We start from the raw sequence: 144,179 nt of genomic DNA, 5'->3' as shown, positions 1-144,179 counted from the left end.
CAGCCTACAGACTGCTTATTACTTGGCAACAGTCCACCGGTCGGTCTCTCTGCCACAAGTCTCTCCCTACTCTAATTCATCCCACATCCTACTGTAAGATATATACATCTTTCTAAAGGTCAAATCTATGTTTCCCAGATGTTCCATAAACTCCAGTGACTTCCTATCACCTCCAAGGTCAAATATAAAATCCTGTTTGGTATTTAAGGCCCTTCATAACCCATCCTAACCTCTCACCTTTTCAGTTTACTTATACTTTAATACCCTCCATATAATCTATCATCCAGGGACACCAGCCTTTTAGCTGTTCCTTGTGGCTCCGGTTTTTTCACTAGGCTGTAAATCAAGCACGTTCCCTGCCTGGAACTCTTTCCTTCCCTACCTCTGCCTCCTTGCTTCTCTCAAGTTTCAGCTAATGGCCTACTCTCTACAAGAAGGCTTTTCCAGGTCTCCTTTAATCTTAGAGCCTTCCTTCAGAGGTTATATCCAAATTATCTCATATATAGCCTGTTTGTATATAACTGTTAGCATGTTATCTGCCCAGTAAGCCCGCTTGGGAGGAAAGACTGATTGTTTTTACCTTTTGCTTTACCCATAGTACTTAGCACAGTGCCTGGCACATAATAGGTGCTAAATAAATGCTTAATGACTGACTGGTCACTGATCAGATGATGGAGTTGTATCATGGTCACATTCTACCTGTCCACATTAGCTACTGGTCTTCATTTTCAGTTCCCATCAGTCGCCCTCCTCCGCACCAGCTCAATTTGAATCCTGGAAGCCAAGACCCCCTGTGGTTAAGGATTCTGCTCCAAGATTCCTTAAAAAACCAAATTTTAAAACACTATATAAATGCTAACTGTTAATGTAAAGACAACTTTGGGGAAGGGGATGGAGCATTGAGCCTAGATTCAGGAAACCCTCAGTTCAAATCCAAACACAGATATTAACAAGCTATATGACCCTGGGCAAATTACTTAACCTGCCTGCCTAGTTTCCTCAATTGTAAAATATGGATAATAATATCACCTAGCTCCCAAGTTTGTTTTGAGGACTGTAAGAGTTCATAGCACATGATAGATACTTAACAGATGCTTATTCCTTTCCTATCCTTCTCTCTGGTCTGGACTTCTGGACACTAACCTGGCTTCATCTGCTAGATTCTGTATTACGTCCATTTTTTCCAATTTGTACTAAGACCCAGATCGCAACCTTCAGCTCTGCTGTGGATTTATTTTCATCATATACCCCTGGGTTGTAGTGATTTGAACCTAAAGCTGTTACAATTTACATTTGGTAATAATTTAACAATCATCTAGTCTAATCCCTATCCCTAATCCACTGTCAGCCCCTCAAATCAGGAAACTGAGGTAGAATGGCGTGAAATGAACTGCCTATGGTAGGATGAATATTCAATAGAAGAGCAATATTCTTTTCATGAATAGAATCTGAAAGTGCAAGGTCAATTTCCTAACCCCACTCAGGGCTCTTATCCCAGCATCAGGGGACGGCCATGGTTTATCTGCAATTCCTCTGTGACTTTGGAACACATTATATGCTTTTCTTCTAACAGACTTGCCTTCTTAATTTGATGTAGCTCAGGTAAACATTAAACTGAGTCTGCATTCCCTGGCTACATCCCCACCAGCTGGGCAGTGGACAGATGCCACCTGGGGCCACATCACAGGAGTAGAAGGAAAGGAGCCAAGGATCTACCATGCATGTTGTGAGAAATTAAAAAAAGCAATACTCAGTTGTGGGGAGGGGGAGGGAATGACTCTCACAGCTAATGTTTTAAGACCAAACAACATGAGACCCAGCACTCACCATGGCACATTTTTGAAACTGTTGGGAGGAAGGCTTTTGGTTAGGTAGTTGGATCCTGGGGAAAGAGAATTCGGAGAACCTGGACTTAAAACTCACTTCTAACACTTACTACCTGAGTATCCAAAGTTAAGGCATGACTTCTAAGCCTCAGTTTGCTCATCCTTGAAAATAATTTTTTAAGAAGGGAAAGGGACCTGTATGTGCATGAATGTTTGTATGTTTGTGGCAGCACTCTTTGTAGTGGCCAGAAACTGGACACTGAGTGGATGCTCAACAATTGGAGAATGGCTGAATAAATTGTGGTATATAATATTATGGAATATTATTGTTCTATAAGAAATGGCCAGCAGGATGATTTCAGAAAGGCCTGGAGAGCCTTACATGAACTGATGCTGAGTGAAATGAGCAGGACCAGAAGATCATGAGATACTTCAACAACAATACTACATGATGGTCAATTCTGATGGATGTGGGCCTCTTCAACAATGAGATGAACCAAATCAGTTCCAAGAGAGCAGTAATGAACTGAACCAGCTACATTCACCCAGGCAAAGAGCTCTGTGAGATGACTATGAACCACTATGTAGAATTCCCAATCCCTCTCTTTTTGTCCGCCTGCATTTTTGATTTCCTTCACAGGCTAATTGTACACTATTTCAAAGTCCATCTCTTTTTGTACAGCAAAATAACTGTTAGGACATGTACACTTGTATTTAATTTATACTTTAACATATTTAACATGTATTGGTTAACCTGCCATCGGGGGGAAGGGATGGGGGGAAGGAGAGGAAAAACTGGAACAAAAGGTTTGGCAACTGTCAATGCTGTAAAATTACCCATGTAAACTTGTAAATAAAAAGCTATAATAAAAAGAAGAAAATAATTTTTTTAAAAATGGAAAAAGGGGGTAGCTAGCTGCCATAGTGGATAGAGCTCTAAAATCAGGAGGATGTGAGTCCAAATCCAGCTGAGATAATAACTGTGTGACCCTCAGACAAGTCACTTAACTCCAACTGCCTTCTAAAAAACGATTTTTTTTTTTAACAGTGCAGGGGTATGCCGGGTCTCTGAAAAGTGGGACACACTTTCAAGCTGAATCTGAATCATTAGTATTTGCCCCATTGCTTTGTTAAGTGTAAATAATCAACAGATCAAGAAATCAAGCCCTTGTTATATGTGCCAATCTCTAAGATGTGTTTACATTAAAAATTGAATAACCAGCTCTCCTGAGCCATATAAGCTATCTTCAGCACTTCCTTGTTTATAGGGCTGTTGTGAGATTCCAGTTAAATTAGGAAAGGCACTTTGCAAATGTGCTGCCATGAATATCAGCAGCAGCAGCAGCATCCCCATAACCACCAACATCATCATCATCAAAACCTCAAGGGTCCCTCCTATTTGTCATTCACAATTGCTCAGAAACAGTAACACTCATGAGTTAAACCAGATTCTTGGGGCCTCTCCATGTTGGACAATACAGAAGAGTAGGGGAGGATGAGAGAAGTGTTAAGATCTATATAAAATCTAAAGATTGCCTTGAGAGAGATAGTTTTAAGTCAACTCTACTTTGGTCATCATGTCTTCCATAGATAACAATAGATCCTGGAACCTCAAGTTTTCCTACAGTCATAGATCAGCACTCATAAGAGACAGTGCACCATGGGCCACCATCTTGATATTTACAGGAACTTGTAATCCTTCTAACAATGGGTCTAAGAGCCATCTACAGTGAGCCCACAAAGTCCTTATCCAAAGTGAAAGAGGCTCTTAAAGCTGAAAATCAAATGCTAATTTTTCTCCTGTTGTCATGAAATCCACTCAGGCCATTCAAATGTAAAGTGGCATGAAGATAAAACAGGAACAATAATGAAAATTTAAAGCCATCCCATCTATTCTCACATCTGAAAGCAGCCATCTAGTCAGATAAAGAAAGAAAATAAATAGGCTAGAATGACTAGAGGAGAACAGTTGTCTCAGCTTCTCCAGACAATTCAAATAATCATAAAATCATTTGTCATGTTTCTTACCTTCACATAGCAAAGAAATGGACTGGACTTGAGAAAAAGGAAAGAACCTTCCACAGGCTGGCCAGCATGGAGCAATTCTGCCGAACACCAACAGAGCGACATACACATCCAAAGGAGTTTTTGCAGAGGATTTAGGAACAGAAGGGAACCAAGCCAAGATAAGTAAATCAAAATAAAATGAGTCAGACCATTCACTTGTTATCTGTTCCCAAGACCTAGGACAGCACCTATATAGAATCCAATCACTATTATTTACTAATTCTGGAAGATAGATGCAGTGGGCTAGTGACAGTAGTGGATTTGAATTCAGAAGAGAGCTGGATTCAAATCCCACCTTTGATACTTCCTAACTATAAGTGTAGACAAGTCACATCATGTTTCTAAGACTCAGTTTCCTCATCTGTAAAATGAAGAATAATATTTATATAATCTTCTATGAGGATCTGAATGAGTTAATAGATGCAAAATGCTTGGCAAACCTTGAACTGTTCCATAAACACCAAACATTCTTAGTCAAGAGAATCCAGATTCAATTCCTGGCTGGCATTGCCGCTTTCAAAAAAGTGAAAATATTTGACACATACAAGCCATTTATTCATGGACAACTCTATGAGCCTGTTTCCACATCTCTAAAATGGAAACAATAATGTCACTGTAAATAATAAAATACTTTGTATAACTGAAAGTGCCATAAAAGTGGCCACATGATGATGCATACAAAAATCCTTATAATCCTCAAACTAACTCTTAAAAGATTATACAACAAGCTCCCTTTATCTGCAAAAAATGCTTTCATGAAAAGAATATCAATGGACTATTGGGAAATCCTATACAGAATGTCTCTCAACATAGTTTTTGTCATTCATTCACTAGAGTAAGCTACATTTGAGAAAAGTTCATACAATACTCTGTCCATAGTGCTAGGAATATGAAGGCAGGAAATGGCACTAGTCTTGCTCTCAAGAGTTCGGTTTTGTATGAAGGTTACAGTACATATACAAGTAACAACCTGGGGCAAGGTTACAAAGATAGGAAATACTAGAAGAGGCATTTGTGGCTCCAACTCCAACATTCTATCTATTTTGCACTGTCTTTAAAATATATTGAGTAATCAAAAATCATTTACCAGGTACTTACCATGTCAGGAAATGTGCTAAATGACAGAGATATAAAGAAAGGTAGCAGTAGGCTCTTGTCCTCAAGGAAGTCCCATTCTAATGGTGGAGACAATATGGAAACACTAAGCTACATATAAGACATATACAAAGTAAATGGGAGAACCAGTAGCTGGGGAGACCAGGAAAAAGCTTCCTGAGGAAAGGGGGATTTGAGCTGACAGCGAAGTGAGCAGGAAATGTAAGAAGGGGCAAAGTCATAAAGGGCTTTAAATAAGAAATAAAGCACTCTCTTAACACCTTAAAAGTAATAGGAAGCCTAGCCTTCAACACTGAATGGGTGTTGCCTCACACTGAGACCTATTACAGACCTTAGTTTAAAAAGTCCAAGGCCTCCCGTTATCCAAGGACATCTCCAGTCATCCTGATCTGCATCTGGCCACTGGACCCAGATAGCTCTGGAGGGGAAAAGGAGGCTAGTCACCTTGCACAGTCTCCTTCACTTCAATCCAACTCGCCCACGTGCCATGACATCACCTTCCTGATGTCATAGTCCTTATTTAGAATGAAGGACAAATAACAACAATAAGGAGACCTGAAAGTTTATTGAATGGGGACAGGACAAGGTCAGTCTTTAGGAAAATCACTTGGGCAACTGAATAGGCAAAAGATTAGAACAAGAGATAGATTTGAAGGAAAAAGACCAATTAAAAGTCTATTGTAAGATTCTAGTCAGAAGGTATAAAGAAAGCTTGAAAGAAGGTAGTTGCTGTGAGAATGGAGTAAAGGAGTCATAGACAAAATCTGATGTAAATGCAGAAGTAACAATGTGGGATGTGGGATGACTGAGAGTGAGGAGACAAGGTCAACAATCAGGCTGTGAGTCCAGGTGGCTGGGAAGATGGTGGTACTTTGAGCAGGAAGAGGAAAGCTAAGAATAGGGGAGGGTTTGGGGAAAAAGATAATAAGTTCAGTTTGGGATCGTTTGAGTTTAAAACACCTCTCGGGCACAAATGTATGAGCTAGACTGTCAAGAAAGGAAATGTGGTTGTGTCATATTTATCCTCCAATAACTCAATATCAAATGAAAGAATAATGGGAAGGGTTCTTGTAAAAAAATTAGTGTTCTCTCTTTAGATTTCAAATATCATTTCTGAGAATAGCATAGGTTTTCTGGCACATTTATACTTGTAAAAGTGCAGAATCAATATTATCATGGATATGTAAGAGCTATGCATGAAAAATGAAGTAAAGAACTGGAGCAAGTGAACGCAAAATTTGAGCAAATGTACAAACATATTCTGCTTATTGGAGGTCAGTTTCCTAGCAAATGCAACCCTTCAAAGGAAGTGGAAGTGGATTTCAAGCAGAAATACCCACCCCTCTGCTGAGGTATTTCTCAGAGGTTTAGGGACTCATATTCAACATACAGTTCTAATAAGCCCGATCATCTAGTGTTTTAGTTCAAATCAAATGAGAAACATCAAATTAGAATATGGATAAAGGAGAGCTGTAAGAGGTAAATATGACAGGAGTAGGAGAGATAGGTAATAGTTTGTGATGAAGGGACCAGAAAAAATTTAAAAACACATGGAATGGTACTATTGTACAACAAAATAATGGGTAGCCATAATAATGACCCCAAATCATTAAAAACAAATTACATTGTGTTCAATTCTGTTTCAAAAGGCAGGAGAAAGTTATAAGATGAAAATGGTTCTATTGTAAAATGGGTAAAATTTTTTTTATAAAATTTAAAAGTTTTGGCTCTGGTAGGCAGTTTCAGGTATCTGGAAGATTGACTTATAAGCTATATTAAATAATGAAGAGATTTCTTGCTATATTCTAGTTGATGAGCAAAATGTCTTCTAGCTTATGGATAGATGTTTTAAATTCTGATCTTCCTTTGTCAGTGTAGGTCACTCGTAATACAGGATTTGTTACTAAAGATTTTATAGGTTAGCAAATTGATTCAGTATATATCATCCAAAGACCTTATCAGACTCTTAATATGCCTCCAGCCACATGCTTGAGCAAATGTACTCTGCTGTTGAGCCATTAAGAAGAGTGTGTTATAGCAAAGGCAGTCCCTTGGTAGCCATTTACTATTTCTTTTGCTCTGTTTTCTGCATATCTAGTTCCTCCTTTAGCCCAGATCATCATTTTACTTCATCACTCAAGGCTAGAAACTTCCAAAATGCCTCCTGTATACCAAGACAGTTTCCCATCCTTCTTCTGTGGGTGTGCCTTGGGGACTGGTTGGAAGCAGCTGACAGAAAGATTCCTTAGGTATAGAAGACACTGTCCAATCAGTCTACAAGTTTTTAGGCCCAAATTCAAAACGACTCTATCTTTTTACATTTATTTAAACAATATTAATCCTGTAATGATGGCCCACATTTTATCTGGAATTTTTATAACCTATCAAGTATATACAAAGTCCCAGCCCCTCCTTCCCTTCTTTCTTTCCCCTTCCTTCCTTCCTTCCTTCCTTCCTTCCTTCCTTCCTTCCTTCCTTCCTCCTCCCTCCCCTTCCTCCTTCCTTCCCTCCCTCTTCCTTCCTCCTTCCTTTTTCCCTTCCCTCCCTCTTTCTTTTTTTCTCTTTGTTTCTTTCTTTCTCTCTTTCTATTCTTTCCCTCCCTCCTTCCTTCCTTCCTCCCTTCCTTCCTTCCTTCCTTCCTTCCTTCCTTCCTTCCTTCCTTCCTTCTTTCCTTCCTTCCTTCTTTCCCTCCCTCCCCTTCCTCCTTCCTTCCCTCCCTCTTCCTTCCTCCTTCCTTTTTCCCTTCCCTCCCTCTTTCTTTCTTTTTTTCTCTTTGTTTCTTTCTTTCTCTCTTTCTATTCTTTCCCTCCCTCCTTCCTTCCTTCCTTCCTTCCTTTCTCCCTCCCTCCCTTTCTCTCTCTTTTCTTCCTTACCCATTATATGCCAATGCTAGAGGATAAAATTGCAGAGACCAGACAGGAAAGTTTCTGCTTTCAAGGAGCTGGGGATGGGGCTGGCAGGGGGAGTAGGGAGGAGGGAAAGCATCTATAAAATTGCATGAATAAAAAACCAAAGAAAACAAAAATACAAAGTAATGTTGGGAAGATACATCCCAAGCATATCTTAAGGAAGGGCTTTGTGTAGGAGGGATGATACTAAGATGTGGAAACGAGGAGAAAATGCAATCCAGACATGGAGAACAAGTTGAGCAAAGGTGAAGAGGAAAGAAATGGAAAATACTTATGAGAAATGGGAAGCACACCACTTCTATTGGCACACAGTAGGCGCGACAGGGAATAATGCACAATAAAGTAGAATGGAGTCAAATCACGACAGCTTTCAAATGCCAAACTGGATTTTTCCATCACCAAGCCTAGATTTCTCTTTTTGCAACTTCTACCTAACCCCCGGGTCTTGGTTGTATGCTGGGGGCTCAAGTAGAATGTCTAATCCTTCTTCCATGTAAATATTCAAAAGGCAGTGCTCCAGTCCCCACCAAATCTTCTCTTCTATAAGTTGGACATTTGGGATTCCTTCATTCTGTCTGCATGTGCCACAAATTCAAGGCCCTTCCAAATCACATGGAGAGATATTGTTCACAACTTTCCCTGAACTCAAACCAACCTTTTACAAGAATAAGGCAATGACAGTGAAGACCATCCTTTACTACTTTTAGAAGCAGTATGGTCCAATGGGAAGAACATTTGCCCTGGGGTGCAGACACTTGGGTTTGAATGCCGGCTCCTAACTTGCTGCTGTGTGACTGTGGCCAAGGCATTTCACTTCTTTAGTCTCAGTTTCTCCATTTGTAAAATGCAGGGCATATTAACTGTATGACTACAGAAAAGTTACTTATCTTTTCCACAAGACTTGGTGTCCTCATTTGTAAACTGAGAAGTAAAAATATTTGCACTATCTGCCTCACAAGACCATCATGAGGATCAACAGTAAAAAAAAATCTAGGAACGTTCCATAAGAGTTTTAACAGTTAAAAAAAATTAGACGTGCCATCATTATCCCAGGGTGGTCTGGAAAGCTGGCATCCAATGGAATGAAATCAATAGTCGTTGCTATGCAATGAGAGAAAATAGAGACCTTAGCCAGACCAGTGTGACTTCTCTCAGCAGGATGTTTCTGGACAGGCAGTAAGGTGTTGTTTTCAGCCCCTGCTACGTGGCAGCTGCTCCCATGAGCCATACTGATGCAAATGACATGGATAGCATGCAACCTGATGGCTGTCTTAGTTATAATGATAACAGAGCATGGGGTTTCCAAGCTCTCCTACGTCTCCCAGTATGAAGGCCGAGGTACCTGAGCAACTCATTCCTGATGAAGGGCCATCTGTATCTCTTCTGACATGTCGAAGGATTTTCCATTTTTCCATGTGGCAGCTTGGGCATTTGTGTTAGAAATCACACTTTGCCGCTGCAGTTTCTAAAATAATTCCTCCTTGAACTCTATTGACAGATTCCCTAAGTACTCCCTAGGCACCACTAAAGTCTAAGGCTACGGAATATTCTTGGGATACAGAAGAGATTTGGGAAATTTTAGAACAAAGTGGAAGAAACTAAGTCATCTCCTGCTGGAAACCTATCTAATGTAATAGGAGTTCTTTAGGCAACTAAGTGGCACAGTGGATAGAGTGCCAGGCCTAGAACCAGGAAGACTCTTCTTCTTGAATTCCAATCAGGCACTAGCTGCATTTCCTTGGGCAAGTCACTTAATTCTGTTTGCTTCAAGTTTCTTCATCTGTAAAATGAGCTGGAGAAGGAAATGGCAAAACAGTCCAATATCCTAGCCAAAAAAACTCCACGAAGAGGCAGGCACAACCGAAAAACAACTGAACCATAAAACCTAGGAATTCTCGGAAACCCATTTGGAGTACACTCATTAAAGGGAGGCCCAAGAAGAGTCATTCATTCAATCGGTATCACTAAGCACCTCCTTTGTGCAGAGCTGCACAGGGGGAGCGGGGGTGCGGTGGGGGTGGGGTGGGGTGCTGTAGCACTGTCCAGCACTGTCCTTGACCTTCTTAAGGTCAATGTCTAATAGGATCCAAATTCTGGTTCAATCCATAGTCATGTGATACAAAGAACCAGTCTGATGGCAGATTCAATAAATGCTTTTCCATGCCAGCTGAACATTCGGGTTTGGATCAAAGGTTTTTCTCGTGAAATTTTTCCTAATTTGCAATAAGAACAATCTAAAGAGCTATAATGTCGCCACAAAATCACCATATGCAATAAAAGTCAATGAATGTGAACTATTACTAGTGCAAAAAGGAAGGCAGAAAAAAAGGGTGAAGGGAAAGATAACCTTTTATTAGGGAGAAGATTGATTTGGTTTGTGCATAATTAATTCCTTATTGTAAAAGTAAACAGAGATAAATACAATTCTTGTATTATACATCATTGCATTATGTATAAGAGTTTTTTTAATGGCTATTTTCTCTTTTGTTTTCTACCTGTCACCAGAGTATAATGATCTCTCTGGAGCTATTCCACAAACTCATACTTACAGGTTAGGTACCCAACAGGGGTTCCATCTCCAGGTTCAAGGTCCTATGTGGATCTACTAAAACTATATACCTCATAAGCCCCTAGTGGTATACTTGTCTTTGACAAGAAGCCAGAGGATACCATTAGCTCAAAGCAAAGGCATTTACTGAGAATACATAGCGAGAATAAAAGTAATAAACCTGCGGTGCATCTTCTACAACTTTTCTTAGTGGAAAAACAGGCATTCACAGAGCGTACACTAGTAAAGAGGAAGATATGTAGGGAACACATGTGGTGAATATGGATCATGCCTCAGTTATCACAGAGCCCAGGTATGTTTTCTCTTCTTGCGCCTTGAGTTACTACCAGGCCTACTGGGTGGAGGCTGTGTTTCCTACCGTGAAGGTAGCTTTCCTGCAAAGATGCTGCAGCCATTGTGGCCAGGGAGGAAATATATAGGCCTTCTGGCCAAAGAGGGGAAGAACGGTTTCCTCCCAGCAGAGGCATTCTTCTTCAATGGTTGGCTCTCTTCTCTACTGCCAAAGATAACCCTCTTCAGTGCTCTTTTCTAGTTTTTTCTTACTCCTTAGACAGAATCCCCCTTTAAAGCCATTTGGGATGACTGATCTTTCATCAATCAATGGCTATCTCGTCATTAAAACATTTTCACAAGGAGAATTACATGCCTCATAAGGGAGAGCAAATATAGGCCATTGTTTATACTTAAGACCTTAATGCTCATTGTTTCTATTATATTGCCCTTAGCTTATGATGTGATTTCATCAACGGGGCTACGGAAAAAACAATTGATCAGGGATATCCTAATAATTCTGCTCATACATACTAGAGAAGTATTTGTAGAGAAAATTTGTTTACAACAACTATGTACTAAGTCTTCAGTTCAAATGTGCCATCTAATCCTATTTTTTCTATTTTAAATCCAAATGACTATAATGCATCATAGTGCCGTGGAAAAAATTACTAGCGTAAAACACAGGGATTCTAGTCATGGTCCTGATATTAACTAATAAAGTAATCTTAAACAGGGCAGCTAGGTGGCACTGCAGAGCATGGAGTGTCAGGCCCGGACTCTGGTAGTCATCTTGTTGAGTTCAAACTCAGTCTTAGACACTGATTAGCTGTGTGACTCTGGGCATGTCACTTCATCCTATTTGCCTCAGTGCCCTCATCTGCAAAATGAACTAAAGAAAGAAATGATAAACCATTGCAGTATTTCAGCCAAGAAAGCCCCAAATGGGGTCATAAAGAATCACATACAAATGGAATGACTTCCTTGCTAACTGAAACCATGTCACTTCCTCTCTTAAGACCTCAGTTCACCATGTCAGAAATGAGAGGAGAAAGAAATTTGTGCATAATCTCTAAAATATCTTCTAGCTCAAACATTTCCAATCTGAGATTATATGCCTGCCATTTAGAGACAGAAACATAATGGACATAGAGTAAACTATGTTTCTGTTCGCTCTACTTCCAAGATTGTGAAGATAAAAATAAAAGTATTCCAAAGTCAGATTGGGAGTGATGTATATGATTAAATATTCATACTTGACTATTAGGAACACAGACATATTCAGATGTTAATTACTATCTTCATGATTGAGAGCTTAAGTTAGTTGCGGAACCTAATATAAATATTTTGCACCATTTATAAAATGATAATGGCTGAATTTCTATACACAGTTTTATGGTTTACAAAATATCTTTTTAGCGCTCTCATTTGAATTTTTTAACAGTCCTGTGACACTGGGGCTAAAGCTGTTAGCTCCAACTTATAGACAAGAAAACTGAAGTTGAGAGACATGAAATGATTTGTACAGAGTCCCACAAAACTAGAAAATCTCATAAGTAGGATTTGAACCCAAATCTCCCCTGTATCTGAGTCAATTGTTCTTTCTATCATACTTTTCTGCTTTAGAGGAGAAAAAAGCTTGCAATTCTTGCAAAACAGAGAGAGTATGCAAATGGACCAATCTTTCTTCCTACACTGAGGAATAACTGAATCAGGGGGCATGTATAAGGATTAAAATGAACTTAATTATACCTCCCATGAATCCAATTTATTCTCTAAGGAGTTTCTTTTATAATACAAAATCCTACTAGTAAAAACCTATTAGAGTACCCAAAAAACATGGATCTGAGAGCTGGAAGAGTCATTAGCACTTATTTGCCTGAAGACTTGAGGAAACTGAGACACAGAATAAAGTGACTTGCCAAAAAGGCACACACGGCTTGCAGTTAGCCGAGATGCCAATTGAATCCAAGTCTTCTCACATAGTAAGATATGAGCAAGCCATCGAAGAAGAATATAAGTAGAATGTAATAGCAGATACAACTATGCTCAATGATCCTCTAATTGTCAATATAAGTGATACAATAGGGAGTCATATGCTTACGACACACATTTGCCTCTGTCCAAAGCATTCTCTAGTCATTTTTTGTGGATGACATGGGGTTAATCGCATGAAGTCCTGGAATATTGTAGAGTATTCTAAATGAGGTTCATAATCACACAAACGATTTTGGTCTAATTGGCCACATAGAAAATGAATGAAGAATGTCTATTATCCAGGCCATAACACGCTAGTGGAACAACCCACAGAGCTTGTCCAGCGATTCGTGTATATATGTGTGTGTTTGTATATATGTATATATACAAATACGCGTACATATATGCATGCATATACATGAATAGACACACAGACATTGGATGGATATTGCATGGAAAATTAATCAGGCTCAGGTTTGAATAGGAGGAGAAGAAGCCTCTTAGGAATTATACAGTGCTTCACTTCCCACTTCCTCCCAGAAGCAAAGCATCATTCTTTTAATGGGAATATTCTTCTAGTGAATGCATATTTAAGGTCATGGATTGCCACGGTTTCAGAAGAATGATAGTTGAGGAATACTCAAAAGGCAACAGAGAAACATATGACAAGAACAGACTGAAATATCTTATCAACCTAGAATTGCTTGAAAGAAATTGAAGAAAGGATGTTGGAAAATTAGGGTAACTGGTAAATAACTGGGCAGGTCATGGGATGAAGCTGATGGATTATCAGGAAATGGACTACGGGCTGTATAATTGTGCCCCAAATGCCAAGAAATTTAGAGGAAGTCTCTCAATGTGTTGGATGAACACCCATCCGTGGGTGTTTGTCCAACACATTGAAATCCGTGATAGATTTATGAAAGGATATGGGCAAGATCAGGTTCTGATCTGTGACCACTGCTCACTCTCTATGTGAACCACTTTACTAATCTAGATTTCAGTTTGTTCATTATAAAATTGGCTAGATATTCTCTAAGATGTCTTCTAACTCTCACATCCTATATAAAGGCTGCAACACTTCACTGACCAAAGTTACATTCAGAGTTAATTTATCTTCCCAATGGTGATGCTAGCCTGTTCCCTTTCAAATTTCACCTGCCCGGTGTTTACTTTATCCCCTTCCATTTGGGCAACAGCACTCATTGTAATACACGGAGATACCAGGCTTTGAATGCCCTAATTTGCATACCAATACCTGGGTTCCTAAAATTAATAAATTTAATTAAAGGCAATCTGCTAATCCTTACTAAAATGTTAATGGATCAACATATTCTTCTTCATGAGATATTTACACTTGAAAAAGAAGCCACAGAGCTTTGTACCCAAGTTCCAGGCCCATTTAATTCCAACACCCTGTCTCATTCTCCATTCCCTCATATTATACTTGCCCCTATTTGAACATACTTCAAATCCAATCTTCACTCACCAAGCGCCTGATGTTAATGAGCTTACCGCATCCCAAATGGCTGAGAACCACCATCTTCTCAGGCTGTGAATGAAAGAATGAGCACTGATTAGATACTAACTATATATATCAAGCATTATGCAAAGCACCGGGCATATAAGTATAGTAAAGGAGAACTCCCTGTTCTCAAGGAGTTACAATCTAAAAGATGAACAATACAAACAGGAGAGTGATGGCCTAATCACAATAATGTCATTAGAAAATTGAAGGGAACATAACACTGAAATGGCTACTTGAAAGGATTCATGTATATTCTGTATCTAACTCAATCTACTAATCAATTTTTCTACTTAAACAGTATCAAATCTTTTTGATGATCATTACTTTGTAGGATGGGACAGCTAGGTGATGCCGCAGTGCTTAGAGTGAAGGGCCCTGAAGTTAGGAAGATTCATCTTCCTTAGTTCAACTTTGGCCTCAGAGTGACTAGCTGTGAGATCTTAGGTAAGTCACTTCACCCTGTTTGCTTTAATGATTTATTGTTCTTCTTTTAGATTGTAACTCCTTGAGAAGGGACTGTCTTCACAACAAAATAACCTTCACTATAAAATGAGCTAGACAAGGAAATGGTAAACCAGTCAGGCATCTCTGATAAGAAAACCCCAAATCAGGTCACAAAGAGTTGAACAACTGAAGAACGCTACTTTGTAGTATAGGTTCAGATCTAGGACATTCAGTTCCTGTTATTCTTATTTCTTACTTTTTTGCATTACTTCCCTTGAGGTTTCTGTCTTTTTGTTTCCCATATGAATTCCATTTTTTTCCTATTTCTACATAATAATCTTTAGATATCAATTGGTATGATCCTGAATAAGTTCAGTTACCTGAGGAAGCATTGCCATTTTTATTAAATCGGACCAACCTACCCATGACCAATACCTATTTCTCCAATTATTTAGAACTTTCTTTCTGCAAAAAAGTGTTTTATAATTGAATTCACATAGTTTCTGAGTGTGTCTTGGGAGCTAGATTCCCAAATACCTTATACATTCTGTAGATATTTTGACTGGAATTTCTTTCTATTTCTTCTTGTTGGGTTTGTGGATAATATACAGGAATACTAATGATTTATGTAGGTTTATTTTTATATCCTGCAACTTTGCTAAATTTTTTTATTGTTTTGATTAGGTTTTTTAGTAAACTCTTTAAAGTTTTCTAAGTAAATCATATTATCCACAAAAATAATTTTGTTTTCTTTTTGTTTATGTTTATTTAAAAAAATTTTTAATAACACGTTATATGCATGAGTAATTTTACAGCATTGACAATTGTCAAACCTTTTGTTCCAATTTTTCCCCTCCTTTCCCCCATCCCCTCCCCCAGATGGCAAGATGACCAATACATGTTAAATGTATTAAAGTATAAATTAAAGACAAAATAAGCATACATGACCAAACAGTTATTTTGATGTACAAAAAGAAATGGACTCTGAAAATATTGTACAGTTAGCCTGTGAAGGAAATCAAAAAATGCATACGGGCAAAAATATAGGTATTGGGAATTCAATGTAATGGTTCTTAGTCATCTCCCAGAGTTCTTTCTCTGGGCGTAGCTGGTTCAGTTCATTACTGCTCCATTAGAACTGATTTGGTTCATGCCACTGTTGAAGAGGGTCACGTCCATCAGAACTGATCATTATATATTGTTGTTGAAGTTTATAATGATCTCCTGGTCCTGCTCATTTCACTCAGCATCAGTTCGTGTAAGTCTCTCCAGGCCTTTCTGAAATCATCCTGTTGGTCATTTCTTACAGAACAATAATATTCCATAATATTCATACACCACAATTTATTCAGCCCTTCTCCAACTGATGAGCATCCACTCAGTTTCCAGTTTCTAGCCACTACAAAGAGGGCTGCCACAAACATTCGTGCACATACAGGTCCCTTTCCCTTCTTTATGATCTCTTTGGGATATAATCCCAGTAGTAACACTGCTGGATCAAAGGGTATGATGAGTTTGATAACTTTTTGAGCATAGTTCCAAACTACTCTCCAAAATGGTTGGATGTATACACAATTCCACCAACAATGTATTAGTGTCCCTATGCTTATGTTTATTTTTAAAATTTCTTCTATCTATAGTTGCTATAGCTACCATTTCTGCAAGTATGTTAAAAAGTAGTTGCAATAAATGATCACTTGTATTTTATACCTGAATTTAGTGGAAAGCCCTTTAACATTTTCCACTTGTGAAAGCCACTTTAACACTTGTGAAACCATTGCTTTCTATGCTGCTGCACTAGTATCTGTGGCCAAGGTACAATGGTCAAGCTACTAAAGAATGACAAATTAACGAGACTGGCACTATCCATGACACTGAAAATGAATGAGTGAGCTTTCAGAATAGGAAAGAAAGAGAAGGGAGAAGAAAGAAGAATTTATTAAGTACCTACTATGCACCAGGCACTTTGCTAAACACTTTACAAATATTTCTCATTAACTCCTCACAGCAACCATTACTCACAACAAGCATTATTATTGACCTCATTTCATAGCTGAGGAAACTGAGGCAGTCAGCAGTTGAATGACTTGCCCAGGGTCATATGAGGTAGTAAGAGTCAGAAGCTGAATTTGAACTCAACTCTTTCTGCTTCCAAATCCAGCACTCTTTTGTTGTTAGAGAGATGATGCAATTTTTCTTAGCCCATGAACTTACTCAACATTCAGAGAGATTAAGTGCCTAAGAAGGTCTGAAGAATGATTCAAGTCCAGGTCTTCCAGTCTCCATGTCAGGCACTAGGTTATTCTATGTGCAAAGGGGGACAGCTAGGTGGCGCTGCAGTAGACACAGCACTAGCCTTGGAGGCAGGAGGACCTGGGTTCATATATGACCTCAGACACTTGACACTAGCTGTGTGACCCTGGGCAATTGCCTCAGCAAAGGAAAAAAAGAAAAGAAAGAAAGAAAGCAAGAAAGGTACAAAATGGAAAGTCAATGGTGATGCTAAGAGATGCTGCAAAGATTGCCTTCAACTTCAGGGAACACTGTCTCTGTCAGTCTAAATACTGAGTTGACATCTTTCCATGAATCCCAAATGAAAGTGCTGAGTCTCTCGCCTGGTACAGCCAATCCTTCAAAGATGTTTTCATTGAGAAAACGCAAATCAATTTTTTTGATAAGAGGATGTAGCCTGCCCTGATTACCCATCATTCTTCTGATGATTACACCTGTGGTTTTGAGGTGACCCTGGGTTTTCAGAAGCTTAGCCAAGACAGACTTAACCTCGACAGATCAAAAAAATTCAAATATGGGCCCAGTGACAGATATGCTTCTTGTGAAAGCTAGATTAGCTATGTTTGTAGAGACTTGGCCCCAGACCAGCCACTGGGTACTGATTTTTTTCTATGCAACATGCAGTCTAGCAATGAAGAAAGCAATGTACTCTAACCAAGTTCTCCCATCATTTCACTAAATGACAGAAAGTCAACAGTGGCATAGTGGAACGAATATTGAATTTGAAGAGGACTCTGGGACTTGTGGCCGAGGTATTTTTATCTGGGTCTCACTTTCCCCACCTTCAGAATAATGAAGAAGGACAAGACAATTTTCAAGGTCTCTTCCAAGGTGAAATCAGATCCAACGATACAATGCTTATGGCTTTCATGCCCGTGTGAGACTAGAAAAATGAAACCAGTCATACCTTCCCTACTTATATTTTCTTCCTTTTGGTCCCACTTTCTGTTTAGAATCGGGAGTTCTTTTTCAAGTTCCAAACCAGTGATTTGTGTTTCCTTGGCAGCCTGTGGTCACTGGTTCAGCATTAATTGCATCAAGGTTTGCTCTGTAAAGCCCTTGCAAATTATAATTCTCCCAGGCAAATAAAAGTCTACCTATAACTAATCCCCAGATGATTCTTTATGGGTAATTAAAAGAAAGGAAGATTGAACGCATGGTGTCCTCGTTTTCTTGGAGCTATATTTGAAAAATCTGAATGTTACACATGCATACCAGGCCATCTCTGACATTAGATGCCGCATTCCTTTAATAATGTCATTACAGAAATGAAGATTAAAAAAAAATCCCCCGCTATTTTAACTAAAGGTTAATAATACCTTTATTTATGTGTTTGCCAGCCCATTCCGGTTATTTCTCTGGCAGAAGAAATTGCCGCTGAGAAAATTATCCCTCTCCCACATTTCCAATCTTCTGGTACCTGAATCTTTGATGTGCATTCTTCCATCCAATAATTCTGGTCTCCTGGCTGTTCTGTGAACAATACACTCAGCATCTTAACATCAAGCATTTTCTCTGCTTGTCCCCCATCCTTGAAATGTTCTCCCTCCTCCCCTCCACCTACTGATCTCCATGCCTTCCTTTAAGTCTCAATTAAAATCCAACCTTCTACAGGAAGCTTTCCCAATCCCTCTTAATTCTTGTGGCTTCTCCCGGATAATTATTTCCTATTTATCCTGTGTACAGCTTGCCTTGTATTCATTTGTCTCTCCTTCCCCTATCATATCGCAAGCCTGTTGAAGAAATGAGGTATCTCCCGGGTTTCTTATGTCCTCTTATCTGCTTAGAAGAGTGCCTGGCACATAACAGGTGCTTAATAAATGTTTACTGATCAATGGCAAAAGGATATCAGCGACTGCTCAGCAACATAGAGACTTAAGAGAATTGCTTAGCAACATTGAGAAGTTAAGAGATTTGACTGAGATCAGACATTCGGTACCTATCAGAGGCGAGACCTAAATGAAGATCTTGCTGGTTCATATTGGATCCCAAATAATGAGAGAATTAATATTTTCAAAATAGGAAAGAACATCCAAGTCTCTGCTAAGAATTCAATATTAAGTGGCATCCCCCAATGTTTGCCCATGAGGATAATTTTTTAATGTTTTGTCAATAGTATTCTTTGTAGCACCTCTTTTTAAAATTTTATGATGGCTTTTTAATTTACAAAACATATGCATGGGTAATTTTTCAACACTGACCCTTGCAAAATCTTCTGTTCCAACTTTTCCCCTCCTGCCCTCCACCCCCTCCCCTAGATGGCAGCTAGTCCAAGATAGTATTTTTTTTTTTGCAATTACACATAAAGATAGTTTTCAACATGCATTTTTGAAAGATTCTGAGTTTCAAATTTTTCTCCCTTCCCCCTCCTCTCTCCAAAACAGCAAGCAATTTGATATAGGTTATACAAGTACAATTCTTTAAACATATCCCCATAGTAGTCACATGATGAAGGAAAAAAACCAGAATGAAAGGAAAAAAAATTATGAAAAAAACAAAGTGAAAATAGTATGCCTTGATCTGCATTCAGACTCCAGCAGTTCTTTCCCTGGATATGGATAACGTTTTCCTTCATAAGTCTTAAGATTTTTCTTGGAAAATGGTCATTGCTGAGCAGAGCTAAGTTTATATCACAGTTGACCATCACATAATCTTCTTGTTACTCTGCACAATGTTCTCTTGGTTTTGCTCACTTCACTCGGCATCAATTCCTGTAACTCTCCCCAGGCCGCTTTGAAATCATCCTGCTGATCATTTCTTACAGAACAATAATATTCCATAACATTCATATAAGGTAACTTATTCAGCCATTCTCCAACTGAGGGGCAACTACTCAGTTTCCAGTTCCTTGCCACGACAAAAAGGGCCGCCACAAACATTTTTGCACATGTGGGTCCTTTTCACTCTTTTATGATCTCTTTGAGATACAGACCCAGTAGACACACTGCTGGATCAAAGGGCATGCAGTTTTATATTTAACCTTTGGGCATAGTTCCAAATTGCTCTCCAGAATGGTTGGATCAGTTCACAACTTTCCCAACAATGCATTGTAATCCTAATTTTCTCACATCTTTCCCATGAGGGTATTAACAGGGAAATCCACAGGTATCCCTGGGAATGAATGCTCTCATTGCATTGGAAAAGGCTCAAAGAATTCCAAGGTGGGTTTTCTCTACAGTCCTATATCCAAGCATTTCAATTCTCTATTAACCCCTTTTAGTCATAATGAGGCTAGGACTCCCATGTCACTTTTCATGAAGGTTATTGGTCTTCCTGACATCAAACTCTCCCCACTTATCTCCATCTTTCCCACGTGGAACAAATTTATATTTTAAGAGACCGATATAGTCCTATCACTCCATACTCATTAAAATTTAGTAGCTAAATATACCCTCTTCTCTTTAGTGGTTAAAACCTTTCCAAGGCTGGCAGCAGACATTTCTAGCCTGATTGTGCATCATTCCCCCTTACAAACTCCATTCTGGCCAGACTATCCCTACTTCCCATCCTTCATATACAATGTCCCTTTGTTCCCCCCACCCCCACCTCAGGCCCTCAGACCTGGATAAGGGCTAAATGACTGATTTACTCAATCTCTCTCCACTTCATAAAAGTGCTAGGATGCCACTCAATAAACCGAACTCATAAGCATTAGACTAAGTGTGGAGAAGTCCTTAGACAGACACACTGTACAAGAGGCAAAACAAATATGGCTTTCCAAAACACCCCTGAATTTAATATTCCTCCTCTTTCTCCTCCTCCTTCTAGTTACTAGTAGTACTACTATTGCTAGTTACTAGTTTCTACTAATATAGTACCTACTATATATCAGGCACTATACTAAGTACTTTTACATTTTATCCTCACAACCATCCTGGGAAGAAGGTACTTTTGAGGAGACTGAGGCAAGCAGAGGTGGTATGACTTGTCCGAAAGTCACACAGCTACTGGAGTGCCTGAATTGAAATCTGAACTCAGGGCTTCTGATTCTAAGCACAGAGCTCTATTTCTTCAGCTACCTTGCTGCTTCTTAGCTGAGGAGAAAGAGAAGAATGAACTGAGGTAGAGAAAGGCAATAATGAGAAGAATCATTGGCTCTACAGGAGGTACCTTGGAGTAGAAGATCGGCCTCAGGGAATTTCTGAGCAAATATTGGCTCTTCCTTCAATTTATTATCCTGGAGTCTGTCAACCTACTGTACTATAATATCATCTGCCATTTTTTTACTCAAATGTTTCCAGTAAATAGAATTTAGCTGTACCTACAAAGAAACCAAGAATTAACTAAGAATAGATATAAATGTAATATTAGGCCGAGACTTCAACCTCTTCCTAAACATTAATAATTTTCCGAAGGGAGAGAGAGAGGGGAGCTGGCCATGGAGTAACTGTGGTTAAAGACTAATTTTTGATCTACAACTATGTAAATATGAAGGGGAAGAGAACCATGGAGACCTCAGAGGTCACTATATAATTCCCTAGTCTGAAAATGAACTAACTATGACAATTTGTTGTTATATCCAGAAGGCTCTTCCTCCTAACCTATGCTTCCCTAAATCCCTAGCTTCCTTCCAAGCAGAGCCCACCACTTTATAAAGAAGACTTTTCCCCAAAGTGATTAATTATTTCCTCTTTCCCACCAAATAATTTTATGTATGTAATTTTATGTGTATATTATATTGCTACTCCCTCTTCTCTCCCTTGATTGCAACCAAAACACAAGTTCCCTAAGTGAAAAGATGCTTCTGTTTTTGTTTTTAGTTTTCTATCTTCAGTACCTAACTGTGCTGGTACACATTAATTGCTCAATAAACATGGACTGAATTGAATGAGGGAGAGTCCATATAAGTTAGCGTGGCCTCAGATGATTCCAAACTTCCCTTTTGTTATTTAGAGCATCGACCATCACCTCCTTCCTATCTTGTAGGGTTATTTACAGATTCGGTGAGATTATGGATGTGTTTTGTAAACTATATTCACATAAAGGTACCATCCTCTATTCCCAATTTAAGCTTTGAGATTTTCCCTTTGAGTACACATAGGAAATGTGAAAACGGGGAATTAAAAAAAAATCCTGGAGCAGAAATTGTTGACGTTGATAACGGGTCCTATTCAGAATGGAACGTCCATTTCTTAAGAAAAACTGTGCATAAAAAATCTAATTAAATGGAAATGATTTCTTCATTATAGTCCAAATAACATTGTGCTACAGAAGGCAATCCTCTCAGGGTTAGATGAAGCCCAAAAGCTGGCTCATATCCTCCTCTTAATATTCTTCACACAATGAACTGCTCCCATTAATCCATTCAGCTGATTCTATCTGCGTTTAAATACCACTGAAATTGAATTTCAACTAGCACTTTCATCAGTTACTTATTCCCTCAGCATTGTATGCTTCTGTAGCACTGACGTGTATGAATTATAAGACAAGCAATGCCGATTAGAGGCAGTAAGATGCAAGAATGGCTTCCCCCCTCCTTTTTTTTTTTCCTTTCTGCTTTGGAATCAAAGTGAAAACCTCAAATAAACTTACTTTGCACTCAAGGCTATCTGCAAGCTGAAAGATGAGTGCACGAAGGCCTATACACAAGCTAGGGATGTAAACAATACACTGACTCTTGAGCATCATTGCATTCCTGAACTACAAAGAATTTCAAAGATCATCCTGTCTGAATACATATGCTAACTTGCCCAGGGTCACACAGCCAGGCATCAGAACCAGGATCAGAACTGAGGACTTCTACCTCTGAGTCCATGGGCCTTCCATTACGCCATAATTAAGTATCTTTTCCCCCTAAACGGACAACATGGTGAAATTCCTTGGCTGGTACCTTTCAAACGTATACTTCTCTGATGGAAGGAAAGAAACCAATACAACTCAACAGTTATATTGGTCAGTTTTGTGGCAGAGAGCAAAAAAAGAAGAAATACGGGGCGTGAAAAAGGAAGAGGGGAGAAGGAATGACACAGTGGATTGAGGGCTAACCTTGGAGTCTAGAAGACCTGCATTTATTTGTACAGAATAGTGGGCTTACCAAGAGCCACCCACTTAATCTCCTAGGACAGGTGTTTAAGGTTGTAAATTACAGATGAGTGACTGACCTGTACCAGTGGAAGAAATGTCCAAAATAGGAGCTCTCTAAGCCAGTGAAATCACAAGTCTGGAGAAAAAACCCCACTACTAACAATATCAAACTATATACACAAATCTACATAGACAAAATATAGACACACATAGCAAAGTAGGGTAGGAATAGGTCTACCTCTCAGTAGGGGCCTTCTCCAGCAAATGAAGATGTGGTGGCCTCTATTGGGACCAAAGAGGTAGGATGAGGATGAAGTTTGACCACAAAAGACACGATACCAGATTTGTCAACAGAAAGCAGGCCTCAAAGCTTACAACCAGTTTACAGGGTCTGCTGTCATATTTAGGTACAGATTTCAAATATGAAATTTGCTTTGACATATAGATGAAAAGCAAAAAATATGGCATACCTTTTTTTTTTCAATCTTATACACACTACAATATACTCAAAGGGCCTGTTAGTGAAAGCACGGGAGAATCAACAGAGACCTGGAGTAAAGAAAACCTAGATTTAAATTCCACTTCTGACCTATGTTGTCTGTATGACCTTGAGCTAATCACCCAACTTCTCAGAGTTAAACATCTAAGAGTCTAAGAAGAGCAGAAGGTATTGAACTGCATTGGTAAAGGAAGTTTCCTCAACAGAAGGGCCCTATACTCAGGATAAAAACTAAAGTAAATCCCTTCCACATCACAGGGACATTGTACCTCCAAGATCTGGGAAATCTGGGTAAAGATTTTTGGCCTCCCTTCACACAAGAAGAAGTCTGCATTTTTTTCTTCTTTTTTCATGGGATAGATACAGTACCTTTTGGTAAAGTTTATTGGGTCATAAACTCTATCATCCGCTGGCCTTCACACATCATCTGTGGCTTATGCAAAACTTCCCCCAAATTCCCATTTAATTTTTTTATGCTGACCCACGAGATAATGAAACCATGATGGAAAAAGTTGCAATGTGGAAGGGATAACTGTAGCTTATTTTCCCTCCAACAGAATGACCTTTGTTTAAGCATCACAAAGACACAGCCTCAGCAAAAAGCAAGACTTGCTCTCTTAGCACAGTGTCCTAACAAAGTGTTTTGAAATGTCACGTACATAACTCCTTCTTGGAGATATCTTCCATCCACCCTCAAGGGCACTGGGCTATCTGTGTCCCAAATATGAAATGACTACATTTTTAAGTCTAGGAATCCAAGCTTGATACAGTGATACTACTTGAGCTCGCTAAGTACCAAGCTGGACAAAAAGTCACCCAAACTAGAGCTATATAGTGATAGATAGTAGAAAAATGGTGGCTTGAGAATCTGGGCATGTGGATTCAAATTCTAACTTAATCTCATTATATGACCTTAAAAAGATACTCCTCTTCTTTGTATCCCTGTTTCCTTATCTGCAAAATGAGGTTGTTGGACTAGATGGAAGATTCTTTTTTTTATTTAATAGCCTTTTATTTACAGGATATATATATATATATATATATATATATATATATATATATATGCATGGGTAACTTTACAGCATTAACAATTGCCAAACCTCTAGTTCCAATTTTTCACCTCTTATCCCCCACCCTCTCCCCAGATGGCAGGATGACCAGTAGATGTTAAATATATTAAAATATAAATTAGATACACAATAAGTATACATGACCAAACCGTTATTTTGCTGTACAAAAAGAATCAGACTCTGAAATATTGTACAATTAGCTTGTGAAGGAAATCAAAAATGTAGGTGGGCATAAATATAGGGATTGGGAATTCAATGTAATGGTTTTAGTCATCTCCCAGAGTTCTTCTCTCTGGGCATAGTGTTCAGTTCATTACTGCTCCATTGGAAATGATTTGGTTGATCTCGTTGCTGAGGCTGGCCTGGTCCATCAGAACTGGTCATCATATAGTATTGTTGTTGAAGTATATAATGATCTCCTGGTCCTGCTCATTTCACTCAGCATCAGTTCGTGTAAATCTCTCCAGGCCTTTCTGAAATCATCCTGCTGCTCATTTCTTACAGAACAGTAATATTCTAGATGGAAGATTCTTAATCCGCTATCTGTGAACTTATTTTTTTTCAATATTTTGATAATGGCATTTCAACATATCTGATTTCTTTTTTAATCCCCTGAATTTGTTTGTATACATTTAAAATTTAACCAAAAAGCCCAAAGGGGATCCATGACACAACAAAAGTTAATAATCTCTGGATGAGATAATCTTCAAAACCCCTTCTAGCCCCCCACCTCCTGATCCAAAAATCATCCATCCTGCTATGCTAGGGGACTCAGTTTCCTCATCTGTGAAATGAAATGAGTTGACTCAGGACATTTCTAAGATTCTTTCTAAGATTCAAATTCAATTTGGATTTTCTCCTGAGTTAGCATTTGTTTCCTTTTAATCAAAGTGTTCAGGTGGTTTTCTACTGCCGAAGTAGATCATATTATTTGCTAAATACTAGGGAATACAGAGCAGGTATATTCTGACATTCATGTGCACATAAACATACACAATGAAGACACAGAACCTTCTACTCTTTCTGCAAATACCAAGCAGACTGGTCATGGCAACAGTCGGGGTGATGTCAATGAAGCTGGCAGGTGAAAAAAAAACCAGCATTAGACCTCATCTTTGCAAGAAAGTCCTTATACATACATTAGGTTTCTGCTGATCTAGAAGAGAGAGGTGACCAAATGTTTTCTGGATGTATACATGAAAAGATCATCGTTATGATCAGCTTGAGGAAATGTAAGTGGAACGGTGGTCGGTAATGGGGAGATCTAGGTGTGACCATCCCTCTGTGTGGTTGACACAGAATGAAAGAAAAGCTCATAAGACAAAGAGACTCAATACATGGGAGCTTATGGAGTTGAGGGAGTAGGTAGATGGAAAATTCATCCCCTAGTATCAGGGCAGGGGATAGGGAGGAGAGGAAGATGATGACCCAACTATTGAACTCTTTAAGAAAGGAGAGAGAGTGACCCTAAGGCTGGGACACAAGAGCCACCATGGCTTAAATGTGAAACAGACACAAATAGGTAAGATTAAAAGCCATTACCCAATGAATAAGTGATTAAAGGCTCTGAATAAAAAGGTTGCAAAAATAAGAAATGCAAATTCTCAAGGAGAATTCTTCAAATAACTAACAATTCAAGAAGCACTCTGGACACAAAACTTTTCCTGATCTCCCAATGGCCAGCAGAATATCTCTAAAGGTTTGGTGTGAAGGCACCGCTTACTTTGTCCTTATAAATAATATATTTATTCTGGATATGCTTTTATAGGTACATAGCTCCCTTGAGAAAATGTCAATTTCATACTGTCTATTGGTATGGTCAGTGCCTGATACTCTTCCTGGCACATATAAGCTGCTTAATAGGTGCTTGTTGATCCATTCATCAGAAAAATTCACATTATAACAACTGAGATTTTATTTCACACCCAAATGGGAAAAGAGGCTAGACAGAATTAGTCATTGTTGAAAGGGCTATGCAAAGAAAATCACACAAATATAATGCTGGTGAAGGTCACATTCAGAAGAAATACTGGAATTACAAGAAAAAAGTGATTAAATTGTCTATCCCTTTTGACCTGGGATTACCCCCTTTTAAGCATCTATTTCTCAAAGTGGTCAAGGACTAGAGAACAGAAACATAACTAGGACAGGGCAATCAGAACTTTGTCCCAGGTGCTGAATTTATAGGATATAAAGAACCCTGCTCATCCCTAACCAACACAGAAAGATTACGAACAGGAAACTAACAGATGGTCTTCCCCACCCCAAACCGACTCCAGGTAAATATTTCCTAGGTCAGCATTATATTCCTTTCCCCTAGCTCCTCCTTAAACTTCTCTAGTAAGAGCCTAAAGATATCCCAGTTGAAAAAGCTGAACTGTTTTGTGTAGCTTGTCCTGAGCAAGATTTATGTTGCTTCAGGTGCAAAGGATGCTAGTTACAGCTCTGAGGGATATGTGCTGCATATGCCAAAATATTCAGAGTAGTATTTTTGTGTGTGTGTCAACAAAACCAAAAAACCAGAGTGGCTATCCATAAGCTCAGGAGATGCTTAACTTGAATAGGAATACAATAGTACAACCTAATACCAGCAGAAAGATTAAATTAAAAATCACTGGGAAAACTGGAAGCACTCTGGGACACATTAGATTTAGACCACAGATTTTATCATTTTTTGCATCCTGGTGTCTTTTGGCAGTCTGATGACGCCTATGGACCATCTCATCAGAATCATGTTTTCAAATGTATAAAATAAAATTACAAACGAAATCAATTATATTGAAATGTAGTTATCAAAATGGTTTTTTTTGAAAAGTTCATGGACCCCAGATTAAAAATCCTTAGTTTAGACCAACACAAGATACCATATATCACAAGAAGCTCCAAACAGATGCATGATCCATATATAAAAAGTCATATCAAATAAATTGTGGGCAGTCAGGTGGCACTGCAGTGAACAGACCCAGGCTGACTCATGTTCCTAAGTTCAAACCTGACCTCAGATGCTTACTAGCTGTATGATCCTGGATGAGTCACTTCACTCTATTTGTCTCAGTTTCCTCATCTGTAAAATGAGCCTGAGAAGGAAATGACAAACCATGCCAGGTATCTTTGCAAAGAAAACCCCCAATGGGGTTATGAAGAATAGGAAATGATTAAAAATGACTGGACAATAGCATCAAACAAATTGTAGAAGATTAGGAGATACCTTTCACAACATATATATATATATATGTGTATATATATATATATATATATATATATATATATATAGAGAGAGAGAGAGAGAGAGAGAGAGAGAGAGAGAGAGGAGTTCTTGACCAGTGAATAGTGAACTAGGAAGAAGTCTTTGCAGAAAACTTTCCTGGTAAAGATCTGATATTGAAGATATAGAGGGAATTATACAAATATGCTAGAACAAAAGTCACTTCCCAAAAAATGTGGACAGACATTTCTCAAAAGGGGAAATACAAGGGGAAATAACCATATGAAGATACTTTCCAAAAAGCTAAAAAACAAAAATGCAAATTAAAGCAACCAAGAGATTTTACCTCATACTCATCAGATTGGCAAAGATAAGTAAAGAGGGAAATGACAATTCTTGGAGAGGCTTTGGGTTTGCTAATGCATTGTTGGCACAGAGTCCAAATTGGTTCCAGGCATAGAATAGGTCCAACTATTCTGGAAAGCAATTTGGACCTAAACGCTCCAGATCACTCAACTCTGTATACCCTTTAGCCCAGATATGCCACTCCTACTCATATTTCCCAAGGAGGTCAATGATTAAAACAGGCTAATAATTACAACAACAACTAACATTTAGATACCACTTAATATGTGCCAAGCACTGTGCTGAATGTTTTACAATTATTATTTCATTTGGTCCTCAGAACAAGTCTGAGACATAGTTAGTATCTCCATTTTAATATGAGGAAACTGAGGAACATAGGGTTTAAGTGACTTGACTAGGATCACACAGCTAGCAAGTGTCTGAGGCTACATTTGAGCTCAGGTTTCCCTAACTTCAGGCCACGTCATCTGTCTCCTATGCCAAGTAGTTGCCCGATATACTGTATACAGCAAAATATAGAACCTATTTTTGGGACTAGTTAAGAATTGTAACCTAGGTAGATGCCCACTGTAGAAGAACCTCCAAACAATTTGTTATATATGAAGATAACAGATTGTGCTTACATTGTGAGAAATTATGAATATGATGAGTAAAGATAAACATGGGAAGAATTCTATAAAATGACACAAAATAAAAGGGAACAGAACCAGAAAAAACAATGTACATAATGACAAAAAAGTATAAATAAAAGAACAAACCATCTAATTATATTGTGCCCCCCTCTCCTCTCAGAGGTTCCTTCCTTAGCAGAGAGAGGTTTTTTTTTTGTCTTTGTATTCCTAACACCTAAAATGGATATATAGTAGATGTTTAATAAAGTATCAATGCATCAATGCAAGTTGCAGGTCATACAAAAAAGCAATGGAGAAGGTATAAATGAATAAATATGGAGGTATAAATGAACAATTGTACAGGGGAAGCCATGTAAAACATTATTAAGGAAACACAAGACTGGAAAAGTGATAGATTGGTCATTACCAAGAGTGATAGCCATTGAACAGTCAGTGTGTCCATTGGTGCCCATGAAATGTCACCTAGTGGAAAGCCTGTGCCATTTCAGGAGAATAAAGGCAAGCATCACACAGGCTGAGAAATGACAGCTTGGGTGCAATGTCTACCTGTGTGAACACCCACATTCATGACACCAGGGATTTACTGAAGGATGTCCAGGGCAGTCAGAGATTCCTCAGCACCCTTCCCTTATTGGCCAATATGTTCAATATTTTGTTTAGTTCAAAACATGCACTTTTTTTTAAAGAAGGAGGTTTATTTTTTCTCAATAATATGTTATTTTTCCAAATATATGTAAAGATAATTTTCAACATTCATTTTTGTAAGACTTTGTGCTCCAATTTTCCTCCCTTCCTGCCTTAACTTCCTCCTCCCCAAGAAAACAAGTAATTTGATATGTTAAATATGTACAATCCTTTTAACCGTTTCCATATTTGTAATGTTATACAAGAAAAATTGGACCAAAAGGGGAAAAATATAAAAAAGAAAAAATAGATAACTACAACAATAAAAGGTGAAAATACTATGTTTCAATCCACATTCACTTTCCATAGTTCTATCTCTGGATGTGGATGGCGTTTTTTATCCCAAGTCTATTGGAATTGCTTTGAGTCACTGTATTATTGAGAAGAGCCAAGTCCATCACAGTTGGTCATTACACAGTCTTCTTATTATTGTGTACAATGTTCTCTTGGTTCTGCTCACTTCACTCAGTATCAGTTTATGTAAGTCTCTTCAGCTTGCTCATCATTTCTTATAGAACAAGAATATGCCATCACCTTCATACACCATAACTTATTCAGCCATTTCCAAAATGATGGGCATTCACTACAAAAGGAGGTACTACAAACATTTTTGCACATGTGGGTGCTTTTCCCTAAAAGAAGGTTTAGCAGTACCAGATTTTTTTTAATTATAGCTTTTTATTTCCAAGCTATATGCATGGGTAATTTTTCAGCATTGACACTTGCAAGATCTTTTGTTCCAACTTTTCCCCTCCTTCACCCCATCCCTTCCCCCAGATGGCAGATTGACCGATACATGTTAAATATGTTAAAGTAGAAGTTAAATACAATATATGCATACATGTCCATACAGTTATTTTGCTGTAGAAAAAGAGTCGGACTTTGAAATAGTGTACAATTAACCTCTGAAGGAAATCAAAAGTGCAGGCAGACAAAAATAGAGGGATTGGGAATTCTACGTAGTGGTTCACAGTTCTCTCTTTCCCTAGGTGTAGCTGGTTCAGTTCATTACTACTCTTATTAGAACTGATTTGTTTCATCTCATTGTTGAAGAGGGCTGCGTCCATCAGAATTGATCATCATATAGTATTGTTGTTGGAGTATATAATGATCTCCTGGTTCTGCTCATATCACTCAGCATCAGTTCATGTAAGTCTCTCCAGGCCTCTCTGAAATCATCCTGCTGGTCATTTCTTATAGAACAATAATAGTCCCTAATATTTATATACCACAATTTATTCAGCCATTCTACAATTGATGGGCACCCACTCAGTTTCTAGCAAAACATTCACTTTTAAGAGGGAGCCTGTCAAAAGGGAAGGGAAGGGAGAAGGGAAGAAATATTTATTGATTTAGTGCCTCCTAAGTGCTAGGCACATTTACAAATATGATTTCACTTGCTCCTATCCCGAGATGAAGAGATCATGCTATGTGAGGTTCATCTGAAGGAACTTAGGATATTTTATTTGGAGAAGAGAAAGCTGGAGGGAAGAAAGGATATTATAGAGATCTCCATATACCTAAAAGTCTCCCCACTATGGAGGAAGCTCCCCAGAGAGGCAGGGAAGGAAGTACCAATGTTGGCTCAGGAGCACCCATGTCAACGGAAATGATAATAACGATTAAAGCTGTAAGCCAAAGGAATGGCCTTTACTGTTCTTCATAGCTGCCATTTGAACTCGCTTCTCTATGCTTTACCACGGGCCATGCTCTGGCTGGAAGGTTCTCTCTTTTGATTCTTCTCTCTTGGAATGTCTAGCTTCCTCCAAAGTCCACTCCAAGGATTCATCTTATATGATGCCCTCCTACTTAACTAGCATCCTCTCTTCTTGAGATGACTTTGCATGTATGTACACCTTCCCTCCTGGTAGAACGTAAGCTCCTTGAGCTCATTTGTTTTGGGGCCATTTTACACCAAAAACCTATCATGGTGGCCTGGCACATAGTAGGCCCCTAACAAAGGATGAAATGAACGGTCAGACTCACACAGGGTTTCGGGATCACTGGTACTGAACAGCCCTGCAGAGAAAATAATGTCATCGGCGTCCCAATGCCAGAAAACCCAGAGCACCCAGAACCTCTGCCAAAGGAATGCCTTTCTATCAGGCAGCAGATTTTCTATCTGCAAATTCCATATATTTGGAAAATCTATAATATCCTTTCCTCCCTCCAGCTTTCTCTTCTCCAAATGAAATATCCTAAGTTCCTTCAGATGAACCTCATATCTTATACTTAATTAACCTCATATCTTATACCAGTTTACCAGAGTTCCAGCTCAGGCTCTGAATACATAACTTCATTACAAAAGCAGTTTGGAGGACACAGTGCATCTGGAGGTCTTGACCCAGAGACAAATTCGATGAACGGGGGACTCTGGGCTCCCATCCGAGGAGTTTAGGACCATATAGAAAGAATGTTATCTTGGAAAAGGACATTAGCGATTACTTTATCCAGTGATTTTCACAGATGAGGAAAATCCGCCCTAATACCATTAAATAATCTGTTCCAGGTCACACAGGCAGAACCTTTGAACTAGACCTTAGGCCTCTGGAACACATTCAGGCGAGGGTAGGCTTTTGGGCCAAAGACTCACAAATGGGATATTACATTTGGGGAATAAGAAGGGTTGAAATGCATCCCTGTAACAGGTAGACCAGTCTTGGAGTCGACATTCCTGGAGTCAAAATAAGGATGCCCGAGAAGCCCTGACAAGATACAGTAACCACGTTTAGTGTGCTCAAGTTTCATTTAAAATATTCATAAAGGGGATCAAGGGCTGGGCCCTTTAAAAGTTCGGTCAGTAAAAGGGCTCATGTAGGGAAAATGCTATGAGACCACGGGGCTGGCGGTAGCCAGGCCTATTCATGGGTAATCTAAGCATGCTCTGGAGACCTGTTTGCTGCTGTGCCTTTGACTGATCAGGGCTTGGCCAGCAGCTGTTCATTTTGAGGCTCCAGCTTACTCTCTCTGGCCTTATCTAACCTCACCCCTCCCTTGCAGGATAAAATGCTGAAGGCTGGGACACTGGGAAGCCACAGTGAGATCCCACCAAGCTCAAGCTGCCAATTCAGCTGTGGGACAAGCTCCTTTGGAAGGTTCACTTAGAACGGGCCCGTACCCGGGAACTTCCCACCATTGAGCATCAGCTCACCAAAATACGTCTGGTTTCCCAAGACTCCTTTAAGTCCCTGAAGTTCCTAACCCCTGTTAACCTAGAGTATGGCTCTGTATCTGCTCCAAAAGGGGTTGATTACCATATTCACTTTATTTTTCTGACTCTTCCATTGTTCAAAATTGCTCTCAGGTCTAAGAATTGAAAAGACACTTTATGAATCTTATAATTGTTTTTAAAGTTTGGACTTCATCCTTTTTCTTAGCTTTTAGGGTTTAAGATGTCATCATTTAATTATTTTTTAGTGTTTTTTTTAAAAAGGGGGTCACATAAAAACATCTTTCCTCCTAGCTTCCTCTGTACTAATAGTCCCTGGCATGGGGTCAGGAAAAACCAGGCAGGAATACAGAACAAGCAGCTGTAGCAAACTTGATCTCCCAGGCCCAAATGGGCACATCCTTTAGGGCTTTGCACTCATCATAAAAAAGCCAAGAATTGACCATTCCCAGCATCAGGGAGATTGATCTGTTCAGAGCTCAGAAGAATCTCATTCTCAGAACTAGAAGGCCAGTGATCCAATCAGAGAAGGATGTTGTCAATATGCCCTCAGGTCACATCGATAATATCAAGGAAATTGGTTCAGGCCTAACCCCTTTGGTGGGGAGGAGGGGAGTAAAAACGGTTCCACTTAGAAATTAATATGGTCAAATCATAATGTGACACGCTAGATACAATTACAAAAGAAATTAGATTGTGTCCACTTAACCCATAATACAAACAGAACCAAGCCAGTTATCCCAAATATAAGCTATTTTGAGAAGAACACCAAGAATCTAGTGCTCATCTAACACTCTCAGAGGACTTAAGTATTCAAGAGAAATTGTTAAAATCTAGCCCTTAGTCAGAGTAACCTCTAGACTAAACCTGTTTGCTACAAATATGGGGCGGTCAGTCAAACTCAGCTAGGGTTGGGCACTGGCCAGCCACGGATTATAGCGTTAGCTAACAGTCTATATCATAGAAGAAGATGCATCTGCGCGGGATGATGAGATTAGAGGATGTTGAGCTGCAAGGGACATCAGAGGTCACCCGGCCCCATTCTCTCATTTTACGAAGAGTCTCGGCACAGGTAAACCTTCCCAATTGGAGCTTGTGCTCTATAGACAAAACCAAAGGCATCTCTGTAACGCCACTACGAGGCAGGAGAGGAAGGCCTAAGCGGAGGCCTCTCTAGACCACAAGGTGGATTGAACTAGACAATTAAATAATTAAACCGTGAGACTCTTGTAGCAGGCCTTGGTAAAGGCCAGAGTTACAGATCCCTAAACTGAGGACTACAGGAATCCGTTTCTGCTCCTTTGACAAACATTTACTCAAACTTTGCCATCCCACAACACTTTTTGCCAGGTACTGAGGGACACAGAGAAGTAATATGGTACATTGAGAATGGGATTTGGAGGAAGGCTTAGTTCAGATCTTACCTCTGATATTATGTGACCCTGGGGAAGTCACTTCACTTTAACGAAATGAAACAATGAAGGTAAACACAGCCTCTTCATCTATAAAATGAGAATAATAATGCCAATGGTATTGACTTCCTGGGATTATAGAAAGATTCAAACAAGATCATTTAGTACTTAAAACACTTTCAAACATTATATAAATGTCAGTTATTGTTGCTGTATGACTAACAATAATAATAATCCAATCTGAAAGATTATAGAGAGATTATAGATTATAGAGAGGATTCTCTATAGAGAGATTCAAACAAGATCATTTAGTGCTTAAAATACCAGGATTATAGAAAGATTCAAACAAGATCATTTAGTGCTTAAAACACCTTCAAACATCATATAAATGTCAGTTATTGTTGCTGTATGACTAACAATAATAATAATTCAATTTGGAAGACTATATTTCTGCTACATTATACCTGAGAGCAGAAACTAAGACATATAAGAAAAAAATCATTCCTCTGAAACTGAGGCTGCATTTTCTCTAAGATGCTCAAACTGAATTTTCCCAGTTTTAAAAGCTTAGCTATCTTATTTGCCACAAGCTTGCGATAATAACAATTAGTCACATTGATCTGGCAAATGAAGATGTACAAAAAGGCTCTACCCCCATTATCTTCTTCGGCCTTCACCATGACCCTGTGAGGTGGGGGCTGTTATTATCATCTCCTTTTCACAAATGAGGAAACCAAGACTGAAATGGGCATAGTGACTTGGTCAGGGTCACACAACCATTAAGCAGCAGAGGTGACATCGGAGCCCAAGGTCCCCTAACTCCTCAAGACATGTTCTTTCCATTAGAATTCCAAATTGAGAGATATGTTGATCTTGTGGATCCCCCAAATCCTAAGGGGCTGCAGTCTGACTTTAGGAGCACCTTTACATCCAACTTTGCTGCCTCTGGAACTCTCCAGAAGTCTAGCAGAGCAATGGAATCACTCTAGTAGCGTCCCAACCTGGGTTACATCTGACTCGCTTTATTATGCCCACTCTAAGAAACTCTGGGCTCCAGAAAACAAAGCAAAACATGGCCTACCTTCAAGGTCCTTGCACAGTATCTAATTAAGTACAAACTATAGATTAAATAAATACAAAGCAAAGTGGGTGGCGGAGGGGAAGAAGGAAGTGTCAAATACCTGAGCCAACCAGGAAAGGTCTTTTATTACGAAGGAGCCAAAAGGCAGAGGTGAGGAGCAAGATCAATATAAGATGGGGGCCACAGAGCCGTGTTATGCCAAAATCTGCAAGCTGCTACTTTGGGGGTATTAGATGGAGGATTTGGGGGGTATTTGTAAGATTTGGCCACATTTCTTCAATATTTGGCGTTGCTAGTTAGTACTAAGGTTCATCAAATAGCTCCCAATTTGTGAAGGGCTCTCTCTTCTGACCTTCCTTCCCTCACTCTCCAACAACTTTATCAGGAAGGTGATACATTTTACAGATGGGAACTGAATTCAGAGAAGACTTATATCTGGCAATGCCAAGTCCGGGTCAATCATTTTCTAGCAAGGAACCAAAATCACCTCGTGAAGAAGAGACAGCTAGGGGACACTACAGTAGATAGAACCCTGTGTCTGGAGTCAGGAAAACCTGATTTTAAACCCAGCTTCTAGTTGTGTGGCCCTGGTCAAGTCACTTCACCACCTTCTTGACTCAGTTTTTTTCATCTGGAAAATGGGGAAAATAATAGCCCCTACCTCCTCAGATTGTTGTGAGGATCAAATGAGATGATGATCATTAAGGATTGAGCACAGTTCCTGGCACGTACTAGGTGCTACACAAGTTTTAACTATTAGAAACCCCTCAGATTCATGTCCCAACTGAAACTTTGCCTTGATCACAAAAATCCTTAATTATTACAGAAGGATCACGGATTGGAAACTAGAACCTCATCTCACCTCATGTAACTCCACTTCAGTGTATAAAGAGAAGCTGGGTCCCCAAGACATTAAATGACTTGTCCAAGGTCACACAAGTGATAGGGACAGAGATGGGAATCAAATCCTTATCCTTGGACTCCAGATCCCACAGGTCCATATATATCCTTGCTGTATGGGGATCTGTTTTCATGATCATATTTCACCATCGATTTCCTGCAGTAAATAAAACTAAATTTCTCCAATTCCAAGCCCTTGATGGTTCCCTCTAGTTGTTTTAACACAGTGGCATCTGTGTAATGCTGGGATTTTAATTGTAAATTTAGCATAGAAATCGGTAAGACAACTTGGGGGAGGAGTGGGGGGAGAAAGAGAGAGGAGAGAAGAAGAGATACATTTCAAAGAAATCCCTCTTGATTTTGCTAAGATTTGACAGTCTTCTGTGAAACGGAAAATTATGAAGATGTCGCCTAAGCTTCACTGATCTCAGGCAAAAAAAAAATATGCAAACGAAGCTCCAGCTCTAACCTATTCATCGAGATATACCATATTTCACCAAATGCTTTCACAACTGGATTAATATCAAAGTGCTAGATCATCAAAGGTCAGAGTATAAAATCTGCTCATGCATATCTTCCAAATAAAAAATGCAGTCACCTTACACTAGGGAAGAATTAGAGCAGCCACATTGCCCCCTCCGCCTCCGCCTCCGCCCTCATCCCCCCTACAACACAGAGATGACTCACATAATAAATTAGGATGCTTTGAAAATCTCTGCCCAGAAAACGATCGTTGATGTGACATGGGAGACATGCGCATGGTGCATGCTGGGAGTGCACGACAGTCCGTGACTTTACCAGAAAGATCATTTTTGCCAGGAGAAAGCTGAGACATCAATGCAAAATAAGCCTGTTTCTAAAGCTGCTGTCCCAAGCATCCCTATACCTGAAGACCTCTGGAAAAATTTTTCCAAAGCCATCATTAAACATGGTTGCTTCATCAGTACAGATGACCCTAGCCAAAAAAAAAAATCTATAGGAAACGTGGGAGCACAGATGCCAACTATGGTTATTAATCAACAAGATCTTGCCATCAATAAGCACCAATGCTTAACTGGATTGATGGATCTGTAACAAAGCAGCTACTCCTTAGATTTCACGTGGTACAGTCTTTTTGGTTCTGAAGCTGCAGTCTGGGAAATTGCTAAAAATCTATTAAAAAGAAGGTATTAAGCTGTGGATAATAGAGAAGGATTCTTTTCTTTATTTGACTAGTACTGCCCTTGGGAGTGCTCACAGTGGAATTGGTTACACTTTGCTGTGGCTAATTAAGAGTTCACAGGTCTCTTGGTAGGTGACAGGTACCCTTGCCACCTGCTGAGAGAAGAATGAAGTAGAAATTCAGATTCGTGCTTCCATTCACTTCGGTTCAATATGTCTACATTCTAATGGGGCAAGGGAAGAATGCTTAAGAATAAGTTAACACAGACCAAATGCAGTTGGTGGTACAAGGATAGAGAGTTGGGCCTGGAACAAGAGACCCGAATTCAAAATTGTATTAAGATGCTGTGTCACCCTGAGCAAGTTACTCCACCATTGACTCAGTTTCCCCATTTATAAAATGGGCATAAAAACAGCTCCTACCTCCCAGGGTCGCATGAGGATCCAATAAGCTAATATTTCAAAAGAGCTTAGCACAGTGCCTAGCACATGATAAGCTCCATATAAATACACATTCCCTTCCCTTTACCCTTGGATATTAACTAATTATGGGAGAGAATAATAAATTTTGGAGTAAGGGATAGGGAAAGGTTTGATGAAGGAAGTAATACTTGAGCTGAGCTACAAAAGGTACTAGGGCTCCTAAAAGGCAGAGATGAAGAGAGAGAATATTTTAAGCATGGGAAATAGATCATATATACTGCACAGGCAATAGAAAATAAGCCATTTTGGCTGGAGTTCAGAGTGCATGAGGAAGAATGAACTGAAATCATCCTACAGGGACAAACTGAAGTCTAATTGTGCAGGACTCTAAATGTCAAAATGCCAAGCTTGTATTTTATTTCGGAGGTAATAGACTGAAAAACTGAATCTTCTTCACAAAGAGAGCAATGTGGTCAAACTTCAAACGGGTGCTAGAGAGCCAGAAAGCAATGAATTGGAAGAATTCAGAGGAAGTGATGAATTTGAGAGAACTGTTAGTCATGGCTTCTTGACTTGGGAAGAGGAACAAGAGCCAGAGAGATTCCACTTGGTTTGGGATCAGTATAATGGATTAGAGGAAGAAGAGAAAGAGGAGGAGGGGCCTAGACAGTGATAGATGTAAACTGTTATAAATGTTAAGATTTTATTCATTGCATGTATCATTTGCTGATACCATGGTGGTCAACAGTGGTCAAGGGTATACCAGAAAGAGCATTCCAGCCATCCATCCATGTATCTGCTGAACTTTACCATCATCATCCTCTGATCCTACTTTCCAGCTTCCATCTCGGGGCCTTGGTCTTGTAAGTGCTTAAGAACTCACCATATCTAGCCTCTGTTAAACTCAATTACATATTCTTCCAAACCCCCTTCTCCATCTTTTTTGCCTCTTGGAACAGTAAGCAAATAAACACTCCAAGATAGCCCTGGGAAAGGTTGGTCAATTATTCTATACCTTCAAACTCCATCTCAGTAACTTCGCAGACCCAAACACCCCTCCCTGATCACCCTATGGGTTGTTTTCTCCTGTTGGAATATAAGCACCTTGAAGGCATGAGCTATGCTGATTTTTATATCTGGATCACCATCATTTACCAGACACATAGTAAATGTTTAATAAATGTTTTTTCATTTATTTATCCATCCATCCATCCATCCATCCATTCATTTTCTGCAATCACCCAATATAGACTTAAAACAAAGGAAAGCAAAGAAAAACAAGTAACTAACCAACACATAAACCAAATCTGACAACATACGTTGGGTTCCACATCCATAGCCCTCTTTTTCAGCAAAGGAGGTAAAAAGATACATTTTCCAGTTTCTTCTTTGGGACCAAGATTGTTCATTATAACGTATAATTATCCCTTCTTGCTTTTCAACACCGCAAAGTGATGGAAAGCGAACAGATGCCTGCTTCTCCAATACTGTTTCTTGCAGGCAGAAAGTCTCTGACTCCCGTGTTTTCATGTCTATCCTAATCAGCTTATTCTTCCCTCCAGTGATTGGTCTTTGCTCTCCCTAATTACATATACAAAATTGCATTATTTTGCCAGCGCCTTGTCAGGTACTTATGCTGCAAAGTGTCTTAGGTAGAAAAGAAGAGGGACTCTGGAATAATTCACCCAATGTTTGGATCAGTACACTAAACCTCAGGGGCTAAAAACAAGTAGAGAAACAATGGGTTGGCCCAGAGAGCTCTGGCAGTGCCACTGTCCACTACATCGTGAAGCAATCTAAGGAGCAAGATGGGAGAAAGACAATATAAAGACTAGAGAAAGTATTTCTAATCAAATTGGAATGAATCCCTAGACAGAATATAAACCCAGTTTATCATTGTTCATTTGTTTTGGTCGTATCCAACTCTTGGGGAGCCCATTTGGGGTTTCCTTGAAGTGGTTTGTCATTTTCTTCATTTTACTGATAAGGAAACTGCGGCAGAGGTTCACACAGCTAGTAGGCATCTGAGGCCAGATTAGAACTCGGGTCTTTTCTGGAATCAGGAGCACTGAAGCCAGGGACTATATCATCTGGCTGCCCACAAGCTCAGTAGTAGGAGTGAAAAGAAGGGGCCCAGGAGAGAGACTGTACTACTCGGTCTTATCCTGGGTCCTCTATCCTTTGACCCTGCACCCTATTTACTACAAGTGAGTCACAAAACCTGCAGAATACCAGAAACATTACAGTTTCATTCCATATGGAACATTTTTTAAGTGTATGACATTCATGCGCTCTCTTCTGTTTTGTCGTCCCCTCTACTAATGGTCACATACTTTGTTTCAAATAGTAAAAGGGACTGATCCCTCTACCAACTCAGGTTGGAACCTTCTCTATAATCGCTGAAGCCCCAGAAAGCTGCTCAGAATTGTGACAGATTAAATGATTTGCAGTCACATGGCCATCTTGTGCAAAAGAGGGGACAAGAATCCAGGTCCATAAGACCTCAAGATCAACTCTCTAGTCTCTGTTTTATACCATACTGCCTTTCATTTCTTCTGGCTACCTTGGGGCCTTGGCCTTGTAAGTGCTTAAGAACTCAACATATCTAGCCTGAGTAAAACTCAACTACATTCTTTTTTCTTAAAAAAAAAATCCTGAATTTTACAAATACCAAATAAATGAGTATTTCCCTATATAGAGAACAAAAAAAGAATCACACAGGAAACAGGAAATCTCTATTGTATATAGTTAGTTTTTTTAAAATATATATATAATATGCAATTACATTCTTATATAAAAATTTTTTACAGAAAACAATAACTTCCGTAGTTAACTTCCAAAGCTATCCTCTTGTCTGTTATTCTTTGTCCTTCCTTCTCTTTTCTGTGTATTTTCAAAAATGCTACAACGCCTTTCTCTCCTTCTTTGTTTTTGCTACCCTATCTTTAATTTCCCTCACTTTCTCATTGGCCCATTGAGAAAAAAAAATCCTTAGTAATAAAAATGCATAACGAAACAAAACAAATTCATAGGTTCACTGTGCTGAAAAATAGAAGTCACTTCACCTTCTCTTCCTCAATTTCCTCATCTGTAAAATGAACTAGAAAAGGAAATGGAAAACCACTTCAAAATCTCTGCTAAGAAAACCCCATATCGGCTCACCCCAAATCAGACATGAATGAAATGATTGAACAACACACAATTTGGGCATGTATTCCTTCTAGGGTTGAATTCTAGTTTGATTAGAAATCTTCATCACTTTGTAGGAAGAGAAGAGCATGCTCTATCATCAGCTTTCTGCTATTGTGCTTGATCACTTTATTGCTCAGTTTCAAAGTCTTTCTAAGTTATTTTTCTTTATAACTTTGATCCTATTGTATAAATTGTTCTCTTGGTACTCATGTTACTCAGCATCAGCCTTCTCAGGTCTCTCTGAAACTGTCCCTTGAGTCATTTTTTATGACACAATAGTATTCTATTATATTCATATACCATAATTTGGCTACTCCCCAATTCATGGACATCCCTATAATTTCCAGTTCTTTGCTACAAGGAGAGCCTAAAATATTTTTATTCATATGGGTGATTTTTCTCTTCCTTTGTCCACTCGGCGGGGAGAGGGGGAGAGGCTATTTAGGACTATCAGCTCTATCGCTGGTCAATGGGCATCAACTTTTTAGGGAATAATTCCAAACTGCTTTCCAGAATATCTGAACGAATTCACAGCTCCCCCAATAAAAGTGTATTAATGTGCTTTTTATCCCTCTTCCAATAATTGTCATTTTTTGTCATTTCTGACAAACTTATGAGTCTGATGTAGAACCTCAGAGTTTCTTTAGTTGTGAAGAATATTTCATATAGTTCTTAGGAGCCTGGATTTTTTCCTTTTCACATCATTTAACCATGTATCTATTAAGGAATGGTTCTTGCACTTATAAATTGCAATCAGTTCCTTATATATCTTGTTTATGGTACCTTTATCAGAGAATCTTGCTATAATATTTTTTCCAATTAACTGTGATTCCCTTCTAAGTTTTGCTGTTTTTATTTTGTTTATACAAAATCTTTTATATCATTAATCTTGCCTATTTTATCATTTGTGATCATCATTATCCCTTGTTTAGTCATTATCTCTTCCTCTGTCCATTGTTGTAAAAGACATTATCCTTCTCATTCTAATTTATTTAACAACTCGTAGACTTTTAATAGAATAGACACGATGTCAATACTTTAAGGATATAAGATTTTATAAGTGTGCATTGCATAGTAAAGACTAACCAACATCATCCTATGTGCTTTCTTAATGGGTAGCTAGATGATACATTGGATAGATCATTGGACCTGAAGTTAAGAAGGCTTGAGTTCAAGCTGTATGACAGTGGGTAAGACATTTAACTTATGCTTGCCTCATTTTCCTCACCTGTAAAATGGAGATAAAAATAGCACCTACCCCCTCCAGGATAGTTGTGAGGATCAAATGAGATATCTGTAAAGCACTTAGCACAGTGCCTGGCACATAATAAATGCTATATCAATGCTCACTGTGATGATGATGATGATGATGATGATGATGATGATGATGAACGTGTTAAAAAGAAACAGAAGCCCCCAAGCACGTTTGGCAGAGCCTCCCTGGATTATTTATTGGAGGATGCAGAAACAAATTATATAACATGAGTAGTTATAGATGAGCTGTTATTGTTCAGCCATTTTCAATCATGTCTGACTCTCTGTGACCTTATTTGGGATTTTCTTGGCAAAGATACTGGAGTAGTTTGTCATTCCCTTCTCCAGCTCATCTTACAGATAAAGAAATTGAGGCAAACAGAGTGAAGTGATTTGCCCAGGGACACATAGCTGGTAAGTGTCTGGGGCCAGATTTGAACTCAGGAAGAGTTTTCTGGTTTGTCTCCAGGCTTGACACTCTATCCACTGCACCACTGGCTACTCTATAGATGGATTGTAATCTGCATTTTGGAATGAATATCCAAATCAATGAGACTATAGCCATAGTCACAGTTAACTCTCAGAGTTATACAGAGGAACATAGGATTTTTCTATTTCCAGAACAAGGAAGATGGGCACGAGATGGGCAAAATGGGAATGTCTTACCTATTATGTAGCCAATATCATGTGTAGGGGATAAATACTCTTGGACTTTGCTAAAATGCCCTCTAAGCTTCAGCACTCTGGACAAAACCCTAGTTATCTAATCTTCCTTCCTCCAATGAGTGAACCAAATGGCAATAGTTCTATGACTTAAATGATCTTCAAGAGCTATTATGGCTAAACATTTTCATTAATCCCTCAACAACCTAGTGATAAGTCACTCTGAACTTAATTAACTACAGTGGTTCTCAGATATCTATCTATATCTATATCTATATATATATATATTTTAAGACTATATACTTAGCTGTATATATAAATATACCCATGCTTAACTGTAGCCTTCTTGGGAGAGGGAAGAGGGAAGAAAGGGGAAGAAAAGAATAAAGTAAAAAGGACATAGCAGAGAACAAAAAAATTAACCTACAAGGAAGCAAAGAAAATATGGGCAGTAGTGAATATATAATACCTTCTATTATTATATATGCTTTCTTGAAATGGAAATTTATCATTACAGATTTTGAATCCTCCCTGATGTTCTAACAGGCATGGAACAATGGATATTTTCCTTTTCTGTATTTTTTCCTATTGTTTTTACTTTTAAATTAAAAAAAAATAAAAAATACTCCTGAAAAAATACTATATACTTAAGAGTTGAAAGGAACTTGAGAGAGCATCTGGTCTATTCTACTAATTTTATAGAAGTCAAATGACTTGTCCAAAGTCACACAAGTAATAAGGCAGAGTCAGGATTCAAAGCCAAGTCTCCTACTATTATGATCCCCATTTCACAGATAAGAAGAGGGGGGCTAAGGGCAGTTTAATAATTTGCCCATAATCACAAAGCCAGTAAGTTTCTGAAACAGGGTTCAAACTCAGACTTTCCTAACTCCAAGTGTGCTGCTCTAGCCACTGCACTATCTGAAAAAATGAATAATGTCATACCTTGCTATCCTTATGAAAATGATTATTCAGTAATTGAGTTTTCTTGGACTGTCAAGGAGAAGGTAGGAAGTTTTTACAACTAATAGAGCCTCAGAAATAGTTCTTGGATCAAGTCCAAATCATAGCCATTGAGAGACCAGGGTCACTTCTACCCCACAGTGGGACATCAAAGGAGGGTTTGTGAAGTTTATTCATAAGATTTCTTATTAAATCACACTGGTTTGTGAATGAATATTCTGAGCCCTCTTTAACAAGCATACCTATAATTGGAAATATTGAATCCTCTAGTAGGGGAAAAATGTATGTAAAAAGATGGATGACAAGAGGAATTTTTTTCCATCATGCTGAAATTGTCTTTTGCTGGGAGGGAAGCATGCTGAAGAAATATACTGTCTAGTTATTCACGAATAGCAGGTTCGCAAAGTTTTCACTTTGACTTCGGGTTGTAGAGACCACATTTCCCTGATGCTAAAAGAGTCATTTGTCTCTTGTGATCCTTTAATAAAAATGCAGAAAGCCAGCAGACAGACAATGCACACTGTCTGATTGGTTCCGTGGCCTGTCACATTAGGCAATGTGACACAATGTTATGAAGCTTAATGGGATGTAAATAGAGCTATGTCACCTGCCCAGGGAAGAAAGTGATAACTCCATTTAACTCCCATCTATTTTGTAACAGAGAGATGCAATTTGAATGAAGACAACTCAGCTACCTTCAGTAGGTGTCAACTGTACATAAGACATTGCAAGTGAGGAGAAGAATATGGAAGAAATAATAACCTCACCACCATGCAGCATGACACTGAAATCGGGGAGATGGGGAGGCTAACTTTGCCTCACATACTTACTAGGCTCTTACTTAGGCAAATCTCCAGATCAGACCCTAAGTTAAGAACTGGAAGGGTTTTAAGAAACCATAAAGTCCAGTCCTCTTATTTTACAAATGAGGAAACTGAGACCAGATTGGAACTCAGGTCTTCCTGACTTCAGTCCCAGGTTCTATCCACTGCAACGCCACCTTGCTGCCCCCACAGTAAAGCATGCCAAGTACCTATTCCTGGATGATATATCTCTCTGAATCTTTGAATTACTTTCTCAGTCACCATCTCAAACACATACTGAAGCTTCAGTTCCCTAAAAATTCCTATGGACAGTCCTTTGAGAATCCAGAATCACCTGCAGTCCTGATGAGGTAGCAAAAACTTAAAGACACATTTACATAAACAAAAGCAAAGCAAAATTCACTTAATCAAATGATAATGTCTTCAATACTCAAATGTTTTCCTCACTATCACATCCCAGCTTCATCTCTTATGGGCTTTGATGATCAGCTACCAAACTTTGAGACACAAACACTTTCTTCAGGGCTTTCAACACTAGTTCCCACCTACTGCTATCATTTCTCCAGGAGTTCCCTTTTGTGATGTTCTGAACATACTACCAGTCTTGCCTCATGGCTTCTTGCCCATCAGTCAGATACATCTCCCGTTCAATTTCAGCTGCTCATCACTATTTGGTGCTCTTCTACATCTAAGATACCTCATGGGAAAAAGTATATGTTAGGAGCTCAGGAAATCATAGATTATTTGAGTAAATTTATTTTTACTTATTGGTGATCAAAACTTACTGTTTACTGTTACTTACCCTTCAATTTGTTACTGAAACTTTTTATATTAATGTTACATAGATTTTGGATCACAAATCCAATTGTGAATGGAAAGGGACTTTAACAATGACACTGTGCAAAGTTTTTTAACATGGGGACCTGATAAATGGATTTCAATATAATTCTTTTCTGATTAGGAATACATAGGCTTTATCACACTGCCAAAAACATCTATGACAAAAATGGCTAAGATTCCCCTGGTCTAATTCAACTATTTCTATGTTCCAGATAATATCCATTTTTATGGTCTTCACTCCAAATCAGATATTCCTTCTCCTTCACAAGATGCCCATGGAAACAATTTCCAGTTTCCTCATTCATAAAATGAAGAGGTAGGATAGTAGATTGTGTCTCAGTTTCCCTTGTAGCTGTAAAGCCTAGGACACCTGATTTGAATGTGAATTTAATAAACAAATGGAAACAAGCCTACCTGTCCAATTCTACTGTTTAGCTTATGGCATGGGATTGCCTCTGGATTCTCTAATTCTTTGAGTGTCGTAGTCGTGACAGAGTATAAGCCTTTCACCTGATGACCAGCCTAGCTAAATTCACAGAAGCTCATCAGAAAATTGGCAGCAAGGGGCAAAGTTTTCGTTCATTGCCATTCTCCACGGTGGTTTACTAAGTTATGGAAGGAGCAGTAATCTGTGTTGGTAGAGAAAGAGCCCATACTGACGAAAATACAAATTTCTGAAGTTTAGGGGTAAAGAGGAGACCAGAACAGTAGAAATAAAGGATACTTCGGAAACTTGGACAGTATTGTAGGTGGACAGGGGTGATGCTTTATCTCAATGGTGTGTTTTGAAGTGTTTCCCCTGGATGAATCCATTTCCTCATCCAAAGTTTCTCTGAAGGGAAAATAAAAGCAATGCAGTTTAGAGTGAGCACTCTTTAGCAGACTTTGAAAACACAAGTGTTATTGTTGTTGGTGGCGGTGGTACTGGTATTAAAAAACTTGATAATGTACTGCAAACATAACCTTGCCAAGTGGGTGTTCTAACGTGGTCAATGTAAACTCAGTTAGATCTCTCCTGTTTCTGAACTTTACCATCTGCCAACTAAACTCAGACAATTCCACATCCCACCAAGGAGGATTTAAATCATCAAGAGACCAATCATATTACACTAACAATAAAGAGCAAGCAAAACCACTTTCTTATAATGGTCAACGTGGGGAAAAGCACACCATGCAATGACCTTCCCTAGAAAGGAAGAATGAAATTTCATACTGCCAAAACAAGGAGGGTCATTACCGGCTGTAACAAATGGAATTCACTTAAGTGTTTCAATCCTTTATGACTTCTCCCTCCCTTTTATCCCAATCCCACCACTGAAACTCTAAAACTATTTTCTGAGGATCCTAGGAAATAATGTTTTCTTGGTTTATGTTTTTCCTCATATCCTCTCAAACAAGAGGAGGCAATTTTTAAAAGATAGAAACATTTGCGGAGTTAGAGGGTCAGAGATGAGTTTTCTTTGACATATATGAAAGATGGCTGACCATCTGAAGGCCATAGTCATGAAATACGGAAGATGAGACTCAGACTAGATGTCTTTGTGGGCCCAGGGGGGGCAGTAAAGGTGACAGTTCCTAGGGACAAAGGACAGAAGAGGGAAGTTGTTGCCCCTCAATTTTCTTTCAGGCCTTCTATAGAGAAAATAAATTAGCAAGTTTAGAGCTAAGACATGGAAGTAATCTTACAAATCAACTAGTCAAAGACTCTCATTTTATTAGTGAGGAAAGTGAGGTCCAAAGATTAGTACAGGACACAGAGACATGGAGTTTCAGAATTGGAAAGGACCTTATCAATAAAGATAAATCTTACCAAATAAGAAATGATTTATAAAGTTAGCTACCAAAATCCTCCATCATTCAAAATCCTTCAGAACCTCTCGACCCAACATACCTTACCTTTTCAGTCTCTTCTTATCATACTCCCCAACTCTTCTTATCATACTCCCCAACTTAGCCTCCTGGCTATTCCAAGAAGAAGACATTTCTGATCTCAAGAATAAATTTTAAAAGCTGCCTTCTTATTTATAAATATTCCATTATAAATATTTATGACATTAATATTTAGATACCAAAGACCCCATTTTTAAAAATTCAAATTTTGTAAAGCTTCTACTAAAGCTTTACTCCAATGCCTTCCAGTAGTATAGAAGTAACTCTGGGTCCTTGAAGACTATTTCATCACAGCACAAGATCTGGGAGCTACTCTAACAACCTCCAGAGACTTCAAGTATAGGTCCAATTAGATTAGAGGACCAACTGAGTTAGCACATAAATGAATGAACAAATGGATGAAAAAGTACTTATCAGGAGTTTGCCCCAGACACTGTGTTATATTCCCGGACCCTGAGAATCCCAATGCAAAAGTGACAGTCTCTGTCCTATTCTCCCCTTAAGGTACTATGATGGGAACGAGGTCTGGGAAGTGATACCCAGAGATATCCAAGAAGAGAAAGTTTTGGACTGTAGTCACAGGGATGGTGAATGAAACCATGAGATGAATCAACTGTCCTACTCTCTTCAAAATAACTAGTAGTATTAGTTCTGATGACTTCCCAAAACAAGAGGTGGAAAGGGAATTGGGAGAGGTACCTGTACAGAGGACAAGAAGTCTGGGCTGGCTAATGGTGGTTTCTGTGAGTTTGTACATATTCCCATCAATCAGTTCTTCTCACCCTCAGTTCCAGAGTTAAGTGAATCTACTCCCCCAGGATAGGGAGCTAAGTGTCACAATCCACTACTGGACAGTGAATTTTCTAACTACAGGAGCTCATGAGGACCACCTACTAAAATGTGGTCTGCAACTGAGGAAATATCCACTAACAAAATCATGACTCTTCAAAATATTAAAACAGGGAATATTTAAAGACAAGTACCTTTAAGGCAAGGTTATCTGCCAGTGGAGAAATCTTGTCAATAGAGTTCTTACTTTTGGAAGGGATCTTAATGGCAATTAGCTCATAGGTTTCGAGGTAGAAGAGACGTCAGAAGCCATCTAGTTGAGGTGAGCAAGCTCAGTCCCAGAGAGAGTATGGAAGTACCAGGAATTAAACTCAGGTCTTCTGATGGGAAGTCCAAGAATGCTTTCCACTGTTGTAAGTTAACCCAAGGACCTGCAAGATCCTATTTTCTGCTGGCATAATCTTCTAGAATCCAGAGTCGCTTCCATACCACGAAGAATCATCTGAAAACTGATAAGACCAGTTGCAAATCCAGAAGACTGACGATGAAGCATGTTGTCCACTCAGTAGCAAAAAAACAAAACAAAACAAAACAAAACTATACTGCAGAATGGGACATTGTCAGATATAGCCTACTTGGGAATTCTTTTATCTGACTATTTTTATTCATTGGGAGGGGAGGCTAAGAGTACAGAATATAGAAAGAGTGTCACAGAACAAAATTGAAGATTAAGAAAACATTTTTTAAAACAGAAGAGGTCAAAAGGAAGAGTAGAAGATACATATATGTTAGCAGAGTATAGTTACTAGAACTGCATTAAACAACATATACTTTTAAAAGCTGAAATAGATTGATAATTTCATGTACAAGTCCATTTTATTTTCTTTGAATTTGGCAATACTCATGTGTGTAAGGCTCTGTTCATTTGGTAATAAAAAGCTTTTTGTGAAAGAGGAGACTGAGACTGGTCAGACAGGCACAAGAAGAAGCAAGAAAGAGCTCTGTCACAAAATTCCAGACAGGAGACAAAAGACGGTCATCAATAGTGCAGAAAAGTGAGGTTGGATGAAGAATGAGAAGAAGTCATCCTATTCAATTTTATGATTAAGAAATCATTAGTAAATTTGGAGACAGCATTTTCAGCCAGTATAATGAGATATAGATAGAATGCTGGAGAAGTCCTGGATTCAAACCTAGCTCAACTAACTATTTATGTGTGTCCCTGGGCAAGTCACTTCACTTCTCAACCTTAGTACCTTCATTTGTGAAATAAAGGAGTTGGACTTGATGGTGGTCTCTCAGGGCTCTTCTAGCTCTAGATCCAACAACTCTTTGATAGGTTCAATATAATATTAGTAAAAGTAACAATAAGGTGGCGCAGGGGATAGGACACTGAATTTGGAATGAGGAAAACCCTTCTTTCTCAAATCCACCTTCAGACACTGTTTCCCTTGGTTTTTTCATCTATAAAATGATCTGGAGAAATAAATGGCAAACCACTCTGGTATCTTTGCTAAAAAAAAAATTCCAAATGGGGTCACCAACAGTTGAACACGGCTGAAACAACTCACTTACAACAACATTGTACTGAACTAGATTTTTAAAAAAAAGTTCTTGTCGACATTTTTTCAAATACATCAAAGAGAACTAAAAGACGAAAGCAAAATGTTGATAAGGAGGGACTCCTCCTGCCAAATTTCAAAATATACAATAAAAACATAATTGTCTAAACTATCTAGTACGAGACTAAAAAATAGAAAGATAGATCAATCATCAGAATAGTAAACAGAGAAGCAGAACTTGTGCTGAAAAACCCAAGATTTCAAAACACTGGGAAAATAATGCTTGTTCAAGAAAAATTATTGGAAAAATTCAATAGAAGGGTGAGTGTGGGTGACTAGCCCAGTGGGATTTCTGATGGAATCACTCAATCAATCAAAGATATAAACAAGCCCTTAACCAATTTAGGAAGCGTGAAGTAGTTTGGTCCTTAGATTAAAGCAGACAACATCACTCCAGAAATAGTTTGTGATTGCTCCACAAACCACAACTAATGTCTCTAAGCAATGTATAACTCAAATCAGTTTGGTGTCTGGGGAGTGAAGGGAAACAGAATAAGCCCAAGGAAAGTTTTTACTCCCCTCTTCCTTCTCCTCCCACCTTTGACCAGGTTTTAATATCATCAGCTTCAAAAGGTCTACATTCTATTGAAGAATCAAGGATGATTCTCATATCAGGAGCCTGGGAACATAAGATGATGGTGGTGTACTACACAGTAATAGGGAGGTTCACAAGAGGGGCAGGCAGCTTCGGGAAAAAGGTAATTAATTTCGTTTTGGAAATTCTGAGTTAGAGATATCCTTTATAGGCCACACAGTTCAAGATGTCCAAAAGAGAGCTGGTAATCCAAAATTGGACTCTAGGAGAAAAGTTTAGAGCGCCGCGTCATAGTGATAATCTAGGCTAACGAAACTGAGTCCCAGAGAAGGAAAGTGATTTGACTAAAGTCACACAAGTAAATTGGATGGAAATTTGAACCCCAGCTCATAAGCACAGATCGAGTGCTCTCATTTCTCTAACCATAACTTCAATATCCTCATTTTTCAGTTCAGAAAGTGAGGTACTGGTGCAGCTAGATGGTGCTCTAGTGGATAGAGCACAAGCCCTGAAGTCAGGAAGACCTGAGTTCACATTTAGCCACAGACACTTAACACTTACTAGCTGTATGATCCTGGGCAAGTCACTTAACCCCAATTGCCCCCCCAAAAAAAACCAAGAAAAAGAAAAGTGGGATACATCTTTATAGCAGCAATGCTAGCACAAGAAGCTATCATTCCTGGATATAGTGAACCTCAGACAAACTGAGTTCAAATCCTGAGCCACAGAGTTTTCTCCTATTTAAAATTAGGACGTTGGACTAGATAACCACTCAGACTCCATTCTGTTCCAAGTCTTATAGTAGTTAGGCTTCCACTCCAATTTCAAGATTATAATTGAAAGGTCAAGTCACAATGGACCTCATATCCCACTCATTTTGGAGGAGGTTCATTGCTATTATCATCATGCTTTGGTGGTTAAAAAGTGAAACCATCAAGCTGATTTTTGCTATGCTCAGAGTTGCTTCCTGAGGAAAAGCTGCCCAAATCATCATCTGTGTCTTTTTAGACAACATGGAAGGGAAAGAATAAAGTGAGTTATAGATGCCACAGACAGAATCTGAAAGTTAAAGTCATCCCCAAGTGTTTCTCTGAAAGCAATTTTCAAGTATAAAAAAATACAGATACTCCCCTTTCTCCCCCTGTAACACATGGAACACTGTGAAAAGCTGAGAAGAGAATTCTGACTCTGGCTTTTTGAGAGCCGAAAATGTCTTTGCTACCCCAACACTGCAAAACATGGGAAAATGTCTAGTTAGCAAAGGTGACCGATGATGAAGATCAACATGTGTAAGGTAGGGTGGGAAAGGAGGCTCACCCTGCAGATATGTGGATGGGATTCTTCAGATCATGAGAACAAAGACTTTTCTAATCAAGGAGAAAGAATGCTTATTCAGAGTTAGGACCATAGAAGACAGCTGAGACAATCACGTAATTTGTGATGAGGCTTCCAGTTTTTAGTTTTATAGATGGATGCCAGCCCAGCTTTTGTACAAACTGATATACAAATTAGAAGCATGCAAATTACTGTGGTTTTTCTGGGTCACCATCAATCACTGCTGTCCAATTTCTCGTACATCAGTCCTTCAAATGCACCAAATAAACAATTGGCCATGCTGTAATGACATCAGGACTGGGAGAGTTGCATTTGACTTTCGTTTGTGTGGGGCAACAGTACTTTTTCCCAGAGGACAGAAATAAAAAAAAAAACACACACACACATAAATTCTTTCAATAAGTAAAAAAATAAACAAGTTTGGTACTTAATAAGCATGAATACTTATATAAAATTGGAAAGTATCAGATGACAATATCCTTCTCACCACTTTACATATAAACCCAAAGCAACCACAGTAAGTGTTGGTGGGATTTGAACTCAGGAAAATGGGTCTTCCTAACTTCAGACTTAATGCCTGATCCTCTGCAGCATCACCTGCCAGCCCTAAACTCCCAAAATGGCTAGTCATGGTTCTGATGCTACAGTACTGAGAAAAATACTGAAGGAAAACAGGGCCTTAAGCAAATATTATGTCCTCATTAGGGAATGTGGAGTCCAAGCTGAAAGTCCCTCTTATTTCTTTCCATACCCCAAAAACTTTCACTGCAATAGAACCCATGTCGATTTCAGAGACCCCATTGGTTCAAAATTTGCAGGTGATTACACCTGAGCCTTGTTTTACTGCTGGCTAGTCTTTGATTCTAAATATGCCTCATAAAGAGACGTTATACTGAAGGGGGAACAATACAGATCTGGGAGTCAGGAGACAAGGACTCAGGTCTAGGTGCTATCATTTTCTAGCCTTAAGACATGGGGCCAGCATCTGTTGGCCTTTTTAACTCTGAATTTCTTCATCTTTAGAACTAAAATAATAATATCTATCCTACCTACCTCTCAGGGCTACTGTAAGGAATACAGAGTTTACAAGGCACTTTCTTCAAAAGAATTGGATGAGCTGAGCAGAATACATGAATGATTCTTATTTTATAGATGAAGAAACTGAGGCTGGTGGCAGTGAAATGGTTTACCCAACATCACATAGAAAGAGTGGTAGATTTGAGATTAGACTCATGCCTTTTATTTTTCCCAACTTCAATGTTCTTATTTCCCCATGATCCAGCCGCTTTCCTGAAATAGTTAATCCAGCTCTGAAAAATAAGCAATTATCTTTATTCAAGGAAAGAATGAGACTTAATTTGTAAATTTTATAGGAATAAATGATCTAAAATAATCTTCAATAGCCCAGCGAAGCTATACCCAGGTGCCAAAGTCTTTTCTAAGATTTTTGTGTAATATTTAGATACTGTAATAATGGAAAATACTGTGGGGGGGGGTATGTATTCAGTTGAATTTTTAATGAAAGAAGAAAATGAAAATGTTTTAATGGGGATTCAATGTAATTAAATTCCAAAATAGCTTCATAAATATCTCCATTTCCAGAATAAATTTTTGGCAAAAGTAATAAATTAATGTATAGTAATATTTTCAAATGATTCTTTAAAAAATCTTTCCTTTTTTGTACCCATCACAGACCAAAAAATTTAGATACTTTTATAAATACTTAGCTTTTTTCTTACAATATTTTTTTTTGTCAAAATATCAACTGAATGAAGTCCTAGTTGTTTTCAGATGGCTGGTTTTCTGACAAGTATCTAAACATCTATTAATTATTCAGAGAATCATAGAATAATAAGATAGGGTGGAATTTGGGCAAGTGCACTAAGCTGTCTCCGTGCCTCTGAACAAAACTGCCTAATTCTTCCTGAACTGAAAGGAGTGATCTTTTTCCAGGATAAGAAGATTGTGATACTGCCTCATACCAATCAAAATGCTCACAGGAACACAGACTAAAAGCTATTCAACTCTGTCTAGTTGATGGATACTGAATGAGGAGCCTGGCTGGGGGTAATGAACAATATTAGAAGTCTCAATCCCTTAGGGTTATCCATAAGTTAGTCCCTGATGGTAAGGTAATCAGCCACCTAACAGGGACCCAATATAATCAGTGTCAACAGGAGATTGAGAGATTGAGGCCACAGGGAGTACAATAGTTATATTTAACCCAATTTACTCAAATTAATGATCACTAGCTCCCCTCACACAGTAATCGAGACAGTCTGGGACCTTGAACCCAAGAGTCTTGGGAAGATGCTCCCAAGAAATGTTTCCATCCCTGTGACTATCATCCTAGGACAGAACTCCTTACTGATGCAATGTGGCAGAAGCTCCCACAGGGCCAACAGCCTCGACTAATGAAGACACAGAAAAGCAATTTCTTGTCACCAAGGTCTTTGCCACCATTAAATGGTTCAACATCAGAAATGGATATGATGTTACCTTAAAACAGGCATTAGCATGTGCTTTGTCACTATACCATAAGGACCATGGGACTTTGCTATCTGCGGTGCAGTTGAAACCTTTCCTTTAATTAAAGGTTAATACATAATCTGATAATATGCAAATTTAACATTGATAAAAGGGGGTAATTGCCTCCCCACTATTAGTCAGCAGAGATGCTTATAATAGCACTAAAATAAAAAAGTGAAATTACAGAGATAAACATTGTAAATTATCGTATTGGGAAATAAAATGATGACTTAGTAAATGCCAGGGAATTAGGGAAGGAATCAATGGCAATGAATCACGGCTTTAGTATATGAAGTTGTCCATGGAAATTCATCAGTATATCTACGGAGTACTAACAAAGCCAGGAGAAAATGAAGGAAATTTGATTCAGGATAACTATTTTGTTGTTGTTGTTGTTGTTCAGTTATTTTTCAGTTGGGTCCCATTCTCTGTGACCCCACCATTTGGGGTGTTCTTGACAAAGATATCGGAGAGGTTTGCCATTTCCTTTTGCAGCTAATTTTACAGATGAGGAAATTAAGGCAAACATAGTTAAGTAAACTTGCCTAAGGTCATACTGCTATTAAGTGCTAAGGCCAGATTATTTTAGGCTTGGCATTCTATCCACTGGGCAACCTAGTTGCCCCTACCAAGACACACATATGTCTTGTATAAATAAAATTACTAAATACTTTTTGTAGGAATGAAAGAAAAGTTCAATAACTGGAAAAGCATTTGGTGCTGATGATCAGGGCATGCCAATATAATAACAATTCTGATATTATTTCAATTTGTAGATTTAATGCCATGCCAATCAAGTCACCAAGGGGATGGTCACTGACAGTCACCTCGACCTATGTTTTTCCACTGGACTATGATGACTAGAAGAGAATGTGAGGGTGATGGTTCTGCACAGCTCTGTATTGCTTACATCCAATTCACTCGCAAGTCAAAATATCACTCTCCTCAGGTCATTGATCCGCTTCGAGAACAGAGAATGAAGAACAAACACCACCACCACCACCACCAACAACAACAAAAATCAAGGGGATACGTTATAGAACCAAAAAAATAATAGAATTCAGCTAAAGAAACTAAAGGTCTAGAATCTCAAGCAATGGAGAATTTGATTTTTTTCAGTCAGGAAGAAGAGGAACATGAGTTGAAAACTCTTTAAGTTACTTCAACTTACTTGACCTCAGTTTCTTCTAAGGTCTTTTCTGGTTCTAAATCTATGATCTCACTGTCAATAAACTTCAATGGCTCCCTATTGCCTCTTGGATAAAACTATAAGCTCCTACTTGACATTTAAACCCCTTTACAACTCGACTCCAATCTTTCCTTACAGTTTGTTTAAATATTATTCCAGCCCCTGTATTTTTTGGTCTAATCAAACTGACCTTTTTGTTCCACATATGGCACTGTATCTCCCCACCTCCATTTGCATGGTAGCCCCTCGACCTTACAAAAAATCAAGACACAGATTAAACATCACTTTCTATGTAATAACTTTTTTCATTTCAACAGCCATTGGCTTCTTATTAACTACCTTGACTTTAGGAACATAAAGACTAGACCTGTGGTTTCATGGATATTGGGAATTCCAAGGTCAGGAAATTCCCTTTACTAGATAAATTAGCACAATTCTCTGCCACTTATGGTCTAGGAGAGTTACCTGGGCAGTGAGAAATCCTTGCCACTTATCACATAGCTTAGTATGCACTGGAGATGACACTTCAACTCAGCTATTTCTTGGTTCAAGGCTCGAACTCTAGTCACCATCCCACACCTCTCTTATGTCATATTTAGTTAACTTTCATTTCTATTTCCTTTATTCTGAATGTACACACACACACACACACACACACACACACACTAATATAAGAATAAATCTCCCCTGATAAAAAATAAGCTTCTCAAAAGCAAGGCTTTTTTGTATTCCCAGTGCCTAGCATAGTACTGGACACATAGTAGGTGCTGAATAAACTGTTGATTGATGGGAAATGATTGTTGAATTGATTTAAATTAGTTTGGAGCAACTCCCAAGGACATTTCATGTTTTAATAGTTGGGTTCTGTCCCGTCCCCACTTAGCCAGTTACAGGAGGGTTTGCCACTCTGCTTGGGAAAAAGAATGATGTTTACCCTGTGGAAAAGGGGGTGTACAGGGCAAACAAGAGAGGAGGAAGACAGCAAAGCAAAATGTCAAGTGAAGTGGCCATTTAATGGTTCTCTTTAAAACTAAATCAATACAAGTTCTGATGGAGGTGAAGTGAAAAGTCTTCTAAAAATGGTGGGTAGGCTACCATTAGGTCACAAGTGAAAGGTTTTCTTCAAGGCAAAAGAAGAGAAAAAGCAAGAAAGCAAATTAGAGTGATCAGTTAATCAGAACCAATAACTGTTTCAGTTGAGTGAGACTGCTAGGTCACAGGCCAAGAACAGTTCAAGTTATTTTTCTCACAAAATTCCAGATGGCTTTCCGGAAGATTGGCCCACTTCACAGCTCTATCAACAATGAATCCAGGTTTCTGTCTTCCCACAGCCCTTCCCAAAGTTGACTTTTTTTTTTTAAAGCCATCTTTGCCAATTTGCAGGGGATGAGAAAAGATAACTTTATTTTGGCTTTTAAATCTTATTATAAACTATATTATGACAAATTTATACAGCAAGGGAGTAATCAGACATTATTAATAATATACTGCCATTTTAATAAAGAGTTATAATTTTTAGGGAAAAGCACTTTTTTATTGGATCATCTGCTATTCTTGCTTCTCATTATTCATGGCAGGGGAGATTCGATATGTTCCGCTTTTATGCCTAGAGAACTTGGAGGCATATTGTAAGCTGTTATTAACCATCCACTCTAATGCTTAGCTCATAAATTTGAAAGGCCTAATCTGATGTCTCATCATGATGTCTAAGGGATTCTGGATTCTCAAAGAGCATGTCAGCAGCACATAAGTTGATCATTTTCAAGTGGCTGCAAATTCTCAGCAACACAGTTTCTATGAAGGTGAAAGGCATGGAGCACAGTCTGGCGAAAGACTCTGTATCTGTCATTTGAGGACCAGTCCAGTGAAGTCAATTAGTCAATAAAATATTTATTAAGCGCTTATTATTTACGAGTACCATGCTGAGCACTGAAGGGGCAAGAAAAAAACCTACATGGTTCCTGTCCTCAAGAAGCTTATTTTTTAATAGAGGAGACAAAGATTCATTATCAGAAAGTTAGCTGCAAAGTGATGGATATTCTGACTTGTTTCTGCTATTGTGTGCTACAGCAACTCATAAAAACAAGCACCTATTAAGGCATGGAGGTGGGATTTCCACTAATGAAGGGAAGACCCAGCATCAGGGTGTCCAAGAACATGGGCTGAATCTGGCTGTCACTTAGTACCTCATTGCTTTACTTTTCTCATCTGACTGATGGTCAGTGACTAAATGATATCTAAATGTAAGATTCTATCCACTTCATCCTAAGTAAGGAAGGGCTTATTTTTTCAGTTTGGTTTGGTTTGGGTTCATGAGTAAAATATGATGATTGGTTCAAAAGAACTTTTAGAGATTACATAAAAATAAATTTGGGCTTGGGGCACAGCAAATTATATATACTATGTGTGCCCTCCAAAAGTAACTTGTACTGATCTTCATTATCTCATAAAAGGGATCTAAAATAGAGCACTGTGCCTGGGAGTCACTAAGACTTGAGTTCAAATTTGGTCTCAGATGCTTATGAGCTCAGTGAGTATGGGCAAGTCATCTCACCTCTGCTTGTCTCATTTTCTTCAAATTACTACAACTGACTTTTCTTTTTTTTCAAGTATGACCCATCCCAGAGTTTGGTGTGAGGCTGGATTCAGATGAGAAATCATCATCAGTCATTCAAGATAATTAGATAATGAACACACACACATGGAGGTTGCTGTATGGCCTGTCAAACTGTTTCCCTTATCAATGGAAGAAAAAGGGGTGGGTGGGAGAGAATTTGAAACTCAAAATTTAAAAAAAAACTGTTAAAATTGCTTTTACATGTAATTGGGGGAAAGAAAATATTGTTAAAAAAAGGGGAAAAAAAGATTGCCAACGTTGGTCAATTCATGAGATCTCAGTTAGTTTGTTAGTCTGATTCCTACAAACAGTTCCATTCTGTCTGGTAGCAATAATAACACCTTTGGACTTCAAGTCCAATGATTTCACTTTTAATGACTCACCTAGCCAGCCACCTTTAGCAAGGTACTTCACTTCTGATTCAATTTAGCTATCTTTCTTTTAATGCCATTTCCTTCCCTGATCATTTAAAAGTGAAGATAAATTCTTGGCAACATAATCCTCTAGTTTAGGAAGGTTTACAGCCTATTAAAAAAACAGACTATAAAGATCCTCACTCAAAGAAGCAGGGAAAGAAGGGGGTGGAATGGATTCTCATTTGTTCTAGCAATAACAACTTATAGATTCACGTTATTTCCAAGGTTTTCTTCTTTTTCTTTAGTTTCAGAGCTTTTCAAAGAACGAGAGTGGTGACTTTCCATTAGAAATGTGTGGTTCCCACCTCAGGGGGTGCATGTTCTAAGTGTCCATCACTGGATGAATCTTCCATCAAGATTCCCAGGCCATGAAGAGATTTCTGAGCTGAAGACCCTAAAACGGCTCGGGGGGGGGGGTTCCCATTGAGGTTAGAGCCCGAGGAGATACTTTCTTCCTAAAGATTTTCGTGTAGAAGCAGGGAGATTGCTGGGGAAGATTGTCTATTCAGGTATGAGTTGGATTCGGTGACATTTGAGATTTCTAATTCTGAAATTCCCTCTAGTAAGGGGCCATTTTGGGCCTATGCATCATAACAGTCCCTTCCAAGGAGATCAGGCTGGGAACCCAGTAGTGAATGATAAGAAGCCAAAAAAGGTTTATGTCAACTCAGGATCTGAGGGATTTTTAGAATCAAAGAGACCTTAGTTCCAATTCTGGGTCTCCTTTTAGCTTCCTATGTGACCTTGAGAATATGAAGGTCAAGATCAGTGCTTGGTCTCATGGTTCTCATACGTAAAACTAAGGGTTAGGATCAACCCACCTCTAAGGTTTCTTTTACTTACAATATTTTTAAATTCCTTTCCAAGTTAAAGCAAGATTTTTTTTAGCTCTGTTTGACAAAAAAAAGCATGATGGCATAAGGACAAATGCCTTAACTTCAAGTTCCAATTGATAAGGGGCCTTGAACCCAAGTTTCCTAACTTTAATATTGGTGATCTTTCCATAATCAGCATCCTGGCTAAAGCCACTCTGATGTAAGCACAGAAAAGGAAAAAAATAAAGGAGGCCCTTTGTCAAACCAGGCAACATCCTAGATGATGTATATGTGTGTGTGCTTTAATGAAACAAACCTTCTTGCTCTTTTGACGATTAAAATTATTTGGTCTAAACTTTCAACATCAAATGATGAAATGAGAAATCAACAATTGTCAGTAAGGTTCACTCAGCACTTTTCACTGTAGACATGAGTGTCCATGTCCAAAACTGTGTTGTCATTAGCATCCTAGACATAATTAGCAAATTAGTACTGTCCTCAAGTCAAACAATGCAGCAATTAAAGGGAGCCACCTACCTCCCATCTGCCAATTTTTAACAGAACTATAGGCCAACGACCGTAACAATGCACGATGATGTTGGAGATGAGAAAAGACAAGATGGAAGAATTTCTTAGATGATTCACAATAATCATTGCTCCTGTACAGGAAAGCTTTCTTTCAAACGGCAATTTTCTGATTGAAGCACCTGTGCCTTAATTAAACCGATTGTCTTTAGAAGGACCTGGAGAAGTCAGCAAGAATAACTGTTATTATGCTCCTCTGATTCAATTTGGCCATTTTGCGAGTACCCACTACAAGCAAAGCCCTGGACCATGTGCGATGTGGTGTGTGGCTGGGTGGGGGAGACTGGAGAGAGGCTGAAAGCTATGAGAGAGAGTTCTTGTCAAAGCAGACATTGTAATCCCACAAAGGAGAAAAGGCCCAGATATACAGATACATCTAATCCGAGAAGATTGTACAGAGTAGAGTTATGAGGAAACATGGAGAGGGCGGCCTCCTTGGCAGCTGACCAAGCTGTGACAAGACTCTAAGTTCCATGAAGACAAAGACTTGTTTTTCTCTTTTCATCTTCGGTGTCTAATATATGGAAGATATTCAATAAATGCTTGTCAAATCAAACTGAATTCTCGCAAGCAGTAGAAAGGACAAACATTTAAACACAAACTCAGTTGAGCAAAATTGTGAGGGCAGACCCTGGATCTCAGGACCCTCTAAATTCTGAAGTAAATCTACGATTGCTCTACCATAATTGTAGGTAAAAATTTGCAAGATCAAAGAATTTCAAGACAGAAAATATCTTGATAGCCATGTAGTCCAACCAATTCTAAATGTAACAGCAGAGCATCCTAGATTTAGTGAATGAGGGAGCACAAAGACAGGGAGTGAAGAAATTTGAGAAATGTCCATGTGGACATTTCAGTAAGTCTGTGAGCTCATCACTGACTGGGCAGGTTCTAACTTCTTTCCCTAAATCTTCTAGTTGGAGTTCTGAGGCAAGCTATTAACTTGTCTCTTTACTTTGCTGCATTAAGAGCCCACTTACTTTTTCTCTCAGTATTGTTCTCAACCCCTTGCTCTGCCTCATCCCACATATCCAATCAATTGACAAATTCAGTCATTTATACCTATGTAGCATTTCTCACATCTAACTGCATCGTTCCCCTCACAGGCCATCAACTTATGTCATGTGTTCATCACCTCCCACTTCCTAATTTGTTCCCCTGCCCCAAGTCTCTCCCAATCAAAATCCATACTATGGATATCATTTTTCTAAAGTGTGCTTCTCCCCAACCCAATCAATTTCAGTGGTTCCCTATTGCCAAAGGTATCCTTTTTGGTTTTTAAAGCCCTTCACAACCTAACTCCAACCTATCTTACCAGATTCATGGAACATTTTTCTCCCTCCTTCTCTGAGGAACCCAGTCAAACTGGACTTTTCTCTGCTTCTCATATATTCCCATTTCTCTGCCTTTGCATCAGCCATTCACCATGGCTAAAACATATTTTCTTTTTACTTCCACCTTACAGAATTTCTTTTCTTTCTCAAGACTCATATCAAAAACTGGAAAGTGAGGAAATGACCATTAGTTGGGAAAGAGCTAAACTAATTGTATTATATGGACATAATAGAATACAATTGTGCTATAAGAAATGATGAACACAATGCTCTAGGAAAAACATGGAAAGACTTAATGGGTGCAAATGAAATGAGCTGAACTAGGAGAACCTTGTACATAGTAATAGCAACACTGTACAATGATCAACTATGATGGACTTAGCTCTTCTCGGGAATATACTGATCCAAGACTATTCCAAAGGACTAATGATGGAAAATCTTATCCACATGCAGAGAAAAAACGGATAGAGTTTGAATGCACATCAAAGCATAATATTTTTACTTTCTTTTTTTCATAATTTTTGTTTCCTTTTATCCGTTTTTTTCTTTTACATAGACTAATATGGAAATGTTTTACATAATTGCACATATATAACCCCTATTAAATTGCCTACTGTTTTAGGGAAAGGAGAGGGGAAGGGGAAAGGAAAAGAAGGGGAAATAATAATTTGGAACTCAATTTTTTAAATTAATGCAAAAACTGTCCTTAATATAAGCTGGAAAAAATAAAATACTGTTAAGAAAAAGGCATTTTTGATTGCCCCAACTTCAAGCTTCTCCTAAACTGCATTGGTTTTAATATATATATTATATACATATATATATACACACACACACACACACACACTTATGTTTATTTACTTTATTTTGTTTCTACTTATATATGAACTTGTCTTCCCCATTGAAATATAAGCTTCTCACAAGTAGTCATGATTATATTCTTTCTCCTTGCATTCCAAGTATCTAAAACAGTTCCTGAAACGTGGCATAAGCTTAATAATTGCTTGTTGATTGACTTATGCTTCTTATACCACTTTTTATGTCAAATCGCTTGTTTAACCAACAACTTCCATCCACCATGCAATTCTCCATTGCCTTATGACACACCTATAATTTCAGCGTTTCAGAGATCATGGCGTCCTATGATTAGCAGCTACATATTGTCATTGGGAGAACACTGGAGTTATAAAGAAGTCCTCTTGAGTTAGGCAACAGCTTGAGATCACTTGAAACACCATACAGTTTCCTAAATGAAATCTATCCAATATCCCTCTTCCTCTTCAGTTCTGGGCTCAGGGCCTTGTCCACCAGCAGGGCCTGTCCAAATACATGAATGAATGATAAAGCACTCATTAAGTGATGGATAGGTTTATTGGGTTTCTCATCCAAGTGCACATTACCATCTGCCATGTGTATAATAAGTAGGCCAGGCTAGCAGGACTGTTGAGGGCATAATGTGGAATAGCATGTAAATGAGCCCAGCAAAGTAGGCTAAAGCTAAAGGGAGAAGGGTACTAAAAGTCAAATCTAGGAATTTGGATTTGATACCAGAGGGAACTGCCTGAATAGGAGAGAGAAAGAGTTAGCTCTGAGCTTTAGGAAAATCACTTTGGCAACACTGTGGAAGAGAGTTTGGAAGGAAGAGAGATTTAAGGCAGGGAGATCAATTGGGAACCTAGGGCAATGCTCCAGGTGAGCAGTCATAGAGACATGAACTCAGGTAAAGGTCATATGAACAGAAAGAACAGGATAAATGCCAGGGATATTCTAAAGGTAGATTCAATAAGACCTGCAAATTGTCTGCATCTGGGAAGAGTGAGTGAAGGAGATTAGACAAGTAGAACTCCTATGTTGTGAACCTGACTGGGAAAATTGGGGGACCATCAAAATAAGTGGGAAAGGTCAAAGGAGGAGTGGGTTTAGGGCAAAATATATAGTGAGTTCCGTTCTGTATATGCTGAATTTGAGATGTAAACTGTACATACAACTTACGATGTCCAGCTGGTAACTGGGGGTGTAGGACTGGAGCTCAGAAGAGAGAAGACTAGATGTAGAGATCCCAGCATTGCACACACATAAAGACATGTTTATCAACCCCACAGGAATTAATGAGATCCACTTCAAGAATGTAGGGAGAAAAGAGGGTCTAGGATTGAGTCTTCAGGAAAACCCAGTTACAATGAGAGAGAGAGCGAGAGAGAGAGCAAGAGAGTGTGTGTGGGTGTGTGAGAGAGAGAGAGAGAGCAAGCGAGAGAGAGAATGAGAACAAATGATCCAACAAAGAACAATGAGAAGTGGCCATACAAGAAAGAGAATCAAAAGAAAAACCAGAGAGGAAAGTATATCCAACATAGAAGGAAGGTCCCCAGTGTCAAATGCTCCAGAGAGATCAAGAAGGATGAGGATGGAGAAAAGGCCATCAGATTTGGTAATCTGAGATCACTGGTGATTTAACAGAGATTCATTTCAATTGAATGATGAGGTAGAAAGCCAACATGCAAGAGACTGGGAAGTGAGTGAGAAAAGAAGAAATAGAAGCAGCACTTTCCAGTAATTTGTAAAAGGAAAGAGGAAAAGTTAGTTTGAGGAGGTGAATGTCATGAAAGAATCTGTTTTTATAAAGAAGAGGGGAGTTTCCATCCATGTGACCATCATCCTGGGATAGAACCCCTTGCTGATACAGTGTGGCATGTGTGTAGGCAGTAGGGTAGGAGTCAGTAAATAGGGGAGAAAGTGAGGAGAGAGTAGGAGGTTGATTATGGAGCTAATTTTTCAGAAGACATGGGAGAGAATGGGATTTAGGGGTCAAGCCAAGAGTTTTACCTTGACTAGGAGAACCAGCTTTTCATCCAAGAACAATAGAAAATGACTGAACTATTGAGCCAACGGAGTGAAAGTCAGACTCGTGCCTGAGGAGCATCTGAATGGTAGTGTCTCATGATAAGAACTAAAGAAATATAGGCACATTACCCAGTAGTTGCTACCTTCCTTGTGGATTTTTTTGGTAGCAATGCCATTCATCATATTGCTTGGGAAACAGAGAAGAGTCCAATTTGAAAGAAATCAAGAATATGCAAAGATGACTAGTACAGGGAAAATCTGGTAAGTAAATCAGAACCAGATTGCAGAGGGTCTTAAATACCAAATAAGGAATTCAATTTTATTCAATAAATGGTAAGAAGCTATAGAAGGGTTTTTTTGGTTTGTTTTTCAGACAAGAAGAAGAACGATAAGAGCTGTGGATAAAGAAGATGACTTTAGCAGTGATATGATGATAAGATCTGGACAGAGGTAGAGAAGGAAGAATGAGAAGCAAGAAAATAGACCTCCATTACTTTGGTTCCCCAAAGTGGTCAGGAGAGCATGAGTTAGGATGGCAATAGAGAGGAAGGGGAAGATAGAAGAAATCTGCTTTTGTGAATCACATAGCTCAACATTTAGGATTTAGAAAAAGCAAGGGAGTTGGCCAAGATCACACAATAATTTGATGACAGGATGCAAATGGGCCCATCATTCAATTTCAAATTAGTGCCCTCCAGGATTTTATTACAACTTTCCATTTGAGAAAAACTTATACCCATTTTTAAGCAGATATGATGTCCATACTGTCAAATACATAGCCATTGATCACGTCTCACATTCATAATGTACTTTGTTTTTCCAAAATGCTAAAATTCTTTTTTAAACCACAATAGAACTCTTTCCTTTTCTCCCCAAGTTGCCCAAGATTATGTTTTTGGTCAAAGTTTGAAGATTTGAACACATTGAGATTGAGGACCAGTTCTTCACTTCAGTTTAATCAGTGTTATACTCAAGATTCAGTCCTCAGATCTGAACTTGATCTGCAACGATACCTAAGGGCTCAGCACCTCTTTTCAAAAAGACTCATTAGAATCATATCAAATAGTCTTTATGAAAGAGCATTTTGATTAAAGATAAACAGATCAGAAACACCAATTGAATTTCTTTTATAGAATTTATCAAGCTTCAAATTAAAGGAAGGGAGCGTATCAAAATGCAGTTTGCTTTGCCAAGGACAAGATGAAGAAGAATTACCCCAGATGTTCATTAAATCTCAACCCTTGCCTGGTCTGAAAATACCTTTATAATCAACAATTTGGACAAAGCAGAAAATCAGATGGAAATAAAATGAGCATGAAAAGGGATAATTGTACGTGCAAAATGGCCATTTTGACCTTTTCATACTCTGCAGTTCTGAGATACTTATGTGACACTCATCTAAAACCCCAATAGATGTTGTTTTATCCCAGCAATTGAGGGTCTCCTCTGATGTCCCAACATGTGACAGCAACAGTTCATTTGGATAATTACTTCTGTCCTCCCCCATCACTGCTAACAGCAAATAGGCAGAAAATATTTCTCTATCTTTGATTTGTGGGGTGCAAATGAAGCTTCCTCCAGAATCTAGTAGAATGGAAGGGTAGAAGAATGAGGAAAAGCCATTGTGACACAATATACAATATGCTTGTCTTAGAATCTGTAGAGGCATTTCTGGAAACCCCCCCTACCCAACCAAAGCTTCAAAATCTGGAGAAAAGGGCTAGAATGAAGGACCAGTATGCTGGGCCATAAATTGGGATGGCCAACTGAGTCAGAAGAGACATGGTGGGCCCTGTCTTTGGCTCTCTGACCATGTCAGTGCACATGAAAGGCAGGACACATAAAAGAACGTGCCAAGCTTTGAGGAATCATGAAAATCATCGTATTCCCATCGATTTGGCTTCCAAATCTTCTCCAAACTATGAATCTCTAATTATCAGCTAATTCATTCACTTATCTCAACCTCTTTCGTGTCCCCTTGACTCATATCTCTAACCCCTCCCAGAGAACTATGCCTTATAGTGGAGAACTTTTCAAAAAGTGGAAGAAAAAAAATAAAACTAATGATCACAGAAAAAAAAATCAGATGTTCTATCCAAGGTTTCACATCCATGGAGTTCACACTCTACAAAGGAACTCGGCAAGGGATTTTCTCATAGCTCTTCTTTGGGGTCAAGCCTATTGTGGTGCTTTGAAGGAAGCTAAGAGGTTGAGGTGAGGAGCGAGTGACTTCCAGACTTGAGCAACCACTTGTACAAAGGCTCCAAGGTGGTATATCCTTTGGGCCTGAAGCAGTCTTAGTCTAAGTCTAAATCTAAGAAGAATCTTAGTCTGAATCTCAACGATCATAAGCAAAATAAGGAGGATAGTATTGCCAGCTCATCCTAGAAAGCCTTTTCCTTCTCTGGGCAGCTAGGCGGTATAGTGGACAGAGTACTCGGTGCACTGATATTTAACAAATGATTGTTCCCTTCCCCTTTCTTTACTCAGACAGTGCACTCTATCTATATCATCAGCCTGGCACAATGCAATCTTCCCAACTTTAAATGAGATAAATTAGTCCATTACAGTAAGTATGACAGAATTGGGTCCCAGGACTAAGTCCAACAAGGAAAAAGAGAAATAGCCACTTAGAACTGGACTTTGAGAAATACTAGGAAGTTATAAAAAAAAGGAAACTTGATGAAATCAGACCATGTAAAACAATATATTAAACCTGAGGTGATAGAATTTCCCTTTATGTCAGGAGGACATAAGGGTCCCTTCTAGCTCTAAATTGAACTCAAGTCTTTTAACTATGAGACCACTGTTCTTTTCACTTCACCATATGCACTCCCTAGTATAGCATCTAGGAGCTGTGTGTGTTTGGGGGTATGTTTAGTCTTCCAGGGCCATTAAACTGTCTGTTCTTTAATAACTATAGAGTAGGTTCAGCCGTCTAGAGAAGCACAAAGAAAGTCACTTACTCTCTGAGGGTACATCATATTGGTCACCATCAGAGTTGAAGACATTCTTTTACTCCACTTCCTAAAAACTAGGAGAATAAAACAAGGAGGAATACTGATTCCTTCAAGTCAAATTCCTAATCAAGTTAAGGTGATTTTTTCCTGACGCCTGTGTTACAATGCATAAGGAAAAAAACTCAATGTCATTCATCCAAATATAGATTTGTCCCAGAAGCATGCCAAATTTCCTCGTTGTTGAGTTGTTAATATCGAACATCCCAAGTTTCAGCAAATTTGCCTCTCAAGTGTGAATATAAATAAATGCCTCTTCTGGGGAAAAAAAGAGAATGGCACTTTCTGACTAGCGTGGTGTGGGCACACTCCTTCTGAGTCAGGCTACTAAGCAATATTGTCGAACATATGTCCCCAGAAGAGCAATATGGTCTAAGTCACAGCATGCCACCATGGATGTGATCCATGCAACATATCATACATATGGTGGTCCAGAGAATACCCTTAGATTCAGTGTTAAAATTTGGTAAGAAAAGGACCAAGGCCATCTAGTCCAACTCTCTCATTTCACAGATTAGAAAACATCAATCTAGGGAGAGATTTGCCCAAAGTCAAAGGAGCAGTATGTGACTGAAAAAGAATTCAAATCCCTGACTTCTGATTGCAGTCAGGGTTCTTTCCACTATTCCACCCTGCCTCCCTCATTAGCTGCGACATCTTAGACAAGACACTGAGCCCCAATATCCTTCATCATAAAATAAGTGAATTGGTCTAGCTGACTTTTCGGGTCCCTTCTAGCTCTAAATTGAACTCAAGTCTTTTGTTCTTTTCACTTCACCATATGCACTCCCTAGTATAGCATCTAGGAGCTGTGTGTGTTTGGGGGTATGTTTAGTCTTCCAGGGCCATTAAACTGTCTGTTCTTTAATAACTATAGAGTAGGTTCAGCCGTCTAGAGAAGCACAAAGAAAGTCACTTACTCTCTGAGGGTACATCATATTGGTCACCATCAGAGTTGAAGACATTCTTTTACTCCACTTCCTAAAAACTAGGAGAATAAAACAAGATTTACCACTGAATCTCAGACTTAGAAACGATATCAAATTGTTTGCTCCAAGTCATATCTGATTGAAAAACCGTTCTACAACATAATCCACAAGTGGACAACTAGGTACTTTTTAAAGACTTTCAATAAAGATGAACTTGTTACCTGCAACTTCAGTTTATTCTATTTTGGGAATAATCATCAGCAAGATTTTCTTTATATCAAACCAAAATCTGCTTCTTTGCAATTTTTACCCATTAGAAATAACTGTAGATCACTGTTATAAAATTAAAACTTAAAAGAACCTTGCAATCTAACTAATCCTACCCTCCTTGTTTTACAAAGGAAGAAAGTGAGTCTCGGAGTGGTTAAAAAACTGACTCAAGTTCACACAAATGTTAAGTGGCAGATTCAAATCCTCTGATTGAAAATCCAGGGCTTTTCCCACCATACTATGTCTAGCCTTCTTTTGTGAACCATCCTTTGAAATACTGGAAGGCAGCTGTCATCTCCCCTAAGACTTCTCTTCTCTATGTTAAACATATCCATCCCCTTCAGCTTTCTTTCCAGCTTGTCAAAGAAAAAGCATTCTTGCTTATTCACCTTCTTTAAGGAGCCCAGCTGAAAAATGCCACAATGAACTGGGAAGCTGATGCCAACTTTCTCCTGGGAAATGCTTCCAACCCAATAGACCTTGACATCATTAAAGAGTCTTTGAGCAATCAGCCAGGAGCTACTGTGTGCTGATCACTGAGCTCTGGAAAAGCATCCATAGAGGGGATCCTGGGAAGAGAGAGCAATAAAAAATAACCTGGGACAGAATTCCTCCTCTATGTTCTAATGAACACGAAAAATATCTTCTAATTGTACAAAAACATCTTTGACACACAAGATTAAAAAAGATAGGAAGACTATTAGCTTTTTAGCCCATTATTCCTGCCCTTTATTGGATTTTACCACTTGGCAGTGTCCCAGTGGGACTCCCTACTCTCCCCAAGTAGGTTGAGGTCCATTTATCAGATAATCAGGGACTCAAGGCTTTGGAATTTAAGTTGAGGGTCTTGGGAAGAGCATGGAACTCATGGAAGAAGACTGTGGGGGAAGGAGCCCAGAGGAACAGGGTCAGTTACGATCTTATTCTGTAGAGAAACCATATAGTGTAGAACCTCATGGGCAGAAAGAAACCCCTTTGCAGAACCCCCATGCTGCACCTACCTCATCTTCTACCTCATCTCCACCCCATAATCTGTAGCTTTACAATTTACTCCTCAATTACCAACTCCCACATGAGGCCTTTTTTGCCTCTCTTCCCAACTGATAGTACCCTTTCGCCAAAATTCCCTTTTATTTGTATCTATGTTCATACATATATATATATATATATACATGTATATGTATAGTTTATGTGTATTATATATATATATATATATATATATATATATATATATGTCATTTCTGCCAATAGGATGTAAGCTCCTTAAGGGCATAACAGTTTCATCTCTTTTTTGGTCTTTGCATGCCTAGTGCTTAGCCTGGCATTGGGAAGGGGGAAGGTGACTAATTTATGCTTCTTGATGGATTTAAGATACATAGGAAATCAAAACAATTATGTAGCATCAAGAGCCATTGCCAAAAAGATAATGCGATCAGAGGACAACAATAATTTTCACGAGGATTGCAAACTGTAAATAAGGATCACATACTTCAAATCATCAACAATAAGACAAATGAAAATTAAAACAACTCTAAGGTTTTGCCTCTTACCCTACAAATTAGCAAAGACAATAGAAAAGGCAAACAGATAACACTGAAGGGGCTATTTAAAGATAAGAATGCTAATATACTGTTAGTAGACTATGAACTAGTCCAGTGGTTCTCAAAGTAAGGTCTAGAGAATCCTGGGGATCTCTGAAACCCTTTTAGAGGGCCTACAAATTCAAAAATACTTTTTTATTTCCAATGTGGTAAATGTCTATAAATATAACCCAGATAAACAAAAACACTTTGGAGAGATCCTCAATCATTTTTAATAGGATAAAGATACTGAAAACAAAAGTTTGACAACCACTGAACTAGTCCAACCATTTCAGATATTACTTTGGAATTAGTTAAAAACAACTTGTGCCCCCTTCCCTTTGATCCCAGTGATTGCACTATTGGGCATAACCCCTAAAGCAGTAAAAAACTCAAATAAAGGGATGGAGGGATGACTAAAGAGATAAATAAATAAAAAATGGAGAGAGAAACAGATTAGGTTTTAAGCTTAAAATTGCACTAAGATTTTGAGGGGCATCCTGTAAATACACAGATACATTTTCATGTGTATTGTTGTTGTGCATCTTTTTCTGTATTTTCTGTATGTAGTCACATATAGAAAAAGATGCACAAGAATTGTAACAAAGTGAAAAGATCATTAAAAGAAAGCTAAATGGTGAATAACTGAAAAAAAAAAACAATAGCAACAAAGCAATACAATGCTGGTCCTAGAAACAGATAATGAAGCTCTTTAGTGCAGAGGCAAGTGATTACCAGGGAATAATGTATACATTGTCAGATAGAGTCACTGCAGTCAGTGGCTATTTCTGGCTTGTTTTCCAAAGAAGGATTCAATCTGGAGGTGACAGGGAGAAGTTTCCCTCCGTCAGATATGTCTGTGATCTAATGACAGAAGTCATCAATATAATGTATTTTTTCAAAAGGGGCAAAGAAGAAGCTTTAAAAGAGGTCCCAAATCATTTCTCAGAGTCATTCCAGTGCATCAGACTGATAGGCCCGAGGGTGATTTATGTTCCAGCTGCACCTGGAACATGTTATAGACACAAAAGTTCATTTTTGGCAATATGAAATAAAAACGGTTACTGAATTCTATATGCTAGCCAGGGGTGTGTTAGTTGGCAAATTCTATGTGGATTGATATATACACAGACATACACATATACCCAAAATTTATGTGCATCTCTGTGTGTGTACACTGGGAAAACCTTTCTTTGAGGGGCTCGGAATGAATCTCTTCTACTTTACCATTCTGATTGTTCTCAGATGAAATGCTGCCCAGCTGACCGTCTTAATGACTGATGCACCTAAGTCTATCCGATTTCATCAGTGCTTCAGCATGAAACCACTGCTGATCACTGGAACCAAAACAAACCAACTAGCCAATGGTAACTTTCAGATTCGTCACATGTTAGTGCAGCAAATATCGAAAAATGAATTGTCTCCCAAGCAACAGTAGGGTCCAAGCATTTTGCTAGCTGTGAAATACATCGGCTGTGGTTTTTCAAAAGCAGATTCCACATTATTTTCTCACTGGGAAAGAGCAGTGCACTGCGTGCCCAGAGGCAATGGTGATATTTTGCCTCCAAAGTCCTTCTCTGAAATTCACTTTCTTCTTCTGCAAAATAAGGGGGTTAGCATATGACTTCTAAGGCTCCTCCAAGCTCTATAATTCTGGGTACTAAGAGAAACAGCATAGTTAACTCCTCATCAACCTAGCTTGGCAACTTTGCTAGTTTACTAGTATCAGAGACATGCGTGAGATGCTATTGACAGAAAACCTTCTCTACACAGGTCAAGCTCAGCAGAGCACAGATTGCAGCAGGCGACCCAAATGGCTCCAGTGAACCAGGGTACAACAATTGCATGGAGAACTACTGAAAACAGCTCAATAAATGTTTATTAATTAAGTACTTATTCTGAGCAAGGCAGAGAGGGAGCATGGGAGAAAAGAATGAGGGCTGACCTCAGAATTAGGAAGACTTGGATTATAGTACTGCTTCTGATAATTAGTGACTGTTTGCAACAGACAAGTCAGTAACACTGTCAGCAGTTTTTAACACTTCTCAAGAACAAATATTTATAGAAGGGCTGGTGATGAAGAAACTCTAGTAAAAAGGGTTTCTCCACAATTTCATGCATATAACAATGAAATCAAAAGGCCAGATCAAAACTAAAAAAAAATGTTTTGCCCCCAAAGCGTTATGGTAGTTAATGGAAGACAGATAATGTTTTAAAAAAAATGTCAGTCCCCGGAGTTTACAACAAAGTTAATGCATATAATACAATTGAAAAAATATCATGTTTATAAAAGGGGTCAGAGGTCCAAGACATTCCCCTAAGAATAAATGTTCTGAAGACTTGATTCAAAATGCTTTCATTCATTTTTATAAAACCAAATGAATTCAATAGGGCAGTATGATATGGATGGAAAATGGTTGCACTTGGACTCAGAAAACATGGGTTGGCTATCCATGTGAGCTTGGACATAGCCTTTTTGCTTTTTGGGGTCTCATTTTTTTTATATGTAAAATGAGAGGATTTGGACAAGATACTCTCTAAGGTACCTTTCAGCTTTAAATCTACAATCTTAAGAGTAGAACAGGTATTGAATGTAAGAGAGGCAAAGGGATAAATGAACTTCACTATCCCAAGCACAATCTGGAAAAGAAGCTCAAGATAGCACAGCAAATTAAATACTAGAGTACAAATATGGGGGTCGGTGTTGATTCCCAGCTCTACCACCTACTGCGTGAGTGATCTTGGCTAAGTTTCAGTTTCCTTGTTGCTAAAGTAGTGACATATGGGCCTTCTCAATGAGGTAGGGTTGGGGTGGAGAGGGAGGAAAGGAGAGAATTTGGAACTCAAAGTTTTAAAAACAAATGGTAAAAATTCTTTTACATATGACCGTGGGAAAATAAGGCATAAAATAAAATAAAATCCAGGTATACAACAAAATGGTGACATCATGGAAAAAGTAATGTCAGAAAGCAATATATCATTTCTCAAATGATAACAGAGACTCACACCCATCACTGGTTGTTTATCGAATCAGAATGCAAACTAACAAATGTCATACCAGGACAAGGGATTCTTGTCATTCATATTAGTTACTGAATCTTGAGTTTAAAGGGACCTTGACCATCATCACTGAGTTTAACTGCACCTGCAGAGAAATCTTTTCTGCAACATCCCTGAGGAGTCAACCAACATTTGCTGGAAGACTTCAAGTGGGGAAGAGCTCACTACCTCGCTAGGAACTCTATTACACTTTTGACCACTCTAATTATTAGGAAAGTCCATTATGAGGAGCTGAAATTTGCTTTTCAGTGATGTCTATCCATTGTTCTTTGTCCTGCACTCCAGGGCCAAGTAGAACAAGTCTTTAAACTACCATATAATAACCAACAGTTGTTTTTGAGTAGATAAAGGACTATCATGTTCCCCCTATGGCTTTCTCCAAGTCAAATATCTCCAAGATTTTTAAAAATATTTTTTACAGTCTTTAGACACTAAACCATCATAGTCATTCTCCTTTGAACATCCTCCAGTTAATCTAAATCCTCCATCAAACACAGTCAATACCCAAAACTGACTACAATATTTCAAATGGGATCTGATATGACTGGATAGAGGACACTGAGTTTATCACCTACCTTAATCTGTATACTATGTTAGTACACCTCTTCATGCCTAAGAGTTATACTTGTTGTAACCTAAACTATTTGGAACTTAGAATTTTATCCACTCCACTGACCTGTGATTAACCAAATTCAAGATCATATCCAAAACACATAACAGACTGACTCAAATATATGAGGGAAATGTTCGAAACGGTTTTTCTCTAATAGTGACTCTCTACATCAATAGCGAGGATTTGGGGGTTTATGAAATAAGAGTTTGCTAGTCTTATTTGGTTCTATAGGTTGTATACCTAATCTATTCCACTTATCTACTTTAAAAAATTAACCACTGCCAAATAGTTTTGATGATGGTGGTGCAATGGATTGTGTGGTGGGCTTGGAATCAGAAAGACTTTCATACAAATTAGGTGTCAGACACTAGCTATGTGATCCTGGTCAGGTTACTTAACCTTTTCCAGACTCATTTTCATCATGTGAAAAAGGAACCTACCTTCCAAGGTTGTTGTGAGGATAAAATGAGATCATATTTAAAAAGTACTTTACAAACTTTAAACGGTCATACAAGTGCTAGCTATTGTTGTTGTTGTTATTGTTGTGATTACCATTACTGCTTTGTAGTATACTTTGAGATCTGGTATTGCTGGCTCCTTCCTTTCCATTTTTTTCACTATTCCCTTGAGATTTTCAACCTGTGTTCCTCCAAATAGCTATTTTGCTTCTGTTTCTATAAAGTGACCCTTTGGCAGTTTGATTGAAATGGAATGGAATTAGTAAATTAATTTAGATTTTTGTCATTTTTATTGCATTTGGCATAGACCAAACAAAATCAATTAGTGGTTCACCAATTATTAGGTATATCTGTATTTCACCAAAGAGTATTTTGTATTCATGTAGGAGTTATTTCTTGGTAGATGGAACCCCAAATACTTTATATATTCTGTAGTTATTCTGAAAGACACAGATGCCTTTTTAATATCACAGTTGTTTCCAGGTACACATCTCTTCCACATGCCCAAACTCACACCCTAAATTGAACACTCCCTCATAACAACAAAAAAAAACCCAAACAATTAAGCTAAAACACTTGATAAGGTGATCATGACTTACAAAATTACAGCATTCTGGTGTACTAGTCCTCCATCTGTCTGTTGAGAGCAATAAGGTATATTTTAGTAACTATTCCCAAGAACCACTACTAATTTTACAATTACACAGAATTTGGTTTCCTTTTAAAGTTTGTGTGTGTGTGTGTGTGTGTGTGAGAGAGAGAGAGAGAGAGAGAGAGAGAGAGAGAGAGAGAGAGAGAGAAAGATAGAGAGACAGAGACAGAGAGAGCAGAGACAGAGACAGACAAAGAGAAACAGAGACAGAGAGAGGAAAGGGGAGGGAGGGAGAGAGGGAGGAGAAGGAGAGAAATGGGAGAGAGAGAGGGAAAGGGAGAAAAAGTTGTTCTTATTGTATGTCTTTTTATGGTTGTGTATATTTTGCTCTACATCAGTTCAGGCAAATATTTCAATGTTTCTTTGAACTGCTCACATTCATAATTTCCTAGATCACCATAATATTCTATTGCATTTCTATCATAATTGGTTTTTTAACCATTCCCCAATGATGGTCAACTGCTTTGTTTCCCATTCTCGGCCGGCATAGAAGTACTGCCAGAAATATCTTGGTGTATGTCAGACCTATGTTTTGGTCTTTGGCCTTCTTGAGGTATGGAGCAGAATTTGGGTCACATAAATAGTTAAGCTAAAATCTGAAGGGCCACAGAATCATCAATTTCCCAACTGCAAAGGAACTTCCTAACCCTCCTAACCCTTTTCAAAACAGTAGACATTTAACTATTTCAAGGATCTGCAGTTTCATTGGTGAAGTATCCCCACCACTGATGGAGGGTATAATCCTTCTAAATATTAAGTCTTTAAGAGTTGTCATTATTCTAATACAGAAATATGTTTTCTGTGACTTCACATTTGTACTTAACATGCTATTGTTTGCCTTTTCAATCGGTGGGGGAGGACAAAGATGAAGGGAGACTATAAAGTTTTATAAAATTAATTTGAAAAATAGATGGATGGATAAATAATATTAAAGCATAAAATAATTGGCATGACTGAAAAGCTCAGCAAGGGAAATTTTTTGTCACCAGACATGCAATCAATCATAAAGGCTGGAATCAAAGTCTTTCTAACTCTGGAGCATTCACATGCTTTTAGGTGCAGAGTTAGACAAGCTTTGTACGTCAAGTCCATGGTTTTACAGACGAGGAAACAGAGGCCCAAAGAAGTGCAGTGATTTTCCAAAAGTTCCAAAAGTTATATAGCTAGTAAGTGGCAGAACTATAATATAAGCTCCTTCCACAACCCCATACCACCTCCCAAGAATGTGCCACAGCTGGTGTTCTTCTGGAACCCAGTGTCACTCCCATAACATTCTCAGGCACTGGAGGAAGGCATCAGTGGAGAAAGGAAGTTTATTGAAGCTCTGAGTGGCTGCATTTTAACTTTTAAAATTGAAAACTAGGATCAAAACCATGTGCTTGCCCTTATGCTTCCTGGGCAACAGCAATCTCTGAGCACAGTTGACATGACATCCAGCATGGTGTTTTACAAATTATCTGAGTGGCTGGCAGCTAGGAATTATTTTGTACTTGAGCACAAGTAAACACATTTTCAAAGGATGAATAGACATACCACACAGGAAAGTATCACAAACTACTTACCATATTTCTCAGAAAGCTCTCCTTCATTTTTGAGGATACGCTTTGCCAAAAGAGAATATGAAATCCCCTCCATTTTTCTGACATGATAATCCAAAAGGGAACAAACATAGTCTATTTCTCCTCCACAAGTGCTATTGAGGGGTTAATCAGAATAGCTGAAGAACAATAAATGGTGGTTGAACACTACATTTCCTTTCTGGAAATAGGTTGATGTCTCTTAAATTTCTCTGACTAAGCTTTCAGAGAGGTTCTTTTTAAGTATTGTTGACCACTAGCAGGTCTGATATAGGGAGAAAAATAAGTTCATCTTTCATCTTCATAGTTGGAAATGGAAAAAAGGGGAGAATGAAGGGGAAAACAAATATGATTCAACCCAATATGTTAAATTTTGTGGTATGTGGAGATTTCAATCTTGTATAGACCCTACAGCTCAGAAGAGCAGGCCACTGGAGAAAAGACCACAAGATGATGAGGCAAATGGCAACATTTTTCTAATCTGGCTCCAATATCCTTTGATAATCTGTCTGGGTTCATTCCCCAATGGAGAATTGAGGGATTTGAGAGAATTGAGCATAACAAATTCCCTTCATCTCCTAAAGTCCCAACTCCCCAGAGTACAGAATTCTCAACTGCCAAAGAGGCAGTCTGGCTCCCTCTGCCCACTCTCTTACCTTTATCTACCTCTATCCGCCCAATGCTTCTCTCCACATCTGTCTGCTCCTTCCACTGGGATTCCCAATGGAATTTCTCTGGGATTTCCTCTGTATGATTCAGAAATGGAAGTTTCTTCATTATAGACTTCTTCTGCTCATGATCTTCTACCTTTTGGTTCTCACTGAAATCTGACTTCTCCTGGATAACACAACATTTGTGGCCTTCCTTCTCAGTATTTTGATCTCCTTTCATACCCCATGCCTTATTGGTCTTGAGGGTAATAGAGGACTACTCCTATTTGATGTATCACCATCTGGAATTTAAACTAGATGTTCCAATATTTTTAAAGCCCCCCCCCCCCAAACCCGCTCCTCTTTCAAACTCCTCTATTACCATTCAAACTTCCCAATGTCAAAATAACTTTCTAAGGGACAGGTCTGATCATGGAGAGTTCCTCTGCATCTGGAATAAAGTACAACCCTTATCGTACTAATATCCTTAGCTTGCCATTTGTGTGGTATGCCAAGCTCATGTCACAGTAACCCACTTCACAAACTATTTTCTAGTTAAAGAGGAGAGGGAATAAACATTTGTTTGGTACCTACTAAATCCAGTCTCAGTATTTATCAGATGTGTGACTTGGGACAAGTCACTTCACCCTATCTGCCTCAGTTTCTTCAATGTAAAAGGAGCTGGAGAAGAAAATGACAGACCACTCTATTATTTCTGTCAAAAAAATGGTGGCTGAACCAAGAGTTGGACAAGACTGAAAGGAATAAACAACAACAAAACGGTTGGGGTGGGGGTGATGGATTTGACTGGTACATACTGCCTCCTGCCTCTCAGGGGGCCTTGCTACTTCAGCTAGGCTGACTTGCTTGCCTTGTGAGCAGCAATTGGTTGGCATTGATAGAGATGCCTGGATCATTCTCTACAAGAGTTACTTCCCTAGAAGATGGCTGTGAGTAAACTGCAAGTGATTTATAAGGTCACTGTAAGGCCAACCTGTTCATTTTTATAAATAAAGAAACTGAGGCACAGAAATATTGTTCAAAGTTACTTAATGACAACCCAGATTCAAACAAATGTCCCCTGAGTCCAAACCCAGGACTTTCTACGGTACAACGCCTCCCTATCATGTAATTATTAGGTGTCTGAGCTAACTTTGCCGAGCTCCCCCTCCACATATATTCCTATTTCTATTATTTATATTGCCATTTGAGAGATTAATAGCATGCACAAAAGTGCCTTTTCCACCTAACGGTCCAGGCAAAACCCATCTCACAGACCTTTCCTGCCACCAGAACAAACCATCCTTCCAAAGCCAAGAGCTTCTGAGTCACTCATCCAGAGAACGTTCTAGCACTGCGATGCCATCCTATTGCTGGGCTACATCTTCCTTCTCAGCGATAGTCTGACAGATGCATACCCACGAAAAGGTGTTTCAAAAGGCTCAGTGTAGTTTTAGGCTACTAAAGATTAAAATTACATGAATACTTTTGGGATGCTGTAGATGAACACATGTGTATACATTCACATGCACTGCCACGTATTAGGAGAAAACACCACAGAGTGAGAATCAGCAGCCTTGGGGTGTAGTTCTAGCTCAACTGCTAATGAACCATTGGGTTGGACCATGAGCAAATAACTTGATCTCTCGGGGACCTTGGTTGTCCCTTCCATGGAACCAGCCAATTTCTCAGGCGCCATGCTGCTTTTCAAATCTATGAAGTAAATAAAGACCAGCTGCAGCATCCGTGATTTTTCTCTGAGCTCTGCTTGCAGGACAGTGATCGTACCAGTGCTTACAGAGTTATTAGCCCAAAGCCAGCCTCAGAAATCGTTACTTCACTATAACTAGCCCCTGGGGAGTCCCCAGAGTCATGTCCCATAGAGACCAAGTCAGAGAAGAGAGCTTTAACAAATAATTGTCAGAGTAAGATGGACTTTCACTCTCTAGAGACATTTCCAGAGAAGGCTCAGAGGAATAATTACAATGAAATTTCAGCAAAGGCCAAAGAGATGAGGAAATGTATTGCCCCACTTTTTGTGGGGAAATGGAGATTTATGAATATCAAAAGTTGCATACGTATCACAGGTGCCATTGGTTTTGCTTAAATGATTTTTTTTTTGTAATGTGGGAAAGCTCAGTGAAGGGGGAAGTAAAGAAATGTAGGTAATGTAAACTTTTTAAAATTAAGTTACATTCCCCCATTTTTATATGTCAATATAGGCAGATGATTTTCTGATTTTTAAAATACAGTCATAAGGAACTGGACACTGAGTGGATGCCCGTCAATTGGAAAATGATTGAATAAGTTATGGTATATGAATGTTATGGAACATAACATTTAGCTGCAGACTCTAAGAAACAACCAGCAGGATGATTTCAGAGAGGCCTGGAGAGACTTTCATGAACTGATGTTAACTGAAGTGAACAGAACCAAGAGAACATTGTACACAGCAACAATAAGATTATGTGATGATCAATTGTGATGGACGCGGCTCTTTTCAACACTGTGGTGATTCAGGCCAATTACAATAAACTTGTAATGGAAAGAGCCATTTTCATCTAGAGAGAGGACTGTGGGGAGCGAGTGTGGGTCACAACAGTATTTTCACTTTTTTGATGTTGTTGTTGTTTACTTGCTTTTTTCTGATTTAAATTTTTTTCTCTTTTTGATCTGATTTTTCTTGTGCAGCATGGTAAATGTGGAAATGAGGACAGAAGAATTGTATATGTTTAACCTATAGTGGATTACTTGTTCTCTAGAGGAGGGGGAGGGAGAAGGCAGTGAGAAAAATTTCAAACGCAAGATTTTGCAAGGATGAATGTTGAAGACTATCTTTGCATGTATTTCTAAAATAAAAAGCTATTATGTAAAAACTAAAAAAAATACAGCCGTATCCATGGTCTCTCTGCTTCCAGCTTGGCTTTCCTTATAGAATCCCATGTTCTACAAAGCCATCCTTGCCCTTCCTGCATCAGAACTTCTCTACCTAGAAAAATCTAAATTTAGCTGTAGACTTTGTGACTTTATTTGAAAACTATTTCTTCTCTAGAACTTTTACGGCTTGAAAAGTTGCTATATCACTCTCTGGGGATCATAAGGACCAAAGCATTAGAAATTCTAGGAATACAAGTGGGCAGGCGGCTGATGCTCCTTTTCTGATCTATGAAGGAATTGAAGAAGGTCCTCTTTGCTGAAAGTCGCAGGGCTTGTAACACACACTGTAACTTCTTGTAAGGGAAGATTAAAAAAGACTCCATATCAAAATAAGTTTGATTGCATGCCTCTGCCTAACAGGCCACTCCTTTAGTTGAAAGGCCTAAGGGATTTGCCTCGGGCTAACAGACACAGACTTAAATTGTGGATTATGTGATAGAAATAATCTATCAGCTGAAAATGAATTTCTTGTTGGTGAACAAAGCACAAGGAGATTAAATAAAAGTGACAGCCCAGGCATCTTAGACAATCCTGCTCCCAAGGATCAACTTGGGCCTGCAGGGCCAGAGTCAGTCTTGAGCCATCCAGCACTGATCCTGAAAGTCACAGATCACTCTCTTCATGGTCAAAGTGGAGCATTATGGGCTTCTATACATTTGAAATTCAATATATCTCAATGGGATTCTGAAATACTGGACTTGTAGATCTATAAGTGACACTAGGCCTTGCATATCGTGCATCCTTCACCCTCACTACTCTTTCCCTTCAACACAAGGCATGAAAAATAACAGTAAACAATTACATGCTGCTCATCCATTGCGTTTTCCTCTCTGTCCCAAAAGAGTCTATAAATACATTAAATAAACTTAACAGGGAAATAGATGGGACAAGGTAGAAGAGAGGATTCAAAAGAGAAGAAGTGGTTGGCTAAGTATTAGTTATATGCAAAATAAATCTAAAATGTTATTTGTGAAGAGAGTGGAGGAATGAGAAGGGGCAGAAGAACAGAAAAAAAGAATGATTCATTATGGAACAATCGCGTCAAGATAGGTAGGACAGTGACTAGAACATTGGACCTGGGGTCAGGAAGATCTAAGTTCAAATCCAGCCTCAGACATTATAGTCCTAGGCAAGTCACAACTTCTGTCAGTTTCCTGATATATAAAATGAGGATGATAATAATAGTACTTCTTTCCTAAGGTTGTTGTGAGAATCAAATGAGTGGATATGCATAAGGCAGTGGGTAAAATTTAAAACACTAATTAATGCTAGTTCTTATTACTAACAATAATAATAATCAGCCCATACCTCCATCACTACTTTCTCATTCTTTGTAAAGAGTGGATCACACTTGTGCAAAAATTGGCTGTGGCAGCCCTTTTTGTAGTTGGAAATCAGTTGGGAAATGGCTGAATAAGTTATGGTCTGTGAATGTTATGGAATATTATTATTCTCTAAGAACTGATATGCAGGATAATTTCAGAAAAGCCTGGAAAGATTTACATGAAGTGATGCTAAGTGAAGTGAGCAGAATCAGGAGAACATTGTACACAGCAACAGCAAGATTATGTGATGACCAACTGTGATGGACTTAGCTCTTTCCAACAATGAGGTGATTCAAGGCAATTGCAACAGACATGGGATGGAAAGAGCCATTCAGATGCAGAGACAGAACTATGGAGACTGAATGTGGATCACAGCATAGTATTGTCACCTTTTTGTTGTTGTTTGCTTGCTTGTTTTTTCCTATGTTTTTCCCCATTTTGATCTGATTTTTCTTGTGCAACATAATAAATGTGTAAATATACATACATATATATATATATATATATATATATATATATATAAAGAATTACATGTTTAAGCTATATTGGGTTGCTTATTGTCTATGGGAGGGGAAAAAGAAGGGAGAAAAATTTGGAACACAAAATTTTGTGAAGAATGAAAACTATTTTTGCATGTATGTGGAAAAATAAAAAGCTATCATAAAAATAAAAGACAAAAAGAAAACCACAAAAAAAGAAAATATGATTCAAAAGAAGACTTCTGAAGGATTTTTCAAGCTAAAAAATAAGAGAGTAGGCCAGAGGATTAAGAGAGGAAAAAAAGCATAAGGGGATGAGATGGGGTGGGATGGGGGAAATGACATAGTTAAGAGTCATGTGTGGATGAATCCAACCATAAAACCAAAGACAGCATAATAGATTAGAAAGAAAAACCAAATGATATACTATTTATAAGAAACATACAGAAACTATAAAGATTCCTACAAAATTAAAAGAAGAGGTTGGAGCAAAATCTATTGTTCAATTAATTTTAAAAAGGGAGAACCGAAATTATTTTAAGCCTTTCAGATTTAAATTTAATTACTTAAATTTTCAAACAATTATCTATAACTGTTTTTGAATTATTTCCATTTTTAAGTTGCAGGACTTAAAAAAAAACTAGCCCACTATATTGTGCCTCCAAAATGAATGATGTTTTGGGATGAGATACATTTAACTAACAAGGAAAAAGAATTGGAAGCTTCAGGAGATAGGGCAATTGAGGAATCACCAGTCTGGGGTCTGCACCTCTTTGTGACTTCAGGGAAACACCAGCACCTTCCTACACAAATACTTCAAGGCCCCAGAATTCTATACTGGATTCTTCATTGATGGAGCTTTATTACTGATGCCAGAGGAAGACAAAAGTCTCCAGCATGTGGTGGAGCTGCCATCAGGGCGCCTCCTCCCCCAAGACTTCTCTCACGCTCACCTCTCTTGCTTCCAGTTTTGGAGGGGCTTCTGAGTTTTTCCTGCCTTAGGATGGAACAGGATGGGGAAATGGGGTTGTATGGCTACCTAGCTAATCTGTCACTCAAAGTCTAGAGATGTCAATGTTAGGGCATGAGTCAACTCCCTAGGGAAAGGGTGGAAAGCCAGTTGATATTCCTGCCTGAACCAGCAGGTGGCATCCCCTCCCAGTATCTGTACCACCTTAGAGCCAAGGGTCACTCGCTGCACAAAGATGAAAAACATCAAAATCCCTGCCTTGAATGAGATTCTTTAATGCACCAATAAAAGCAAACGGGAAGAATTCACATGAAACTCCATCTGCTTCCTTCACTTTCTTTGATCTCAAGCTTTGGGGCAATATATGAAAAAATTTTCACTCGATTAATGACTTGGGTAGGATCGCGCTAAATCACAAATTCATGACATCCCCCTTAACCAACATTTTTGGGGAATATGGCAGAAGGGACCGAAAAAGCCCCCTAAGTTAACCTCCAAGGCAAAAGTTCCTTCATGAAATGCTGATTCTGACAACCTGTGTTCCCCTTATGTTTTCCCACGTGTCTGGACCATGGTAATCTTCAGGCTGTGTAGGCCTAGCTTATAGAGTCCTATGGAACACTGCCCTGGTCTTTCGCACAGGTGTCGGCAGCTGTCACCTCCATCCTTTGCCAGTAGCAGCAGCTTATCGACAAGGTGCTAAAGTTCTCTTTAGTTGCAACTTTCAAAAAGTGATAAAGTTGGTAGTGAAGTTTTGCTATCTCACTTGTAGATAATCTAGTGACAGAATGTCAGTAGTAGACACTTCTAAGCAGGGAAAGACTTAGAAAGAGAGTTCCAGAAAATGGTCGTGGAGGTAAAATAAAAGATTCTTGGGAATCCAGGAGCTCTATATGGGGGGCATAGAGTGATTATCAGTCAGTTATCCTTTCGAGATACCATGACCAGGCTCAGTGCCTAGAATTAAAGATTCCTAGATTATAACATCACTTAGTTACATAATCTGGTGAAATCTCCCAAATGAAAATTCACTACTTGAGTCAAAATGAAATAAACCAAGGTGAAAATGGCCTTTGGAAAATAGCTGGAAGTCAATGGGGTAAATATTTATTCAAAGGATGTTCAAGTCCTGGATAGAGCTTCCAGACTCTCCAGTTTCACCTAAACTTAGGAAATTTTAAAACCCTTGAAACTGTTTCATTCTGGTCACTTCCACCCATGAATAGGACTCATGGAATACACAACAGGCTTTAGAAATGGGAATTTTTCACATAAAAGAAAATAGAGCTGCTTCAAGTTAGAATGATATAAACTGAATTTCCCATTCTATGAAGTTTGCAAAAGGCCCTGAAGTTCAGCTGTAGGCTCTAGTTCTGACTTTTATAAAAGGCACTTGATGAAAATAACAGAATTCAAGAGTTGGATTGGCCCCAGTGGCCATCTAACCAAATCCACACCACAACAGGGATCCCCACCACTGACAAATGGTCAAGTGGCCTCTACTTGAGTACCTCCAATGAGTGAGAATCTATCACTTCTTCAGGTGAACGATTCCACTATGAGACAATGCTACCATGAACAAGCGCTTCCTAACATGAGGCCCAGCTTTGCTCCTTTCACAGCTATCATTTATCTCCAAAGAGAACAAGGCGTTCTTTCAAATATCAGCCCTTAAAATATGTGAACCAAAGCTATCTTATCCTCCTAGACTTAGGCCTCTCTTGTCCAGGCCTATGGACAATCTGACTTCAAAGGACATAGCCTCAAAACCCTGTATCATCCTGATTGGCCCATTTAAATAATACCCAGTTGATCAAGGTCCTTCCTAAAAAGGAGTGGTTAAAACAGAGCGCCCCCCCCAACTTCAGCTCTAGTCTGAGCAAGGCCAGAGGCACAGAGGGGCATTCATTAGCACCTTCTTGTTCTTGGAAGCTTGGCTTCTCCTCACTCGGCCCAAGATCACATGAGCTTTTTTGGCCACAACATCTCACTGCTGACTCATGTTGATCTTGGAGTCCTTCAAAATGCAAAAACGCAGGCCCAAAATCAGGTTAACAAAACATTAATCTCATGGGCCTATTTTATAAATGAAGACCTCCGAGAAGTTTGGAAAAATCCAAATTATGACATGCTCCACATTATTCAGTCTAATTCCTATCTTATTTACTACCCTGATCTCATCAAATTAACTGGTCCCCTAGACTTTTATTATCCCCATTCATCTTCCAACTCCCCTCTCTCCACAAAAGCTTTGACAGAGGAGATTTGAATGAAAAAAACCAAACACATAAATTTTAAAATACAAAGTTGGATTAAATTCAAGATACATAGTCCCTTAAGAACAATTAAGACACAGCTCCAAAGTATGTGAATATATTTTAATTGAAAAAAAAAAAGATCATTCTCTGAAATGAATTACTGATGCTACAGACCTCTCTCCCAGGTTTGGTCCTGTGTCTTATCTTTTATATGCATGATACAGCCAATTCATTCTCCCATCCTATTAACTGACATATCTTAGCACCTTCCTGCACTTCACAGCATTTGAATTGGACAGACCTTCAGTAACTATCTAGTCTGAAGGTTCCTAAACTGTGGTTCACCACACAATATGGGGTTGTGTAACTAAGTGTGGGGGTTGCAAAATTATGATTTATTATCAGTAATATTTGATTTATATACCTATTTTTATACCTTTATACCTTTTATTGGATGAAAAGAGGTGATGAATGGAAAAATTTTAAGAAGGCCTGATCTAGTCCGGTTCATACACAAAAGCGCCACCTGCTTTACCCTAATTGAGGAGCACTCTTCAATAACAGTCTCTCTTTGCCTGGTATGGTCCCTACCCAGACTAAGAAATCTCTGAATATAACCTGTTTCCAGGCCTCTGAGAATAGGAATAATAAACTCAAGCTCCTCTACAAGCACCAAAGGTAACAAATGCATTCATCAGGCACAAGATAGCCATTATTTCATTCCACAGAAAATTCAAGAGATGCGAGCAATATTTGAAACATCAGCTAGCTTTACCATGTCCATGAAGGCAGTGCTTCATCAGATTAACTGTTTCCTCCATAAACTTGTTAAAAGAAGAAATGTTCTCAAATTGTAATCTTTCCAAACATGATATGAAAGCCAAAGTAAGAACACTTGTAAATGAAAGTTATTTACCTGAGAAGGGACATAAAGACTATTCACAAAACTTCCCCAACACCATCTTGCTTTATTATTGCCATAGAAGCTTTCTCAGAAGCTTTCAATACACATCACAGCTTCATCTATGGGCAGCTGCTTTCTTTCAGAGCCTCTCCAAAATTTTAAGAGTCACTTTCATTGCCAGTATACCAGCTGGCTTTTTGTGTACACACATTGATCAGATGGCTTGAATGCTGAGAATAACCTCAAGTACAGAGATGTTATAATTAAGAATTTCAAATGGAGGAATTCAAAAAGCTCTGAGACTTCCCTTGCCAAGATTCCACTGCTGTTCTGTTCTGTCTTCTCTAATCCTAACCCAAGAGGTTTAGTGTCAGTGTCAGAGTGAATTTTTTTTTCTGCAGGAGCTCTTTGATTTTCTAAGAGCCCCACTTAAGGGATAAACGCACATATGGACCATAGTTAGGACACCCGGTCCCAATTCTGTGCAATATTTTAAGTAGCTAGAACCTCAGGTGTGCACATAGTAAGTAAATGAACCAAATGCCTGACTGTGGTCAGTATCAGAAAACATGCTAAAAACATTTTGGTGGAATGATTACAGAATGATAGATGTCAAGCTAGAAGAATCTTAAATATTCCTTATATTTTACTTATGAGGGAAGACAAGTCCAAGAGAAGTGTCTTATTCAAAGTCACACATCAGAAAGCAAGGATTTGGACCCACGTCCTTTGAGTCAGATTGAAACTCTTTATATTGTCCACTGGTTACATTCTGAGTAAGTGAAAATGAGCATGGACACTTTTCTCCTTACTCATTGATACCTAAAGAATGATTGGGTGAAACAGCAAATTATAGACACAATTAATAATTTCACTCAAGATAATGACAACGATGAGACATCATACCAAAATTTGTGGGATGCAGCCAAAGCGGTAATAAGGGGAAAGCTTATATCCTTAGAGGCTTACTAGAATAAAATAGAGAAAGAGAAGGTCAATGAATTAGGCTTGCAACTTAAAAAGCTAGAAAAAGACCAAATTAAACCCCCCCAATCAATTACTAAACTTGAAATTCTAAAATTAAAAGGAGAAATGAATAATATTGAAAGTAAAAAAAACTATTGAACTAATAAATAAAACTAAGAGTTGATTTTATGAAAAAACCAATAAAATTGATAAACCTTTGGTAAATCTGACAAGAAAAAGGAGAGAGGAAAATCAAAGTAGTAGTCTTACTCATTGATATCCTGATGGATTTGTGATCCCAGTGTTGTGAGAACTTCTTCCATCATATGGATCCTGACTCATCCATGTCTTCTGAGAAGGCAGTGAGTGATGCAGCAGAAAGAATCTTAGATCTAGAGTCAGAGGTCCTAAGTTCAAAGCTCAGCTCTTCTGTTTATTTAGGGTTAGGATATAATATAAAATGGAAATATTGACTAAATGAACTGAGATCTCTTCTGTTTCTCAATCTCTTATTCTGCTGCCATATTGGGAGACTTTTTGCCCCCATATCCTTCCTCTCTGTGTCATATTCAAAATACCCCAATGGATCTCACTGATATAGTTGTTCCCTTCAAGAATTCAGATCACAAGGCCTTTATCCTGCCCTCCCTGCATGTTCTGTATCCATTTTTTTTCCTGTACCATAGTCTATGAAAAGATATGGAATTCAAAATGGTAGGGCTCTAACATTTCAGGCATTTCCTATCCAAACCAACCACATTTCCCCATAAAGATGGTAATATTCCATTGGCTAATAATAAAAGCAGTGGTCAATTAAACCTGCCTGCCAGGTTCTGGATCAGGAATAGGAAATTTCATTCCAATTCTGTCTGTATGTCCACTACTTTGGCTGGTTCTTCTCCACCTAAGCCTCCCATTTAATGGCAGTCAGATTTGGTAGACCAATATTTCCCAAACATTTTTACTTTTTAACTGCACTTCCCCTGACAGATCAGCCTCAGGGTCACCATCCAAAAGTGAAAAGCTGCTACCCAAAGATGCTAAGCATTGAACAACTAGGTGGCACAGTGGGCAGAGCACTGGTCCTGAAGTCAAGAGGACTTGAGTTCAAATGTGACCTCAGATACTTAATACTTCTTAGCTGTATGACCCTGGGCAAGTCACTTAACCCCAACTGTCTCTCTAAATTTAAAAGAAGAGGAAGGCAGGGAGGGTGGGAAGGAAGGAGGGAGGGAAAAGAAAGGGAGGGAAGGAAGGAGGGAGGGAGGGAGGAAGGAAGGAAGGAAATCAGGCTAAGATCACCCAGTATCTCTTCTCCATCACTGTGAGTTCAACCCACAAAATTGTGCTTAGGGTTGCCTCTGCCCTCCCTTCAACCTCAATTACCAACATAACCTGAAAACTACCCCATGTCTTAGTAGATTTGATAGTGGAAAAGATGGGGTATTTGGGTACTAACTAGCTCTACACTCATAACAAGAAAACATTATTGTTAAAACTTACAAGGCAACTTTGAAAGACTTTCCACTGAATTTAGAGGGACCCTTCCTCTGTCACAATTATAAATTTAAACTTCATGTCAGCAGTAAACCCGATCTGGCCCGCACTTCCAGAACATGAAGATTGTCTCTTAATAGAACAAGTTCCAGAGCTCTTGAACTGATGCAGTAGAAGGTCTTGGCCTGCCCCTTCCTCAGTCAGAGAAAGGAAGCTCAGTTTTCCAGTTCCAGGTTAATCAGTTCTCTCCCTCTGGTGAGACTCTAAATCCCTGAGAGGAACCTAATTTTGCAATCCAGTTTTTAAAAATGCACATTTAAGAAACTTCAGATGACTTTCTCATTCATCAAAATCTGAAATCCACAGAAAATAGCCTCAACTTCAAAACACCTTTTGGATATTGTTCTGTTGCTCCATGGTTCCCAATCAGATTCTACAGGTGGACCCTATGCTACCAGGCACAGCTCCAAATCTCCAATCTCTGAGACCTATGTACCACACAGCTATCTAGTATTCTGAGTATTTACATTTCCCCCTACTTCTGTGGGGGGGTGGGGGAGAATGCCTGGGATCAGACATGCGATTCATGAGTTTGCTCCAGTGTGACTAGAGTTCCCACTTTCACTTCATAGCTCATAAACAATATAACAATGGGATCAGTCCCATTCCTTTAAAGAAACACCTGTATAGAATTAGATTACCTGATTCCCAGGTACAAGTCTTTTTGTTGACACTATGGCATTAAAAATATCTCATTTCTTAAGGGAGAAGATAGCAGCAGATTGCTCTGCTGGGTAAAGAAAACCTGGAAGTTAATTCAAGTCTTTCAGAACATTTGGTGCAGAATACTGCCAGAAGGGTACAAATGGGACTAGCTCATTTTGTGGATATGTTCAAAAAAACACACTCTAAATGATCGAGAGGAAATGATACCCATTAATTCTCAGATGAAAATACCAAGGAACTGGGCCCGGAAAAATACTAATGGGCTATATATCAAAACAGAGTAGGAGAAACAAAGTAAACTTGAAATTTTCATAAAATTATAGATTTAGAAGTGGAAAATTTTCTCAGGGGTCTTTCAAAAGAGGCTCAGTGAGTTTGAATGATTTGCATAAGGTCACAAAGCTCTAAATAGTAGTGAAGAAATTGAGACCAAGGTTCTCTAATTAAATTACCTGATCTAGCCATTGCTCCTCTCCCATCTTGCCTATTCTTCTTCACCCTGTCCTAAGTGTCACTATGATCTGATAGCATGTAACTCATTCTTTTTAATAAAACAAAAGGAAGAGGACACAATAGAAGTGTGGGGTGGTAGCACTCACTTTATGTTAATAATGTATATACAGTCCTGTGTTGATAAAGCTGTCCCCCCAAAAAACCATCCACAGGGCACACTTTTAAGTTTAATCTGCATAGTTAACATTTTTATATCAGTCTTTCCTAAGTCTAGGCAACCAACAAAACATCAAGCCTGATTTTCAATTTCTGCTCATTTCTGAGGTGTAAATGCTAACTCCAGAATTTAACTTTGAGCTCTCATGAGGAAATTAGAGCTGGCTCCAGCACAGCATGTATTGTCTAGAAATTCAGAAACCCGAGAAAAGATAGATTGTAGAAAGCACCTGCCAAAGAAATAAGGAGCACAATAGAAATACTATGCCACGTGAATATGATAAACCCATTCATCTAGAGAAGTCAGCTAGGTAGAATGCCGAGCCTAGAGTCAGATAGACTCATTTTCCTGAGTTCAAATCTAGCCTCAGACACTTCCTAATTGGATGAACCTGCACAGATTATGTCACCCTGTGTGCCTTAATTTCCTCATCCTTAAAATGAACTAGAGAAGGAAATGACAAAACCACACTAGTATCTCTGCTAAGAAAATTCCAATTGGGGTCATGAAGAAAATGACTGAAAAAATGAATGCATGACAACAATAATCCAACTAGATAAAGAATGTGTTTTGGTAAAGTAGATCACAAAACTTAGACGCAAGTGAGACATAGTCATGAGAAATTTATTTTGTGGGTCCCGTGTTTTTCTGCCATTCTTGTTCTGATAGGCATAAACATTTAGTAAATTCTTGATGTGCTAAACTGACAGTTTTATCTACAAAGGGGAGGAAGGAAGAAAGGAAGGAAGGAGAGAGGGAGGAAGGAAGGGAGGGAGGAAGGGAAAAAGGGAGGAAGGAAAAAGGGAGGGAAGGAGGAAGGAAAAAAGGGAGGGAGGGAAGGAGGGAGGGAGGGAGAAAAAGAATAGAGTAAGAGAGAAACAGAGACAGAGAGGGAGAGAGAGGAAAAAGGAAAGAGGGAAGGGAAGGAGCAAAAGAAGAGAGAGGGGAGGGAGGGGGAGTGAAAGAGAGAGAGGACTGAGAAAGGCTTCCCACTTTCAGAAAATGTACATTCATCAAATCATTGAAATTTTGAAGGACTTCACAGTTCTAAGTCAACCCATACCTGAAAAGGAATTCCGAACATAATATATCTCACAATTGGTAATCCATCTTATTGAAGACCTCAGATGAAGGGAAGCCCACTACTTCTCTAGGTTGCTTATTCTAGAATATATAGCGGCTGAGCAGAGAGAAGTGTCTATTTTGAAAATGTACATTAACCCTAATGTTTGAAAATCTGGGATGATTCTAGAAATGCCCAATTTCTAAAACAAATTAGATCAAGTATTTCAACCTACCACCAACACTGTAACAATCATGCCATTTTTCTACCTTTATTTTTTAACACATTTTAAAGGGATCAAAATAAGTTCCCAATAACCAACTAATGAACTTTAAGAGTACAAGAAGCCACATAAAGAATGAGATAAAAAAGGAATTACTCACAAGAGGTACATAATAGAAATCTATTTTTGCAAGTGACTACGATTATGAGAAGCCAGGAACCCATTTTGTGGAATGGGTTGCAGGTACTATGGATCACTTATCACTCTGGCTGTATTTAAAAAATCATTAGCATTGTAACCTTCATTAAGAGTCAGTGTTAGCACTATTGCAAATGATTAACAAGCACCATAAATCTATAATTATTTTTAAAATGCTGTATTTACCAACTGTCATTTGCGAGGTAATTGCAAGCTACTGCTTGGAAGGTCCAACTTTAATTTTGATTTCCTAGTGAAAAAAGCAGGTCTATCAGAGGCGAGCAGATGTTCTTCCAATATTATCTCCCCTTTCCCAGAGAGAAGACCATGGCAATTGGAAAACTTTATTCCTGAGACAGGTCACCCTGCTAGGAAGTTCAAGCCTCTGGGCTTGGTGTCAGAACAACATATTCTGGAATCTTTCAAATAACAAGGCTTGGGAAGGAGGATGAGGGATATCTTTTCCCTGTTGGTTGGGTTTAGATCACAATGAATGGAAATTTATCCAAGTGAGCTGTACATTCTGATGTCCAACCTTTTTATAAAGAAATGTTTTAAATTTTGGTCTTCCTTTTACTGAATGTCATAAAACTATGATGGTATGTATGCACATTTTTCAAGCGCTATAATCATTTAGTTGTAGAGGATTTAATTAGTTTACTTAGAAGGGAGAGACGCAGGAAAAAAGTGTTATCACTGATTCTGAAATCCACCTACTATGACTGGCCAAAATAATTGAAACAACTGTTTGATACTATCTTCAGTTCAACCAAATCACAAAGCATATACCGGAAGGCAGTTCAATTTAAGCCCATTCCATTTTATCAGTCCAACTGAACTTTTGGTACCTAGCAGTGCCAGGAGGGATAGCAGATATACATTGCAAATTTGACAGACTGCATAGCAAACTCTCCTTTGTAGATACAACAGTAAAAGGGGAAAATAAAATGACACGTCTTAAGAGAGGTGAATTGTATCCATTTTTTATAACTAAAAACCCAAGTGTGGACCTCATCTCGGGACAGCTAGAAAAGAAGAAAGGGAAACGTCCTTCACAAAATCAGGGAGACAGTTCGTTCAAAGGACAGTGAAAGACTCCCTTTTTCTTTCTCTTTTCTTTGCTCTGAATTTGCCAATTGGAAAGGATCCAAGATCAAGGAAGATTTTGAATGGTGACTTTCTTGAGGCCCTTAACTTTAAGAGAAGCTCTAAGACTCCTCTTGTCACTGAATGAGTGGAAAATATAACAGCCTTCTTCCCTGAGGTCTCTAGATTGGTACAAGTACCAACATTTCTCATTTGAGGAATGTCATTAGCAGAGAGAAAAGCAAAAAAATAATTCTAATCATGGTTCTTGAAGTCCAGAGACAAAGAACCGTCAAAAATTACCAACCAACTGGGGTAATTCCATGGGGTCTTTATAGTATCTTATAGTGTTTTTCTTTGAAATTTAGAAAAAGGAACCTAAGATCTAAATGCTATTTAACAGTATACAATTCCCTTCTAACCTTGCCTCTCCATTAAAAAATGGGATTTGGATCCTTGAATGCATCTTCAAAGGGAATTATTTTGAATTTACAGCTATGGACTAGTTTCATATTACTCCCCCTCAAGTGTTCTATGTTCCAGCCAAATTGGCCAGCTGGCTGTTTCTCATAAACAACATTGTGTTTCTTCCCTCTGTGTCACTGCACAGGTTATCTGCTCTCCCTCCACCCACATAAGGCATTTCTAGATTTTTCCAATTATTAGCCATTTTTGCTATCCACAAATGATGCAGCATGTACCCTGCATATACTTTATGTTTCACAGTTTGCCATGAAATTCCAAAAATCCAAAATAATAACAATATTCCTTCTGTGAAATATGGTGGCAAGCCATGGAAAACTTCCTAAGGAATTGAAAAGGCAAAGGAAAGGTATATGGCAGATGTGACTAGGCTGTTTCATGATTCAAATAAGATACTATGAAGGAGTAGTGGAATAATATATATGCAATCAAAGAAATGTAAGAGGGAAAAAGAAAATGGGTTAATCACACAGCAAGAGAAAGAGATAAATAGTCCTTATACTCCAATGGTATTCTCATGACACCCAAAGAAAAGAAGGAAGACCCCCCCTAAGGTGTTGGGTGTGCTGCCTGGAGCGAATTTATGGGAGGTCATGGATAAGAATCACCCTAAATGGATAGGAAAAGACAGACTGTCACCTGAAACATCAGAGGATATACACCATGAGATCACAAATCTGTTACAATTCATTTTCTATATGCTTACCACTGTGTGTGTGTGTGTGTGTGTGTGTGTGTGTGTGTGTGTGTGTGTCTATGATTCTCCCTAGTAATAGTATGCAAGCTCCTTAAGGTTCTATATGGCTACAGTGCCTAGCACAGTGCCTGGTACAACATCAAAGGCACTTAATAAATGTTTGCAAATTTGACCTGATTCTTTTACCTTATGTGTTAGAAAGAAGGAAAGGAAATAAGCATTTATTGAACTCCTACTATGTATCAGATTACGCTAAATGTTTCATAAGATTTTATTTTTTATTTTTTATTTATGAATTATAATTTAAGTTTTATGTATTATATATCATTATATTTTTAAATTTATAAATATTACCTCATTTGATTCTCTCACCAACCCTGGCAGGTATATTATTATCCCCATGTTATAGAAGAGAAAAATGAGACAAACCAAGGTAAAGTGACTCACCCAGAGCCTAGTATGTGTCTGAGGCTGGTTTGAACTCAAGTCTTCCTGGCTCAAGTTCGATGCACCACCTGGTTGCCTATAGCCAAATAGGGTTAGGTCCTCCTAATCCCATATCTCAATTCACAAAATGAACAGAATAGGAAATAGTACAGTAGAATGAGCAGCAAATATGGATAGAGAAAAAAATCAATTCAACAAACATTTATTAAACACCTACTATGTGCTAGGTACTATGCTAGGTACCAAAGATGCAAAATCATCAGGTCATGAGGCTCTACTGAAAAACACATGAAATAACTACTTTGTAAAAATATTTTTCTAGTGCTATCAACAAATTATTTAAAGTGGAAATGTATTTAGAAGAATTGCAAATGTTTAACCTATGTTGCATTACTTGCTGTCTAGGGGAGGGGATAGGAGGAGGTAAGGAGAAAAATTTGGAACGCAAGGTTTTGCAAGGATGAATGTTGAAAACTATATTTGCTTCAATTTTGAAAATGAAAAGCTATTAAAATAAATTCAAGGAAAAAAAGAAAAAAAAACAAATCATTTAATGTTTTGTGTGATTTCACATATATACTTAATGTCATACTGCTTGCCTTTTCAATGGTGGGGAAGGGGCTAAAGGGTAGAGAATTTGGAACTCAAAATTAAGAAAGAAAAGAATGTTATAAATAAGAAATACATTATTTAGAATCCTTAAATGGAAAAATCTCAATGTATGTCAAGGATAAATAGAGACCAAAGGCTGTGAGCTTGAATCTGGGGATCAAATGGTACCACTGGGCAAGGATAAAACTTTAAAATACCTTGATTTTCTCTGGGATACACGAGAAAGCTGAGACTGTGACCAAAGGTCATCAATGCCTGAAATGAGACAGAATAGCAATGGGAATACATAATTGAGTACTCAGAAGCTATATAATAAACATAATGAATTAACCTCATACTTATAAGGACAAATTCGAATGAATGCTTTTGAAAAGTTACCAAGGATAAGCTAGCTATACATTCTGAAAAGGCCATCTCTGAGCTATACAGCAAAAATAATGGCCATTATAAACTCAGAGTTGGAAGGGACATGAGAGATAATTTAGTCCCATCTGTGCCTAATCAGGAATGTCTACTTCAACAACTCTGAGAAATAATCATCCAGCTGCTGCCCAGGAACCTCCAGCTATGGGGAACCTGCTTTCTCAGTCCACTTTGGGACCACTTGAATTATGAGGATGACTCTCTGGGCTTCTCAGCTAAAGTAAACTTTCTGCAACTTTGCTCATGTTTCTGACCCCTAAAGACCGAAAGAATTAGGGTCATCTCTCTTCCACATGCCAGACCTGCAATACCTGATCAGAGCTATCATGTCTCCACAAAGCTTTCTTTTTTGTAGGCAATATATCTACTGGTCCTTCAATAGAAGGACTTATCACTGGCTGTGGTCTGGGTCCTTTGGATTCATTCCATATTGTAATCTACATCCTAAAATGTGGCACCCACTCTGAACAGAGTACTAGAACTATGATCTGATTAGGATGAAGCACAGCAAGATAATCACCTTCCTTGCTCTGAATGCTAGGTCTCTCTCTCTCTTTTTAAAAATATTTATTTATTTATTTTTATTACATTTTAAGTTCCAAAAAGTCTCCTTTTCCCCTCTTTCCCTTCTCTCTCTCTCTCTCTCTCTCTCTCTCTCTCTCTCTCTGTGCTCCTTCCTTCTTCCCTCCCACACACACACACCCCACCCCCACATACCGCACACACACACACACACACACACACACCTGTATATCTGTATATTTTGTGTGTCTCTTTATATGTGGTTTTATATACATATATATGTATATATACATATACATCCCTACATATGTAGAACCATACTGGACATACTTCTATTTGTCAGGTCTTTCTCTGAGGAGGATAGCATCTTCCTTCATAAATCCTTTGCAGTTCATTTAAATAGTTATAATATCCAGAATAACTTAACCAATCACAATTGTTCCTCAGACAACACAACATTCAGGATCTGCTCCCTTAAACATCCCAAGGAAAAAAATAAATAGCCCAAGGGAGATTTTTTGATACCACAGAACACTTTTGCTTTGTATTCAACCAGTAGCCAATAAAAATTACCAGGACACACAAACTTCTTTCTCAGTATATTTCTCCCATATTGTATTTGGGAAGCATTTTCTTATTTTTTAACTTAAATGAAAGAGTTTACATTTATCACTATTCAACTTCATGTTACTGAAATTGACTCATCTTTTGAACTATTTTTTCTCTTTGGGATACAGACCTACTAATGGTATTGTTGGGTCAAAAGGTGTACACAGTTTTATAGCCCTTTGGACATAGCTTCAAATTGCTCTCCAAAATGGTTGGATCAGTTCACAACTCCACCAACAGTACATTAGTGTCTCAATCTTTTTGCATCTCCTCTAACATTTATCATTTTCTTTTTCTTTCTTATTAACCAATCTGACAGGTGTGAAGTATTCTTCAGAGTTGCTTTAATTTGCATTTCTCTAATCAATAGTGATTTAGAGCATTTTTCATATGACTATAAATAGCTTTGATTTTTTTCTTCTGAAACTACCTGTTCATATCCTTTGACCATTTCTCAATTTGGGGAATGACTCATGTAAATGTTATAAATTTGACTCATTAATCTAAATATTTAAGAAATGAAGCCTTTCAAACAGTTATCAAACTGTGCATACCCTTTGATCCAGCAGTGTTTTTACTGGGTTTATATCCCAAAGAAATCTTAAAGAAGGGAAAGGGACCTGTATGTGCACGAATGTTTGTGGCAGCCCTCTTTGTAGTGGCCAGAAACTGGAAACTGAGTGGATGCCCATCAATTGGAGAATGGCTGAATAAATTGTGGTATATAAATATGATGGAATATTATTATTCTGTAAGAAATGACCAGCAGGACAATTTCAGAGAGACCTGGAGAGACTTACACGAACTGATGCTGAGTGAAATCAGCAGGACCAGGAGATCATTATATACTTCAACAACAATGCTATATGATGGTTAATTCTGATGGACGTGGCCCTTTTCAACAATGAAATGAACCAAATCAGTTCCAATGGAGCAATAATGAACTGAACCAGCGAAAGAACTCTGGGAGATGACTATGAACCATTACATAGAATTCCCAATCCCTCTATTTTTGTCTGCCTGCTTTTTTCATTTCCTTCACAGATTAATTGTACACTATTTCAAAGTCTGATCTTTCTGTACAACAAAATAACTGTTAAGACATGTATACTTATATTGTATTTAATGTATACTTTAACATATGTAACATGTATTGGTCAACATGCCATCGGGGGAGGGAATGGGGGAAAGGAGGGGGAAAAGTGGAACAAAAGGTTTGGCAATTGTCAATGCTGTAAAATTACCCATGCATATAACTTGTAAATAAAAAGCTATTAAAAATAGGTAAAAAAAAAAAGAAATGAAGCCTTTATCAGAGAAACTTGTTATAAAAATCTTTTCCAAGTCTCCTGCTTTCCCTCTGACTTTGGCTGCACTGATTTTGTTTGTGCAAAACCTTTTTAATTTAATGTAATCCAAATTATCCATTTTACATCTCACAATGCTCCCCAACTCTTGTTTCAAAATAAATCCTTCACTTATTGGTCAATTCTTATTTTAACCCCCAACTAGTTTCTCCAGCTCCTTGAAAAATAAAATTAGGGCAATGTTAAAAATTCAAGTTGTATTTTCTGTTTTTGCTAATTCAGAATTGTTCTAAAAGTAGAAGCAATTCTCATAACTTTAGTCCTGAGAAAAGTGGTCAGATAATAATCATCAAATCAGGCATAGAAACATGATGGCTGCTTAAGATCAGTGAGAGACCTTCTGTCTTGATACACAGGAGTCCGATAGGTAATAAAGAGAGATATAGTCATGGTACATCCATTTCACATAAGTCTGGTCAGGAGAGTTAACTGTCAAACACAAGAGGACCAAGAGAACTCCAAAGCAAAAAGGTGGCAATGAGCTGAGGCCATGTTTTCACCAAGTGAAATCACTTCCCAGTGACCCCATAGGAAGGCAACTGTCTAAAAGAAGAAGCAACATGAGTACCCTGGCAATGGTAATCTGGTCAGCTGTAGGAAACAAGTTTTTTCTAGAAGAAGCTCTTCATGATTGTGGACACAAAGAAATGAGTAACTTGGGGAAATTCTCTGGGATTTACTCTGTTCTGGGATCTCATCTTCTAATCCTAGGCGTGTATCTGTGTGCCTTCTTCCTCTCTTCTTACTTTGGATTGCCCAGAGAGGTCAATTGGGTCTATTACTTCTGGGTCCTCCCTCCAACTACTCTTCAATCCTCCATGGATAAATGAAAGTAATCAGGAAGCATCCATGAACAGGTCAGATCATTAGGGAGACTGTGGTGATGATGGGAACCTGCATCCCTTGACTCCATTCTCCAGAAATTATACCTGGGGGAGAAGGCAGCTTCCTGAAGCCCAGTCAATCCTTCTTAGGTCATTCCTTGTGATTTTCTCCCTTCCCCTATTCCTCAAGTGGAGTGACATAAATTAATTCCAATATGCATTTCTATCACTCATCAGGCATCAGTATCAGTTGAAAAGAAGGAACACTATCCTTGCACCTGACAAAAACATAGGACATGGAAAATGCAGTTTTACTAGATACAAATCAATGCCTAACAGCCCTATTTCTCCTGCAGCCATTCTGCTGGCATAAATTCTAGCTCGATAAAATGGAGACTGTTGAGTAAATGAGAGAACAACAGTCCTATGGAGAATCCATAAATTATTAGCTCACCTTCCAAACTGCATTTTAATCTCAAGATTTGGCTATTTCTGTTCTTATCTAGAGGAAATAAATACAAGGGGAGAATACTAGGCAGTAAAAGATTCAGAGAGAAGACATTTCATTCTTTCCTTTTTGATGAATGCCATGAATGTCACTTGATCATTTTCTCTTCCTTTTTGTCCTGCCTCCTTAGGCCTCAGCATTTAGCAAAGAAAAAGGGAGTTGCTCTGACAAGATCCATTACAAGACTTTGCCAAGCTACTTTAGGTCTACTTCCTGACATCATATAAACCGTCACAATCATTACAGAACCACAGACTTGGAAAGGGCCACAGACCTCAATGAGTCCCTTCCTCAGTACTTTGACCAAGAAGCCTTTCTACAACCTAGCTGACAAATGGCCTTTACAAGCACTGCACAAAGATCACATCCCATGGCAACTCATTCCACTCTGGTAGAGTTTTCATTGTTGGGGAGTCTTTTTTTCTTATCTAAACCCCAAATGCCCTTCCTTGCAACTCCCAGTTCCACCATCTGGGACAAAGGCAGCCACCGAGCAAGGTGGTACGTTCTCATCAGAGTGGCCCTTATTGCTCAGAGGGGAACAAGAGCAAGTAACAACTCCTGAGTCTATTAAGTAAGGTCCTCGACACAACAGGAATGCTACCAGAACTTGTGTTTATCTTCACATAAACTACTCATGACTGGTGTGTTCAAAGGGGGACTCGGTTTATCCTAGTCTGGCATATTTGTAAAAGGCCTTCATCTCTTCCTGCCAAACGATATCACTAAGGATTAATTGACAAAGTTCTGGATTCATCTGGTTACCTCGAGATTATTATTACACAAGCTTCTTCATCTCTGATGAAAAGGAAAAGGAAAGTCCCTATCTAGTGAGGTAGATCATTTTAAAAAATGAAGAACTAATGAGGAAAATTCAGTTCAGCTACTTGGTGAGAGTAAGAGGTTTGGGGAGGGGAGAGGCATTGGCAGAAAATAACTCATCTGAAAAAGATACAGGACTTTGAGTGGGACGCCAGCTATTATGAGTCAAGAGAGAGATGTTGTAGGCAAAAGAGTGAATCAAAATTTGGGATGCATGAATAAAGGCATGATGATCAGAACTAGAGAGAATGACTGATTGCTCACTGCCCTGGCTAGATCATCTCTGGATTAATGCTACCTAATTAGCTCTGCTTGCTCATTGTACAGCCAAGGGAGCTGGTGCCAGAGAAACGAAATAACTTTCTGCGCAGTTAGTTAGGACCAGAATTCAGGCCTCTTGATTTCTAGTCTATGCTTTTTTTTCCATGACCCAGGCATCCTGTTCCTTTTTAAATATCATAGAATGATTTTGTAAAAATCTCATTTACTATAGGTCTGATCCATGACAACCTAAGTGAGTCACTTAGAAACCTAAGGAGAAATCATTGTCCTTAACAAGGAGCCAAAGGGCTTATTCCAGGTGACGTCCACCAATGCTCCCAAGGGGTACATCAATGGATGTACCATCTATATTCCCCTCCTCCAGATAATTAACTACTATCCTATAATCAAGTTTATCAGGGAAACTCCAGAAAAAAACCCATTCCAATCAAATCAACTCCTTTGATTTAACAAGTTTGGAAAGGGAAACACAGCTTTGTCATTTACTACTGAGATCCTATCAAATTGCCTCCGGAAGAACAGGTGAGATGTCCCTACTCCAAATGGATCACAGACCAGGAGGAGAGTCTACCAATATGAGTTATTTCCTGACATAGCCTTTGTAGCTCTCTTAGCTGTGGGCATCTACACCTCCTTTCCCTTACTAATCCATGAGCCCTTTGAAAGCAGTGGTCCTCCTGTCTTACATCTCTCTAAGCTAAAGCCCCAACAGAGTACTTTGCACATTGCAGGCCTCTAATATTTATTTGGCCAATCCTTGAGGAATAGCTCCAATGTGCCTATGTCTGGAGGAGGGCCTAATCTCACCACCATCAAGAGCATTTAGTAGACAATTATTGGAGCTATAAGGGCAAATTGTTGAGAAAGATAAAGTCCTGAATATAGACATTTAGACTTGGAAGGGATTTTAGAAATGGATGGGTACAATTAGCTCATTTTACAGAAGAGATCAAGCAAGAGAAGTAAAATGACATACCCAAAGTCCCCATGTACCAGCTTGAATGTAAGTCTCTCAGTAGCTTCACTCTCTTTTCATTGTACCATAAAGAAGGGCTTCACTGTACAGGATAATGAGCAATTTGCTACTGATCAGTATCCCTATTCTAGTTCCTGCCCTTTTGGGCTCTATAATTAAAAGTCATCATTAATCTCTTAGTTGTATTCAGAAACACACCAATTGTTCAAGATGATAAAATGGTACTGAGTTCAGATTATCCATGTCTCTTACCAGATAATAGGCGAGAATATTAATTAGGTGAATTGCCAACTGTTTATCTTCTCTTAGATACCTTTATAGATTAAACAAATTTGGAAAAGTTAAGAATTTCAATGATTCTTAACTATCCTAAAGATTCATTGTTTTTTTTGGTCAGGTTTTTCTTGGGGGGACTCAGGGAAGGATCCAAATGAGTCATCTTATTTGTCCATGAAAATCCTACTATCAACGCAAACAGGCAATTTTTATTCTACTTTGCTCTTTACTTATGAAATATATGACAATCATTAGCACAAATAAGGAATGTGAGCAGAAATATTAAGGAAGAAAAATCATTTTTGAGAAAGAGAATTAAATCCATTATAGCATGAATCTACATATTATTGATTTAGAATGATGTCATGAATTGAGAGCTTGACTTTAGAGTTGGGAAGTCCTCTCTTCAAATTCTGCCTCTGACTCTGAATAGCTCTGTGACCATAAATAAGTCTCTTGAACTCTGTAAACCTCAGTCTCCTCATCTGTAAGATGGGAATAATCATACCAGAAGCACCTCATGGGGTTTCTATGAAGCTCAAACAAAAGAAGGGAATACTTTGCTACTTTTAGAAAGCACTACATAAATTTCAGTTATTATTATCTCATACTCAAAGATGTACTGATGATCTGATATGGCCTCCATTTCTCTCATATAATAGTGCATAATGAGCTATTCCAACATTTCCTGCACTCTCACGAAGACATCTTTATTTGTATCATTCCCTCACATGAATGGGACTTAAAAAACCATCTTTGAAAGCAGAACATTGGTAGACATTTTTTTCAGTTGGTGTTTCTGATAAAGGCCTCATTTATCAAATATATAAAGAAGTAAATCAAATTTATAAGAATACATGTCACTCCCCAGTGGATAAACAAAGGATATGAACAAGCAGTTTTCAGATGAAGAAATTAAAGCTATGTACAATCATGTGAAAAGTACTCTAAAATCACCATCAATTAGAAAAATATAAATTAAAACAATTCTGAGGTACCACCTCATACCTATCAGGTTGGCTAATAGGACAGAAGAGGAAAATGATAAATGCTGGAAAACATATGGGAAGATTGGAACAGTGGTGTATTGTTGGTGGAGCAATGAACTGAATCAACCATTGTGGAGAACAATTTGGAACTACGCCTAAAGGGCAATCAAATTGCATAAACTTTGATCCAGCAATACCACTACAAGGTCGGCATCCCAAGGAAAACTTAAAAAAGGAAAAGATCTCACACGTGCAAAAATGTTTGCAACAGCTCTTTTTGTAGTGGCAAAGAGTTGGAAATGGAGGGAATGCCACTCAGTTGGAGAACGGTTGAACAAGTTATGGTATATAAATGTAATGGAATACTATTGTCCTACAAGAAATGATGAGCAGATAGATTTCAGAAAAACCTGGAAAGACTTACATGAACTGAAGATGAGCGAAGTGAGTAGACCCAGGAGAAAACTGGACAGAGTAATAGCAACATTGTGTGATAAAGATCTGATTGACTTAGCTCTTCTCAGTAATGCAATGATTCAAGACAATTCCAAAAGACTTGTGATGGAAAATACTATCTACACCCAGAAAAAGAACTATGGAATTTGAATGCATATTGAAGCATATTATTTTCATTTTTTCTGTTTTTTCTTTCTCATGGTTTTTTCCCTTTTTTCTAATTCTTTCACAACATGACTAATGTGGAAACACGTTTAACATAATTGTACATGTATAGCCTATATTGGATTGCATGCTGTCTTGGGGAAAGAATGAGGAAGAAAAGTTTAGAATTCAGTAGCTTACAAAAATCAATGCAATTCCAATTACAAGTAATTGGAAAGGCAAAAAATAAATATGACAAGTTGATCCTCCCCCCAAAACAGGCCATCCCTTTTTATAGGTCAAAGAAAAGAAAGGTTACAGAAAATTACTGAAAAGAGTCATAGTCTCTTGATATCACTTGACAGTGATGTCAAACTCAAGGACCACTAAGATGTGCATAATAATTCCTGTGTGCCACATAGTGACTTAGAAAATAAAATATCACCATTATTAATTTTTATTGTATTTTTATGTATTTTGTTAAATGTTTCCCAATTATATTTTAATCTGATTTGGGCCACTGGGGAATGCTACAAGCTGCAAGCAGCCAGTGGGCCTCATGATTGACACCTTTGTAGAATCTACAGCTTCTGCAAGAGATGCTCATGTATCTTTAATTGAAAACTTCAAATGAAAGGGAACCCACTGGCTTCAGGGTTAACACATTCCAATAATGGATGTTTTCTCTCCTATGAAGCCTAAATCTGCTTTATGCCAATGGGTACTAAATAAAACAGGTATAATCCCAATGAATATAGTAGGTGCTAAATATATGGTGGTAGAACAGAAACAGGAGATCATTTCAACAAAGAAAATGACAATGATGAGATAATATGCCAAAACTTTTAGAGGTCAACTCAATCAGTTCTTAGGAGGAAAATCCACACTTCTAAACATTTTCATCACAGAAGAAAAAAAGAATAAAACAATAAGACAAGTATATAACTGAAAAGTCTAAAAAACCCATAGATTTTTTTTTATTATAGCTTTTTATTTATAAGATCCATGCATGGGTAATTTTTCAGCATTGACAACTGCAAAACCTTTTGTTCCAACTTTTCTCCTCCTTCCCTCCAACCCCGTCCCCCAGATGGCAGGCTGACCAAGACATGTAAAATATGTCAGAGTATAAGTTAAATACAATATATGTATACATGTCCGTACAGTTATTTTGCTGTACAAAAAGAATCGGACTTTGAAATAGTATATAATTAACCTGTGAAGGAAATCAAAAGTACAGATGGACAAAAATAGAGAGCTTGGGAATTCTATGTAGTGGTTCATAGTCATCTCCCAGAGTTCTTTCGCTGGGTATAGCTGGTTCAATTCATTCCTGCTCTATTGGAACTGAATTGGTTCATCTCATTGCTGAAGAGGGCCACGTCCATCAGAATTGATCATCATATGGTATTGTTGTTGAAGTATATACTGATCTCCTGGTCCTGCTCATTTCACTCAGCATCAGATCATGTAAGTGTCTCCAGGCCTTTCTGAAATCATCCTGCTGGTCATTTCTTATAGAACAATCATATTCCATAATATTCATATACCACAATTTGTTCAGCCATTCTCCAATTGATGGGCATCCACTTAGTGTCCAGTTTCTGGCCACTACCAAGAGGGCTGCCACAAATATTCCTGCACATATAGGTCCCTTTCCCTTCTTTAAAATCTCTTTGGGATATAGGCCCAGTAGTAACCCTGCTGGAACAAAGGGTATGCATCATTCTCCAGAACGGCTGGATGTATTCACAATTCCACCAACAATGTATCAGTGTCCCAGTTTTCCCACATCCCCTCCAACATGTCATTCTAGCCAATCTGACAGGTGTGTAGTGGTATCTCAGAGTTGTCTTAATTTGCATTTCTCTGATTAATAATGACTTGGAGCATCTTTTCACATGGCTAGAAATAGTCAATTTCTTTGTCTGAGAATTGTCTGTTCATATCCTTTGACCATTTATCCATTGGAGAATGGCCTGATTTCTTATAAATTAGAGTCAGTTCTCTATATATTTTGGAAATGAGGCCTTTATCAGAACTTTTGACTGTAAAAATGTCTTCCCAGTCTATTTATTCCCTTCTAATCTTGTTTGCCTTAGTTTTGTTTGCACAAAAACTTTTCAACTTAATATAATCAAAAATTCCTATTTTATGATCAATAATGATCTCTAATTCCTCTTTGATCATAAATTCCTTCCTCTTCCACAGGTCTGAGAGGTAAACTATCCTATGTTTTTCTCATTTATTTATAATCTCATTCTTTATGCCTAGGTCATGAATCCATTTTGACCTTGTCGTGGTATACAGTGTTAAGTGTGGGTCAATGCCTAGTTTCTGCCATATTAATTTCCAATTTTCCCAGCAATTTTTGTCATACAGTGAGTTCTTATCCCAAAAGCTGGGGTCTTTGGGTTTGTCAAACACTAGATCATTAAAATTATTGATTGGAAAACCCATAGATTTAAAAAAAAACTGCAACTAAGCACTACATTAGAAATTCTGAAAATCAGAGAAAAGTTTAATAGAACTGAAAGTAAAAATCCATGGAACTGATAAAAACAAGGAATTCCATTTTTTACAAAAATAGTCAGATAAAAAGAGAGATGAAAACTAAATTTACACGGGATCAAAACTGAAAAAGGATAATTCTTAACAAAGAATGAAGAAATAAACAAAATCATTAGATAGGAAAAATATTTACTACTTGAAAAATGAAAATGAGAAAAGCAAGCTTGGAAAAACATGAAACTAGGCAAGGTCATTCTAAGAAATGAAGACAGAAAGCAATATAAATAGAAGAAACATTGAAAAAATATTAAAAGTACATCATCATGATTAAAATTGATGGTTTTGGCTCTTTTCAGCAATGAGGTTATTCAAGTCAATTCCAATAGACTTGTGGTGGAAAGAGCCATCTGCACCTAGAGAGAACTGTATTGAATCTGAATGTGGATCACAACATAGTATTTTCATCTTTTTTTGTTGTTTGCTTGATTTTTTTCTTTCTCATTTTTTCCTTTTTGATCTTATTTTTCTTGTGCAGTATGATAAATGTGGAAATATATAGAAGAACTGCACACATTTAACAAATAGTAAATTACTTGCTGTCTAGGAGAAGGTGGTGGGGCAAGGAGAAAAAATTGGAACACAAGGTTTTGCAAGGATGAATGTTGAAAACTATCTTTGCATGTATTTTGAAAATAAAAAAACTATTATTAAAAATAAATAAATATAAATAAAGAAGAAAGTACCTCATCATGTGGTACTACTACCACTTCAAACTAAATATGTGGAAAACCAAGTTTTCTCCCAAAAGCTGCTTCCTTTTATGACTTTACTATTTCTGTCAGAGAAAACACCCTTGACTCAATCTCCCATTAATCTAAATATTCATGTTTTATTCTTCCCTCTCCTATTCCTCCTAATCAAAGATTCCCACTGAGTCCTGTTGCTTCCACCTTTGCAACGTCTCTTGAATTGATCCCTTCCTCTCCCACTATTACTGCTCTAGTACAAGACTCCCCTATGACCCACTTAGACTATTATCCTGACAGATTTACCCACAGTTACTCTCTTTTCCCTCCATTCTATTGTTCATAATTCTTATTGCCTTACTGCCTGGCTATAAGGCTATAATTGGTCAGTCATGTAGAGGTGGAAGGGATCTTAGAAAGATCATCTAATTTAAGCCCTTCATTTTACAGATGAAGAGACTGAGGCTCAGAAAAGTTAAGTAACTACCCTGGCAATTCAGACCCTAATTATTACGGTTATTTGGTTCATCTGTCTCAAGTCTCTCTCCACTTCAAACCATTCTCTGCACAGCTGCCAAAATAATTTTCTTGAAGCACTAGCATTTTATTCAATAAATTCCAGAAGATCCCAATTATATCTAGGAAGAAATATGAACTGATGTATTTACATTTAAAATTCTTTACAACCTAGCTGTCTTTCTGGTTTTTTCCAGTTCATTTTCTAAAAGTCAGTCATATTGGTCTATTTTCTACTCCTCCCACATGATACTTCATCTCCCTTCTTTGCATCTTAGTACCCCATACCTAGAAGGCTCACTGTCCTTACCTCGGCATCCTGGAATGCTAAATTTCCTTCAAGATAGCTTAAGCTTCTAAATGAAGCCTGCCATGGTATTCTCAGATGCTAGAGCTTTCTCCTCCAAGGTTTCCTTATATTTTGCATATATTTTATGCTTTAACTAAACTGGTCTACTTTCTGTCCCCCAAAAGAGCCTCTAGCATCTTTATTAAAGTAATTCTCTATGGCTGAAATGGAACTCATTCCCCAACTTCACCTGGTGAATTCCTTTATTTTTTAAACTTTTTTCCTGTTTCTATTTCATATTTTGTTTTCCCCTAATAACACGTAAAACAATTTTAACATTCATTTTTTAAATTCTCCCTTCTCTCCCTATTTCCCCTCATTGATAGAAGGCAAGCAATTTGATATAGATTATACATGTGCAGTCACGCAAAAAATTTCCATATTAGAAATGTTGTGAAAGAAAACATAGAGCCCAAAAAGTCAAGTTTTAGAACAAAATATGTTTCAATCTGTATTTAAACAGCCATCAGTTATTTCTCTAGAGATGGATAACATTTTTCATCATAAATCCTTCAGAGTTGTCTTGGATTACTGTTTTCCTGAGAATAGCTTAGTCATTTGCAGCTGATCATTTTACAATATTGCTGGTACTTTGTACAGGGTACACCTCACTTTGTATGCTGAATTCCTTTAAATCCCAACTCAAATGCCACCTCCTCCAGGAAGCCCTTCCTATCATAAATCACTTTCCTGCAAAAACCTCATCATTTCCCCTACCCCTGTTCCAACCCTCCCATTACATTGTTAGCTTCTTGTGGGCAGAGCCATGTCTAACTTAAACTCTATTTTAGTGCAATATTTACTATATGTTGAATTGAAACGAAGTCTCAGTTGTTTAAAACTTAAGGATTCTGGTTTTATTTAGCCATACTGCTCATGATCCAAACGCGAAGCGCAAGGACAATATTTTCTTCAAGGTATAAAAACAATATAATTAGGTATTTATTAAAAATGTACAATCAGATTTAAAGGGTGTCTCTCATACTCTATGTAATACATGATTATAAAGTAAGATGTTAAAATTTATCATCCAAGTGGGTTGCCTAGATTTAGAAATGTCTGATAATAAATCTTGGTTAAGGAGCCTGAATCAATCAGATGTATTCTAATATCAAATTCCACCCTAGTATGTGGGGTAAATAGTAAGTAATCTCCTCTGGCCAGAATCTACATTCACTATAGAGCTGAGGAAGGTACTCAAAGAATTTTCCTTAATTCTTCAAAGAAAATCAAATTCAATTAAAAGTCCCATGCAAACAGCATTAAGTAGAAGAAAAGATTCACTTTCAAAGCAAGCTGGTTCCTTTTTCTATGACACAAACAGCTTTATGAGTATGATTCTACTTTTAAATCCCCTTTCTCAGCTAGATGACTTTACAAGTGTTTGGTATAGAATACAAATTCTCAAACAGAAGAGGAAATTAACCTATTGGAATGTTCTAGTTTCCATGGCTCATAGAAGGGAACACGTTTAGACTACATGGCCAGATCAGGGCACTAACCCTAACCACTCTGTCATGTTACCCGGGCCCTGCACCTTATGGCTGACGTGCAACTTAACATCTAGGTGGCCTTTCGAAACAACCCTTTCACTTAGAGAGCTGGTTCTTTATTCCCTTCTTGACTCCCTCCCAAGGGGTCGTAACTGTGTAAGCCCTTCCATAGGGCTGAACCCTGACCTAGAGCTGACACTCCTCTTCTCCTGCACACTTGCTTTAGCTTCTCCCTAGTTGCTCAGCACCTGTTTATCAGAGCTATGCCTCCCTCTTTAGTTTTCAGTAGTCAGGCCTTCTTTTGTCCTTTTTTCCTGCTAGCATTTGCTGACTTGGCCTTTCTGTATATGTGGGACTTTTTTTTTTCTGACCCCTCCAAGCATATGTGTAATTTAAGACATGGATTGAGAGCTTTATGCTATAAAATAAAGGGTGATTTCTTTGCTCTTTTATTTTTTATTTCTTGGCTGGGGGGTACGGGGTGGTGGCGATAAAGGGATTAGAACTCCTTTTATCACTGGAGTGGAAGACAGTTCCCCATCCAATCTCTGCCACTGAAAAACTCTAATGTAAGGAACTGACAGATTGTTCCATTTGTCTGCAAGTTTTTTTAAGTTCAACTTCTTTCATAATTAGCCTATAAGCTTGCATCTGGGTTCTAGAAATTAAGACTTTAAAAAACTCCTTCAGAACTAATTAGATAAAGTGCGTTGTGAGGGATTTTGGCAAGAGTTCCTTTGAAATAAGATATCAAGACATAGATGGAGGTATCACTCCTAGGTATTATTTCTAGTATTGTAGATAAATTTCATTTCACTATTTTATCCTTCACAAATTCTTAGATTTAGTTCAGTACTCAGTTTAGCCCCTTTTCCTGTTGTGGCTGAATTTTGGTCTAATCATTACACAGAAAAATTGGAAAACTCGTGTAAAGGACAACAGGAAAATATGAGCTTCACATTTTGCAGAGAAAAGCACAAAGAATCCAAATAAGTCCTTTTTTCTAGGTTCTGAAAGTCCCTGTGGATAGAAAACTCTGTGGATGCTGAACTCTGTGGTAATTGGGAGGTTGAAAGGCTGGAGATCAGCCTCGGGCCCCATATACCTTTCAAAAAACCACAGGAGGATGTGCCTTTAGGCCTCAATGTACATTCCTTACTTTCTGGTAACAGCACGAATTAATAAGAATGATATCAAGGATGGCAAATTCAACCGTAACACCCCCAATACCTTTGATATTCACAAGTTTGTGAATGGAAACTTCAGTGTCCTCAAAACTATTACGGGCAGCTAGATGGAACTATAGCGGATAAAGTACCAGCCCTATGGTCAGGAGGACCTGAATTCAAATACAACCTCAGATACATAACACTTACTAGCTGTGTGACCCTGGGCAAGTCACAACCCCAATTTCCTCAGGGGAAAAAAAATTAAAACCTGTCATGGAGCTATGCCAGACTCAATGTGTGCATGAGCCCTGTCTGTGGCTCCTTTTAACTTTATCATACTTCTATATCCACTAGGCCGGGTAGGACCATTGGGACTGTGATGATAGAGCCCAAATACAGTGGCCATAAATATCCGAATACTAGTATATCTGAAGAAAGGAAGTTGAAAAGCACCTATTTACATCAAAATGTCTAAGGATTAAGTTAATTTTTAAATTATTGTACTTGGCTACTCAGTTGAATGTATTGCATGTTTCAGTCAGGATAAGATAAGATAGTGTACCTGCACATACTTTGGAAATGGTCATTTCAACAAGCTCTTATCATCATGATATTATTATTGTTGTTGTAATATTACCCAGTACACCCCTGGATATCTATCTATGTCCCCATCACTGTAAATGCTCCTTCCAATGGTGGATAATGTATTCTCTCTCTATGTAAGCCATCATCTCACCCATCCTTTGTAACACACCTTGCTGTTTTTCAGAGAGAACCAAACCCTATGGAGCAAGATGAGGAAAAATGTCTGGAATAGCGCAGTGGGACATCTCAATGTCTCCCAAAAAGAAAACCACAAAAACCATGCTGCAAATTCATTTTTGAACTCTATAACCCACACTGAAAACAACAGAAGCCAAGTAAAAGCAAATGATATCAAGGAGATACTTCATGCCAAGTGATTATGGCCTTTTTTCTACCATATATTTGTTTACCAGATTTCAAGGGTTTTGTTCAGTTCTCATCCTTCCCAATATGTTTACTGCAGGAGGTTAAATGACTTGCCTGGGATCACAGAGCTAGTAGTTGTCTGAAGCCAGATTTGGACTCGGGTCTTCCTGATGCTAGACCCAGTGTTCTATCCACTGTATCACCAAGCTGTCTCCATATTATTATTATTACCTTTATGCAGATGACACCTAGATCTCTAAATGCAGCCCTAGTCTCTCCCTTGAATTCATTCTCCTATCACCAAATGCTTATTGGACATCTGAAACTGGATCTCATGGAGACAAGTCAAGCTCAATAGATCCAGAAGAGAACTCATTACCTTTCACTCAAAACTCTTCTCTCATTCAAACATCCTTAATTCTGTTGAAGCCACAACTATCTTTTCAAGTCTCCTGGTTTTGTAGCCTACTCTTCCACATCCACATGGCTAACCAGATGCCAAATCTTGCCATTTCTATCTCATAACATCCCCCTATCCCTGCTCACATGGCCGGCACTTTAGTTTAAGCCTTCATCATCCATCACCTAGATCATTTCAATAATTTTTTAATCAGTTTGAGAAACTGAGGCAGTTGAAGCAGTCTCTTTTTTTCACTCCCATCTATCCTCCACCTTGCTGCCAATATATTTTCTCTAAGTACAGATTCAACTCTGTCACTCCCTATTCAATAACTCTAGTGACTTGTAATCATCTGTTGAATAGAATATAGACTCCTCCATTTAGCATTTCAAGCTCTTCCCAGTCTGGCCCTAATTTACCTCTCTTTTAAATCCAGGAGTCTTAGTTCTCCAACATACTTTCCAAATCCCATTTGAGCCTCCTGACAACACTGAGGAATAAATATTATAGACGTGATTATGCCCATTTTACAGAGAAGAAAATGGAGGCTCAGAGAAGTAAAACAATTTACTCATAGGCATAAAGCCAGTAAGGATTAGAGTTAGTATTTATACCCAGATCTGCCTTCTGTAAATTGCAGTTGTCTCTTCTCCATGCCTTCCTGATATCCTATCTATAGGCAGTGAGTAGCTGAAGATCACCTAATTTCCATGTGGCAACTCTTTAACCATTTTAAAATTAGAAACAGATAGAATGCTTGAAGAGAATAGTGCACATAGACAGACAGAGAGATATAGATATTCATTCAAAGGTTCATGCAAAGTTCAGTCCATTAAGAGTCCTAGGTAATGGAACACATCAGTCTTATTAAATGATGACTGAGGTACACTTTGGGAAGATCTATTGGCTTCTCCTATTCTGGGTGATGGTTAAGATGGATTATGGCCTTCCATATTGACAAGAAGGCCTTAACAGAGCTGACAACAGACTTCTGTCTAGCACACTGACATTGTGAGGGAGCACACCACTGAACTATTTACTCTTCCCTTTTCTCATTAATCTCCTTACTGCATTTTTAGAGATCTCCCATCACCACCCCACACCAAAAATCCAATAGAGTGTGGGAACACAACCTGAAGGCCATGTCCACCTGCCAAAACGGGCTGATGGAAATTGACATGTTTCTCACCAGTAAGGAACAGGAATCTGCCATTTCTCTAATTCAGTGATATGGAGTATCCCATGGCCTGCTTTGACAACATGTCTATCAAGTTGATGGAAGTGACAGTCTGCTAAGCACATTCAGGAGGAGATAAACAGACTGCTTTGGAAATCACATTTCTGAAATTGAATAATAATGAAAGCCACAAGGATTCTAAGACATTAAAAGGCATCAATGGATGCGCAGAATTTTGTCTCGAAGGACCCCCAGAATTAGAAACCTAGGAGAGAAAAGAGACACTCGACAGAAATCTGGTTAATCCTCTGCCTTCAGGCAGTTGTCCAGAGGAAAAGATTCCATGATTTCCCTCACTAATCCATTTGTTATATTTACTTGTTATATATTTAACTATATGTTGACTGTTCATTGTGTATTTATGTGGTTTGTATTTAACCGCTTTCCATTATATCTGCTTTTTAGATACTTTATATTCAACTACCTGTTAAATAAAAAGCAAAAATTGGTTTCTCACCTCTCCCCCTCCAAATACACACACACCACACACACACACACAGATATAAACAGGGGCTATTTTCTTTTTTTTTCTTTTTCTTTAGTAGCCACACAATGCTTAGCACATCGTAGGGGGAAGAAAAGAAGGAAAGAATCAAGCATTAAGCACTTATTCTTTTCCAGGCACTGTGCTAAGCACTTTACAAATATCATCTTATTTTTTCCTCACAACAACCTCACAACAACAGCAGTAGCTGCTATTATTATCCTCATTTTACAGATGAGGAAAGTAAGGATGAATAAAATTAAGTGACCTGCTCAGGGTCACTTAGCTATTAAATATCTGAGGCCATATTTGAACTCAGGTCCAGGAATATATCCACTGAGCCACCTTGCTGCCTAAGTGCTTGTTGCATTGAATTGAATGTCAAGAAATCTTTATTATGCACAAGTTTCACCTCCCAGTTGACCAAAGGGATATTGCTTCAGTGGAAAAAGTTCTAGCTTTAGAATCAGGAGACTTGGCCTCAATTCTCAACTTTTCCACTCATTATCAGTGAGTGAGACCTCGGATAAGATAATTATCCTCTCTGAGGTTCAGTTTCCTCAGCTGCAAAATGAGATGGTAGAAGAGTCAAAAGAGATGACCTCTAGTATCTCTCTAAAACAATAAATTCTCAGTCCTGTGATCAAGAGTTACTATGGGATGGTGGCCAGCACAATGAACTGGACCTCAGATACTGACTCCAATACTTTTGTGTGACTCTGATCAAGTCATTTAGCATCAAAGCCTCAGTTCCCTCATATGTAGAATTTTGATAATAAAAACACCTATTTAACACTGACCTAATTAAAGATCACATGAAGAAATACATACAAACCTATATCAGATCGTTTACCATCTCAAAATCTTACAAAAATGAACGTTGAAAAATCTATCTTCATGTGTAATTGGGAAAAACAAAATACTATTAGGTGGGAAAAATACATACAAAGTACTTTGTAATTTTTTTTATTTTTAATTTATGGAATAAACAAACATAATAAAAAAGATAATTGCACATGAAACTACAAATCTATTCTGTACAACTTACTGTTCCTTTTAAATACAAAGTTATTGTGTAAATTTCTTTTTTCCTTTTTTTTCCTTCTCTCCCCACCCCAGGGATGGCTACCATTAAAAAATAACTATGTATATATACATATATACATACACATATGCATGTGTATGTATATATATTATATACTTATATATATAATATATACATAACCATTCTATATACACTTCTATTTATCAGTTCTTTCTTGGGATGCAATACTTTGTAAAATTTAAAGAACCAGAATTCAGACCAATGTATCTTCTTATTCCTCGGTCACATTGTGCTATGTCTAATTCCTGGAAGCTTTCCTATAAGTGACCATTGTATACTTGAAGACAATTGTGAAATCACCACCACCACCTCTCCTGCCATCTCTTCTTCAGGCCCAAGCATTAGGGAACACACACAGTTCCCCATTGCAATTCTCCACATGATGCCAGCATGATCATAAGCTACTTAAAACAAGGCATTTCCTTAGCTCTATGGACCATCTATCACCCTGTGCTTGGTAAACCTGGGAATGTCTTCCTTAAGCCAGAATCAACTTTTAGATGTATCATTTTAACTCATCATCAAGCTCTCCTATGGCCATTCCTTTGTCTTTTGTTCTCTTTAGGTAACTCCCCAGTTCTCATAATATATTATCCAGTTTGATTTTTCTGGATAAACATATTTTCAAACAAAATTGCTCCTCAGTCATAAATGCAAAGTTGTATGCAAGCATCTTGCACGCACAATACTAATGAAGGTATTAGTATGCTGTGGTCTCACTGCTTGCCACTTTATAGAGTCTAGGTAAGATTCCATTACCTACTAATATCAAGAATGCTTCTTGCATCACTAAATGTTACATGAGATGAGAAGAAATTTTGATTGCTATTTCATACATAATTGGTAGGGAAAAAAATGATCCCTTGGTATCAGTACGCTCAAAAGTAAATTCATTTTATTTAAAATTAATTTGAAAAAAATTAAAGGGAAGCAACAAGCAGCCTAATGTCTTCCCAGTGCTTGGCATCCTAATTCGATCTGTTCCATTCTATGGTCTTGCTTGTTGAGAATGCAGTGAGCGAGCAAAGCATTTGCATCTCCACACGCGCACAGAAAATCCCCTCGGTTCAACTGAGTTCATTCATACCCCCCCAATCTACATCTGTGTTGCCTCAGGAAAGGTTTAAGACTTGAAGCTATGACTTAATACCTCCTATAGGAACAAGCTTCTTCTTTCAGTTCTGACAAATTCTGTGCCAGGCCTGTATGTCGATTCCATTGCAGAAGTATTATCAAGAAGACACCTTCTTCATTTGGAAAGTATTGATGACTCTATGGTACAGATCAACAGTTGAGCCACTGCTGCCTTTTTGATGGATATTGTGAACTTGGGGATACTCAGGAAGCTACTAACAAAATGTATAAAATGATTTCATTTCCTGATCCTTAACCCAAACCCAAGAGAAAAGGAAAAAATATTTTTTGCCAAATATGTTAACTGAAAAGACTTTCCTTCATAAAGCACTTGAATATAAGAAAGTAATGATTTTCCACATTAAAAAAGACATCACTATCCTATTGAGATTCCCAATGTTACAAAAACAAATTGCTTTTTGCCTTTACATTAGATCCCTTGCAAGGCAAAAGAAGGCAATTCTTTATTCATTGACATTACTCTGACAGAAATGAAATTCATTTCCTCATTGTCATTGGGATGTCAAATATCCCAAGTTTCTATGTGGTTGAAACTGGTTGTCATAATGTTGACCCCAGAGCAGTAAAAACAAATTTTTCTTTTCTACCTTTCATTGTCACCCTATATTTCTTTAATGTGCTAGAAATCAAGAGCAAAAATGAAATGATTGCCTACTTAGATAGGGACTTGGGTTGCTGGTTGGATGTGGTCCTTTTCACTTCTGCTGGCTAAATGCTCTGCATGACAACTAGAGGCATGATGGAGATGGACGGGCTCTCATCATTCCAACTCTTCTTAGGCCATTTTGTGAAGTAGATTCTCGGGGATTATTTGAAGGGGATGCAGGGAAGGGATACGATTTGACTTTTTTTAAAATAAAAATGTATATTGAAGTACAGCAAGTGGTGAAAAGGAGTTCAAAAGAAAGATCTTATAATGCCTAAAGGTTTCTCCTGACTAGGTTTGGCTAATGGAATTTACAGCACAAGAGAGGTAAAGATTTTTCCCAAACATTGTGTGTGTGTGTGTGTGTTTCCTCTCCTCCCTGAAATTCAGCCCATTTTTAACTACCTACTGTCCAATAGTGAGCTCTTGTTAATATTCTTTCATGACTCCAGGTTTGGGAAGTCAGGGTAGGAAAAAGATTCAAGCATGGAAAACAGAGAAAAGAGCTAGAGCAATGAGGATCAGTCTACCCTGACAATGAGAGGCAAAACTCTAGTCCCAGAGGAAATAGGCCCCATTTAGGTAGGAGATGAGACACTGAAAGGGGAAAAAGAGCATCCGGCAGGGCTTGGGCAGAAGCAGTAAGACAATAGCCCAGTTGCTGGAAGCAGCATAAAAAGTTATAACAGAATTAACAAGGAGTATGTAGGGTCCTTCTAATTTCCCAGTCTCACGCTCTGATTTTAGAATCGCATAGCAACCATGAGCTTCAGCAAATAGGGCTGTTCATAGCTTGGCAACTTTCAAGGGTTCACATTAGCTACTGGAGTCAACTGCAGGTGACCACCAGAAAGGAGTTTTACAGATTTTAAAAAGGTATCCTATTTCCGCCTTAATTCTGAGAAGAAGAGAGAACCACATACATCCCTTGTGGATAGATAAGTTTTCAGAGAACAATAAGCTGCAGGAGTCAGTAGAGGAACTTGGCCACCGCCTGTACATTTAAAGCGCCAATATTGCTCCTGTGCTTTCCGATTTGCTCAGCCATAATTAAAAGATGCTAATAAGTTTTCTTAAGGCATCCAAATGAGTCAGAAATTGAATGCCTTTTCCACTCGATTCGTAAATAGTGATGTTACTAATGTATGTATTAAAGTCTAGCCTTGTTGGCTGAATTCCAATAGGATACTGGAGAACAATTAAAGTCAGCTTTTCTGTGAATAATCAGTCCATAGCAAGAGTCAAGATTTGCAGTTCTACTTCTCTTTTCAATTCATTTTCACAAAGGTCACAAAAAAGTTTTGGCAGAGATAGGGATTTCATCTAGATGATTGCAAATGGTGCTTTGCCTATGGAAAGATGAATTAATGATTCTAATTAGATCTTCACAACTACTACTAAAGGAAGGAAGAATCTCAAATCGGGGCTGTTGTATAACCTGAAATATGGCTCAATAAATAAAAAGGAATCAAGTTCCCTTCAGCATCTTTAAGCTCAGTCTCAATCAGCTGCACTCGCTCATGATAGATGGCCACATTCTGGGCACATCCAAGGTAAGAGAGAATAACTGTCCCAGATTTGCCCAGGGTGAAGGGGGATTTGAGAATTTCAGGGACACCAGGATATTGCGTGAGGGATCCGGAAAGGTCAGGCCTAAACAGAAGCCTGAACCACTGGCTCGGCAGAATTCAGCCAGAAATTCAGTCAGATTTCTCCCAAGTCCATTCTATATTGGTAGCTCCCAGCAAATAATGCTGATTTCATTCTCAAGGGGAGAGGCTAGTATACCTTGTCAGGCAGTCAGGCAGGCAACAAACATTTATTATTTGAAATGCGGGAAGTACTGAGCTAAGGGCACAGCTAAGGGAATGCAGAGGAAGGCAGAAACATTCTCTACCCTTAATACCAGATGCTTAGGAAGGAGATAATATGTAAATATACATGAAACCTATATAACAATGTAGATTGTAGATAATCTCAAAGGGAAGATACTAGCAGTAGCTGAGGGTGAGAAGGGGACTAGGGGGAAAGCTCCAAAAGTCCTCTTGCAGAACATAAGATTTTGTCAGTCGATAAATATTTATTAATCATATACTGTGGGCCAGGCACTATGCTAAGCCCAGGAAATGATGACAACACAAAGCAAAGAGGACCTGTTCTTAAGAAATTCATGTAAGTTTCTCCAGGCCTTTCTGAAATTATCCTGTTGGTCATTTCTTACAGAACAGTAATATTCCATAATATTCATATACCACAATTTATTCAACCATTCTCCAACTGATGGACATCCATTCAGTTTCCAGTTTTTAGCCACTACAAAAAGGGCTGCCACAAACATTCGTGCACATACAGGTCCCTTTCCCTTCTTTATAATCTCTTTGGGATATAATCCCAGTAGTAACACTGCTGGATCAAAGGGTATGCACAGTTTGATAACTTTTTGAGCATAGTTCCAAACTACTCTCCAAAATGGTTGGATTCGTTCACAACTCCACCAACAATGCATCAATGTCCCAGTTTTCCCGCATCCCCTCCAACAATCATCATTATTTTTTCCTGTCATCTTAGCCAATCTGACAGGTGTGTAGTGGTATCTTAGAGTTGTCTTAATTTGCATTTCTCTGATTAATAATGACTTGGAGCATCTTTTCATATGACTAGAAATAGTTTCAATTTCTTCATCTGAGAATTGTCTGTTCATATCCTTTGACCATTTTTCAATTGGAGAATGGCTTGATTTTTTATAAATTAGAGTTAATTCTCTATATATTTTGGAAATGAGGCCTATACGAACTGATGCTGAGTGAAATGAGCAGGACAAGGAGATCATTATATACTTCAACAACAATACTATATGATGACCAGTTCTGATGGACCTGGCCATCCTCAGCAACGAGATCAACCAAATCATTTCCAATGGAGCAGTAATGAACTGAACCAGCTATGCCCAGAAAAAGAACTCTGGGAGATGACTAAAAACCATTACATTGAACTCCCAGTCCCTATATTTATGCCCACCTGCAGTTTTGATTTCCTTCACAAGCTAATTGTACAATATTTCAGAGTCTGATTCTTTTTGTACAGCAAAATAACGTTTTGGTCATGTATACTTATTGTGTATCTAATTTATATTTTAATGTATTTAACATCTACTGGTCATCCTGCCATCTGGGGGAGAGGGTGAGGGGGTAAGAGGTGAAAAATTGGAACAAGAGGTTTGGCAATTGTTAATGCTGTAAAGTTACCCATGCATATATCCTGTAAATAAAAGGCTATTAAATTAAAAAAAAACAAAAAAACAAAAAAACAAAAAAAAAAAAGAAATTCATGATCGATTGGGGGAGACATCAAACAAACAGCAATGTACAAACAAGTTTTACATGATAAATAGAAAATTACTCACAGAAGGAAGGTACCAGAAGGAAGTCAAGGAGGCCAAGGGACAGAGATAAGAAGGAAATAACTTCCAGGCATGGAGGACGGTCAGTGAAAAGGCATGGATGGAGTCTGGAACTGCAATGTTAACGTGGCCAGAAGGCCAGTTTTGCTGGGATATATTGTAGAGAGAGGAGTCATATATAATAAGTCAGATGAAGTAGGAAGGGCCCTTTGAAAATCTATTTCTAAGAGTCTCTCCCTTAGTCTTTCCTCTTGCATCCTATTTCTCTGCAAATTTAGAATTTTTATTTTATTAGAACTTTTACACCCTACTAAATGTATACCTTATCCCTTCTTTAACTTAGTTCCAATGAGAGTAAGATTCTCTCAGTATCTCCCGACTCATCCTCTCCTCCACTGTACCAGTTCTTCCATTCACTCCATTTTACCTCTCCCTACCCAATTTTATTTTTAGGACCATCGCATCATAATTAAGTCATCCCCAAACATTCTAAGCATACCTTTTCAAATTATCCTAGTAATGATACTATTCTTAAGAGTTACAATATCATTCCCAAATATAAGAAATATATAGTTTAATCTTTTAGTCAGCAATTTAACCTAATTAGTCTTTCACATTTTACCTTTGTATGTTTCTCCTTGTTCTTGTAAGTCAAATTTACTTTTTGGTTCTGGCTTTTCTCAAGAATGTCCAAAAGTCATTTAGTTCATTAAATATTATTTTGTTCTTTGCAGGAATGCACTCGGCTTTGCAGGGTAGGTTACTCTTGGTTGAAAACCCAAGTCCTTTACTCTTTGGAATATTACATTCGATGCCCTTCAGTCTTTTAATGTAGAAGCTACTAAATTTTGTGTTATTCTTACTGTAGTTCCACAATATTTAAATTGTTTCTAGTTATTTGTAATATTTTCCCCTTGACTTGAGAGCTTTGAAATTTAACTGTATAGGCTCCTATAAGTTTTCATTTGGGGATCTCTTTCAGGTGCTGATTGATGGACATTTTTCAATATCTATTTTACCATCTAGTTCTAGAATTTCAGAGCAATTGTCCTTAATGCTTTCTTGAAATATAGCATTTAGATTAATTTTTTGATCATAATTTTCAGTCTGACAGTTCTTATTTCTCCTTGATCTTTTTTCCACGTCAAAATAAATAACTGAAAAGGACAGCTAGGTTGTAAGCCTGACCGATTGGGAAGACAGTGGTACCCCTCAACAGTAACAACAGCAATAATAAAATTAATTAACAAAGCACTTTACAAATATTATCCCATTTTATCCTCACATCAACCCAGGGAGATAGGCCCTATTGTTATCCCCATTTTATGGATGAAAAAATGAGGCAGATCAAGATTAAGTGAGGACTTCCTGACTCCAGGTCCTTGTTGCTCCATCCACCGCAGGACTTTACTATCTCTTATTCCCTTATAGGGAAGCTGGGAAGAAAGAAAAGTGGGGGAAGGACTGAGGAAGAAATGATGTGGTCAGTTTCTTTTCCGGCACCCAACAGGCTGGAAATGGAATGTCACATGGCAAGAAGACCATTTTTGCGGGGTTATAGAGTAACCCCTGTGTCTGCTGGGGAGAAGGAAGGCCTCTAGCTTCTTGCACATTCCAGAATACACTGGAAATAACAATCACTGTCGTGTTGAAGGGAATTCAGTTGAAACAGGGCAAGCTGAGAAATCAATACTCTGCTTGGAAAAAGTCCAAACACAAAAGCAACTGTGAGCAGTGAGATGCAAAGAAAAAGGATGAAATTTTCAGTGCCCTCAAACTTTCTTATCTCTTCTTTACAGTTCAAAACATGTTTTCCATCTCATTTCATTCCAAGTGAACACTCCTCTATTTTCCACGGTTCAGTTCTGCTCCTTTTCTCCCTCTTGGTCACAGCCTTGGACGGCAGTTCCATTACTTTTATTCTCTCCAGGTTATTCCATGACAACATTCCTGCTTCCGGCAGAGCTAGCAATCTTCCTGCCTCCTTTCTTCCGGGGCTTGACTTCAGGGAAAATCTCTGTTCCCCTCTCCCCTCAGGCACACACAATCATATAGCAAAGGGTTATTTTTAATTGCCTAATGAAGCTAATGACCAGGATAGCAAGTTAAGGATAGGATTACATAAATGTACAATTTGATTGAAATGACAATTTTGAGCATTCACAATTTCAATATAATATAAATGATGAGCAGCGAACAGTGAAATCTCTTGCTTCTTTATTTTTTACTCTGTCCTTTTGAGTCATTTCCTTTATTCAGACCTAACCTATTCTGAATAGATTTAATTCATTTGAACCTATGCTGATGATCTATTCATTCAACAAAATTTAATCAGAAACTCCTGCATTCACCATGATGGCCCAATGAAGGAGAGAAAAAAATTTAGATAAGAAAATGTTCCTGTCTTCAAAGAGTTTTTTCAAACCCTGAGCTGGCCTTGAAAGGAAGATGAGGAATTCACCAGGGAGGTGGGAACGAGGGGTGGGGGGGAAAAAGGGAGGAGATCACCACAAATGCAATCATAATGTAATAATAAAAAGAAAATGTAAAAATAAAAAAGAAAATGTAATAAACAACACTAATGGATCATAGATTTAGAGCTAGAAAAGATCTGAGAGGTCATCAACAAAAACATGTCCTCATTTTGCAGATGAAGAAACTAAGGCCCAAGAGTGGCATAGGAAGTAAATAGTAGAACCACCTAGATTTGAGTAAACTCAAATCAAAGTTGTCAATCCAGCACTATTTCCAAAATACTACACTGCTTCCTAATAATACTTGAGGAGAAGGGAAGGCAGGACAGTTGAAATGAAGTGACTTACCCAAAATCACACAGCTACTGAGACCAAATTTGAACTTAGGTCCTCCCGACTCCAGGGCCGGTGCTCTATCCACTGTGCCAACTAGTTTCCCATATCTTATAATATTTAATAAGTCTAGAGACTCCAGCGAACTATTTCCAAATTCAGACTAGGATGGTTGTTAAGGACAGGAGATCATGCATGGTAGCCACCAGGAAGTAGGAGACATTTGAACTGGGCTTGAAAGGAAGACTACAGACTCAGCAGGTGGAGAGGAAAAAATGTGGCATTCTAGTCATGGAGAATAGTGTAACCAAAAGAAAGAATGTGAGGGAACACAATGTATGTCTAGTTTGGCAGGAGGATAGGTTTGAACTCCTTATATCATCTATACCATGTCAGATATTTACTTGGACGACCCTAGCGAGTCAATTAAAATTAATTTAACAATGAATAATTTCAGTAAAGAAACAGGATGTAAAATAAACTCACAGGAATTATCAGCCTTTCTGTAATAAGGCTGTCCCACAAAAACCAACAGGAAGAGAGAAAAATCGATTCCATTAAAATAAATCTGGAAAATGTAAAATATCTTGGTATCCAGCTACCAACATGTACACAGGAACTATATGAATTCAACCACAAAATAATCGATGAAAATATAGATAAATCCAAGTAACTGAAAAGATACAAATTGCTCACAAGTGACTGATAAAAGACAGGGCTCAAAAGAAGAAAGACAAGCTACCAATGAACATATTTAAAATGCTCTAAATAACTAAGAGAAATGCAAAGCAAAACTCTGAGGCACAACTTCACACTCACCAGACTGGCAAAAGGACAAAACAGGACAATGAACATAATTTGAGTAACTGTGGGAGGATAAGCATGTGAATGGACACATTACTGATAACATTATGAAGTAGTCTAATCATTCTGGAAATGAAGGAGATGCTTAATTTCCAAAAGACGTGACTGCTGAACCACTGTCAGTGAAATGGGGAAGTACGAGGGCAACACAAGAATGGAAAGGAACAAATTGTGTCCTGGTTTTCAAAAAAAAAAAAAAAAAAAAAAAAAGGAAAACAATTTAGTCTGCCAATGAGCTTGACTTCGATTCCTGGAAAATTCCTAGAACAGATCATTAAAGAGATTGTCAGTTAACATCTAGAGAGGAAAGCAATAATTTCAAAAAAGCTAAAAGGGCAGCTTCATCAAGGGCAGGTCATACCAAACTGACTTTATTTCCTTTTCTGCCAGGATTACTAAACTGGTAGACAAGGTACATGGTGTATACTTAATTTGCCTAGATTTTAGGAAAGCTTTTGAGCAAATTTCTCGTTGTTCTTCTAGAGAAGATCAAGTGATATGGATTAGATGATAGTAAAATAAGGATAGATTAGAACTGGTTAGATGGCTAGCCTCTATGAAGATTTGTTAATGGTTTGGTGCCATTCGTGGTATGAAAGCTCCAGTGGAGTGCCCCAGAGATCTTTGCCTGACCCTGTGAGATTTGAATTTTTACCAGTGATTTAAAGCATCCAAATTAAATTTGTAAATAACATCAATTTGGAATGAATAACTAACAAGTGAGTGACAAAGTCCCAATCCAAAAGGATTCTGATAGTTTAGGGCATTGAATACAATCAGAGAAAAGCAGATGGAATTAAATAGGGATAATAATAAGTTTTGCACTTCAGTTAAAAAAATCAGTTCTGTCAGTATAAAATGAGAAAGCATGAATAGAGAATGATTGTTCTTTCTTTTAAAAAACTGTAAACTGTAGATTGTAAACTCAATAGGAGTCAGCAGTATGATTTGGCTTCTAATAAAAGGTAATTTGACTTTGTGATGTGTTAGGAGGAATATAGCTTTGAGAAAGAAAGAGGTGAAAGTCCCACAATATATACTCTGACCTTGTCAGGCCTCATCGGAAGGATCCTGCCCAATGAGGCCTGATGAGGTCGGAGTATAGAGAGACACCACAATTTAAGAAGGTCACTGATAGGCTTAAACATATTTGGAGGAAGAAAAAAAAAAGATTGTTCATGACATATAAAGAGAGATTGATAGATCTTGGTACATTTAGCCTGGAGAAGAGAACATTCAGCAGGCATATGATTTTTGTCTCTGAGTGTAGGGCTGACGTGTGGAAATGAGTTTGCCTTCTTCTACCAATTCGAATTCTTACACCAGCAGACAAGATTCCCTCTTGTTCTTTCTCCTTTTCCCTTTGGATTTCAGTGAGTGTTCCAATAAATCAAGCCCCTTTTGCTGGTGATTCAGGTACCCACACCTCTCCCCAGTAGGAGCTTATTCTCTTAAAATAATTGGTCTAGCCACCAACACAATTGTACTTCTCTAGGCATGAGAGGGCTTAATTGACATTTCCTTCATTGTTATAAATGTGTGTGCTGCTGTGAAACCTCAATAAACAAGTCATTTCCACTCCTAGATCGACCGTGGTCTTTGACATTTGGAAAGCATGTATTTAAAGACATCTCTCTCGGGGGCAGCCAACTTATATTTCCAGAAACTAGGAGGCTCTCTGCAGCTGATAAGACCAGGACCTGTCTTATCAGGTCAGAGTCTAATTTACTTTTCAGGTGAAAAGACAATTTATTTTCCTCACCTCAAAACTAAGTTGTTTCCAGGTGAGAAGGTCAACTTACATCTTTCTGTACATCTGGACTTTCAAGTCTCACTAGAGATAATAGTAAGCTCTGTTAAGTAAAGAAAATATGAGTGGAGGAGAAAGTAGGCTGCGAAGGAAAATCTATCTATCTTTTGGCGGGTGGGGCGATGGTTCTGACATCCTTCATTGCCAAAGTCTAGAGAGAAGGGAGGCTCATCTCTGAAATTATTTGTATTATCATAATACAGCAAGACGATGAAGATGCAAAGTATCAATTACTGAGAAATGAGAAATTAAAGAAGAAAATGGCTTTTCAGCACTAGAACTGAAAGTAAACTATCTAAATGAAGAGGGCTTTTCTTTTTGTCAATAATCTATACTGATCATATTGTGACTAAACCACTTCAAGTGTCTAAGCTACTGCCCAGAAGTAGAAATGCCTTCTTTTGATCATCAATAATATTCCACTTTCATCAGATAATAATAATAATTATAGCTAGGAGTTTTGTAGGGCCTACTATGTTGTGAGAACTGCGCTAAGTACTTTACAAATAGCATCTCATTTTATCCTCATCACAATTCAGAGAGGTAGGTGTTATTATATCCCCATTTTACAGTTAAGGAAACTGAAGCAGATATAAGTTATCTTGCACAGGATTATATAGCTAACAAGTGTCTGAGGATGGATTTGAATTTGGGGCTTCCTGATTCCAGACCCAAGGTGCTATCTACAATGCTCACTGAAACTCTCATTCTCACACTATGATGCAGAAGAATATTTTCCAAATTATTCCCACCCAAGTTCCCTCCACTCTAGCCATCCTCCCTCCCCATTCCCTTCATGCCATGCTCTCTCCCATCATCCCCCTTTTCTTTCCTTTATGTGTTGTTTTGAGGGCAGAGATGATATTGCTTTCTTACATTTGCTTCCTCAGGTTTTTGACTCCTGTGGCTGCATAAAGTAAGTGCATAATAACTGCTTGTTTGCTCCCATCTGTCTTCAGATCTACAAGCTTTTTGAAGTTCCTAGCTGGACCAACTTGGCTTTAGTAGACAAAGGTGGATGACATTTGGTCAAGAACCCTCCTTTGTAGCCTTCAAAGAATAATATTGGGCTTTGAAAGTAAACTAAGGCAGCGGTTTCTCAATAGCTTGTCTTTCTAGAACACAATACAGATTACAAGGGGCTTTCTTCACAACCACCCTAGGAAGTAGAGGGTGGAAGTGTTATTATTATCATAAGGAAATACAAACAGACTGGGGGGAACTTTGGCAATTAATTCAGGGCATATAACCAGGAAGTAGGTGAACTAGGATTTTGAACTTAGGTCTTTCCCCTCTAAGTCAAATGACACACACACACACACACACACACACACACACAGCCCCACAGCTGCTTCTTCTCTACCATAGGATAGCACTGCAAGGGATACACAGATTTAGCATTTCCTTTTCATTTTGTCTTTGCAATCTTTGCTGGAAAATAAGCTATTTGACTCTAAGAACCAAAGGGAAATGTGAAAAGGTTTTCTCCGCCAAAAGAACTTGATATCTCTCTCGAGACCATTTGTCAGAGAAGATAGGAGGCTGCAGTGTCTGGAAGGAAACATTTTGTACTCTCTCTGGATACCTCAGAGGGCATTCTGGGTAATGTACAGCAATATTGAATTGATGATGCTGATGGAGAAGTTGAACTCACCGTGGAGAATAGCAACTGACCTTCCTACAAAGAAAACACAAAGACAACATAAACAGTCTCTCCATTTTCTTTCCCTTAGTCATAGATGACACACTAAAATTAACTTCAGGAGTGTCAGGAAGCCATTTGTACTCTGCTTTTCCATTCTACTAGTCATCGGTTCTCTTTAACAGACAGAAAAGAGACTTGATGGGTGAGGGAAAGCAGAATGACTCAGTCAAGTGGTTGGCAAAGAATGTGCTTGGTAACAGGATAATATCCTTTGAGGGTCACCATCACCAATTTCCTAAGCAACTATTATATGCAAAGTCCTTTACTGGGCTCTAGAGATACAAGAAGTAAGAATAGACAGTCCCTGCTTCCAAGAAACTGGCATTTAATGGGGGTCAAGAAAAGGCAGAAGTATTCAAGCAGCCATGATACAGAGTACATTGTGATAAGGCATGGAGTATTCTGGTCAAAATGTAATGAGGAAGGCAAGAACTCCTTCCCAAAGGGTAGGGCAGACCATAGAAGGCTTCATGGAAGAGGTGGCACCTGGGTTGGTCCCCAAAGAATGGTAGTATTTGATCAGAGAATGGGGAGTTCATTTTTGATAAGAGGAAGGGCATAAACAAGGCCATGGAGATTGGAAAGAGAATGATGGGAAAGGGGGACAGATAATAAGGCACTTTAGAAGGAATGTACAGCATATGATAGGGAGTAAAAGAGAAGGATGGAAAATACACTGAAGACTGACTGGTGAGACGAATTCAAGTATAAAAGCAAGAATTTATATCTCAATGAGTAGGTGATAGAGAGTTATTGAAGATTTTAAGTAGTCATCTCATCAGATAGGATCAGATAGGAAGATCACCTGGGCAACAGCAAGAAGGAAAAGAAGAGACAAGCAAAAGTATTCAGGTGATTACTGGACCCATGACAAGAATATCACAATACAGGACTACTACAAGAATCCAACTGGAAGGTGATGAAGGATGAACTGGGAGTCTCAATGGAAATGGAAAGGAGGTGATATCACAGAGGTAGAACTAATGGGATTTCATGAATGATGGGACATGGGGAGGAACAAAGAGGATTCCAAAGGAAGTAGTTTATTGCAGTTTCTTGCTAGAGATGAAAAGGCTTTCTGAGCTTATTCAGTCCAAACACTACTTTGTTCTCTGTGAGTCTAGAACAAGAAGGGAGAAAACCAAAGATAGGCATGAGGAGTACCCAGGGACAAGAAAGAGAATAGAAGATGGATGGGGGAAAAGTATCACTGACCTTGGGAAGGAGGAGTCGTATGAAACAATGCAAAGCAAAGTAATAAGAACAAGAACCATTTCTCTGATGAGCACAATAACGTAAAGGAAAATCAATCAGCCAACACAAATCTATCGAGGACCTACTGTGTGCCAGACACAGTGCTAGGGCCTGGGGATACAAAGACATGAAGAAACAGTCCCTGCCATCAAAGAGATTACATTCATCGGGAAGATACAACCTATTCCCAGTTAAACAAGTAAAAAATAGAGACAGAGGAAACAAAGGCAATTTTAAAAGGGGAAGGAGACACCACTAGCTAGGGGATGGTCCTTGAGATGAGCCTTGAAAGAAACTAGGGATTCTAAGGAACAGAGGCAAAAAGCACATGTGCTCCAAGTATGGGGGACAGCATATGCAAAGGTATCTAGTGAGAGATAAAAAGTAATAATATGCAAAGAGGACCAATTAGGCTAATTTTGTCTGAATCTCGGAGAACATGAAGAAAAATAAAGGAAGGATGGAACTAGATTGAAGGACATTAAATGTTAAATAGAGATAACACCTGGAAAGACATCAGAATTACTCTTTGCCTTCTTAATTCATCTTCATTCTCCCCCAAAATCTTCTGAAGTATTAATATTGAAGTTTAAAGCCTTCTGATTAACGCTTCCCATCATATTAAATGATTTTATTGTCCTAGAGTTTGATCCCCCAAACTTCTTGTTTCTTCTTAATAGTTGGCAAGTGTTCCTGAAGTCATTTTGTGAGTGTTTTGATTGCCCTTGAGTCCCCTTTCAGCTGTCTGAAGTGAGCTTACCTCTTTCAATGGTTCAATGTTTCTAAAATATGCTTTTTTAATTGCTTATCATTCTTATGTGGACGTTCCATAATTGTAATCGATCTTGTCTACAGCACAAGGGGCTTTAATCGCAAAATAGCTTCCCATTTGTAGGACAAAAGTTAAACAAAGCCATCATAAGTACTCATTTCATGCTAACAAGTGTGGTCCAGCAGAGAAAGAAGCCAGCATCTCAAGGACAAGTTGGCAAGGCAAGTTTCATCTCCATTAAGTCTTATAATGATTCCATGACAGAGAGGATGCAAGTATTAAAACACTCATTTTACAGATGAAAGAACTAAAAGTGGAGGGGGACTTGCTCAAAGTTGACCCAAACTGAGGTTTTCTGAAGCCAAGTCTGATGGTCCTAACTGTATATTAGATGATATTTCTAATTGATTGTGACATCTTCATCACTAAGCTATATGTTTAATGCTTACAGGATATTGATGCATTAATAGCCATTTTAATGATTCGAATGATATTGAATGATCCAGGCTTCAAACACTTAACACGTGCTAGCTGTGTGACCCTGGGCAAGTCACTTAACCCCAATTGCCTCAGGAAAAAAAAAAAGATATCTGATCCAAAGGGTCTAGTGCTCAGAAAAGACAAATAAATAACCAGTACAACCAGATAACCAGTTAGAAAGAACTTGTAGCATTCCCTCTGGGATCACTTCCAGAACCACACTCTAATTGGCAGGTTGGGTTCCAAGAGGACAGCTTATTTGATCCATTACCATTCTAGGGAAAACCTTGAGGGGTGGGGATTGTCTATACTGCTCATAAGCCCCCATCCCATCTGCCCCTCCTTGGTTTCCAGCTAGGCCATCAGAATCAATTTTCTTTTAGAATGGGTAGTTTATAATATAGTGTTATAAGATTAGGTAGTACAAAACCAAACATTTCAAAAGGGGCAACTGGTAGTCCTTTGGATAGTGTGGCAGGTCTTGAGGAAGACCTTACCTCAAATGTGGTCTCAGGTGCTTACTAACCATATGACTCTAAGCAAATCACTCAACCTCTGCTTGCCTCAGCTTACCTACCCATCTATAAAATGGTGATATTAGCAATTACCTCCCAGGGTTGTTAAGAGGATCAAATAAGAAATTTATAAAATGTTTAGCACAGTACCTGGCATATAGCAGACATTTAATAAATCCATGTTTTCATCATTCCTTCCCCAAGAGTATGGGACACATTCTCTCACAAGTATATATAGAGTTCAGGAAAAAAAGAGAGAGCTCAAACCCAGCAAAATTCTTTTAGTCCCTTCATAGAGTCCTCCCGTGTTACCTCTTAGCTTTGCTGTAGCTCTCTTCCGGGCCTGAGAACCAGGACTCTTGTAGAGTCCTGAAGTGAACTTTCCTCAGTGTCTCTACTTTGCCTTGATCTTGACTCTGGGCTCCCAATGCCTCCAGGAACCTGCTAAGACAAAAATGGAAAATTCAAATTTTCGGATCCCTCCAAGCTCACAAGGTACAAAGACAAATGGCTCTTGGACAAATGTAACATTCTCTGCGACATCACTCCTTCCCTTCCCTTCCATTTGCTGCCATCCGGTACAGCAAAATTTCTGCTGTTAGAATCCCTTCTCTCTGTTTTCCATTTCAGTCTTCAAACCAAGCCCAATACAATTCCTAATTGATTATGGACCAATTCATTACAGACACACCAAGTTTACACCTGCCAGTGAGTTGATTCTATAATTCAACAAGAAACCTTTTCACCTGATAAAAGTGTTAGACTAAAAAAAAAAACACCTTGTGAATCATATAACTTAGGTGGGGGTAGAAGGACACATGGAATATTCTAAATACTGGAAGACAAAAAGGAAGATGCAGTGAGCTATTGGTTCAATGTAATAAAAAACAAACTACCCCACCTACATTTACTTATTTGGTGGCACCTCAATCAAGCTAGCAGAATTATTTTACACTGCTAGGAAAAATAATAACAAAATTTCATCTGGAAAAGGTCAAGAATTTCAAAGAAAATAATAAAGAAAAATTGGAATGAATTCTTAGCACTACCACATCTCATGCTGACAAAACAATAATCATCAAAATTATTTGATACTGATTTAAAAAAACAGAGAATTTGATCAATGGAACAGCTTAGGTGGAAAACACACACAAATTGAAGATTTGGGGCAGAACAGGGGTCCTCCTGGGACAACTCCAGAAGCCCCAACAGGGATCCCAGACCCAGGGGTTTAACCCGTGTGATGAATAAGCAAGAAATGTAAATTAAAATACCTTCCAACTCACCCATTGGATTGGTAAAGAAAGAAAATCACATACTCTTCTTGCTTTTCTTGAATTTTTTTTTAGTTTTTCCTCAGTTTCTCTCATTTGATTTTTAAATTCTTTTTTTGATGCTGAACTGCCCATTGCATTGATTTTCTAGGTTTCCTGTATAACATTAGATGGTTGTGTGCTTTCTCCCCAATGATAAACCCTTTGAGGGCATGGACTGTTTCCTTCTTGTCTTTATGTTCTTTCTTCTTTCTTCCATAAATTCTTTGTGGTGGGGAGACATTTAACATTTACTCTTTGGGGTAGAAGCAGCTATTTTTTTTTGTTGTTTTTTTGTTTTGTTCTTTTACTTCAATGTTCTCTTCTGAAAATTATTCCTGGTTTTCCCTATTTCCATAATAAGTCTTTGTGGTGGGGAGACATTTAACATTTACTCTTTGGGGTAGAAGCTTTTTTTTTTTTACTTCAATGTTCTCCTCTGAAGATTAATCCTGGTTTTCCCTATTCCCGTCATCAGTTTCCGTGGTTGTTTTTCACCCCACTATGTTTACCCTAGGTACAATTTTGCTTTGTTTGGAGAGAATATCTGGAGAGCTTGGACTTTTCTGACCCGCTCCACCATCTTCCCAGAATCCTCCCTCAATGTACAACCTTTTTAACTACCTTTACTAGCCACGTACTTCCCAGAGAACAGCTTTTTTTGAATTATCCAAGAATCAGAAACTGAGGGGTTGCCCATCAAACTGGGAACAGCTCAACAACTTATAGCATATAAATGTAATGAAATCTTATTTCACTGTAAGGAATGACCAAATAAACAAAATTGTAGGAATACTTGTATAAACGAATGCCGAAAATTAGGGAGATCAGGATAAGAGATGGCCCCTGAGCTAAGCCTTGAAGGGAGCCTTGAATTCTAAAGAGACAGAGGTAAAGAGAGGAGGAACAGAGGGAAGGAGGAGGGGAAAACATTGGGAGGGAGGAGGGAAAAGAAAGGAAAATGAAAGAAGGGGAGGGATGCAGGAAAGAAGGGAAAAACAGAGACAGAGAAGGCAGAAAAAGAAGTGGGCAAAGGAGACACAGAGAGAGAGAGAGAGGTGGGGGAGGGAGGGAAACAGAGACAGCGAGAAAGAGATGGGGAAAGGAGACAGACAGAGTGAGAGTATTCAGGCACTCCAGAAACTGTTCAAGATCTAAAATCAGTAGAAAGGTGAGTTTCAGTGATGCTTATTACATTTACAACCTGGTCACAAGCAAGTCCCATCACTTCTCTGAGGTTTAGTGTCCTTTTTATAATCTGAGATAATTTCAGCACCTACCCTGATAGCAGTGGTTAAAGAAGCCAATGGGATATTTGTGAAGCACCCAGCAAACTTGAAAGAGCTATATATCTATATATATCTATATCTATATCTATATCTATATCTATATCTATATCTATATAGATGTGAGCTGTTATTACTTAAAGTTTAAGTCTACACAGAAGAAAACAGGACTCTTGAAAACTGGTCCACTGGGCCAGAATTGGCACACATTGTGTATTTGCTATGATCTAATTGGATTTGAAGTTAACATACTTGGACAGTTGGAAGGATGTGTGATCTCAGGGGAGTGAATCCTCTCTTTATCCATGCAGACTGCAGTTTATCCATCCCTTCTCATCTTGTGTGATTCTTGCTCATGTCTTTCTGTAGTTCCACCCAATAGACTTTGGGTTATCACTCACCCTTTCTACATGGACAGCCTCTCCCACCCTTTTTCCTCCTCTCTTTCCTTAATAATGCCTCATGTGTCACTTCTTCTATGTCACCATTCCAGTAAAAGGCATTTATTTAGGACCTAGTGTGTGTGAGGCATGTGTGAGGCCCTGAGAACATAAAGACAAGAAGGAAACAGTCCATGCCCTCAAAGGGTTTATCATTGGGGAGAAAGCACACAACCATATAATTATATACAGGAAACCTAGATAATCAATGCAATGGGGAGTTCAGCATCTAAAGGTATCAGGAAGGGCTTTATGGAGGAGCTGGTACTTGCCTGAGCTAATTCTTGAAAGATGAAGTGTAACATGAGATAAGGGCAAAAGTCGAAGCCAAGAGATTTCTAAGCTCAAGAATAATCAGAATGACTAAAAAGACTGTTGCGTCCCTGACAAAAACAAGACAGTTGGGGGGAAAAGGTGAATTGGTAATATCTACCCATTCTACCAGTGTCCTTTAGGTCACTGGCCATTTTGATTCTTCTAAGAGTGTAGTGTGCCATGATTTGGGATTGAATATGACCAGGAAAATATTAATGTTAAAGAGATCAGCTTTTGTGCTAGCTATTACTTTGGGATCACCAAAAATACTGAGCAATTTCCCAAATGCTGTTCAGCCCATTCTCCTCAACCTGGGTCCAGTTCATAGTCTGTATAATGAAATCTCAGTAACTGGTATTTTTCATGCCCTTAGAGGGCCACCCTGCTAAAATGGTGGCATTTTATCCTGACGGCTCATAAAGCACACCCATTTTCACAAAAGCCAAGCAAAGCACAATTTACACAACATAGTGAATCCAGGCAACCCCATATTATTTGCATCCCAGTGAGTCAGATAGTCAATGGTCTTACAGTTCTGCCAGGGTAACCATCTGTGAGTATGAATGTATTTATCTCTGTGTGTGTTTATCCGTATATGTTTGTCCATGTGTGTGTGTGTGTGTGTGTGTATATATATATATATATATATATATATATATATATATTTGCGTGTGTGTGTGTGCATGTAATGTCTTTTAGAGAGGCAGCATAGTGTAGAAAAAAGAGAGTCGGTAGTACCTAGATTCACACATTCTGGCCGTGTGATCTTAGGAAGGTATTGAACATCTCTGTGGCCCAGGCAACATTCAGACTTTCAGTTACAGACAAGTAGCTGATCTGCATCTGTGGAAGGATTTTTCATACATGAAATCCCATGTACTGATGAAATCATAGGTATGGAGAAAGATAGAGCTAGAGATATAGTATGGACAAAAAGTATATCTATATAAAGATACGCAAATATGTGTGTACTTATTGTAGATGCACAAAACATACATACTTGTATGATATAACTGTACTATAGCAATACAATAGACACCCATGTACATATGTAGACTTATAGGCACATACTTCTATAGCACACATGAACATGTAATGTTTATACACATTAATAATATGAAGCATCGTGATATGTCTGCACATGTATGGTGTAACATATGGACATGTAGCATGTGATACATGTGCACTACAGTGTGCCTTGTTATATTTTTGCATATGTGCCATGTGTGTAAATATGATGGATGTTTTACATGTGTAAATACACATACGTGGTGTATATGTGTATATATACTCTGTGTGTGTGCATGTGTGTATATATATATATATATATATATATATATATACACATATGCACATATACTGCATGCATGCATGTTTGTGTATACCTATATCTCTTTGGATGGAAACCTTAGACAAGGCCCTTAACCTCTAGATGGTGGAGCCAACTGTCTAAAACTCTGAAGTCACAGAAAGCACAGCCAACATTGGATTGTGTGCATTTGGGGAAGGAGTTTTCACAGTCAGAGCTTCCAGAACTGGTGAAATCACAGATCTGGACTAATACTCACACACATATCTTTGGAAAGAAATCATGCTTCGTAATCTTCCAAGTCAGCCATGTTATAGGCCTGAGTGCACTTGTAATTGCTGGTCATTAACAGAACTGTCACCCCAGCCTACAAAGTCCCATTGGGATTCACACTTGGTTTGTCACTGGTACTAATGTGACTCTTGGCCATTAGTGCCATTATTAGTGCTGCTGGACTATCCCAGTAGGATGCCACATGTCATCAGCTGCCTGCCCTCCAAATGAATGCGTTGGGTAAATCAAGTGCTAGCCGAGGGCTGACAACTGCGACAGCTCGTGTACGCGTCTGGTCATTGCCAATGGCGACACAAAGACCAAGTCCAGGACCTGTGCTGAGAGCAAAAGACTGAACGGGGGAGCATTGATGAAACATTTAGCGTGGGATCACAAGCTTAAGGAGAAGATGCCCTAAGTATACTGTGTGCTGCACTACAGATATAAATCCAAAGAAGATAATGACCCTCCTCTTGAGCACTCACTGTCCCATCGGTCTGAATTCACGATACCAAATAGCCAGGCTCTGAGAGAGCATCTAATGATAGTCCTCTAAAATCTTCTATTTCATTATGGGATTTATCACTCCAGATATCCAAGGGCAAGGTGACCTCCCCCTCCAACACCTCTGACCTCATTTCCCAGAGTGATGACAGGAAAAGAAATCCCAGCTTACAAGAAAGGTCTGCTCCTTGCCAGCTCTGAAACTCATATCTGGAAACTCCACATAGGGTACCTCACCTCTCTCCTGGTGGACTCAGTTCGTGGAGGGCAAGTTCGTGCTTTTTATCTTTGTGCCATTAACACCTAAGCCTGCCTTGGATGTAACAGGTTGATAAATATGCATTAAATAGAATTAAATTAATATGAGATTAAGCCTTATGTTTCTGACAATATCTTCATCAACAAGGAGGCCAAGCAGCGGGCCCACTTCCCTGCCACGTCGGAGCACGAAGTCAACCCTTGGACAAACTGGTACATTCCAGGAGTGTAGCATAGCAGCAGAAACTGCTACACTTTGATCTCAAAGTGATACCCATGATACTAGCTGTCTGGGGCTCCGTTTCCTCAACTACAAAACGGAGAAAAATTAAAGCATAGAATTGAGAGGCTGCAAACTTAAAAGTTTTGATTTTAGAGTTAGTCTCAGTAGCTAGAAGGAAAGCGCTTCATAGATACCAATGTACCATGGGGATATGAGATATTATCATTATTGTTGTTATTATTATTTAGGTATAAATTGTCATAAGTAATTATACTATCATTATTTGTATAATATATGAATATGAGCTCTTTTTGTCCTTAGTATTTTATTATCCTCCTCATAATTATCATTTTGTAGCTGTAAAGTGCCATATGGATAGAAGCTATTATTATAATTGTTATCATCATCATTATTTTATAGATAAGCATTATCATACCAGTATGAGCTACTATTATTACCATCATTATTTCGTAGATATGAATGTCATATTAATAAGAGCTATTATTATCATCATCATTGATTTTATAGATATGAATTACCATATGAATATGAGCTATTAGTATTATTATTAATATTCTGTGAATCCAAATTGCCACAGGAATATGAGAACATCATCCTTGTAATTATTATTATTTGGTAGAATTGAATGTACCAGATGAAAAAGTGCTATTATTATTATTATTGTAACTTTATCGATAAAACATCCATATAAATATGAGATAATTATATGATTACCGATGTGAATTGCCATATGAATATAAGCTACTATTCTTGTTGTCTTCTAGACAGCTACCAAAGATAATCCTACTAAATAAAGTGCATGTCTAATCATGTCAATCCCTACTCAAGAATATTCAATGGTTTTTTTATTACCTCTATGATAAAATAGGAATTTCTCTGTTTAGTATTTAAAGAACTTCACAGAGTGGCCCAGCCCACCCTTCCCAAGTGATTTCATAATACTCTTACAATTCAACTGGACTCTTATCAGTACCTGAAAAGTCCTGTTCTGCCTCATTCTTTCACATCTACAATGATTCCTTCAGTGCAAAGCTGGGAACCCATTGCTCTCTTGAAGAATTCCCCGAGATGCTCAGTATTCCTGCTTTAACACCCTTCCCCCTCAATTTCTACCAGGATGATCTTATTCCCATCCAGTCTTATATCTTCATCATAAATCTTCCCATCTAGACAACAGGATGAAGTAGTAAATGCACTGGATCCAGGAGCCAGGGGGTCTGGGTTCAAGTCCAGCCGTTGCCATTTGGTTCCCATTGGGCAAGTGACTTTCCCTTCCCTTTCGGCTTCCTCTTCCATTAAACAAGGGGATAGGACCAGAGAGTCTGTGAAATCACTTCCAAGTCTAAATGTAGCATCTGGGATATTCGCACAACAATCCTGTGACATATATCCTAAATATATGAGATATTCCTCCTACCAACTTCCTGAGCATACACATACACATATATAAACACACATATATCCATCCACACACAGAGAGACATACATACCTGTATGTATGCACATACATATACACACATATAAACACATATCTCCACACATACATGCATATATATGCACATAAATCTCTATATATGCATAATACACATACATATGCATCCATATATACATATACAGATGTGCATTTATAATATACATATACTTCCATACACCTGCATATATATGCATGCATATGTATACACATACATACACACATATATACATACACATGTGGGTGAGCCCTAGGCACCCTGGATGACATATTAGAAACTTATAATATTTTGTACATAGCTACCTCTATGTATGTTTGTCTGAAAATGATCTGGTGGTATTAATGGACCACGAGCTCAGGATGAGCCAGCATTGGGAGGTAGCAACCCAAAGACCTGTGTACAGGTTGACAGTTTCTCTGGGCCGACCACATCTGGTGGCCTTCAGTTTTTGCTCAACACAGTTTAAGAAGGACTATCACGATGGTGAAAGACTTTAAATCTGCTGGTAGAATTAGAAATGTTTAACCTAGAAAAAAAGAAGACTCAAAGATATGATAACTGTCTTTGAATATCTGAAAAACTGATGAGTCTGATCACTGGTCATCATGCTAGATAGGGGGTCCTTTCTTATTATGGGTAGGGTAAGATCTCCAATGAGGTTCCTCCCAACTCTAAAATTCTGTGTGATTCTGGTTGCCTTCCAGGGCCTAGGAGGTCAGAGAAGCTCGTCTCCAAGAGACTGTCTGCTGGGTGTGAATTTTGGACCTTAGTACCTCATGAAACAAAGTAAAATACAAAACTGGCCTTAGTCTTAGGTACTCCTTCCCACTTTGACAATAAAAATAGTGGTTTGCATCTTAGGTGCTCAAGATATTTTCCTTCCTAATTTGATTCTCACAACAACGTTGTGAGATGGTTATTATGACATCAATAAGTGAAACATCTGGGATTTCATCAAGGTGGTCATTTTCCCCCGGCCCACCCAAGCAGATTACAACCCAATTCTAATTGAGCAGTCAAGTCTCAGAGAGTTCTCTGAGGCTCAGGGAAGTCCCATCATTTGACCCAGATCACACAACTCAGAAAGATCAGGGGCAGCATTTGAACCTGTCTTCCTAACTAATTCTACCACTCTGTCCACTACACCATATTATCTCCCAACTATAGTTAATTCCATTTATCAGATCATTCATTAGCTTGTGGAAGAATGGAAGAGAGCTTTTTATTCCAATTTACCATATCTTTCCCACTCTTTGCTATATTAATTTGACACCTGAAAAACAGACAAAAGTGCTTAATGAAGAATTGTGACCCCTCCTTTGTTTATATAAAGTTTAGTTTTCTTTTAAGATCAAGCTCAGCATTTAACTTGAACTTTCTGTAACAATAATAAACAGAGTTCTATATTATGGTTTCTTGTTATGAGTTCAAAGACAGTACATTGGTTTATGATTAGGGAGGGTCATGGTGTCTGAAATGTAATGGTACACAAGAAATCATGTAGAGGACATAGATACCCTGAGTTAGTTTTATATACATATATATATATATATATATATATATATATGCATACATATATATATATATATATATATATATATATATGTCTATAAATCTCAGGGTGTCCAAGTGCATTTTGAAAAAATGGAAAAGAATATGGAATTGTGCTTTGGAATTGGAATTCAGAATTAATTTAGAATCAGAATGACGGTTTATATGATCATCACAAAGAGCAAGAAGGAATGTTAGAGACAATCTAGTCTATTATATAGTCGAAGAAACTGAGACTCAGAGAGAAATCACTTCGCAAAACTGGGAACTGAACACAGTGCTACTTCCATGGCCCTACACCATCTCTTAGGAGAGCACTATTTTAATAGCAATGTGACCGTGACTGAGTCATGTAATTTATCTCAGCCTTAAATCATCTATAAAATGGGTATAATAACAGTACTTAAACCATAGAGTTGTTGTATGCTCAAGTAAGATGTTCTATGGAAAGCACTTTGTAAATTTTAAAAGTACAACATAAATGTTTGTGATTACTATTACTATTAAGGGCAAGTAGGTGAGCCTGGAAGACTCTTCCTGAGTGCAAATCTGACCTCAGACACATAGTAGCTGTTTGCCTCAGGTTCCTCATCTGTAAAATGGGGACCCCAACAATGCTGTCTGATCTCTAGCTTCTAAGCTTTGTTGAATGGCATTGTAGAATAACAGTAATAGAGGACAATTAGCAGGGCCCAAGGGAAGAAATCTCTTATATGGGTGAAGTGAAAGGTTTCTGACTAGCCCAGTTGCCCAGAGAAACAACCCAACAGTAACAAAAAAAGCTGCAGATGCAGTGGAGATTCAACAGAACCAAGCTCTTTCTTTGGCCAAAGTTGAAGAACAGAGCTGGAAAAGGGACCAGAAATCAGTTTTCTGAGCTGTGGCAGGACAGGGCAATGGGGATATGGCCACTCTAACCCAGAATGCAGAAAGTGAACAGAGTCTGCAACTGGCACAAAGTCCAAGAACTGAAATGACAAACACAAATAAATAACAACAAAAACTTTCTTAATACAATTGAAGATATGTGGAGTAAGAGAAATCCAATTGGTAAACCAGAAGAGAGTTAATTCTACAAAGACACAGATGGAAGGAAAAAAACCTTGTAGCCTACTGGGGCTACAAGAGTATGTGGAAGTATTAAGCAAGGAAATTTTTTTTAATTGGAGCTCTTGAGTGGAAAAATTGGAACAATTAAAAAAAAATAGCTTAGAATGGAAAGTAGAAAATGCTACCAAAGTAAGGAGCTGCATGAAAAATAGAATGGAGAAATTGGAGATCAATAAGTAGATGAAACAAGAAATAGTAGAACAAAATCAAAAAATATTTTTAAAAAGAAAATTACACACATATATTCATGTATATATACATATATGTGTATTTATATATGTGTATTTATATATATATGTATATATATATATATATATATATGCTAATAATAGGCAACTTAGAAGGCAGGTTGAGGACAGATAATTAAGAAGTATAAGACTCCCTGAAAACCATAATCAAACTAAAAGCTGAATATCCTATTTCTGGGGATAATAAAAATAAAATGCCCTGAACTATAAGAATGTGAGGGGAAAGTAAAAATAGAAAGACTTCACCATTGCGATATAAAAACCAAACAACATCAAAGAAAATTTATTTTTAACCTCCCCCCCAAAATTTTTAAACAGCCCTGACTCTTCCTACAAAATGAAATATGGATTTGGAATCCTCCACTGAAAACATACCATAAGCAGTATCTAGAGCCTCTAAGTCAAAAGAATTATGGACTCTGAGGAATCAGAAGTGTTTAAATACTAAAGAAACACAGTCAGGATCACCCAAGATGATGTTGCAACTAATACGATAAGGTTAAAAAAAGACTTAAAACAGAGAACAGTTTATCCTGAAAAATTGAGTATGATCTTGGGGGGGAAGGGGAATGGCTGGTTAAATGTGATAGTTTTCAAGATTCCTGGTGAAAAGTACAGAGCTGGGGAAAATCCTTGAAATGCAAACAGACCATCCATCATAAAAAATATATAATTCATCAAGAGCATTTGAAAAAAGGACTCAAATGTAAATTGAGACTGAATAATACAACACTAAAAATGTGGGTCAAAGAATAAAACAAAAATAAAGAATTCTATCAAAGCAAATCAAAACAATCAGATAATATATAACATAAGTTTTAAAATGGAAGCAGAATAGTCCTTAAGGGGAATTTCTATCTCTACAACAAAAGAGAGAAAAAAAAGCATTAGCAGTTACTTGGATATACAAGCATAAATAAAATGAAAAATAAACAGATTTTAAAATATAAAAAACCAAAACCTTTTTTTCTACACCCTATGTATTATATCAATAAAAACTATATCAGTAAAAAAAAAAATCAGAAAATAAATGTCTAAAGACAAATACAGAAGTCAGAGATAAATGAAAACGAGAACAAAAAAACCCACCTTGAAATGATAAACATCAATCAAATAACACGTATTTATTAAGCGTCTACTATGTGCTAGGCACAAAGGATTCAAATCACAGCCTATCTCCTCACAAAGACTTCTGCATTGATCGTAAACAATTATTGGAGGACCAGATGTATAAAAAAGATACCCCTGCTACAGAGGCAAGAAAACAATAGACACATACACTACAACCGGGCAAAAGGCAAGGACAGCCATGCAGAAAACAAAGCGAATATTGCAAAATTTAAAAGAATCAACCTTGTTCCGAAGAAAAGCTAGGACTTTGCCTCACCCCTTTGTAGACTGTGGGAGGTGGGCGAGTGTGCACACCGCACACGTATTCAGATTTTTTCTGTGTTAGATCAGGAATGCTGATTTTTCCCCTTTTTTCTTTTCTTTCCTTTTTTTTTTTTTCCTTTTTTATTCTTTCTTTGGTTTTGGTTTTTTTTTTTAACATATTTTGTTATATGGGATGGTTCTCTTCGAGGGGGAAGGAAAAAGGGAAGAATAATGAGGAAATCATAGTGATTTTTAAAAATCTAAAGATATACATAAAAACTCATTTTTTAAAACAAACATGTTAATGCTGTAAAGTTACCCACGCATATAACCTGTAAATAAAAGGCTATTAAATAAAAAAAACAAACAAACAAAAAATCATATAAAAACACATAAGAACTCTATTCTCATCATGGTCTAAAGAAGACATTTGTTTATATTTTGGAGTGATCAAATGCCCGGAAGATAAATCTATTTTGTTCTATGCCAATGTACTCTGGACACTGATTGGACTGTGATGTTTTAAAAGAGAAATTTTATTAGTAGGCATTTTAACACTCCAACCTTATATGCCTCCATGGCAACGGATTCACAATGATTTAGAAGCACAAATGAAAGCCTGTCCATTAACCTCCCCCCTAACAAAAAATAAACTTCTGTCCTCCAATATTGAATGATTAATTGACTGAGTTAATGTCTTCTATATTAAAATGTTAGTGCTTTGGTGGCAGGGCTTATGATTTGCACCTTGCATTTGTATGCCCTATCCCATGCTGGTTTCGTGGTGTGTGTGTGTGCGTGTGTGTGTGCGCGCACGCAGACATCTATTGCATGATTTTAAAAATCAGCAATGGGCATGTGAAAATTGAAACAAGTCAAAGTGAATATAAAGCATACTTTATATGTGGATCAAATTTTATTTGAAACATATTACTTTGCTCCTTGAAATGATTTTTTGCTGGAGGAATATGAACTATTATGGCCACCTATGTTTTTGAGCTCATAGGTTTAGTGTTGAAAAGGTTAGATAGATATTAAGGCTCCCTCATTTTATAGAAAAACTGAGGCCCAGAGAAGTTATTAAAGGACTTGACTAAAATCACACAGTTATTTTCAGAGCCGAAATTTAGACTCAGGAACTCCATTATTTTTGGAGATTTGAATTTATATATCGGGTTCAGCTTATCTATTTATTTATTTTGGGTCAAGTGAGATTTCTTAAATGAAAGGTTTTTTTGAATGAGACAGTCCATGCTGAAGCTCAGTGTCAAAAGTCATTCCCAGTTCAATCTCAGTTTTCTCATTTATAAAACAGGGGTAAGAAGAGCAGGCATGTCATAGTGCTATTGTGAGATTCAAAATTAAAGCATTAAAAAGTGCTTTGGAAAAAGTTCAAGTAAATAAATACAATTTGTCCATTTAAAATAATGCAGAAAAGAATAATGAGCAGAGCTTTAGCATTAAGTCCACTTTGTTTGCCAGTACATTGTTAATGTGTATAGGCTTGTTATATACTAATGTGAGTTATTATTTTTCATTCTCACACACAGTCAACTAAAGAGCTTTTCCATGCACCCTTGTGTATCCAAAAAAAATTCTTTTAAATTTCTTTTGTTGTAGCAAAATAAAAGTGCAGAAAAATCCATGACAAATATCCTTAATGCAGATCTTCATTTATCAGTTGAGACATTTCCATTAAATCAGATATGCCCCTTTAGACTGTTTATAATTAAAATGTGGAAGAGAAGAATGAAATATCCAGATAATTTTTTAAAATTCATTTTAACATTTTGAATTTCATATTCTTTTCCTCTCTCCAGTTCCTTTTCCACCCATTAGGGCTAGCCATTTTGATATTTTTTTTTTACTCATTTCTTTGAGTTATAAATTCCCTCCCTCCCTTCAGTCTCCCCCCCCAATTAAGAAGGCCAGAACTTCCAGATAATTTTTAAAAGATTCTTAAAATTCCCTTATTCAAATATTTCCTCTACCTATAAAGGCCAGCTTTTTGAGATTTTTTTAAAACATTATTTTTATTTTTAGTTTCAATTTTTTTCCCTCTCTCAAATTATTCCCCTACTTAATAAAGCCAGTATTTTCAGATGTTTTTTCTTTTTTTTTTTTTAACATTCATTTTTAAATTCTGAGTTCCAAATTTCCTTTCTCTTTCCAGGCCCTATCCCACCCTTTGAGAAGGTCAGACTTTTCAGGTAAATTAAAAAAAAAAACATATTAAATTTTTTTGGGGGAGTGTCAATTTCTTTCCCTTTTTCAAGTTACTCCCCTACCTATTAAGGCCAGACTTTTTAGGTTTTTCTTTTTTTAAAATTCATTTTTTAAAAATTGAGTTCCAGATTTCCTTTCTCCCTCCAGCCCCTATCCCACTCTTTGAGGTGGCCAGACTTTTCATGAAATTTTTTTTAAACATTAAAAAAAAAATTGAGTTTTGATTTCTTTTATTCCAGTCCCTCTACCACCTACTGAGGCCAGCCTTTTCAGATATTTTTTTCTTTTTTTTTTTTTTAAACTTCAGTTTTAAATTTTGACCTCCAAATTTTCCATTACCTCCAATCCCTCCCCCACTTGCTAGAACAGACCAGCCTTTCCTGATAATTCTTCTTTTCTTTTCTTTTTAAATATTCACTTTAAAATTTTGATTTCCAAATCCTCTGCCTCCCCCAGCAGTGCAGCAAGCCAGCCTTTTCCGATCATTTAAAGGAAAAACCAAACCAGACCTGTTGCCCTTGGGCCTCATTTATTTCTGGCGAACATTTGGGGCCCCTGGGCTTGGCTGTGCCAGATTAAAAACTGGGGATGAGGTCTAGGTGTGCAGTTTTAAATCGTCTCCTTTTTTTGGCTGCCATCACGCGTGAGTGAGGGCTCTTTTTGGTCTTGGTGAATGGAGAAGGCTTCTGTAAGAGTTGGATCTGCCTGCTCAAAGGAAAGAGGAAAACTTGAGGGACGGAAGCCTCATTCCCATACGTAGGAGGCAAAGTGGGGCTATTAGTGAATAGGTTTTCTCGGTTTGGGTAATTTCTCCCCTTTGTTTCTTACTGTAAATGATGGGGTCCGGAAGACAGAGGACCCGAGTTCAACTCCCCAAATTAACCTGCTACTTACCTGAATTGAGCAAATTACTTCATCTGTTTTGGGGGGATTTTTTGCTTGGTTTATTTTTGTTTTGTTTTGCTCTTGTAAAATTCAAGAGGGTTGAATTGAAGGAGACAGAAATCCTTTCCAGGTGTCAGTCTATTCCGTGTGTTTTTAAATGTTCATTTTGACTTCCTGAATCTCCGAGTCTGTAATGAACGCCGGACAGGCCACAACAATGATCATTTAATTTGTCCGGCCGCTACCTTGAATCTCAGGGCCGGTGCCGAGTGACCGAGTTAGCCCTGGTAGGTGACAGAACCAAATAAATGAGCTTTTCTTCCAGCGACGATAATGACGTTGGCGTAAAAAGACCTGGGGCGTCAGAAAGGGACCCGGGGCAAACCGGCAAGTCAATGAACGTCACCCTCCAAGCTTGGGGAATATCCATCCGGAAAGACACGATGACCGCTTTAGGTCACAGAAGTAATGACGAATTTCATTTAGGGCTCAAAAAAGCATCCATTAGGTCCCAAATTATAAATGATAGCAGGACGAAGAGTACCCAACAGCTAGGAACCCCTCCCCCCCTCCACCAGCTGGGTGCGAACTTGGACGGTC

Source organism: Sarcophilus harrisii, chromosome X (assembly GCF_902635505.1).
Source record: "Sarcophilus harrisii chromosome X, mSarHar1.11, whole genome shotgun sequence".
Taxonomy (NCBI): Eukaryota; Metazoa; Chordata; class Mammalia; order Dasyuromorphia; family Dasyuridae; genus Sarcophilus; species Sarcophilus harrisii.
This window is presented reverse-complemented; position numbering follows the sequence as displayed.